Source organism: Mesoplodon bidens (genome assembly GCF_964165515.1).
Source record: "Mesoplodon bidens genome assembly, chromosome: 7".
Classification (NCBI taxonomy): domain Eukaryota; kingdom Metazoa; phylum Chordata; class Mammalia; order Artiodactyla; family Ziphiidae; genus Mesoplodon; species Mesoplodon bidens.
In genome coordinates, this window is record NC_138164.1 from 18,746,734 (window position 1) to 18,889,886 (window position 143,153).

At 47.7% G+C, this 143,153-nt stretch overlaps 3 protein-coding genes across 12 annotated transcripts in view; all 3 read right to left on the bottom strand.

The window, feature by feature from the left end:
• Positions 1–9,620: 9,620 nt before the first annotated feature.
• ANKK1 (ankyrin repeat and kinase domain containing 1) lies at positions 9,621–23,186 on the bottom strand. Its single transcript, XM_081239618.1, has 8 exons — positions 22,969–23,186; positions 16,769–17,063; positions 15,206–15,357; positions 14,905–14,954; positions 14,130–14,285; positions 13,293–13,411; positions 12,619–12,655; positions 9,621–11,708 (listed from the first exon to the last, which is right to left on the bottom strand). The coding sequence occupies exons 1-8, from the start codon at positions 23,148–23,150 to the stop codon at positions 10,495–10,497; spliced, it is 2,205 nt and encodes a 734-aa protein (XP_081095744.1). The 5' UTR covers positions 23,151–23,186; the 3' UTR covers positions 9,621–10,494.
• Positions 23,187–42,175: 18,989 nt separating this feature from the next.
• On the bottom strand, positions 42,176–91,388 carry TTC12 (tetratricopeptide repeat domain 12). The gene is made up of 22 exons (XM_081241446.1): positions 91,351–91,388; positions 89,392–89,464; positions 83,375–83,538; positions 82,789–82,810; positions 82,081–82,158; positions 81,109–81,230; positions 76,539–76,598; positions 72,169–72,240; positions 67,178–67,238; positions 66,559–66,747; positions 65,280–65,349; positions 64,444–64,532; positions 62,166–62,334; positions 57,398–57,490; positions 56,273–56,333; positions 55,347–55,484; positions 54,784–54,882; positions 54,240–54,308; positions 46,059–46,160; positions 44,408–44,507; positions 43,322–43,547; positions 42,176–42,310 (listed from the first exon to the last, which is right to left on the bottom strand). The coding sequence occupies exons 2-22, from the start codon at positions 89,447–89,449 to the stop codon at positions 42,235–42,237; spliced, it is 2,118 nt and encodes a 705-aa protein (XP_081097572.1). The 5' UTR covers positions 89,450–89,464; positions 91,351–91,388; the 3' UTR covers positions 42,176–42,234.
• Positions 91,389–119,538: 28,150 nt separating this feature from the next.
• Positions 119,539–143,153, bottom strand: part of NCAM1 (neural cell adhesion molecule 1) — a 327,301-nt gene continuing 303,686 nt past the window's right edge. For 2 of the 10 annotated variants that reach the window (XM_081241441.1, XM_081241444.1), the window contains 6 exons: positions 138,290–138,414; positions 134,731–134,908; positions 124,734–124,941; positions 123,417–123,533; positions 121,622–122,428; positions 119,539–120,171 (listed from right to left, as the gene is read on the bottom strand). In XM_081241441.1, the coding sequence (XP_081097567.1) occupies positions 120,051–120,171; positions 121,622–122,428; positions 123,417–123,533; positions 124,734–124,941; positions 134,731–134,908; positions 138,290–138,414 (1,556 nt within the window). In that variant the 3' untranslated portion in view covers positions 119,539–120,050. Of the gene's footprint in view, positions 120,172–121,621; positions 122,429–123,416; positions 123,534–124,733; positions 124,942–129,785; positions 132,139–133,625; positions 133,707–134,730; positions 134,912–138,289; positions 138,415–143,153 lie in introns of those variants that run through there. The other 8 variants (XM_081241440.1, XM_081241445.1, XM_081241442.1 and 5 more) reach the window with 6 other exon arrangements.

The following is a 143,153-nucleotide window of genomic DNA, read 5'->3' on the forward strand; positions in this document are numbered from 1 at the left end:
AAAACTTCACCCCTTCTCCCCCACCGAGCCTGTCAGGAGCTGCTACGTCCATCCACAGCAGTGGGTCCCGACCCCACCCAGCTCCCTGTGAGGTCTCCCTACTCTAAGAGCCCAGGAGGGTCTGCGGGGAGAGGACCACCCCTATCCCAAGCCCACTCTGCTGCCCCCCTGACGGACGTGGGTGCCTCTCTGTAGCACATGTTGGGCCAACCTGGGAGACCTGGCAGGGAAGGCGGGCCCGTGACATGTCTGGGGCTTGGTTGGGGGTGTCTGAGGTCCTCTGGGAGACTGTCCCTGACCCCCTCTGCCGCAAACCACGTCCTTTTCTCTTCCTTTTGCCTCTCCGCTCTCCAGTCCTCTTGCCCCCTTTCCTTTCCACTGCCTCCGCCTTAGAGGAGCCCATGGCTAAGCAGCTGCTGAATACCGTTCGGCCTGCCCTGGCCCTGCCACAGGGAGGAGGGGAAGCTGCAGCTTGGGGGAGCCCCCAGGCCCCAAACTCTGTAACATCACTACACATGCTCCAAACTAATAAAACTCTGACGAGAGTCACATCCAGGGCCCCTCAAGCGGAGGGTGCAGCGTCACCTCCAATCTCTGCATCTGGTGTGGCCAAAGCTCCGTGTCTGTGCTGGGGGTCAGAGTTGGAGAGGCTTTCTGCAGACCCTCCAGAGAAGGTGGCCCTGGCCACCATCAGAGGTACAGGACTTTGGGGGAAATGAAGAGAGGAGCTGCTCCAGGAGGGCCAAGGAGAAGACGTGTGTGCCTGTGTGTTTCTCCGCTCATCCAGTCCTCTCCTCCCGACCCAACCTGAGCGCTCTCAGAGCTGCTGTTGGGTGGTCCTGACCTTCAACCACCAGCCGAGATGGAAGGGGAGAACGTTTCCAGTAGGAATCCCACGGCGTCCCCGGGGGTCCCCTAATTGCCAGAGCAGCGGGGTCCTACCAGAGGCAAGCCAGGCTGTCCCCGCTTCCCTTCTCCTCCTCTCCAGGTCCTGGCACCTCTTCAGGCCCAGTCCTTAGCCCTGCTCGTCCACCAGGGCAGAGAAGCCTCTGCGGGGAAGGTGGCCTTCGAGGTGCGGCTGTGCCCACGTCTGTGTCTGCCCCTTCCCCTGTCTCGCATCAGGACCCCCTTCCTCTGGGGCAGGCGGGGAGGCCCTGCGTAATGTGGCCTGGTGTCCTCCTGCCTCTTGGCCTCCAGACCAGTCACAGCTCCAAGACTTCTGGGGCCACGACTTGGCTGTGACCCAACAACAGAAATTTGGCTTTTTAAAAATGAAATGTAAATCAACCCAGTGAAGGAGGAATATTCTTTCCACCTTGAGAATAACAGCGGTGATAACAAACAAGGTGCTGGCACCCACGGGCTCAGGCTCCGGGGAGCTGTCAGGGCATAATTTGCATGCTAAATACAATATTTTTAGCACCAAAGTTTGGAGCACTTAACTTGCCCTGAACACTTAATTATGGACTTTGATCTTCTTCCTGAACCTGAATGTAGCACGAAGCCCTGGGAGAGGCTCCTGTCCCCAGAATACCCGATTCCAGAAGGTGGGCAAAACAGGCTCTTTGTCTAGCTGGAGCGGGGGCCAATAACCCAGTGACCCCCTCCTGTGGAAGGCATCAGACCCCCAAGGGGGGCTAGAACCACCGCCCCCCCAGAGACCTCTCAGCTCTGTTACCCACCCCATAGCCAAGACACGCATGTGTGCACGTGCACATACACACACACTCAGTCTATGAATGATCTTGACCTGGATGGGAGCTTTAAAGCTCATCTTATCATTAGAAATCTCAGGAGGTCACATAGGTTTATTAGCTATGGGAGTTGTAAGAGATGACGAAAGGTTGGAGAGAGAAGAGAAGAAGGAAGGAAGGAGGGAGGGAGGGAGGAAGGAAAGAAGGAAGGAAGGAAGGAAGGGAGGGAGGGAAGGAAGGAGGGAGGGAGGAGGGAAGGAGGGAGGGAGGAGGGAGGGAGGGAGGGAGGGAGGGGAGGAGGGAGGGAAGGGAGGCTGAAAGCAGTTTGGGAAGAGCACTGACAGGGAGAAGAGGGGAAGAGGGCAGGCAGGGGCGGGAGGCGGGGCAGGGAAAGTTGCCCACAGCTGTCATGAAGCTTCAAGTCTTTCTTCCAGACAGCAGATTGACAGCTGGAGTGGGCAGGGGGAGGGCTGGGCTTCCCCCTCTCCCCCCTTGGTGCTTCAGGGGCAAAGGGATGGTGCATGACCCTGGAACGCCACGGTGGAAGGGGGCGGCCCAGGCGCTGGCTGTCTTGCAAGAGGCCCTGACAGCGGCCCCTTTGCCCTGACAGTGAGGGCAGTAGCAAGCCAGAGGCTGGGCGGGCTGCAGCTCCGATCGTCCCCTCCTCACTGCCTTTGCCTGTGCTTCTGCCTCTGTGCTTGTCTTTGTCTGTAGAACGCCTTTTAATCAAAGGATCACTGATCTGCCTTTTCAGAAGGGGGAGTCCGCACCCCCCAGCCCCCTCTCCCAGAGTGCAGCAAGGAAGCACCACTTAAGGCCTGAGCCCTCCTGGTCAGGCACAGTGGAGCACTTTGCATCATCCTCTCAGATGTCCGTCTGTGACTGCAAGTCTTCCAACTTCAGGCCCTTATTCGTCCCCTAGTGGGTTCTGGAGAAGTCCCAGGTGGCGAGGGGCTGGGGAGGTGTCCTGGGAATTCAGAAGGCAGTAACGCAGGATAAACTGCATCACCTCATCCATCCATCTTACTCGGTGAATATTTATTGAGCAACTGTTTATTGTGCTCCAGACACTGAGCGAGGTGCTGGGAATGAACAGTGGAAAAGGGGGTCAACATCCCTGCCTTTGCAGGTTCACAGTCCAGTGGACGCCGGGCGGTACCCACAATCACACGATAGTGGTAAAAGCTCCTGGCAGAGCCCTGGCTGGGTATGGCGACCACTGCTACAGCACACGCTGCCCCGCCCCAGGGCGCTCTTTACCTAGATCATGAGGCTGAGTGGGAGACGGCAGCCCCGGGGTGCCTCGGCCTGGAACAAGTAGGTAGGGACCTGGTGAGGGCAAGGAGTGTGACGGTAGAGGACTTCCTCAGTGGAGGGGCAGGAGGCCCCCCCCAAAGAAGCAACCGCATAGCCTGCTCCCTGGTGGGCTCAGAACAGGGCAGTCAGTTGCCTGCACGCAGGGACTTTGAGGACTGGCACACCTTGGGGGCCTTTCTAGTGTGCTCACCTATCTGGGGATCTCTTCCCACACCACCCCTGTCCCGGGGATGTGTGGCCAGGCCCTGTGCCCTACTTGCCTCTCTGCCCTCCCTGGCCCCAGGACGCAGGCTGTGTCCTTAGCGTTAGCAACCATCTATGCTGCATGGGCCTCGCACCAAGTGCTGTCCTGTGCTCATAACCCCCGGGGGAGGAGAAGCCTTTCGTACAGGGAAGGTGGTTGCCCAGGTCTTTCAGCTCTGCATCTTTTATTATTCATCCTGCCCTTTCCCTGACCAGCCCCGGGTGAAGTTGCGAGAGGCTACTGTAGTCAGAAAAAAAAAATTTTTTTTTTTTTTTTTTTTTTTTGCCGTACGCGGGCCTCCCACTGCTGCGGCCTCTCCCGTTGCGGAGCACAGGCTCCGGACGCGCAGGCTCAGCGGCCATGGCTCACGGGCCCAGCCGCTCCGCGGCACGTGGGATCCTCCCAGACCGGGGCACGAACCCGTGTCCCCTGCATCGGCAGGCGGACTCTCAACCACTGCGCCACCAGGGAAGCAGAAAAAAAAATTTTTTTAAAGGAGAGGGAAAAAGAAAAACCATTTGGGACCAGACTTTTAGGATGCGGCCCTTGGGGTGACTATGGACAGCCTGATGGCCATTGGAGCTGCAAGAATAAATGAGTAGGTGCTGGGGTGGGAGGGGCGCAGGTTAGGGGGAGCAGCTTTCAGTAGTGGGGGTTCCAGTAGTGGGAGGCCAGACTCTGGGCATCCATGCGCCCGAAGTTCCTCTCCCGCCAACCAGGTGCCCCCGGCTCTGCTTCTGGGAATCCAGGGAAGCAGGAAGCTGGCAGGAAGAGAGTAGACCACCTTTGCAGAAGGAGATCCACTCTGGCTTTGTGGGGTGATCGGGGGCAGGGAGAAGGAGGTACCTGGTAGGAACAGCTTCCCGTTCCCTCTCCCATCCCACCTTTGCTACTTGGCAAATAAAGCAGGGTGAGAGCTGCTGGGCAGAACCCCTGGCCTGGAGGGCATCTGGAAAGGCCTTTTACGTGGTTGGAGCCATGCAGCTCCGAGTCCGCAGGAAATGCTGTGTGACCACCACACTTGCCTGCACTTCCTCCAGTCTTCGCCTCTGTCCTGAGACCTGGAGATGTGTGTGTGAGGCTGGAGCGAGGGAGGCAGCCTCCCCGGAACCTCAGGGGCAGTGGGAGTCAGATGTTGCCGATGAAGCAGGGCGGGGGACAGAGGTGGTACCACCTGGGACATGGGAGAGGCAGGGGATTTTGTAGGAACAAAGCTACAGCATGCACAACTTCCGGGTTTTCCCGACCAGGCCCATCTCCAAACATTGACCTGTTGGCCCCATGAGAGTAGTCCGTGGAAGCCAGGCTCTGTGCTGCACCCGGGGCAGGGAAAACATGGAGTGGGCAAGAGAGGGAGGAAATTGCCTGGAGGAGACATGTTCTGTGGTCTAGTTCTCCCTGCATCAGGTGCTGCTCTGGGTTCGAGTCCGGAAGCCTGAAGCAGGGGCCTGACCCGGCCCTTCTCAGCCTCATGTACAAACCTCTTCTCCCCACCCTACACTCTACCCACTGTGCAGTTGCTGTCTTCATCCATTTGTCCTCTCTGTGCAGGCTGAGCCCTCACACTGCCTCTGCCCATCGGAATATCAGCCCTGGACCCTACCCTCTCCTGGTAGATGCAGACATGGCCACCTTGCTTTGCTGACATTGAACCCCCTGTCTGGCTCCTGGGGCCTCTCAGCTGTGTGTCAGTCGGCATGACCCGCTGGTGGGGCTTGCCCTGCCCTACAGCTGACCTGACACTACTTTAGGTGTGTCTCAGTCCACACCAAGGCACTGAGGAAGAGCCGGCCCTTCCTCCCCTGGATAGGCTGGCAAAGAAAAATAGGCTGCCACTTCCAAGAGCATCCTCGCCAAAAGGCTGCAGAAGGCTAGGTTGTCTGTGCCCCCTTCCAAGAGAAAAATTCCTCTGACTTGGGAGAAACTGCAAGAAAATACTGTGTTGAGTGCTTACTAACAGCTTTGCCCTTTGACCACAGGGCATCCGGGTCGATCATTACTGCAAGCCAATGAGATAAGCATCATCTCCATTAGATGATATAGCCAAGTCTAAGGAAATTTTAGCAGCCGAGGGTCACACGCTAGTGGCTGGCCCAGCTTCAGAGCCTTTCCGCTACCCAGCCCCCAACAGCTTCCCTCCTCATCTCAGCCCAGATCGGCAGCTACCTCTCTCCCCTAAGTTACAGTAACAACGCTGCTGCCTGTATCCTATCCAGCAGGTACAGACGGAGTACAGAGGGAGGACCGGGTCTAATGCGGAAATAAGCCGATGCAGCGATGCGCTCACACCCAGGCAGGAACCTCACCGCAGTGGGTATGGGGACAGAGTGACCGTGTCCAGCTGGGCAGTCAGAGAAGGTTTCACACGCAGGGACAGGCAAGTTGGGTCTTGAAGAACAGGCAGGACCCTGACCCGGGAGCACAGCGGGGGCTGGGGACGGGTGGAGGGGGCCTGTGCTTGTGAGCAGGGTGGCAGGACCAGCTGTAGGACCAGAGGAACTCTGGCCTGGGGGCGCTGGAGCCACTGCTGGAGGCCCGAACACGGCGGGAGTCGTGTTCTATGGGCGTTGGTGGGGGCAGGGAGGGAAGGAATGGTCTCCAACAGAGGACCAGAGCTGCCCTCCGCGTGTTCAGGGAGCCCTGGGGCCCCTCTGGGGCTCTGCCCGCTGGCTGCCCCCTCCTCCACTCCCGGCCACAGGCCCGGAGACTGGCCTCCTCTTCCGTCAGCCCCTGTCATTCTTTCCAGGAGCTCCACCCCCCAGGTCGGCTTCGGAGGGACACAGTCTCCCAGTCCCCTCATCTCCTTGATGCTTCTAGGGTGCCTTTTCAGTCCAAGGCATTTTCCGCTGATCCCTGGGGGAACCCTTGGTGACTGCAGTGTGAGGTTACACGGGTGCCGGGACTCGGGGGCAGACGCCACTGGTTCCCAGAGCCGGCCTGCCTTCTGAGACGTCACAGAAGCCTCTTTGGACTTCCGTGCTGTGCATTAACTCCTGTTGATACAGCTTGCCAACCTCCCTGTTCCTTCTGGTCTCCTGGCCTCACAACCAGGAGAAGCCCCCTGAGGGACGGCTCCTCCCAGCACAAAAGGCCTCCCAGGCAGAACCAACAGGGCCATCTGCATCTCTGGGGACAGCCAGATAGCTGGTGCCCTCTCCCAGGGCCCTCCTTGGGGAGGGATGCACTGGCTTAAGCAGCAGCGCTGAGAATGGGGAAGGAGGCTCCTGTCTAGATAAAGGGTGGTGAGTGGGTGGACAGGACAATGGTGAGAAAGGACAGAACCAGAATAATGGAGGAAAAGCAAAGTAAAGGGAGTCCCAGTGCCAGCCGGGGATGTGCATGATCTAATTTCACCCCCTCAACGATACGCGTTACAAAGAGAGAGGCGGAGCTCAGAGTCTGGGTAAAGACCTCACCCCGGTTCTGCCAGGCTACAAGGCCCTTCACAGGCAGGACCCCTTTCTCCACCACCTGTTTCCTTACCCTACACATGGCTGAGGGGTCTTTGGAATACGCGGTTCATTCCGATGGCACCCTCCCTCTGCTCGGAGCTCACAAGTGACCCTCATGCTGAGTCCAAGCTCTGGAATCACGAATGGCGTCATGGTCTCCTAATGAAGTACCCACCCTCCCCCGCCCCCGCTCTTACGCTGTGCTGTCTGCACCCACAAACGGCATGATTGCTCTTTCACACTCCCCAGTCTCCCGTGCCCCGGCCTCTCCCACCTGGTCCGGGCCTTGCCCCTCATCTGCTATGCCCGTGTCCTCCTCTACATTGCAGCTTCCGGAAAGCCCTTCCTGATGAACCCCACTCAGCTGGGTGACTGATTGGATGGGGGGAGATGGAGAGGAAGAGTGTAGACTGCGCTGTGTGTTCACCAGCCATCTGTAGCTGCTTAAATTTAACTTGTTGAAATTAAAAATTGGGTCCCCCGGGCTTCCCTGCTGGCGCAGTGGTTGAGAGTCCGCCTGCCGATATAGGGGACGCGGGTTCGTGCCCCGGTCCGGGAAGATCCCACATGCCGCAGAGCGGCTGGGCCCGTGAGCCATGGCCACTGAGCCTGAGCGCCCGGAGCCTGTGCTCCTCAACGGGAGAGGCCACAACGGTGAGAGGCCCGCGTACCGAAAAAAAAAAAATTGGGTCTCTCAGTTGCATCAGTCACATTTGAAGGGCTCAGCAGCACATGGAGTTAATGGCAGATGTGGGAGGTTTCCATCCTCCCAGAAAGTTCTGTTGGACAGCACTGGTCCAGAAAGAATCCTGGGTTAGGGGTCCCCTCAGCTAAGAAGGACCAGGAGCAGGCTTGGGAGGGGATGGGGAGGTTCAGTTTGGGACACTGAGTTTAAGGGTCTATAGGATCTTCACATGGAAAAGTCCAGGAAGAAATGAGGGGTTCATATCCTTGACTACCCCAATCTCCCCTAAACAGGTTTGAAATTCAACTGATATCCTCTCCTTGGGAATTGCAAAGGCTTTACTAAAATCCAATTCTAAACATCCCTATGAAACCTCTAGAAAGCAGCTCTGTGGAAATGGGACTCAGGGTAGATGCTGTGTGTGTGTGTAGGGTCTGTGTCTGGCTAGGGGTGGCTTGGGAAGGGAGAAGAAGGTGATGAAAAGCAATGATAGGGCTGTGTTGGCTGGAGCTGGCCTGAAATTGCGACCTCAGTTATCTCTTGGAGGAAGGGAGGATCTCTGCTTAGACCCTGGGATCATCAGAGTTGAAATGAATCCTAGGCATGGTCCCATGTGCATCTCCATGGGACCTCTGCCATTTATAGGACCATAGGTGCAAGAAAAAAAAAAAAAAAAAACATTTACCTTTTCTAACTGCATTCTTCAAAGTATTTCCTCAAACTCTTCCCAACAGGATAAGCCAGACACCATTGTCCTTCCGTGGTTCACTCCTGACCATTCGCACGAATTGTTCTGAGCTCGCTTGGCTTTGAACGTGCAGCCCCACGTCCCTTCTCGCGCTCGTGCAGAATCCTCGCCTTGGAGCTAGACTCAGACCTCAGGGTGTGAGGAGAAGCAACCAGCACTGTGCCCTCTGCCTTTCCTTTTCCTGCTCCAGCGGTTCTAGGAAAAACAGAACTCCCAGGGGCATGTTTAACTACAAGTTTTGCCCAACGCTTAGTCTCAGCGAGAACGAGGAGAATGGTCCAGGCAGCTAGCAGGGAGCAGGGGGATGAAACAGTCCGCTGAGTGAGCCTTGCCCCGGTCCTCAGGAGTCTCCACTCATCCAACCAGGAGAGGAAAAGACCACCACCCAGGCTGCCGGCTGGCGACCGTCTTCATGGTGATGCTAAGAAGGGCCCAGAGAGAAACCACGGGGCGCCCCCTGGTGGTGGCCCTCAGCCCTGGCTGCTCTCCGGCTAATACCAGGATCCTGCCCTGGTGATTCTGGTTTAACTGGTCAAGGGTAGGGCCGGGTACTTTAAAAACCCTTCCATCCCTCCCCTCCCTGCCACACCTCCCCCAGGAGATCCTAATGTGCAGGCTTGATTTACAGCCTTTGTTCTAGGGCACAACCCCATTCAAAGCTGCTCCCAGGACTCTCTGTGGTGGCTGTAGTCCGTGGCTTGGTGGGGTGAAGTGTCCATGAGGCTGGCACCACAGCCCAGAGACCACAGGATGGGAGACCTGTGCCACCAGCTCTGCTAGAACGGACTCTTGCACTCAGCATGTCCGTGGGGCGACAGGTGTCTTCGCTCCGCCTCTCTTACCCCACGCCCACGTGACACTAGTGACCGGCGGCCCCGTACTCAGCCCATGAGGGTGACACTCAGAGGCAAGCCTGCGGGTTGGCTGGGGTTGGAGCTGGCCAGTGAATGGGGCAGAAGATTCCTCTTCTCTGACAATTACACAACATCCTTGAGTTGGAGGGGCTGCTCTAGCAGTGTGAAGAGGGAGAGACGAGCCGGAGAGGACCCCTAGGGCACCTGTCCTGCTCCCACCTGCAACCCCGCCCCGTCCCCTCCCAACGGTGGGCGAGCCCCGGCACAGCCAGAGAGGAAGGAGAAGCTGCTGGCCGCTGAGCCCAGGACTGGTCACACAAGGCTAGTCTGAGCAATCCCAGGCCTGCCCCAACCTGCCCTGCAACTTGCAGACCAGGCCAGGCCAGCTGATGGGGGCAGGACAGAGCTCTCTGAGCCGCTGCCAAGGAGGAAGTCCCTGCCCGGCAAGCTCCACACCAAGCCCAGACACCTCCCCTCCAGGTGACATCACCACCGTCCACCTCCCCATGTCTGCCCCCGCCTCATCCCCAGCGGGAACTCACACACAATCATATATACACACCACACCGCACACGTGCACACGCATACGCCAGACCAGCCCCCATAGCCAGCTTGGCACCACGGGTCAGTCCACCTCTAAGGCGGGGACTCAGATCCACAGCTTTATGATAGTCAGATTTGAAACCGGCCATATAACTGGACACAGCAAAGGGTGAAGGGTGAGGGAGGGGGACCAGGGACCAAGTGTCCCATGTAGGGTCACTCGTGGGCAGTTGGAGCAGACCCTTCCTTCCCCGCAAGAGATTGTACGGCAGACCTGGGCCCTGGGACCAGAGCCGCCAGGAAGGTGGTCGGTGCAGCAACAGGCTCTTGGCTGGGGCTTCCAATGGGAAGTGGAAAATTCCTCCGAACTTTCAGCTTCTGCCCTTGCACAAAGCACGGGTGTCTGGCTGTCCTGACCGTGCCCGAAGAAAGGGGCCAAGTCACACAGACGTGAGCTGGGAGGGAACACTTCCCTCTCCTCTGCCTCCCTCCTTCTTCAGAGAGGGTTCTAGGATGCAAGGGCCCCTGTGGACTCAGGGGCAAGTGGTTAAAGGTGGCAGGAACCTTGGGAATAAAGAGGGAGCTCAGTTTGGGGGCTTGAGTCCAGGTACAGGAGGAGGAGGCTGAGAGTTGGCTAGAGACACACATGGAGGAAGGGCTGAAAGCAGATCTCTGAGCCAGCGGCCCCTTCCCCAGCTACAACCTCAGTGTTCCTCTCCCCATCCCTCCACCACCCAGGGGACCAGGTTCCCGTCTCCTCTCAAGGTCCAAGGGGCAGCTGGCAAGGACAGGGAAGGGGCCCTGCCAGAAGCCCAGCTTCACTTCCACCAACCTCTCTTCCTTACAGGTAAGGAGACCGCAGGTTGTCTAAACTTCCGTCTGGGCTCCAGGCTCAGCCCAGGCCAGAATGGCCAGTGAGGGCTCCTTGCCCTCTAGGAAGGCGACAAAGCCCTGATTTTAGCTCCAGAGGGCCAGCTGCAGGGGTGTGCAGCCTACCCCGTCCTGGGTGTCCAGCTGGGCACCGGCCTCGACCAGCACTCTGAGGATGGCCATGTTGCCCTTGAGGGCGGCCAGGTGGGCAGGCGTCCAGCCCACTTTGTTGCGGGCATGGACATCTGCATGGTGCTCCAGGAGGTTGATGACGCTCAGGAAGGCCCCCCTCTGGACTGCCAGGTGGAGGGGCGTCCAGCCTGACTGCTCGGGAGCATTGGGGTCAGCCCCACACTGCAGCAGTGTGGACACCACCACCTGTGCCCCATGACGGGCAGCCAGGTGCAGGGGGGTCCAGTTCATGCCTCCGGGAGCCCCCACGTCTGCGTGGCTCTTGGCCAGCAGGTGGATGATCTCCAGGTGGCCCTTGTAGGCTGCTAGATGCAGGGGCGTCCAGCCCTGGTGGGTCGGCAGCTCGAGGCTGGCGCCGTACCTGAGCAGCATCTTGCCGATAAGGTACTTGCCCCTCGCAGTGGCGATGTGCAGTGGGCTGTAGCCTCTCTGGTCAAGGGCATCAGCGGCCGCCCCACTCTTTAATAGGTGTTGGATGGCCCTCACTTTGCCTTGCTCCACCGCCAGGTGCAGTGGTGTCCTCAGGTTTCTCTGCCGAGCATCCAACTTGGCCCCCTGGCCTGTCAGCAGCTTGACCAGGCTGACATGGCCAAAGTAGGCGGCCACATGGAGAGGGGTCTTGCCCTCAGCCTCCTGCAAGTTGGGGTCAGCGTGACGGGAGACCAGAAGCCGTACCACATTCTCAAAGTTGTTCTGCGCAGCCAGGTGGAGCGGGGTCCACCCCTCGTGCTCCTGGGCATCCACACGGGCCCCGTGGTCCAGGAGGAGGCGGGCAGTGCGGTCGTCCCCATTCTGGGCTGCGAAGTGCAGCGGGGCCCAGCCGTCCTCGTCCACCAGGTTGGTGTCGGCACCGTGCTTCAGGAGCAGGGCACAGAGGTCGGGGTGCTGGTCCTGGGTGGCGACGAGGAGGGGAGTGTAGCCACAGGCCGTCTGGCAGTCCACGTCAACCTCCTGGGCCAGCAGAAGCCTCACTTGCTCCAGGCGGCCCTGAGCCACCAGGAAGTGGAGGGCAGTGACCTTGTTCTCACGGAGGCGCAGCTGCTCATGGCTCAGGACCAGGCTCTCGCTGTCTGAGAGAGTCAGGACGCGCTTCAAGTAGTCTCCTGAGTCTGCTGGGAGGAAGGTGAGATTGAGAAGGGGACCTCTGACCTGTCCAGAGGTCGTCTCGGCCATCCCCCTGCCTCCTGGAAGTACCAGCCAGGAGCAGAGACATAGGAGTGAGGGCAACGTCTTTCCCAGTGCCCCAGATCTCTACGCAGGCTCCACTGCCCTAGAGAACTGACTCTGGCAGTTCTTCCCGTAAGGGTGAGGCAGAAAGAGGCCGGGGTGCAAATCCTGACTCTACATCTTAGCATCACGTGCTCTCTGCCTCTTTGAGTTTCCAGCTCCTGATCCATAAGGGGACACGAACAATGCCCAACCTCATGCTACCACTGGGAGGACAAATCATATCACGTAGGTAAGAACTCCCCCAGCAGTGCTTGGCACAAAGTAAATACATGCAAATTGGAGATAAATTTGCAGCTGAGCTCTGAGATCTGAACTCCTCCTGAGCCATTAAGGACCCACTCCCTCCTGCTCAACCCAGTGGTGTATTAGAATTAAAAGCAACAATTTCCAAAACAAAAAAAACAAACAAATGAAAATCACTGCTCAGGCCAAACCCCCAGAGATTCTGATTAAATTATTCTAGGGTGGCTCAGGCATCGTATACTTTTTCATTCCCCAAGTAATTCTAATATGTAACTGGAGTTGAAAACTGATGCACCTCCCCAGCCAGGAAGGGAGGAGTCCGGCCTCAAAAGGACACAGACTTGAAGGGGAAGCAAAGCCAGGCCCCCGGGGGATGTGCATTTCTGGAGCACAGGGCCGGGTGCCAGGAAAGGGAACACGGACTCCTGATTTGTGACAGGCCTGGGGAGGAGGGTGGGCCAGGGAGGATGGGGACAGGATATGGTCTGAGTCCACTTTCTCCTCCGCTGTGGGTTCTCTGGTTCCAGGTGCGCACTCTGGACTCACCGCTGTCTGTTAGCTCCTGGCTGATCTCCTCACTGACCTGGGGAGGGGGAACCAGAAGACACAGGGCGGATCAGATGATCAGGGCAGTTCTGGCCTATGCCGGCCTCCACTCCTCCCTTCACCTGTCAGGACTCACATGCCACCCTGTCTTAGGAGACCCCCTCCTCTCTCATCCCTGCCACCAGTTGTGTCTAGGGGAAGTCCCCGAGCAGAGGAGGCCCTGCCAGAAAGAGGTGGCCCAGGGCCTTGACTTCCCCTTGGGCCACAGGGAAGGCAGGGCGGCCCTGTGGGTTCAGCCAGGAGCCCCATGGAAGCCCACAGCTGGTTCCCAGGTGAGGGAAAGGACAGCAGAGCCAGGATGACGCTGACCCGTAGGGTGTGAGAGCCTGGGAGAGCCGAGGTCTCCCTCTGCAGGACAGGCTCTGTTTAATGTCACACATGTGAGGGATGGCACATCCTTCTCAGAGGCTCTGAGCCACAGCTACCACCAGCCCTTAGAGCATCTTCGAGCAAGTTAAGAAAAGGTGTCCCCGAGTGGCTGCCTGGCTTGGCCAGCAGAGCGTGCACTGGCTCCGGGCCCCACCTGCCCCTCAGCCAGGCAGCCTCGTGAGGAGGGACCTGTGCGCGCATCCTCAGTGTCTGCCGAAGACCAGACCCACCCCACACGCACTCACCTCCCGGGGTCGGCGCAGACACGCTGTGAGGGACACCTTCCTGGTCAGGGCCTCACTTTCTGGGTCAGCCACAGGACTCTGGAGCAGGGACAGCAGCATGTCTGTCTCCACTGTGATGCCTGCTCCAAAAAATGCAAAAGAAAGTGACACGCTGGCCTGCAGTTCTTCCCCATTTTAAATACCCTAATATGTCCCATTCCGCCCTCCCAAAACCCATCCCTGCGCTCAGGGGCATCCACACATGCGCACCAGAAGGCAGGCAAGCTAGGGTCCCGCCTTGGCTCAGTGGGGCCACATTTGGCAAGTCCCTGACCCTTTTGGAGGGTCAGACCTGTTCCATAAAGCAAGGGGGCAGGACTAGGCGATCGCTAAGATGCTCACGCTTACACACATGCATACATTTGCATAGTCCCTAAAGGAGTGGATGACCACAGGATCCATCACGCCTGTGATCTCATGGTCTGGGAACATTTTACAAAGGAGGACACTGCAGCCTGAGAGGATGCAGGCTAACTGGAGTCTCAGAAGCAACAGAGCCGGGCCCAGATGGCTTCCAGCAATGAAGGTTTTCTATTCTATCTCCCATAGGGTTACACATTAACCCAAAGCGACCAGACCTCAGTCCTCAGCTGCCACTGGCCCTCTGCCATCCACCCTCTCACCCTCCCACCCCCTGCCAACACTGCACTGTGGCACAGAGTCTGCCCTAGTGCCACACAGGGCCCTCCCTGCAGAGCTCTCAGGAGTGGCCCGGGGCTTCAACCACTGCTCCTGGCCCGCAGGCCCCCCAGCCCCACCCATCTCCCTCATCCTTGTGTACGTCAGGCTGATGAGAACCTGGAAAGCAGGGCCTCTTCTTGGGGTCCTGGTCCCAACAGCGCCTCATCAGGTCCACCATCTGCCGGGCCTCAGCCGGCCACTCATCAGAGACAGGCTGCAGGGAGGGCCGCAGGCCTGCGGCCACTCGCACCATAATGGTCATCATGTTGAAGCCTGTGAGAGGGGGCCCAGGCTCTGTGGGTACTGAGGCAGGGCCAGAGGGGCTGGGCAGGGGATGGGGGCTCTGAGGATCCTGACAGGGCGGTGCACACAGCAGGGGCCCCATAAATGCACAGTGAGTTAATAACTAGATTGCAGGCTGACTTGAGGCTCAGATTTGAGCAGCTGGGTCTCCGGTCCAGCTCCAACCCCTCCCAGGCCGACCAGCCATGGCCCCTCACTGCGGGCTTTTGCTGTCCAAAGACGGCAGGACTGACCAGCAGGCCTAGTTACGGGCTCTGATTTGGAACTCTGCTGGATGATCCAAATTCCCTGGCAATCTATTTACCTGACACCTGGGTGGCAGGGTTGGGGGTGAGAGAGACAGGAAAGAACACTTTGAAGCAAAGGAACTAGAGGCACAAAGTGTGGTCTGGGCTGAGGGTTACCCTTTCTTTCACGGTCATGTGAGCTCTAGAAAGTAGGGGGAGGAAGGAAGGAGGGTGAGGACGGGAACCCTTAAAGAGCAGTACGGTCCCCAACAAAAACCTGCTGCCTGCCCCTGCCCCCACGCACCCCCAGCCTCCCAGTCCCTTCCGGGACCCCATCTGACGGTGCCACTGTCGCGTGCTACCTGAATATGGTTTCTTCTGAGTGAGGATCTCCCAGATGACAATCCCGAAGCTGCAGATGGGGGAAAGTGCCCCCTGAGTGGCTTTCTCGGATACCCAGCAGGGGGGCCCCATGGACCACACAAACCCAGGCAATGCCTCTCCAGCCAGAATCCCCCCGCATCCCTCCTCCTCCCACGTGGGCAGGGAGGCGCCAGACCTCATCCTTGTCCTGCCCTGCCCTTTGGGCCTTGGGGTCCAGGCAGGGCGTTGACAACAAGCTACGCGCTGGGTATGTGGCCTGGAGCCCAGCCTCCATCTCACCTGTACACATCGTGTTTGGGCCCTGGGCCCTTGTTGCTGTCCAGGAACGTCTCAGGGGGGATGTAGCTGAGGGTGCCCTGCAGAGCTGACCTCTTTATGTACTGCATCCGGGCTGACTGTTCCATCCACCTGGACAGGCTGAAGTCCGAAACCTGGGAGGAAGCCCGGATGGGGATGGGGAGCAATACAGTCTTGCCTCTAGAAAACTGCCTGAGTTTCTCATCTCTCCCGCTATCTTCACTGCCAGTGTAGTGTAGCCGCTGAGACCATAAGCTCTCTCCCAGCACTGCCATATACCACAGGATGACCTTGAACACGTTACTTATTTTCTCAGAGCCTCCATTTCCTCATCAATAAAAGGGAAACAAGACAAGTACTTAACTCACAGTGCTATTATGAGCATTAAATAAGAAAATATGCAAAAGGCACTTAGAACAGTGCCTGGCGCATGGTAAGTCCTTGGTAGGTGTGGCCATTACCCAAAGGGACTGTGGATAAAGTGACATCTTTGGTGAGCTTCTCTGTTCATCCCACTTTCACGGGCCCTAAAGCATTGACACCATGTATATTTATCTCTGACTTTGCTTCCATCCATTGATTCGTTCATACATTAATAAATTGACAATTCACTGAGTGCCAACTAGGCTGGATACTGAGGATCAGGAAGCAGATAAGAATGATGAAACCCTCACACCCATTACTCTCCTAAGTGCTTATTCAAATAGGGGGTATAGTCACTAAAAATGACTATATACTTACAATTGGGGTTAGCAGTATAAAAAGAGAGGTACAGTGAGGGTATATAACAGGGGCCCACGGGGGTGGATCAGGGGAAACCTCCCTGAGGAGGTGTTGTTTAAGCTGAGACCTGAAAGATGTGTAGGGGCCTTTGCTGGATAAAGAGGGAGTGGGGGAATACTGTTCCTGGCAGTGGAAACAGCATGTGCAAAGGTCCTGGGGCAGAAATGAAAGCAGGGCTTGTTTTAGGAACTGAAAAAATGGCCATCATGACCTTCCTTAAGAACATCTCATTTACACACATTCTCACTTGAAGCAAAGAATGAGATAGAGGTTATTCTACCCACATTAGAAATGGAAGACTGACATCCAAAGAGGGGTTTTGCAGACATCCTGATACCCAGTTTCATGTACCAAATTTCATTGTGCATCTATCTGTTTTAGGTGTGATCCCTGCCTTCGGTATTTGTCCATGAAGGGAGCTGCTTAAAACCCCTGACAGGGGACTTCCCTGGTGGTCCAGTGGCTAAGACTCCACACTCCCAATGCAGGGAGCCCGGGTTTGATCCCTGGTCAGGGAACTAGATCCCACATGCATGCCGCAACTAAAAAGATCCCGCATGCTGCAACTAAAGATCCCGTATGCCGCAACTAAAGATCCCCCATGCCGCAATGAAGATCTGGTGCAGCCAAATAAATAAATATTAAAAACAGCAACAACAGCAACAAAAACTCTTGACAGGCCAGTCAGGCAGTAAATAATCCTGTTCATCTGGAGAAGGCTCTGGAGAGAAAGGGGGCAGAGGGGTTCACTAGGGTCCTTACCTTGACATGCATATGGCTGTCCAGGAGGATGTTGCCTGGCTTGAGGTCCAGGTGGAGCAGTGGTGGGTCAATGCTGTGGAGGAAGTTCACGGCCAAGCCGGTCTCATGGATGATGCGGAACTTGAGCTGCCAGCAGAGGCTGTGGGTGGGCAGCATCTTCTCCAGGGAGCCGTTGGCCATGAACTCCATCACAATACCCAGGGGCTGCTCGCATACCCCGTAGATGGACACGATGTGCTGAAACTTGATCTTCTCCATTTTGGTTGCTTCTTCAATGAGGCAATTCACATCAGAGCTATGGAGGGGCAGGAGCGAGAGATGGAAGGAGCTGACCCTTTAATTACAAGAGCAACTAGCAGGACACACAAACTAGACTTGATACCAAGCTGTGCAGACCCAGAGATGCCTTGGGAGCTTGCAAGGTAATGGAGGGGGAAAGAGAGACCCAAGAGGATGCCCAGTGGATGCATAGATTAGGGTCCAGATGACTCCAGCAACAAGACAGGAAGTAAAGGGGTCTGCTAATTTAGGAGCCAGCCCATTCTACAGAGGCGGCCACAAAAATCCTGCCATTTGTTCTGGCCACTCCTATATGTCTACCTCCCCTAGGAGATCGCAAGCCCATGGAGGACCAAAATTATGCCTCCTGCTTCTCTTTTAAAATATGATTTATTGAGGAACCACCTCACAATGGTCAGAATGGCCATCATTAAAAAGTCTACAAATAACAAATCCTGCAGAGGATGTGGAAAAAAGGGAACTCTCCTACACATTTGATGGGAATGTAAATTGGTGCAGCCACTATGGAAAACAGAAAACTAAAAATAGAGCTACCGTGTGATCCAGCAATCCCACTCCTCGGCATATACCCAGACAAAGCTATAACTCAAAAAGATACATGTACCCCTATGTTCATAGCAGCACTATTCACAGTAGCCAAGACATGGAAACAACCTAAATGCCCATCGACAGATGAGTGGATAAAGAAGATATGGAACATATATGCAATGGAATACTACTCAGCCATAAAAAATGAAATAATGCCATGTGTAGCAAAATGGATAAAACTAGAGATTATCATACTAAATGAAGTAAGTCAGAAAGAGAAAGACAAATACCATATGATATCATTTATATGTGGAATCTAAAATATGACACAAATGAACCTATCTATGTAACAGAATCAAGGGCACAGAGAACAGACTGGCGATTGCCAATGGGCAGGGAGTTGGGGGAGGGATGGAGTGGGAGGTGGGGTTAGCAGATGTAAGCTTTTATATATAGAATGGATAAACAACAAGATCTTACTGTATAGCACAGAGAACTATATTCAATATCCTATGATAAACCATAATGGAAAAGAATATTTAAAAAATAATGTATATATATATATATATATATATGTATAACTGAATCACTTTGCTGTACAGCAGAAATTAACACAACATTGTACATCAACTATATCTCAATAAAAATATTGAAAAAATATATCATTTATTGACTTTTTGATGGTGAAAGTAATATATATACCTTGTAGAACATCTAGGGAATAGAAAAGAAAATTAGGGAATTCCCTGGTGGTCCAGTGGTTAGGACTCAGTGCTTTCACTGTTGGGCCTGGGTTCAATCCCTAGTCGGGGAACTAAGATCCTGCAAGCCTCATGGCACAGCCCAAAAATAATAATAATAATGATAATAGTAATAATAATTAAATCATCCGTAACCCAACCTTCCAGAGTTGGCCTCTGTTAATAATTTCGCATATCCTTTTACAATACATTTCAAGGAACCTCTCTCCTTCTCTCCCTCCCTGTCGCTCCTTTCTCCTCCACTCTGTCTTGCCATCACATAGTGTGGGCTGTTTTGTGATCTGCTTTTCCCTGTTGGTGTAGTGGAGCACTTCCTGCATTGTTATTCTCTCAAAGCAAGCTCGGTAATGGCTGCATGGGATTCCATTTTGGAGATGAAGTATACGTTTTCATCTTGGTACTCCCCACAGCACATGGCCACGTACAGCACAAGGCATCTTTGTTGAACTGAACAGAAGTCAATACTTAAGGGAAAGCCTTACAAAATAAGCATTTGCAAACCTTTCACTCTTTTCACTGTACGTGCCACAAAACAGCAAATATGCAAATCGTTATAAATTGTTCTGGGATTGCAGGGATGAAGATTAAGGAGAAATGACATCTTTAAAAAGCAGAGTATTTGCAAAGCTGCATTGGCACTGCAGTCAGAGGCCGCTGGAAATGTGCTCATAGGGCCTCCCTGGGAAGCCAGCCAGAGACTCCTCCGCTCCAGGAAAAAGCACCTGCTCTCCCTCGCATCTGGACAGGTTGGCTAGTCCTGGTTTCTGCCGTTCTTGTCTTTACTTCTCTACTGTTCAAGGACTCTCCCCTCCACCTCTGCTATATATATATATATATATTTTATCTGTCTCCTCTTGTACTTTTGAAGTCACAAGAACTGAGAAGACATCTGTCATAAAGTGGAAAAAGCAAGGGATCTGGGGTCGCATTGCCCTGCTTTCAAATCCTAATTTCACCTTATTCTCTGTATGACCTTGAACAAGCAAACTCTCTGGGCCTCAGCTTCTTAACTGTAAAATGGGAACAACAGTAACTTGCTCAACTCCCCCGGACACCCCGACTTCTTGAAAGTGTTTGCTACACCTGTTGTCTTTCTCTTTTCTTCATCTCCCCCCATCCCCTTTCATCTGGTTTCTGGTCTTAATACCTCACTGACAGGCTGTTGCTAGTCACCGATGACCCCCATGTTGCTGTAGCCTACAAGCAATTTTCTCGTTCTCAGTGTAGGGTCAGTGCCTACTTTGCAGGCTCCTGTTGTGTTACCTGATCGTTAGGCCCAGTCCCAGGCCCTCTTCTTTCCTCATCTCATTCCGTCCTCTGTCTCTAGGCAATCTCAGCATCTCCAACTGGGTATTCGACACTTTACGTGTCTAAAGCTGAACTCTTGATTCTCCCCTCAAACCCGCTCCCCCCTCAGCCTTCCCCATCTCCGTGAACGGGGCCTCCATCCCTCTAGTCCTCAAAGATCTTGCTTATCCTTGACTCCTCTCTTCCTCTCCTTCCCACAAGCTGCCCCTCAGCACATTCCATCAGCTCTACCTTCAAAATATAGCAAGAATCTGACCCCTGCCGACCACCTCTATCCATTGGCATCTTGGCCCAAGCCTCCTAACTGGTGCCTTTGCTTCTCTCTCTTCCCCTGCACCAGCAGCCAGAGTGGTGCTTTTAAAATGTCAGTCAGAGTATGTCACTGCTCTGCTCAGGACTGACCAGTGGCTCTCTTCTCATGCATAATAAAAGTTAAAGTTCTTACAATGGCCTACAAAGCCCTCTGCGACCTGCTCCACCATGTCAAGCTTGTTCCTTCCTCAGGACCTTTGCACTTGCTCGTCCCTCTGCCTAGAACACTAAGAGAGCCTGAGAGAGACACATGGTTTGCTCTTTCTTTGCTTCAAATCTCTATTCTGAAATAGTACTTAATTAGTAAGGATTTCAAGCCTATAGAAAATAGCAACCCTACTCCATCAATCCTGATCCCCCCAGAAGAGGAGCATGAAGGAGGAGAAGATGCACACAGGAAGAGGAGAAAAACGGTGAGCAGGGAGAGTCTGATGATGAACAGGAAGATGCAGAAGGGGAGGGGCTGAAGATGAAGTGAAGGGAGGGGAGAACTTGGATGTGATGGAGAAGGTGATCAGATGAAGACAATGAGGATGAGGATGAAGGGGGGGAAAATAGGAAGCTGAAAGAAAGACTCCAAATAACCTGCACCAAAAACCTACCTTGCTTTATTTGTTCTTCAGTTCCATATTGGCTGGACTGCTCAAATGCAGTTGGTAGCTTTTTTTTTAAGGTAGCTGTGATACAAACCCTAGGACACCCACCCACGCAAAGAACCAAAGAAGAGCTCCTGTGACATTCTGCCTTCATCCATTTAGTCCCTCTCGGAAATCTACCACCAAGCATTATAACAAATTTATAAGGAACAACAAAATTATAAGCATTGTCAGAGTTTCGTGTAAGACCCTTGCGGTAGGGTGGAGGGCTGTGATTGGTATGTCAACCATGTGTGGCTACCACTTACACTGAGATTGTAATAGCATTTTTACTTCCTGTACAACAAAGAAGCTTGGTAAAGAAAATCTTAACATTCTGGGCAAAAAAGCCCACAAATTACTATTTTTTGGAAGATCAAAATTTTTTTTTGGAAGATCAGACTACTCAACTCTCCTTAGGTATTTTAATCAAAGAAAATGTCAGGTGGTTTGTAAGGGATATAGATAAAACTATTTGTTTGTTTGTTTGTTTTCTGTCTTCCTTCATTAGATTATAAACTCCACAAGGGCAGAGACTTTGTTTTGTTCACTTAGTGCTTAGAATGAGTGAACATCATCTATGTCCTAGCTTCAAATACACCTATAACAAATGACTCACAAATTTTAATACTGTTAGCTCAGAGCTTTACTCTGAAGTCTACTTGACAATTCTTCTTGGTTGTTTAAAGGCACCTTAAACCCAACATGGAAAGCTTTCCTCTCTTCACCCACTTAACTCAGACTCATCTTTCATATTTCAGCTCAAGCGTAACTTCCTCAGGGAAGCCTTTTCTGATCTCAAACTCCAATAATAAGCCTTCATGGAACCACAACTCTCTCCTTTCTTGCACCTCTCACAGCAGCACACTTACATTTACACGTGGGGTTATCTGATTAATGTCTTTTCTCCCCTATCTGCAAGCTCTAGGAGAATATCTCCAGGGCTATATCTGTGGCATTCATCATTATATCTCAGGGTCCAGCACAGAGCCTGGCACATAGTAGGTGAGCAATAAACATTCATCAGGAGGACAAATGAATGAGATGATGGAAGGAGGATTCAGTGAAGTCATCCTCATGAAACTCCTCCTATAGCACTCCACACGTGGCAGGCCTTGATTACCGTAAATCCCTTAGTCCTTTCCGCCCAAGGATTCCTGGAATTGGGAAGGGAATTGAGATGGGAGTTACTGTCAACGTCTCATGAGTAGTCTTGTCAATGCCATCCGTTTCCTGTTGTCCTTTGCTTCCAAGGCTGTAAATGACTTGAATAGATCCTAGAATAACCTGACTCTACTCCCAAGCCAGGATGTTGAGGGAGGAAGGTGGGTGAGTCTGGGGCGATCTCACTTTGTCCTTATTCAGTAAGCAGGCGGGGGTCTGGGAGTGAGAGAAGGGACTTGGGTGTGTGGGACCGGAGACTGTCTTGGGAGCTTGCATAGTGACCACAGAGAATGACCAGAAAAGATGCCAATAGGAGTTGCTCCCTGCACACCCAAGGTGCTCTAGGTGATGTCCCAGGAGGCTTGGGAGGAAGACATGGTTATCATCTCAGACTTCAGATCCAAGAGTCTCCATGGCTGCACGAGGGGCGAGGGCACAGCCAGTACCAGCAAAGATGGGTTGAAGCAATGGGAAAGAGGTAGTAAGAGGGAAAAGGAGGCCTGCCAGGGAGTGGTCATAGTACATGTAATGGGACCTGGGAGAAGCCAGAGACAAAAACAAGGACGGCGACGGCAGCATTCCAGGCTTGACCTGCTGGCAGTGCCGGTGTGAGGGCCGGCAAGCGAGTGGCCTGGACAGGCTCTCAGGCCAGCAGGCTGGGCAGCCTCCACCCCACCCCAAGCCCCCATCAGCCTGCACGGGTTGGGCTGGGGCCACACCAGACAGGAGTTGTGATTCCCCCCAGGTCACTGGGCATCACTGAGCCAAGTGCCACAGGCTCTGAACAAGCCCAGCCCTGCCTGCGCTGCGAGTTAGGGGGTGGGTAGGAGGGTGGCAGAGGGTCATCCAGAGCAGTCATCACTAAGCTGACACCTGGAAGGAAGGTGAGGCTGGAAAGAAGGAGGCGGGACCAGTTTGGGAGGTTGGATGGGACAAAGGCATATTTGGAGGGTAGTTCCTGCTCACCTTTGACCTCTGTGGATTTCACACATTGGTTTGATTCCACAAACAGAGCCAAGTTTATTTCAGAGCCGGAAACAGACAGGGCTGTGCCTGGGGAGCTCAGGCCACAGGACAGAGTTTAGAAAAGGGGAGCGGACAATCCTCAGCCTCAACCCGGCCGCCCCGCCCTCGGGAGCTCCCCGGGCCTCGGGTTTCCCTCTGCAAAAGGAGGGGGGAGGCAGGCGGGTACCTGATGGTGTCAGGCTGGAGGCAGCGGGAGCACTTGATGGCGTACTCGGTCCGCCAGCGCTTGTGCCGCGCCTGGAACACCTGGCTGAAGCCGCCGCTCGCCACTGGGCGCCAGGTGCCCTCGAAGTCGTCGCGGGTGAAGACGGGGAGGCCGCCCAGCCGCTGCTCCACGCCCGCGGCCATGGGGTCGGCACGGCCCGGGCCCTCCAAGCCCCGCGCGCTCCCCGCCGGCCGCGCTGCACCCGCCGCTTCCTGCGAGGCAGGTTCCAGGAGGGTGGGGACGGGGAGGCGGGCGGCCCTCCCTCCTTCCCCTTGCGATCGAGGTGGAACTGGTTCAGCCCTGCGAGGGCGGGGAAAGCCAGCCTGAGCCCTGAGGCTCCGGGCAGCGATGGGGGCTCGGACCTGCACAGCACCCCAAAAGACCCCGCCCCGCCCCAGTATCCTTCCTCAGTCTCGGCCTGTGACTTTTTCCCCCCAGCTTGATCCTGGGTAGGTGCTGGGAGTGGAAGGTGTCCTGAAGTTAGAAACAGGAGTCCGGCCAGAGCAGTTGGCCCCCTTTGATTTAGACCTAGCTCTACACGGAACTAGATTCATTTATTCATTCAACTTCTAAGTCCTGAGGGTTTATAAAAGGTCAGGGCTCTGCCAGGGGTCTCCATTGTAGAGCTAGGGGCCTGGAACCCACCCCTCCATAGCAAGTCTGGAGTAAAAAGTTGTAATGGGGATTTTCTGGTCTGAATCAGTTGGCTTGGCTGACTTAACGCTTCCTTTGTTGTTGATGGCTTTTTGTTTGTTTGTTTGCCAGTGGGTCTCTGCATGCAAAAGGCCACCAAGGAGGAGTCAGCAGGATCCATGGGGTGAGAGGCTGGACCTCTGTTTGCAGGGAGCTCTCCTTCCTTGGCACTGCTTTTGGCCCCAACCTGAGAGGGATGAGTGCTGGGTCTGGGGCTGACCATGGGGGAGGTGAACTCCTTAGCCCAGTTACTGGGGTGGCTTGTTGCCAGGGGCCAGAGATGAGGCTCAGGGAACAGCTGGAGCATGACTGGGGCAGCCTGGGAGGAGACAAACACAGAGCAGGGTGGGGCTGTGGAGGAATCTGGTCAAGGGCTCAGTGCAGAGACTTGGGGCACGAGGGGAGAAAATGCACCTGCAGAGGCAAACGTGGCTTCTGGACAGATGTGAAGCTGTCCTGGTGGGTAAAGTTAGCCAATGGCAGAGGGAAGGGAGGTGTCCTACGGAAGCACATCTGGGTGGCCTCCCCTTCCTTTCTCTGAACTCCCTACTTCCTTCCTCTTTCCTGGCATCCACCGTGGGAGGTCCCTTGGTCCTTGTCTGGGGATACAAGTGAGGATACAGGAAAGTTTCCTGGTGCTGAACCTGGGCGGGGCGCGGGGTGTCTCTGGGTTTTGGGTCCATGGACTTGCCCTCTCACCTGAGAGACCCCCAGAACAGAGAAAATTATAAGTGCTTGAACAGGTGGCTTTCCCAGGGCCATTCCAGGGCAGGTGCTGCTAAAGGAACTGTCACAGAGCAGTGGAGGGTAGGTCACTTCTCACCTGCAGCTGGGCAGGTGAGCCAAAGTCCACAGGGAACCCCCAGGTGACCATCCTCAAGTTTGAGGAGCCTGCCTACCAGAGGAGGACATGCCTTGCCTTTGGCCCTAACCTGTAGAGCCCTATATCCTGACTCCTACCAGACTCCTGGGGAGCAGCATGGCCATGATAGGTGAGCAGGGACCCCAGGTGGGAGTTGGGGCACTTGCTCTTCCCATAACAATTTACCCGCCTTCCCCAGGATGAATTCTGGTGAGCAGAGTGAAAACTGAAGACTGGCCCAGGGACAGTGCCACTATTGAGCCTTAACTTTGTTCCAAGATCAGTAGTTCCCTTACCTGCTGTACAAACTTTATAGATAGGATCTTGTTTAAATCCACAACAACAGCATGAGGTTAATATCTCCCCATCTGTGAGGGATGGGGGAACCAGGCTTGAAGACAGTAAGTAGTGAATGGCCACATAACTAGTAAGTGGGAGTTGAGATTCAAACCCAGGTCAGTTTGGTCCCTGTGGAAAGGGTTGGGCATAACAGGAGCCTTTAAAGGCTATGGGGGAAAAGGAGGGAAGGGGGTCATGCTCCCTGGAAGAGGGTGGAGGCGATGGAAACTGTTCCAGAGCAGGAGACATACCCCCAAAGACAATGTCAGAGGGAGGCCCTGGCTTGCTTTGGTTGGAGCAAGACAGGACCCGACAGAACTTACTGCCCCTGGAGCATCCCTGCCTCCTCCTGACAAGTCTCAAACCCTCCCCCAGGGAAGCTTGGGAGATGACAGAGGATATTATTGTCAAGGAGATCAGGAGACCAAGGAGAATGCTTCTCAGCTTCTGCTGGGTGGGTGAGCATGGAGACTGGGAAGGTGGCCCACTGGACCTAAGGAAGGTTGACTCTGATCTGTGACCCTCAGCATGATCTATCTAGGCCACTGGGGGAAATACCAGGGTCAAATGGCCTGAATCCATTAAGGAAATTCCCCTTGGACCAGTTACACTTGAAGTGGCTCTCTAGGGAGAGCGAGAAACCAGAAGCTGCCGTTGGCCCTCTGCAGAGACCATCACAGGAGTGCTGGAGAATCATCCCTGTGGGAGGAGATACCCAGGGCTCAAGGCAGGTGTCAGAATCCCGAATAAAACTCTTCTTCATTTCTTTACAGGGTGGGTGGAAGGACACAAAGGACCTGGCATGTGTTACTGTTGACCTATCTGTTGAAACAGCCAAGCTGAGGGATCAGGCACCCCCGAGGCTTCTGAAGAATCTGGCAGAAGAGATATGTGCATATACCTATAACTACAAAATAGATATATACCTGTAGCTGTGCTCTCTAAAGTGGGCCAGGACAAAAGCCTAGTAGTCTTTGGAAAAACTCTGAGAGAAGTAAGGGGAGGGGCTCTCTCTGAATGTAAACTCACAGAGGCAAAGAGTTCCTGGATCCCTCCTTAGTAGGTAGGGTGATACTTAGGGTTCTGGGAAAGAACAAGGTCAATCTATAGACTGCTGACTTTTTTCCCAGTGGTCTGAATGCAGAAGTTCCTAGGTCCTGCCTGCCTAGGAAGTCCACAGCCAGTGGGTGGAGAGCAGAGAGCTGGAGAGGAAAGCTCCTCCTTCACTGCCCTCCTACCCATGAATAGGCATGGGTGTGATGAATGGAAATGAACTACTAGGGTAGTCTGACCATGATCCAGTCCCACCAGAAAGAGCAAGAAACGTGTTCTAACCATAGGAATTTTGCTCCAAGATGCTCCGAGTCCTTCCTGTTGACTCTGTCAATATATTTTACTTTGGCAGATCAGGGATGAACATTTTCTGGACTCAGAATTATTAAATGAATTTTGGTGTCTGATTGTTCTGGGGGAGGGCCTGCCACCCCCAGACCAGTGAGTTGGTAGTGCGGCTCTACAATACTTTGAAAGATGCTAAAATCCAGTAGGAGCCTTTCCCCAGACCAGAATGACAAGCTCTTTGCATACAGGGAAGTTCCCCAATCTGTCCCCATTCTCCACCCTGCAAACATGTCACAGAAGGACGCCTGGATGAGTTGTGGCAGGCTCCAACGCCTGGTAGCCCATGAACCGAGGTGAGGGCAAGGTTAGTCAAGATGAAGGAATGTGTTCAAGAAACCGGGACACCTGCCCAGGAAGGAAGACTCTCCCAGAAAGAAAGGGAAGGAATGAGGCAGTGGCAGCAGAGCTTAACTGCAAGGGCATATGAGTCAGGTAGACCTGCTTTCAAACCATGGCTTTTTTCCTACCACCTGTCAGCCGTCGGGCCTTGGTCACATTACCAAATCTCTCTAGGTTCCTCCATCTGTGAAATGGGATGATAATATAATACAATACTCATTTCAGATGGTTGCTGAAAGGATTAACCTTTTAAAAATATACCTAAAAGGACACCCATAGGCAAAAATATGAACCAGCCTCAACCTCACATTATCAAAAAATTATCTCAAAATGGATCATTGACTTAAATGTAAAATGTAAAACTATAAAACTTTTAGAAAAAAGAATAGGTGAAAATATTCTGAACCTAGGGTTAGGCAAAAAGTTCTTAGGCTTAACACCAAAAGCAGAACCCACAAAAGGAAGAGTTGAGAAATTGAACTTACTCAAATAAAAAGTTTCACAGTGCGAAAGATCCTGGGATGAGGATAAAAAGTCAAACTGCAGATGAAGAGAAAATATTTGCAAAGCACATATTTGACTAAGTGCTAATTTTCTAGATATCTAAGGAACCCTCCAAATGCAACAGTAAAAACAAACAAACAAAAAAGCTATCCCATTAGAAAATGGAGAAAAGACATGAACAGACATTTCAATGAAGAGGATATACAGATGGTGTAATAGGGAAGAACAAACCAGACTCCATATTAGGTCTGTCTCTTTTACTGTAACGTTTGTATTCTATTGCTTTTGCTTCAAGTTTAGAATGTTGCCTGTAGACTGAAATATACAGGATAGCGCATTCTCAAGTCTGTGACATTTAAGGGTATAACACTTTTCCATTCAAATAGAGGTAAGAATTGCAGAACAGAGAATAACATTTGTCTTGTTGGATGTTTACAGGAACATTGTGACCTGACCTAGGTGGACAGCTGCAAGAACAAAGGATTCCTACACCAAGAAGTGTGCAACAACCAACCATGCCCCTCCCTCACCTGGCCTTTAAAAATGCTTTGCTGACTATTTACAATAGCCAGGACATGGAAGCAACCTATGTGTCCATCGACAGATGAATGGATAAAGAAGTTGTGGCACATATGTACAATGGAATATTACTCAGCCATAAAAAGGAACGAAATTGAGTTATTTGTAGTGAGGTGGATGGACCTAGAGTCCGTCATACAGAGTGAAGTAAGTCAGAAAGAGAAAAACAAATACCGTATGCTAACACATATATGGAATCTAAAAAAAAAAAAAAAAGGTTCTGAAGAACCTAGGGGCAGGGGCAGGACAGGAATAAAGATGCAGATGTAGAGAATGGACTTGAGGACACTGGGAGGGGGAAGGGTAAGTGAGAGAGTGGCATGGACATATATACACTACCAAATGTAAAATAGCTAGTGGGAAGCAGCCTCATAGCACAGGGAGATCAGCTTGGTGCTTTGTGACCACCTAGAGGGGTGGGATAGGGAGGGTGGGAGGGAGATGCAAGAGGGAAGGGATATGGGGATATATGTATACGTATAGCTGATTCACTTTGTTATACAGCAGAAACCAACACAAACATTACAACATTGTAAAGCAATTACACTCCAGTAAAGATGTAAAAAAAAAATGCTTTGCTGAAAACTTTCAGGGAGTTTGGGGTTTTTTTTGGCATCAGCCACCCATCTCCTTGTGTGGCCCTCCAATAAACCTTTCTCTGCTCCACCTTTCGACGTTTTGGTTTGTTTAGCCTCACTGTGTGTCGGGTGCATGAACTTGCATTCAGTAACAATGGCTAATAAGTGCATGAAACGATGTTAACATTAGCCATTAAGGAGATGCAAACTGCATCACTACACACCTATGAGACTGACTCAAATTTTAAAAAGACATCACCAAATGCAAGTGAGGATCACTGACATGTTGCTGGTGGGAATGGAAAATTGTACAGCCACTCTAGAAGTTTCTTATAAAACTAAACATACAGTTACCATACAACCTAGCAAAAGCATGTTGGGCATCTGTCCTAGAGAAACGAAAACATAGGTTCACACAATTAACCTCAATTTTCATAGCAAATTTATTTGTAGTAGCTGAAATCTGAAAACAGCCTAGATATCCTTCAACAGGTAAATGTTAAACAAACTGGGACATGGATACTGTGGAACACTACTCAGCAATAAAAAAGAAGGAACTAGCGATGCACATAACAACATGATGAATCTCCAGGGAATTCTGTTGAGTGAAAAAAGCCAATCTCAAAAGATTACATTTATATTGATTTTTGGAATGACAAATTTCTAGAGATAGAGAACAGATTAGTGGTTGTCAGAGGTGGGGGGTGGAGTGGATGTGGCTATAAAAGGGCAGCACGAGGTACTGTCTGTATCTTGACAGTAGTGGTGGTCAGAAGAATTACACAAGTGATAAAACTGCAATGAACTCAACACACACACACACGCACACACACGAGTGCATTAAAACTGGTGAAATTTTGAATAAGATTTGTGGATTGTATCATTGTCGATTTCCTGGTTGTGCTATTGTGCTATAGTTATGTAAGGTGTTACCATTTGCTTGGTGAAAGGTGCAAGGGATCTCTGCATTATTTCTTACAATTGCATGTTTATCTATAATTATCTCAAAACAAAAAGTTTTAACAGTACCTGTAAAGCCCTCTTCCTCCATCTCGACCTCTAATTTCCCTCTATCTTCTTCATCCTCCTCCCATTTCCCCTCCCCCTCCTCCCCCTCTTCCTTTCCTCCTCCTTTTATTCCCCCTCCCCTCCCCCTCCTCCCCCTCTCTCCTCCTCCTCCCCCTCCTCCTCCTTTTTCTCCTTGTTATTTCCAGGCAACATTCATTCTCAGAAAAAAAATCTTTCCATTACAGCGGAAAGAGAGTGAGTAATCTAACATTTACCACGGAAAGCCTGGAAAATACCTGGCCCCCCCGGACACACAGAAGCCCTAAAGAGGGAGAGCAAAGGCCACTGTGTTAAAATGTCTGAGGCAGGAGAGGATGGTGGGAGGAAGCCATCCAGTTCCTTCTCAAACTCAGTACTCTCACCCAGGTGATTTGGTCAGGTAAGCTGGTACTTCTGGATAAAACCAGAATTACATCTGATAAACCACATTTGAAATAGTCATTCAGAGAAAGCCAGAAAAAAGATCTACTTACCATTCTCAGAATTATTTCAGTGCTCTCTATTCAGCATACCTCACCGAGGCTTGTGAGATTGTGGTCCAGCAGTTGAGATGTGCAGGCATCAGGTGTGGGCTGGGCTGCAAAGCCAGGGGCACCGGCATGGCTTCACGGGGGCCACAGGATGTCCCCACCTGGCCTGCTGCTAGTCAGGAGGGCCAGACGGTGAGGGGCTGATATATATGTCTGCTGGGTTTGTTTCTACCCAGGTTGATGGTCTTATTTCTTCAGAATAAGAGCCCCTCTTAGGACCAAAATGAGTACAGAAGCAGGAGTGAGAATGGGATAAACCAAGGATGGAGTACAAGCATTTCTGGATTTGGCAGGATATCCATTCTTTTCCCCTGATAGAAAACACCAGGCTCCCCTTAGAACGGCTTTTGATAAAAACTATGTTAAGTGTCAAGAAGGCAGAAATGGAAACCCTGTGTTTCAGGAAAGACAGTTCTCATTGTCATAATTATGACCACAGGTTCTTTGTAGCCTTGGGGGCTTGTGATCCTGGTTGGGTCCATATCAAAATAAGAAACAAATGTCCCAAGAACCTTGCCACCTCAATCAGCTTAGAAGAAATGCTTGGCCATGGCCAGGGCTTACACTGGGCCTCCTCAGGCTTAGGGCTCTACACTGGATCCAAGAGATCATGGTCAATACCTTCTCCAGGAGTTACAAAGGGGCTTTGAATTTAAATATGAATGCTTTTAATTTAATAACAAGTCAGGCAGGGAGATGTGAAGAAAGAAACTGAGACTCCCTTTAACAGGGACCCTGGAGGGAAAATACCTCCCAGACGTCAACCTTGAGAATGGTCGGGGCTGGATTGTCTGCCTGGGCATTAGCCAGCCTCCTCTTTCCTCTGGGCCCTTCCAGGGTTGGCGGCAGCCAGGAGGAGCGGGACCAGAGAGAGACCCAATTGCTAAAAGGTGGCTTTCTCAGGTTATACCAAGACAGGCTGGGACCTGGGACCTGGGGCCTTTGCTGCAGTGCTTGCACCTGGATAAACATCTCCTCGAGCAACAGAATACAAAGAAACTATAAGGGACTAAAATAACTGCATGCATGTGCAGCTGGGGCAAATTATGAACAAGATACAGAAAGACCAAAACTCAACTGCCACTTCTGAGGTGCCGGGAGGAAAAGCAGGGTACTGCGCATGATCCCTGCACACGGCACCACCAAGGGGGTGGGCAGACCACTTGAGCCACGCCTCCCGCCCGACACACAGATCCATCTCTACCCTCACCCTGTTTGAGGGATCGAGCTAGGTAGGGCACCTGTTGCTTGTTCTCGCTCTCTCATGCTGCAGCAGGGGCCCCAGTAAAGCCTTGCCTGAATACCTCATGTGGCCTCTTATCAATTCCTCTTGATTAAATAAAGAGTCCAAGGGCTTCCCTGGTGACGCAGTGGTTGAGAGTCCGCCTGCCGATGCGGGGGACACGGATTCGTGCCCCGGTCTGGGAAGATCCCACATGCCGCGGAGTGGCTGGGCCCGTGAGCCATGACCGCTGAGCCTGCGCGTCCGGAGCCTGTGCTCCGCAAGGGGAGAGGCCACAATAGTGAGAGGCCCACGTACCGCAAAAAAAAAAAAAAAAAAAAAAAGTCCAAGAACACAGGTAGGTAACAGTACAATAGGAAGTGCTGGAAGCTTGCTGGCTCTGAAGAACAAGAGAAGGACTTCTAAGATGTGACTGATTTCATGCTTCTTGTATTGTGTTTCTTTTTTGTTTACCTTGCTGTTTAGTAAAGGTCTTTCTTCCTTTTTTTCTTCTTTTTTTTTAAGGCTTGGAAAATTAGACTACTTTGAGCACACTAAAAGAAACCAAAAAAAGATTTTGTTTGTTTGTTTGTTCGTTCACCAATTGGTTTAGGTGATTGTGAAGAACACAACTCTTGAAAGTCAAACCTCAAATAGACTAGTAGAATGTAGGCTCCTGGACGGGAATTGTGGTGTGTCTTGTTCACTTCTGTGTTCTCAGCACATGGCATATAGCTTGGACGGGGCTCAAGTCATATCTGATAGTGAAGGAAGGAATGAAGAAATGGAAAGGTGAAGCTCAGGGGTAGAGGCTGACTTTTGGGGTCCCTCCGACATTCCTCCAGGGTCCTCTCTTTTCCCAGGGAGTTCCTCCTCCTGTTACAGTTTCCACTTCTGCCCACACCCCAGGGCCAAGCTGCAGGAGCACATAACATTTACACTGACACTTTTAGGGTAAGTAGATCTTAAGCAAGGTAAAGGGGACAAGGGGAATCAGGTGGAGGGTATCGATAAGGGCTCTTTAGGTAACAGTGACAATTCAAGCTGGCTGAAGCAAAAGGGGGACCTGTTATCTCACATAACTGGGAGGCCCAATGATAACCTCAGGCACAGCTGGATATGGGGGCTCCAACAATGATGTCAGGGCTCCCTTTAACTCCATCTGTTGCTTCTGCTTTCCTCTATGATGACTCCATTCTCAGTGAAGGCCTTCTCAAGGATGGTAAAATCTCCACCAGCACAGCTCCAAACTCAGGTCCTAGTCCTCTGAGCAACCTCAGTGAAAGTAAGTGCTCCTCTCTTTCCTTTGTTCTCCATGTCTGGGCTGAGCTCTGATTGGCCCTCTTCAGGTCACATGACCACCTCTGAACCAATCACTATGATGAAAGGGATGTACAGTGCTATGATTGGCTTACATCCCATACCCATCTCTGGAACCAGGGTTAAAATCAGCTCCATCTAAATCATGTGGTCCACTCATGGGGAGGCGTGGTTCCCCAAGGAAGACTGAGGTGTCACTTGTACAACAGGGGGAATGGGTGCTGGGCAAGCAAATCAACTGTCCAGTCTACAAGGAAATAGCAAGTCAAAGGTCCTGACCCAGAGAAGTGAGCTGGTCAGTCTGAGGTCATAAACATGACTAGGGCAGAGCTGGACCTCAGGCTCTTGGTCCATGCTGGTCCCAGAGTGCCTTCAGAAAGAACCCACTGGGGCCACCTTGTTTGGCCTCCTGCTGCTGAACACACAGCATTCCCTGGCCACCCCTGTAGATGCTGATCTTCTTTTCTCAATGACTCTGGTTACAGCAGCAAACAGCCCAACTATTTGAAAGTCTTTATTTCAAAAACGCCATTCCTGCTTCAGTTCCTGACCTGAATTTGATTCCGCCAGTTCTGAGAAGAAAAAAAAAAAAAAAAGGCACTTTTTTTTTAAATTGCATTTTTAATGATCCAGAGCCTCAGATGTGTGGTCCAACAAGGACTAGAGATCCTAAACACATAGCACTTTCATGGAGGAGGTTGTCCCCAGCAAACGTCTAAGGGAAAGATGAGACCAAGTCTAGCTCTAGTTATCAGAGTTTATTCACTGGTGCTCAGAGGGGGTCATGCCTTCCACTGATTGGGTAAAGAGGGCAGACCACATTTCTCCTGATGCACTTCTAAACTGCCCTTGGGAGAAAAAGTCACAGCTGAGTTCAGTAGGAATAAAGCCCACATAGGAGAGGATCTGTTTCATCAGACATATGATCCTTCCATTTACAAACTGTAATACTGACAGCACTCCCACAGAAGTCTGAAGTCTTCTACATGTTTCCTTTTGCTTGAAGGACACCAGGCACCTTGCTATACCTGGACTTGGGAGTGATAACCCCTGTAATCCAAGGGCTGGATTGGAGGAGACTTGCCCTCAGTGGATGTTCCTCTAATCCTTGAGGTCAGGCGAATGGATCAGAGGCCAAGATCACATTAGCTCCAAGGAGAGTTTTTGCTTGTGTCTGATTTGTTTGTCACCCTGATAATGCCCTGCTATAATTATCATAGCAGTGGATGAGGAAATATCATCCATTTCACCCAGAGTCATTTTACAGTATCCAGCACAGTGCTTGGCACATAGTAGGTGCTTACTGAATGAATAAGGAGCTTATTCAGGATCAATGAGGAGCTTTTCAGGATCAATCTGTCATTTAAGTGACCTTGGCTGAGGAGTTGCTTGGACATACCCTGGGCTCCCCCACTCTGTCTGAGGGGAGGACAGCAGTGTCTGGAAATCTGAGCACCTCCATTTCTCAAAGAAAGTGCCCCAGCTTCTGTGCTCATGCCACCTCACACCTCCTCTGATGTGTTTGGGAATCCATTGGGAGGGTACTCCTTAGTGGTGCGAAGATTTAAGCTGCTATCTAACAGACTGCTGATGGATTAGAAAGGCTTTCAGATAAAACCTTAAAGGGATTAGAGTTTCATTTTCCCCCCATGCTCAGGGGGAAGAACTGCTGCTTCACTGTTGCTGTAGTTTGGGACCGACAATGAGTGAGAGGGGAGGCAGGGCTGGGTGGTGGGCAACAAGGTTCAAGGGAAAGGCCAGATTCTGGTTCTGGCCCAGCCATGGTTTCCTCGGGAAATTCTGGACAAGACATTGAATTTCTGGGCTTCTCTTTCCTTAGCTTCAAATGGGAAGTAATAATACCTACCTGACAGGGGTATTGTACACATGAAATGAGAGCAGTGACATGAAAGCCCTTTAAAGAAGTTAAAAGTACTTCCCTGTGTGAGGCTATTATCTTCCTGCCACAGGAAACAGACTGCAGGGCTGAAGCTTCTGCTTGAGACACCAGGACTGTTGGGTGGGACTTTTGAATAAGGCTCTTTGGCTTACATTTGCCCAGAGTGTAACAGGGAAGAACATATCTGACTCCATATTGGATCTGTTCCTTTTAGTTTAACCTTTGTATTCTATTGCTTTTGAGACAAGGTAACCACTAAAGGGATGTTGCCAATAACTTAAAGTATACATAATCTCTGGGAACCCTGCCTCCCATGCCCGAGCATTGAGCTAAAATACCTTTGTTTAGTTCACAGGAAACATCCTGACCAGGCCCACCCAGGAATGGCTGCAGGAAAGAAGAAATTAACACCCCCCCCCACCGGAGTCTGACTGGAACCAGGAAACAATGGCAACAACTTTCTGCCTTTTAACCTTTACTTCCTCGCCTCCTCCTCTTTGTTCCATATAAGAAACTAACATCCAAAGCTGGGCAAAATGGTTCTTTGGGACACTAGTCCACCGCCTTCTCAGTCTGCTGGCTTTCCAAATAAAGTCCCTATTCCTTGCCCCAACACCTCGTCTCTCAATTTATTGGCCTGTCATGTGGAGAGGAGTATGAGCTTGGACTTGGTAACAAGAGGAAACACAAAAGGGGACCGTCTCATTCCATGTCCTGTGGATATAATGACGAAGAAATGTGCAGCAACCACATACTCCTCTGAGGAGTGGGGGACCCAGTGGCTGGGGATCCAGACAAGATAATGTCATGACTGAGAGGGAAGCCACTGTCACTACTGGTGGCTCACCCACATGCTCTTGAGGACAGAGCCAATCACATACTCAAGGATGTGCCCTCCAGATGACATAGCCTTTGAATAAGGTTATTAAACTCCTTCTGTTTATGCCTAACTCTCTTTTTCTTGTTCACAAGACTTCTCATGGGAGAAATCTTCCAGGTCCTCCAACTAGAATTTACATTCTAGTTGTAGAGAAAAAATAAAGACACAGAAAAGAATTTCACATTGAAGTATTTAAAAGTGCAGCACACTGGGACAGGAATTCAGAGGAAGGACAAAAAAGTGTGGGCTGGAAAGGGCTTGGCGCAAATGTATGAGTGCCTGGAAGGACCCAGGGTGTTACCAAAGCAAACTTGGGTCCACTCACCTGAGTGCGAATCTACTGACAATTGGGTTGTAGTGAAGGAAAGTACAGAGTTTATTGCAGGGCGCCAAGCAAGGAGAATGGGTAGCTCATGCTCAAAAACCCAAACTCCCTGATGGATTTCAGAGAAGGGGTTTTAAAGGCAGTGTGAGGGAGGAGGCTGCGGGGTGAGCGATCAGCTTATGCATAATTCCCGGATTGTTTGGCATCAAGGTGAAGTTTCAAGCATCATCAACCTTCTGGTTTCAACCAGTCTGGGGTCTATGTGCCTGCAGTCAGCAGTTTCCATCTGGTGGGGTCTGCTTCCTGTAAAAACAACTTAGGAACATGTGTCAGGCCTTTGTCTGTATCTTTCAGGGAACTGGGAGTTCAGTGGTTCTGCTGTGTGGCGGATTTATAGTCTAAATTGTTACCAGTTTCCCAGCCCAACAGCTGCCCTTTGTTTCTACATCTTCACGTTTCCTAATCATTAACTCTTGAGCCAGCCTTTTGAGACTCAAGGGAGGCCTGGGAGACTAAATTAAAAGCCTTTAACTTCAAAGGACAGGGACACAGGGGTTTGTTCAATCCCCCCTTTTCTTTGATACTCTTCAATCTTGAGGGGAACAGATACAGGAAAAGAAAGGGAGTAAAGTTTTGGATAGAAAGGTTAATCATAAACTCAGCAGAGGAACTCAGACTTAGGGGGATTCAGTTTCAGGGACCGATCTTCCACAAGTTGCTTCACCCCTCCATGCCTTAGTTTCCTCCCTGTAAAGAGAGGATAATTATAGTACCCACCTCATTAGCCAGGATCTGAAACCTAGTAAGTATTTAATGAAAGGTACCTGCCATTTTTATTACGTCAGGGCTTTGAGGATGTGTAAGATTTAAGGAAAGGGAAGAAGGTCTTCTGAGTTGGGGGAACAGCAGAAGCAGAATCAAGAGGATGGGAATGAACAGAATATATGCAGACGAAACACACTGGGGAGCTGGCCTAAGAGAAAAGAGGGCATGGTGGGGGCACTGCCACTCAGCAAGTCTTCCTCAGGCTTCCTGGAGGTGCTGGAGCACCACGATGAACCACAAAGACGTGGGAGCCAGGGTCAGTACTGTAACCCAGCAGGACCCTATGGGACCTTCCTGGGAAAGACCCCTCCACACACCCATGTCCTCTGCCTGCCTTTTGTCTGTAGAAAAACTTTAGCCTCCTAGGCCTTCCCTGATTTCCAAAGAATAAATTTAATCAGAAAAGTGAGAAAATGCAGAAAAGAAAACAGTCAAGCAAGACAAAATAATAATAGTTTAGCCATTAAACAAAGTCAAGGACCTTTAGTTCCTCCTCTGAGGCCATATTCTGAGCCATATCCTTTGAGCTGTTTTACAGGGACTGAAATCCCTTCCAGATGGAAGACGTTAACTGCATGCTGACCACAAGCAGGTAGACCCCAGACCAGTTGGAACCAGAAGGTTGATGATGTTGACTCCGATTACCTCACCACCAACCAATCAGAAGAATGTCCATGAGTTGATCATGAACCTCACAACACCCCCCCTTCCTCACCCTGTCTTTAAAAACCTTTCCCTGAAAACCACTGGAGAGTTTGGGTCTTTTGAGTATGAGCAGCCTGGACTCCTTGCTTGGCACCTGCGATAAACGCTGCACTTTCCTTCACCACAACCCAGTGGTGATTGACTTTACTGTGCGCAGGTGAGTGGACCCAAGTTTGGTTTGGTAACAGTACCAGAATATGACCCTAAAACTAAGCCAACTCCAAGACTCAGTGAGATCACACTGGATGGGTCATGTGCTACGGCCATGTGTAATTTTGGTAATATTTAAGGGGTAATAATAGATATGCTTATTTTAAATTATACCTAAAATGTATGAATCATGGCTCTTACTCATATCCAGTATAAGGAATATATATAAATCTTAGTTTAAGTGAAATAATGTGAATGCTTTATCGGCAAAATTTCAGAAAATTGAAAAAGCATTCTTCTTCCCCCTTTATTCATATACACACATGCACAGATAGGGGGCATCTACAGAGGCAGCTGAATCCAATATAATGACAACAATAGTAGCTGCTATTTCCCGAGGGCTTACTGTGTGCCCGGCATGATGCTGAGAACTTTACAGAAATCATCTCATTGAGTCCTTACCATAAACCCATGAAATAACTATCATACCTCCCCCACTTTTTACAGACAAGGCAATTGAAGGTATGAAATTGTAAGAGGTGAAGCTGGGCTTCGAACCCAGGCATTAGGATGTGGGGCATTTGCACTCACTCCAGCCACTGCATTTACTGCTTCCCAGTGGCCCCCTTGGGTCCCTGCCCTTCTCTGCACCTTGGTTCAGAGGCCTCTCATACGTGGGGGATGGCTCACCTGGCCTTTTGGAATCTTGATTTCCTTATTTGTAAAATGGGGGAGGATGGCCTGGGTGACACATTTTTGAGCAGTGAATTGTATTTAGCAATTGAAATCAGATGGCTTCCAATAAGCTGATAGTGGAGTAGATGGTCCCTGAATTATTTTCAGCTTGGACATTCTAGGGCCTTTGTCCTCATCACTTATTCCAACATTTCTCACTCTCTTGCTGTGCCTTTGATCTAGCCTAAATCCCCATTGCATGTGAACTCATCCATTTTTACATGGAAGTTCATCTCTTGGCTGCAGAGAGATGAAGTCTGCCTGTGTATGTGTGTGTCTGGGTGGACTTGTGGCTTGAGGGGACGTGAGGGATCTAAACGAGCAGATAAAGCTGCTAAAGATTAAAAGTGCAAATGTGAAGCTGGAGACCGACAGACATGTGACCGGGGAGGGATGTTCAGGCTGAGCGCAATCAGGCACAGCTGGCAGACAGCCACACTCACGCGGGGATGGGAGTCCCTCTCCGGAACTGGGCTGACCTGAGGCTGGGGTGGCTGTCAGGGCGCATCAGCAGTCACTGCTCCCATGCTCAGCTGGCGCCCAAGGCCCTCTCCCCACTCCCTGCCAGAGCTGAGACCAGAGAGCTGCCAGAGAAGTGGGATCCTGGCCTCAGGGCCAAATCAGACCAAGGGGCAGACTGGCTCCAGCGAGAGCCCATTCTTCATTTCCCCTTCTTGAAATGGAGATCAAATTTGAGGTCTTGTTAAAATAGAACGTCATCCAGCAGGCTTCAGATCACAGAAGCCCAGCTCTTCACTGGCACATGGCAGCAGCAACAAGAGTGGGAGCTGTCGCCTATGGGTCCTTCTGTGACCCACACCTCCTTTCCAGGGCACTCAGGGCTTGGGCTTGAGGGAAAAAGAACTATCAATATCCTGATGAGTGGGTACTGCAGGCACAGTCCTTGGAATCAATATGTTTTCTTGATTCTAAACTGAGGTCAAATAGCAAGTGACGGGGAGCATCTGTTTGGGGAGGGGACTTTGGGGCACTGATCCCAGCACCTATGGCCCTTCCTGCATAGGGCTCCCAGCCCACTGTACACTGGGTCCTGCTGGTGTGAATGCAGCCTGGCCCTAGGTCTTGGAAGGCCCCAGTCACACTGCTGCTGACAAGGAGCACCGTTGAGCTGCGGCAGATCTCTACTCAGAACCCCACCCTGCCCAGGCTTGGGGCTTTCAGACCTCCCTGCCCCTGAGGTAGTATAAGAAGGCAGGTCGGCAGCCGAGTCTTGAGGGATCCTCATGTTTGCCGTCAGGCATAGGAGGGAGGGAAGAGCAAACCTAAGTGCCACACAGCTGCTTGCCTGCCTTGAGATAAGTACCTAGGAGGATGAGTAGATTGGTGAGGGTGGAAGGCAGCAGATAATGTGATCACGGTAATTTCAGGCTTCAAAATAATGGTCACTCTTAAGGAAATGCCTTCGCTTTTCCAGTCACCTGTGCCAGGCACTGCATATATGTTATATCCAAACCCAAGAACTCTGTAAGTAGGGACCGTTCCTCCCATTTGACAGAGAGGAAACTGAGGTTTGGAGAAAGTAGATAATTTTCTTTCCAACCACGTTGAGTAAGTGGAGGTATGTTTTTAATGTAGAAGGTGTTAAAATCCGGGCTGGGGTCAAACTCTGACTCCCTAACCTACCTGCTAGGTGGTCCTGGGTAGGAAATACTTACTGTCTTCACATTTTAGTTTCTTTACCCATGAAGTGGAGCTAATGCCCACCTCACTGGGTCTTCGTGAGGCTTATATGGGCTGGAGCTTCAGGCACTTGTTACAGTGCCTGGTGCAGGGCAGGCTGGCCGGTCGCCGCCCAGGAGGACCAAGAGCCTCTCGCCTTGGGAACGGGAGTGACTTGTAAATGTTTTCCTCACCTCCAAATACTCTCTCCGCCTACTGGGCCCTCTGAAGAGCCCGGATTTTCAAGGCATTTAGAAAATGAGAACTTTTGCTGAAAAAAATCATGGAGGAGTAAATGTCACCTGGCCTCAGGATACTTCAGGTGGTACTCTCTTCCTTCGGTTCTCCAAGCCAGGAAGGTCTTGTCCTAAGAGATCCTCAGGAAAGTGCCTACAAGAGCATGTCCTACCCTTTCCTATCATTTCCTCCCAGTTATCTAACCTCAATCCTGCCTTGCTGCCCTGTAGAAGAGCCAGTGTCACCTAATCTAGGACAGATGTTCACCATCCGTGACCTGACACCTCTGCTGTGGCTTCAGGATGGTTATTAAATTCCATCTCGGTCACATCTCTTTAGGATGGACAATGCCACTGCCCGTGGAACCAACAGACTGCCTTCTCGGAATAAGCCACGATCCTGAGGCTGGTTAGGAGGTGCCGGGGCTCCAGTCACGAGGAGAGGAGCCCCTTCTTCAACACGTAGGTAGTTTCTTCCAGGCTGCCTGGGAGCCCTGTATGGTAGCACGTGTTAGAGGTGACGAGGCTAGGGCGGGTTGGCTCCGCAGTGAGGAGAAGACAACAGTGTGTAAAACACCTCTCCACCTGCGAGAAGAGGGCACTCCTCAGGTGCAGCCAGACCCTCCGCCAAAGCAGAGGGATGGCTGCTCTTGGCAGGCTCTCCGAGGCAAAGATAATAATATCATTTGACTTTCCCCACTCTTCGGGGAAGAGATTACATGTATAATAGCCATTTTCATGAGCCGGGGAGGAGGAGTGCAGCCAAAGAGAGGGAGAAGGAGGGGTCTGAACTTCAAATCGGAGGAGACAAGCCTGCTGGTTACGTACACAGGCAGGCTTTTCCATTTTTAAAGCTCCACTGAATCTCTCCAAAACCAGCAAATTTTGCAGCCTCTAATTTTCTTCTCTGTGCTCTATTTAGCACCAAGCCATCTCCCTCTGCAATTCAGTAGCCTCTTGAAGTGTGTTTGTTTGCATGATGGGACTGAGTGGGCAAGTCCCAGCCTAATGTGGCCTGTCACTTGCCTGCCACCCAGGGACAGTAGGGCACCAACACAGAGTACTCCAGTGAGCCTAATCCCAGAGTGAGACTCTCGGGGCGACTGATTTCCTTCCAGCCCCCCAAAGTGACAATTCTCTCTCTTGGTTTCCAAGGGCTATCTCACTTGTGAAGACCCATTTGTTTGGATGTGTTGAAAAAAACCTCTCAGGAGGAGGATTTCCTTTCTTACGTGGTCCAAAAACATCCAGTTCTGATTCCTTAAAGGATGTGTGCTTACCTTTTCCCAGCCCCCTTAAATGTAACTCAGATGACATCAAAGTCAACCCCCTCAATCTCAAGATGGAGCCTAGAAACCTGTTATATTTGTGTAGCATTTTTCAATTCCTCGTGGCTTTACCTCCAAAACTTCATTCCATCTTCACAGTAATGTTGGAGATAGGTTGGACAGGTATTACTCTAGCCTTTCCAAAAGTAGCAACCAAAGCTCAGAGAGGTTGAGTGTCTTGCCCAAAGTCACACAGCTGCCAGGTAGCAGGGGAAGTAGGACCACAGGCCTTTGGAATTTTGGTCAGGGACACTTGGCATTCACTCTACCATGCAGGTCCCGCCTCCTACCCTAAAACAGTCAAGTGATGGTACTGAGAAGTGGAAGAGTGGTGGCACTTATTGGACTTTTTGCTTAGGGACTTGGGGTCCAAAGGTGACCCTGTCAGTTTCAGAGTGGACGGAGGGCAACTGTAAGGGAGCAGTGCCTTTTGGGGGTGGGGTGGAAGAGCAAGGTGGGTTAGAGAAATAGATTATGTCTGTATTTGTGAGAGTTCAGGACAGAAACAGGTCCCCCTCTGCACTGGCACTGGAAGCAGAAGACAATTTAAGGGAAGGGGGGGTCACAACATCCTTGCATGGGGCGGAGGAAGGCAGGGGTGGTGCTTCCAGGACTGACTCCCCTGGACCTTACAGAACTCCCTGCTGGGGAACCACACCCACCACTCAAACCACTGAATTCAAGACCGTGCACCACAGCCAGGCCTGAGGAGGCTCACCATGCAGACACCGCTGCAGCTGTGTCTTGGCACTTCAGAGCTGGAAAACAGAGGCCAAAATGCCACTCCTGAAAAACCTGATGCTTCTAGCGTGTTGCCAGCAGAAAACAGCAAGAGGGGCAGGTGGGGTGTTAGGCGGAACCGAGTTCCTATCTAGAACCGCTGCTTCCCAGAGAGTCTGGGAAAGTCTTGTGACCAGTGAAACCAACAGGTGAGCACTCTGAAGATCAGTATTCAGGTCTGGAGTGGGTATTCAGAAAGCCTTTATTGGCACAGGAACAAGCCAGAGCTCACACGGACGCCACGTCTCTCAAGAATTGTCCATGTACTTCATGGTAGAGTTGAGAATCTCCATCCCGTGAAGCTCTCTCAGTAGAGCAGCAAACCTGTCATAATCAGAACACAAACTCCAGGACATAAATGCCAGGGTGCAGACACCTGGCCCCCAGAGGCATCTCCCCTCAGGCAAAAGCTGGCTGGGAAGGCAGGACAGGGCAGCTGCTGTTGCCCTGGGGAGCCCTAAAGGTCAAAGTGGGGAGACCCTCAGGAGGCCCACAAAACACGGCGACACTCGCTGTGTGAGTGGCAGATGTGACAGGGACCTGCAGGACCTGCTCTCGGGAGCTCCCCAGCAGGTAGCCACAGCGAGCCCATCCTAGCTGATGTGCTTTGCTTTCTGTAGAAGAAAGACTTTATCCATTCCTTCCATTTGAACAATCAGACAGAACTCGAAAAGACCTTAGACGTCATCCAGGCCCACCCTCTCATTCTCCAGAGGAGGGATGGGAGGGGAAGCCTGTGCGAGAAGGAAGCAGGCAGGCCAGAGGCCCTCCCCACCATGGAAGGCACACCCTCCTGTGCCAGGGCACCACGCTCAGCCACAGGTGGGCACCTTCCAGGAACATGAGGACCAGGCGTTCCAGCGCCTCAGATCAGGGCAGAGCAGGGCGGAAGCCTGGGCTGAGAGAGGCACGATACCCAGGTCAAGCGCAGGCTCCTGTCCGAGCTTGTTGGGTGGTCTTAATCATGCCGCTCCCCAACCTCGTCTGTTTTCTCCAGCACAAGAATTTACCCTACAGGACATTCTCCCATACGCTTAGGTCCCAAGCAAAAAAAAAAAAAAATGAAGTGGGGGAGGTCTGTTTCTGGAAAAGCAGAGAGAGAAAGGAGACAGAGAGAAGGGGAGATGGTGTGAGAGGGAGGAGGGGTAGAGAGAGGAGAGGCTGGAGGAGCCTGCGGGAATGGAGCAGACAGAAGACGACGGCTGTTGGTACCCAGAAAGATCCCTGTCCCATAACCATGTTCCCTCTCCGGCTGCAGTCTGAGCTCTCCCCAGTGCCCTGGGGGTGGGGGGCATCCTCCAGAGAAGCAGCTGGGCTCCCTGCCGCGCCATGCACCTGGGCTCGGCCGTGCACAGCTTCCCCAGTGCGATGCCCGCGTTCAGCTGCACGGCCGTCTTCTGAGCATCGCCGCCCGCAAGCTTCAGCAAGACCGGCACGATGTCCGTGGTCAGCAGGGACGAGGCCATGTGTGGCACCTCCACGCAGTTCCCCAGGCAGAGGGTGGCGTTGCCCACCAGAATCTCATCCTCCGAGCCCAGCAGCTGCATCAGGACACCGAGCTCTACAGGATGGAGGAGAACAAGCAGGAGGCTGGCAGTGGAACATGGGGGGCACAGGGAGGTGGCAGTGGATGGACATGTCACTTACTCGGCAAATCCGTATTGAGTGCTCTGAAGCTCTCTGGCTCCTGGCTGTGTCTCTGAGGGACCTCAGGAGCCCGGGGCAGAGCCTGGCAGGACTCAGTTGTCCTGGGGGTGCAGGCTTTGCATCAGACAGGTCCGTTCTCTCTACATCCCCAATCTGCACCTCTCAGCTCCACCCAACAGCCCCCGCCTGAGTGGGAGGCCATGGGCTGGCACCCTGTACCTGCGGGGCCAGGAACAGGTTCCACAGGAAAGGTTCCTGCCCCCCACTCAGTGGGGAACCCCTCAGTTCACGCCTGTTCTGCCCAGAGGAGGTGGGAAGGAGAGCGTTAGCAGGACCCCTGCCCTGCATGACAGGGCAGTGACTAGACTAAAGCCAGGCTCAGCCTCTCCCATTCTCCTTGGTCACTAAGGTGTTTCCCCTGGGAAGGAAGAGGACCCGTGTTAGGTCAGTCTAAGCAGAATGCTTTACAAACAATCTCAGTTTACTTGGAGTGGGGAGGTAGCTCCCAGCTTTGATTCTGTTATCTTTGAGCTGTTTCCCAGCTGAGTCTTCCAGCAAGGATGTGGTACCTGTGCGTGGCTGAATGCTAATTAAGAGCTTTCAGAGCTGGAGGTGAGGTGACGTCATCTTCATACACACTGCCTGAATCCGGGGAGGGGGTGACGCATCATCCTCAGTCTTTCCTCCCTCCTCACCGGCAGTTCCCTTTGCAGCTTCACGGCTTGATTAACCTCTGGGTTAATGTGGGCTCCACTTAAAGAAACTATCACTTACTTTTATCCAGTCTTATCAGCTCTTCTCGTGCTTCGTGATAACTATTAGTGCAGATGGCAAGTATCTTTACCGCATAACGTGGTGCAGTCTGGCCTCCTGCCTAGATTTCAGAGTGAAATTAGGAAAAGACAATCAATGCCATGGTTGTTCTCGGCCAGAAACTACAGTGAGCAGCTGTGATTGTGCTCGTGGCTTCCTAGACTTCTGAGAGAGAGCTCTGCTGACAATCACGTGTGCCTCCTGGCAAGTGGGCCTGGTCCCTGCTGAGATGCAGTGTCACTCACATCCTCCCTAACGTGGCCCTCACCCCTGCTATGAATGTAGGCCTGTCATGTACACCTGAGTAATTACCTGTGGAAGGCTTAGGAGTGAGTGGCTGAGAACAGAATGGTGTCGTCTACTGGCAGATGTACCAAAAAGGGAGGAAAAGGCCCTCCCATGTCATTTCACCACTTGAGCATGAGGGTTGACTTGAGAAGGCTGTCAGGCTGACAGGCCTGCATGGAGAACATTCTGAATCTAGGTCATTTTAAGAGGTGACAACTGTCGAATCATAACCCTTAACATCACCCTATGTGGGGTCTTTAAAATGCATGTGTGTGGGGCTTCCCTGGTGGCGCAGTGGTTCAGAGTCCGCCTGCCGATGCAGGGGACACGGGTTCGTGCCCCGGTCCGGGAAGATCCCACATGCCGCGGAGCGGCTGGGCCCGTGAGCCATGGCCGCTGAGCCTGCGTGTCCGGAGCCTGTGCTCCGCAACGGGAGAGGCCACAACAGTGAGAGGCCCGCGTACTGCCAAAAAAAAAAAAAAAAAGCATGTGTGTGTGAAGGCATGCATAATGCATATGTGTGTGCATGCAACCAGCAGGCTCCGGTGGGTGTGCAAGAGTTATACAGAGTGAATGACGGTCATCATCCACGTGGCTGCCTGAACTCACACCCACCACCCTGCCCCCTCAATATCGCCCCTGCCCCAGAAGCAGCCCCCGGACAGAGCACGCTTCCTGGTGCCACTCAGCCTGGGCTTTATGAGTAAGTCTCCCGTGGGGTCACCACAGTAACGTGGGGGAGTGAACCTCACTGGGCACATGCATCGCTGGCGGGACCCAGAGATGCGACCTAATAACTCACCTCCCACTTCAGGAGAATCTAGTTAACTCTTGTACTAACTCACATAGATTCACTGCACTCATATTGCGGGGAAAGTCAGAACATCCTTTTAAAAGCCACACAGATACTCTGCAGCCTACATATCTCATAAATGGAGTTATCTCCAACCTTCTCCAGGTAATTGGATAAAGCGTCATGAGCAGGAAACCATGAACAAAACCAGGACCTGAGAAACCTTGTTGAAGCCACTCAGACCATCTTTTTCGAGGACAGAGGCCATACATTTTTAAAGTTAGGTTTAAGTAGTAAGCGGTTTTTATGGATGTATCTAATGAACAATTGTTTGTTCAACAATCTTACATTGCTGGTCAGAGCAGAGTCTGGGTGGACAGGCAGAAGGGAATCTCCATTCGAGAAGGTTAGAAGCCAGCAGGGGGGAAATAGAAGAACCTTAACTGAACAAAGCCCTCCTTAATTCTGTTCCCCAAATAAAATATGACACTCCGGAAATTCAGGAGGTTGTAACCAATGAAGTTATTTTACCTTCAGGAATTTAATCATTTTCTTCACCACTCCTGCTCTGAGGGCCTCCTCAACAATTTTCAGAGAGGAAGCAAGGGTGCGGCTAAGAACACCAGCAGCTCTCTGAGTGAAGCAGAAAGAAAGGCTGATTAAACGTTCCTAAGTGGGGGGGGGGGCCAAGAAAGGGGTCGGGGGTTAAGGCCACAAACTACTATGTATACAATAAATAAGCTACAAGGATATATTGTACAGCATAGGGAATATAGCCAATATTTTATCATAACTATAAATGGAGCATAACCTTTAAAAATCATGAATCACTGTGCTGCACACCTGAAACATATAATATTGTACACCTACTATACCTCAATAGAAATTTTTTTCTTAAAATGCTGATGACCTTTTAAAGTCAACAAGTAGGGGCTTCCCTGGTGGCGCAGTGGTTGAGAGTCCGTCTGCCGATGCAGGGGACACGGGTTCGTGCCCCGGTCCGGGGAAATCCCACATGCCGCGGAGCAACTGGGCCCGTGAGCCATGGCCGCTGAGCCTGCGCGTCCGGAGCCTGTGCTCCGCAACGGGAGAGGCCACAACAGTGAGAGGCCCGCGTACCGCAAAAAAAAAAAAAAAAAAAAAAAAAAAAAAAAAAAATAATAATAATAATAAAAGTCAACAAGTAGTTTGGTGGGGCAGAAACAATCATTAGTATTAGATGCAAAATAATACCTTGACTTTAAAAATACAATGGCCAAGGAATTGACAGCAAGTCAAGTGCTGTTCTTTATAATAAAGCTGCTGGGTAGGCAATTCTAAGGGCTGCCAACATTGCCCCCGGGTGCACAGAGGCCCAGCTTACTCCAGCTTCACACAGAACCAGCGTTCAACCCTTGGCAAGAAAGTCCTGCCCTGTATCACCCGCGGGGCTTTGATACCCACAGGGCCCTTATTAGATGGTGGACTTCCTGGATGGATCCTCTGGGACTTTTAGCTTTTCCTTTATCTCTTCTAAATCTTTGTCTTTTTATTCTATTTTCTGGGAGACTTCACTGATTTTATTTTCCAGTTCTGATTTTTTAAAAAATAGTTCTGTTACTATTTTATGGCCATAACACCATCTTGAATCTTTCTGAAGATACGAGTGATAGTTATTCATTTTTTCTTCTGTTTTCTACTTCATCTCTACTTTTTGAGAGTCAAATTTTCTGCTTACCTTGCTTTGTCTATTTATGTGTATGGTTTCCCGATATGCCTGGTGAGATCTACCCTTAGCTCTACAGTCACATGTATGAAAAAAGCAGTATGTCTGTGTACACTATGTTTATGGGACGTTTATCCACTGACAGGTGGAGAGGTGGCACTCTCAAATACTAGAAAGCAAAACTTTTTTCTCTGGTCTTTCGATTCCTTTAGGAACAAAACGCTCATTTTACGCCTGAGGAATAGATGCCTGGCTGCCAAAGGCAGTCCCCCCATCTCTTACTTGTGGCCTCTGCTGTAGCTGGCAGTTTGAATTCGCGATCTTCTCCATGGAACTGCAAGGCAGACCCGCTACCTCCCAGCGGGGCTCTCCTCATCTGTCCTCTACACAAAGGCTTCTTTGGCCCTGCCGCATTAATCACCAGTCTGGCAGCTGTTCTCCATCTTCCAGAAACTAGCTAAAATAACTTACCCTTTGGTGACCTCTTATCTGTTCACTTTGTCACTGTGGGTTTCTGCCCTTTTTTTCCCCCTAATGTCTTTAGTCTCATTTTAATGAAGTCTCCAGAGCAAGAACGGACAAGCTTGTGTATTATCATATTACCTATCTTGTTTCCCTAATCTACTTCCTACTAGGGCTAGGATGTGGCTACAGTTGACAGTACAGCTCTCTTTTCAGGCCCAAGCAGTAGAGAGAGCACCGTTTTAAAGGACCAGGTTCCCTGCTAAGGCTACTGCCCTGCTCAACAAGCTGGCCAGCGCCCACCTAGCTGTGGCCAAGCAGAGTCCTGGGGACATCTGCCCCAGAGTCCTTGAAGGGCCAGTGTGGAACTACTGCAGGCCCAGCTTTAGACCCACCAGCCAGAAAATCCCAAGTACCCAAGAACAGTGGTGCTTACCACTTTTGGGGTCGTGTATCATTTTTGAGGATCTGATGAAAGCTGTGGTGCTCTTCAGTCCCACGAAAATGCACATACACTCAGAATTTTCTATACAATTGCTGGGGGTTCCAGGGAACCTGAAGACCTACCACATCTTCCTGGAGCCCAGGTTAAACAGTTTTGCCCTGTAAGTCTGGATTGACTTCAGGGAAACTGTAGGCTTGCTGGCCACAAACAGGATATGCTGGATCTACTTGGAAGGTTTTTACAACACTGGAACAACTTCCCTGGTTATGATCCTTTGTTTTTTTCAAAAAAAATTTTTTTAATACAGAAGGTTCTCATTAGTTATCTATTTTATACATATCAGTATATATACGTCAATCCCAATTTCCCAATTCAGCCCACCACCATCTCCCCTTCACGTCACCCCCCTTGGTGTCCATACGTTTGTTCTCTACATCTGTGTCTCAATTTCTGCCTTGCAAACGGGTTCACCTGTGCCATTTTTCTAGATTCCACATATATGCGTTAATATACGATATTTGTTTTTCTCTTTCTGACTTACTTCACTCTGTATGACAGTCTCTATATCCATCCACGTCTCTACAAATGACCCAATTTCGTCCCTTTTTTTACAGCTGAGTAATATTCCACTGTATATATGTACCACATCTCCTTTATCCATTCGTCTGCTAATGGGCATTTAGGTTGCTTCCATGACCTGACTATTGTAAATAGTGCTGCAGTGAACATTGGGGTGCATGTGTCTTTTTGAATTATGGTTTTCTCAGGGTATATGCCCAGTAGTGGGATTACTGGGTCATATGGTAATTCTATTTTTAGTTTTTTAAGGAACCTCCATACTGTTCTCCATAGTGGCTGTATCAATTTACATTCCCACCAACAGTGCAAGAGGGTTCCCTTTTCTCCACACCCTCTCCAGCATTTGTTGTTTATAGATTTTTTGATGATGCCCATTCTAACCAGTGTGAGGTGATGCCTCATTGTAGTTTTGATTTGCATTTCTCTAATAATTAATGATGTTGAGCAGCTTTTCATGTGCTTCTTGGCCATCTGTATGTCTTCTTTGGAGAGATGTCTATTTAGGTCTTCTGCCTATTTGTTGATTGGGTTGTTTGTTTTTTTTAATATTGAGCTGCATGAGCTGTTGATATTTTTTTTTGAGATTAATCCTTTGTCCGTTGATTTGTTTGCAAATATTTTCTCCCATTCTGAGGGCTGTCTTTTCATTTTGTTTACAGTTTCCTTTGATGTGCAAAAGCTTTTATTAGGTCCTATTATGTCCCATTTGTTTATTTTTGTTTTTATTTCCATTACTCTAGGAGGTGGGTCAAAAAAGATCTTGCTGTGATTTAGGTCAAAGAGTGTTCTTCCTATGTTTTCCTCTAAGAGTTTTATAGTGTCCGTCTTACATTTAGGTCTTTAATCCATAATGAGTTTATTTTTGCATAGGGTGTTAGGGAGTGTTCTCATTTCCTTCTTTTACATGTAGCTGTCCAGTTTTGCCAGCACCACTTATTGAAGAGACTGTCTTTTTTTCCACTGTATATTCTTGCCTCCTTTGTCATAAATTAGGTGACCATAGGTACATGGGTTTATCTCTGGACATTCTATCCTGTTCCATTGATCTATATTTCTGTTTCTGTGCTGGTACCATATTGTCTTGATTACTGTAGCTCTGTAGTATAATCTGAAGTCAGGGAGTCTGATTCCTCCAGCTCCATTTTTTCCCCTCAAGACTGCTTTGGCTATTCGGGGTCTTTTGTGTCTCCACACAAATTTTAAGATTTTTTGTTCTAGTTCTGTAAAAAATGCCACTGGTAATCTGATAGGGATTGCACTGAATCTGTAGATTGATTTGGGTAGTATAGTCATTTTCAAAATATTGATACTTCCAATCCAAGAATATGGTATATCTCTCCATCTGTTTGTGTCATCTTTGATTTATTTCATCCGTGTCTTATAGTGTTCTGAGTACAGGTCTTTTACCTCCTTAGGTAGGTTTATTGCTAGGTATTTTATTCTTTTTGTTGCAATGGTGAATGGGAGTGTTTCCTTAATTTCTCTTTCTGATCTCTCATTGTTAGTGTATAGGAAGGCAAGAGCTTTCTGTGCATTAATTTTGTATCCTGCAACTTTACCAAATTCATTGATTAGCTCTAGTAGTTTCCTGGTGGCATCTTTAGGATTCTTTATGTATAGTATCATGTCATCTGCAAACAGTGACAGCTTTTCTTCTTGTTTTCCAATTTGTATTCCTTTTATTTCTTTTTCTTCTCTGATTGCCGTGGCTAGGACTTCCAAAACTATGTTGAATAATAGTGGTGAGAGTGGACATCCTTGCCTTGTTCCTGATCTTAGAGGAAATGCTTTCACTTTTTCACCATTGAGAATGATGTTTGCTGTGGGTTTGTCTTATATGGCCTTTATTGTGTTGAGGTAGGTTCCCTCTATGCCCACTTTCTGGAGAGTTTTTATCATAAATCGGTGTTGAATTTTGTCAAAAGCTTTTTCTGCATCTACTGAGGTGATCATATGGTTTTTATTCTTCAGTTTGTTAATATGGTGTATCACATTGATTGATTTGCATATACTGAAGAATCCTTGCATCCCTGGGATAAATCCCTCTTGATCATGGCGTATGATCCTTTAAATGTGTTGTTGGATTCCATTTGCCAGCATTTTGTTGAGGATTTTTGCATCTATATTTAGCAGTGATATTGGTCTGTAATTTTTTTTTTTCAAATTATCTCTGTCTGGTTTTAGTATCAGGGTGATGGTGGCCTCGTAGAATGAGTTTGGGAGTGTTCCTTCCTCTGCAATTTTTTGGAAGAGTTTGAGAAGGATGGGTGTTAGCTCCTCTCTAAATGTTTGATAGAATTCACCTGTGAAGCCATCTGGTCCTGGACTTTTGTTTGTTGGAAGATTTTTAATCACAGTTTCAATTTCATTACTTGTGATTGGTCTGTTCATATTTTCTATTTCTTCCTGGTTCAGTCTTGGAAGGTTATATCTTTCTAAGAATTTGCCCATTTCTTCCAGGTTGTCCATTTTATTGGCACAGAGTGGCTTGTAGTAGTCTCTTAGGATGCTTTGTATTTCTGTGGTGTCTGCTGTAACTTCTCCTTTTTTCATTTCTAATTTTATTGATTTGAGTCCTCTCCCTCTTTTTCTTGATGAGTCTGGCTAAAGGTTTATCAATTTTGTTTATCTTCTTAAAGAACCAGCTTTTAGTTTTATTGATTTTTGCTACTGTTTCCTTTGTTTCTATTTCATTTATTTCTGCTCTGATCTTTATGATTTCTTTCCTTCTACTAACTTTGGGTTTTGTTTGTTCTTCTTTCTCTAGTTCCTTTAGGTGTAAGGTTAGATTGTTTATTTGAGATGTTTCTTGAGGTAGCATTGTATTGCTATAAACTTCCCTCTTAGAACTGCTTTTGCTGCATCCCATAGGTTTTGGATTGTTGTGTTTTCATTGTAATTTGTCTCTAGGTATTTTTTTATTTCCTCTTTGATTTCTTCAGTGATCTCTTGGTATGTAGTAACATATTTTTTAGCATCCATGTGTTTGTGTTTTTTATGCTTCTTTCACTGTAACTGATTTCTAATCTCATAGCGTTGTGGTTGGAAAAGATGCTTGATGTAATTTCAATTTTCTTAAATTTACTGAGGCTTGATTTGTGACCCAAGATGTGATCTATCCTGGAGAATGTTCTGTGTGCACTTGAGAAGAAAGTGTAATCTCCTGTTTTTGGATAGAATGTCCTATAACTATTAATTAAATGTATCTGGTCTATTGTGTCATTTTAAACTGTGTTTCCTTATTAATTTTCTGTCTGGATGATCTTTCCATTGGTGTAAGTAGGGTGTTAATGTCCCCCACTATTACTGTGTTACTGTCGATTTTCTCTTTTATAGCTGTTAGCAGGTGCCTTATGTATTAAGGTGCTCCTATGTTGGGTGCATATATATTTATAATTGTTATATCTTCTTCTTGGATTGATCCCTTGATCATTATGTAGTGTCCTTCCTTGTCTCTTGTAACATTCTTTATTTTAAAGTCTATTTTATCTGATATGAGTATTGCTACTGCAGCTTTCTTTAGATTTCCATTTGCATGGAATATCTTTTTCCAACCCCTCACTTTCAGTCTGTATGCGTCCCTAGGTCTGAAGTGGGTCTCTTGTAGACAGCATATATATGGCTCTTGTTTTTGTATCCATTCAGCGAGCCTGTGTCTCTTGGTTGGAGCATTTAATCCATTCACGTTTAAGGTAATTATCGATATGTATGTTCCTATTACCATTTTCTTAATTGTTATGGGGGGTTCTTGTAGGTCCTTTTTTTCTCTTGTGTTTCCCACTTAGAGAAGTTCCTTTAGCATTTGTTGTAGACCTGGTTTGGCGGTGCTGTATTCTCTTAGCTTTTGCTTGTCTGTAAAGCTTTTGGTTTCTCCATGAAATCTGAATGAGATCCTTGCCAGGTAATCTTGGTTCTAGGTTCTTCCTTTTCATCACTTTAAATATATCATGCCACTCCCTTCTGGCTGTAGAGTTTCTGCTGAGAAATCAGCTGTTAATTTTATGGGAGTTCCCTTGTTTGTTGTCATTTTTCCCTTGTTGCTTTCAATAGTTTTTCTGTGTCTTTAATTTTTGTCAGTTTGATTACTATGTGTCTTGACGTGTTTCTCCTTGGGTTTATCCTACCTGGGACTCTCTGCACTTCCTGGACTTGGGTGGCTATTTCCTTTCTCATGTTAGGGAAGTTTTCGACTATAATCTCTTGAAATATTTTCTCCTTCAGTCTCACTTCTCCTTCTGGGACCCCTATAATGAGAATTTTGGTGCACTGAATGTTGTCCCAGAGGTCTCTTAGGATGTCTTCATTTCTTTTCATTCTTTTTCCTTTATTTTGTTCCGTGGCAGTGAATTCCACCATTCTGTCTTCCAGGTCACTTATCCATTCTTCTGCCTCAGTTATTCTGCTATTGATTCCTTCTAGTGTATTTTTCATTTCAGCTATTGTATTGTTCATCTCTGTTTGTTCTTTAATTCTTCTGGTGTTTGTTCCTTAATTCTTCTAGGTCTTTGTTTAACATTTCTTGCATCTTCTTGATCTTTGCCTCCATTCTTTTTGCAAGGTCCTGGATGATCCTCACTATCATCATTCTGAATTTGTTTTCTGGAAGGTTGCCTATCTCCACTTCATTTAGTTGTTTATCTGGGGTTTCATTTCGTTCCTTCAACTGGTACAAAGTCCTCTGCCTTTTCATTTTGTCTATCTTTCTGTGAATGTGGTTTTCATTCCACAGGCCTCAGAACTGTAGTTCTTCTTGCTTCTGCTGTCTGCCCTCTGGTGGATGAGTTTATCTAAGAGGCTTGTGTCCAGGCTGTGATCCTTGAAGGGCTGGTTTCCCAGACCTGCCCTGGATGTGATGCCAACTGTATTTCTAGGTTTAGGGCCCTGACCTAATAGGCATAAAAGTTGGGGCGATTCCTAATGCGAGTGAAGAACACATTGCAGGATAATGGCAAACAGCCTCTTGAATCATGTCAACATTCTCCTCCTGATACACTGTGCTAACCATAGGCCTTCTTAATTTTCTTAGCAAAATGTCAGAAACAGAAGAAAGCCATTCCAGCATATATCTCCAAGGGGGCTAAAACCGTTATGCATAAACAACCTCCAGAATCACTGGCTTCAAAATATGTGTCTGGCTTTTTTGACTATGGAAGAAAGAATCCAAATAAAATCATTTGGCCTGTCCAATTTTCACAGAGATGGCTTGATATAGAACAAATCAGACAGATTACCTTGGATAAGTTGTTAAGTGCTACAGTTTACAGAAAAGGGATTCTTAACTGGGGTTCCTGGACTCTAGGGCCTCCACAGATGGGCACTGGTGGGGGTGTCACCAAATCCCCTGAAACCATAGGCAAATTCGGTATTTATGTGCTATGGGCATCGTTTTGAGGAGTCTATAATCTGCCCCATATCTCAGAGAATCAGTAGAATCTGAAAGGTGTGGTGACTTCAAAACAAAACTAAACAAAAGGAGAATAACAAAGGAAGCTGTTTCTGGATTTCCCTGGGAGAAGCTTACTGTGAGGATTCCTCCATCCTGGCTGTTCAGTAGAGACAGGCACTTCCGGCTCACCTCCATGGCCCAAACCTACAACAGCAGGGAGCGGGAGAAGGAGTTTGCCTGTCCTGGTCACGGTCCTCTGCCGCTTCCTGCTGAGCGCTCAAGTAGAACCGACCCCTCTCCACTCCCTCCCTCTCGCCACCACCACATCTGTCCACATTTCCTTCACAGCATCTTCTTCTATCGCTCTCATTTCTTCCCACGTCCAACTCCCCTAACTACAGGGTGACACCTTGAGAGCAGGGACCACATCGTACTTGACTTTGTAAGTGCAGAACCTAGCACTGTGCTCAGTGCCCTGGATACTCAGCTGGTTTTCAGAATCAATACCTGACAGAGCAACTCATCCATCCCTCGGCAGCGCAGGGACACAGCATCCACCCAGCATTCCCCATTCCCACTGCCAGTGTAGAATCACTGCCATGCTTCTATCCTCTTTGCAGAAATGAGAACAGTTCTATGCAACAGGACGGGTTAAGGTAGGGAGAAAAGAATGCGGTACCTCAGAGACAAAGGGGGACTGAAGACACAAGTTCATCATGAGTCCCAGGAGGGTATATATAACCTCTCTGAACAGGTCCACATCCTCCTCACACTTGGCCTTTGGAAATAAAACAAGGTGATCAATGATCTTCCTGCAGTTTGTCGTGGTCATCTGTTCCCCTTGGCGATGGTCTCAGTATCACTCACACTCCCTAAAATTGTCAGTGTCATGAACCTAAGTGATGTGGGAAGGTCTGAGACCAGTTTACAGCACAGAGTGTGTGGCACCTCATGTCGTATGTCATATGTCGTATGCCCTGGGTTCAAACTGCAGATGGAGCTGCTGAAATAGGTGCTCAAGCCAGCTCCACAGAAAACCCTTTGAACATCTCCGGGGTGGAAGAGACTTGATCTGGAGGACTCTGTAAGGCCAGCTGCCCATCAAACCTACTGTTACAGAGGGGGTAAGCCACTGGCCCCAGCACCCTCAAACAGAATTTTTGGAAAAGCCAGATAATGAAGAAGAAGCCAATGACCTCAAAGCAGGTAAAAGACCAATTTTGACTAGAAAAGCTGAAATACCATGAGGCCCAAGCAGGCATCCCTGAATTCTTCAGAGGCAGACATCTGTCGTCGGGTGGCAGCCTCAGCGCTGAGGTTTCCCATAATGGCAATACACTGGCAGAGAGCTGAGGTGTTGGTGACCTTGGGATCTTTCTTCTAAAAGGTGATGAAGAGAAAGCGAATCGGCAGAGAGCAGGCAAATGATGCCAGAATAATCTCTAGGGGCATCCCTCACTCACCAAAATGTCTGGGAACCAGATAGCATTATGCCACATGGGGACATCAGTGGGGTCATGCTGGCAGAAAGGAAGGAGGCACACAGAGGGGAAGACCCCAAATCACCTTGGCCTGGAATAGGGAGGCCTAGGGCTTAATCCCAGTTGCTCCATCAACTAGCTGGGGGCACTGGGACAAGTCCTGTCCCTTTTCAGACCTTCCATTTCCACATCTGTGAAATATTGGGGTGTCACTATGCCCTCTAAGGTCCCCTGAAACTTCTATGTCTCACTGGGGACAGGTCTAGTCACAGCACGCTCTCCTGGAGGACTCCTGGCCTGGCAATTTTCTCCTTCATCAGCTCCAACCACCACACCTGCCCTCCTGACTGAGATGACTGCCATTCAGGGGACAGGGTTGCATGTGGTACTTATGACGGGACTTGGCTCAGAAGAAGACTGATGGAGACCAACAAACTCTCCACCTTCGCCTACTGCAGCCCCCAGGCAGGCTTTCCTCCCCTGTAACCAGCTCTGCCTGTATGCCATCTCCACCTGCCTCCACTGCTGCTGTTTCAACAACCAAGACTTGTATAAATTCCAGTTGTGAATAAATGATTAATCAACCTGAGAGGCAACAGGAGTTCTGGGGGGCAAACTGTGTTGAAACAGCCCTGTTCATGCTCCCAAAAGGGTCTATCACAGGTGATAAAATGAGGGCTTACTCACCAGCACGCCCGTCAGTGCCAGGAGAACATCTGGAAGGCTGGCCTGGAACCAGACTCGGAATCTGTCGAGAGAACATCAGCCATGATTTATTTCTTCCCCGTGCAAACTAAAACATAAATACAGCAACTTGGGTGATGGAGCAGACCGTCCAACCCTGGGCCCGTGTGATTTGCCCCTGTGTGGATGATTCATTCGGAACCAAAAAAGGTCGTCACTGGGCAGGTAATGTGGCTTTACTTTTTCTTAGCCTGCAGACTTGCCTTTGATGTTAAACAAAAGATCTCAGAGGGCGGCTCTCTCATGCAGAAGCTGCTAGAATCCCTAGGTTTCTGCCGAACTGACTTAGCACCACCCCCGCCCTCCCCTTGCTTTGAGTCTACACGCTGTGTGCCGTGCAAACAGGAGACACGGTGTAAGCATGTTTACGTGTCACAGCCATGAGGAGGGCCCCGAAGCACACACACCTCCACCAGCTAGAGAGGCGAGTACACCCTCCCTGCCCGTGCTGATGGCCGGCTGCCAGCACAAACAGCTCTCTCTCATTGTATGACCGTTCCTAAGTAAGACGCCCTAAAGTTGATGAGGAAATTAAGAACAAAACAAGATGCAGTTTTTAAAAAACTGAAAAGTTATGAAAATCTAAGACTTTTACTGTCTTCCCCAGCAGCAGCTAAACAAAGAAAAAAAAAAAAAGCGCGGGGGATGGTTACCCATACTGCCACTGGCAGCTGGGAGGGCTCTACTTTGTTACTGTGTTTCTCCTCCCTCCCCCTCCCTCTCTCCCTCTCTACCTCTCTTTCTCTTTCACTTAATCAACACGTCTGCCAGGCAGTTCCTATTAGGGAAAGAAGCCTCACCGCATAGCAGATTTGCTTGCTGGGAGAGTTACTGTTCTAAGTATGTTACTGCTTCCAAGCTCATTGAGGGCCGGGTTGTCCCCTGCACCTAGAGGGACTGGAACGGGAGTGGCTGACCACAGCCCCTGAAGACATCAGCTGCCCTACGCAGTGAATCTTGTGATGCTCAGTTGGTCTAGCCTCCCGTGTGCTGCACGTTTTAGAAGATCAGACAGTTAGTTCAACAAAGGTTGAAGAAGGAATGTCAATTTCTGGAAATAAAAATTACCTTTCTTCCAGAGCCAAGTCTGTGAGCAGTCCCATGGCCGCGTTGGCCTTTATATCTGAGAAATCAAGAAACGCCAGGAGGGCTTCCAACAACCTGCAAAAATCCATAACACCCTCAGGGTGGGCTGACCTCCAGCTGACAGCATCTGCAACAAGGAGGCTTCGCATGGAGGCCAGGAAGGAGTCAGCACCTGAGTGAAATAAGCTGAAAGGGCCTTACCATGCCCACCAGGAAGCCCAGCCCCTGCCCACCCCAATGAGGTAGACACTCTCCCGTGGGAATGGCTCTACGACTTAACGTGAGGGCCCAGGGGAGTTAACAGTTTTAACCAAAGTTCACTGATTATCAGATGCTGACTTGGAAGGAATCTCTGATGCCTCTGCCCTGGGAGTCTGGCTTGGCCAAGTTGAATCACACAAATGACATCTAAATGGTATGCTTACTAATCTGCTGATGACTAAGTGAGAAGGCCCCCTAATGAAGTGGGGGGTGGAATCAAGATTTAACAAGATTTTGACAGGTTGCTGAATATATCAGATGAAATTTCAGAGAGTTAAACTCAAAGTCTTTCAGTTAGAGCTGGAAATTCTGTTTAAGTAACAGAATTGGGAGACCTGGTTTATACCTGACTCATGTGAAAAAAAACTTACATATTTTTAGCCAGTGGCAAACGTGGTATATGAGCAAACAGTCTGGTGCAGCTGCCGAAAAGCTAATGCAGTCTCAGGCTGCCTTAACAGACTGACCGGCACCAGGACAATGACAGTAGAAGTCATTTGTCCATCCAGCAAACCCATACCAAGCACCTACAGCGTGCTGAGTGTCGTGCTCAGTGCTGGGACACAGCACTGAGCTCCTGTCTCCTACAGGGACGTGTGTCAGATGAGAGCTTAGAAACAGACACATGTCAAGTGGGCACAGAGTCCACCTGGCGAGAGCTGTGGGAGGACGGAGATGAGGATGACATTTCCGCATCACTTGAAAGTGCAGCGTTGGCTACTTGTCCCTTTGTCCGTTCAGTAAACACCACTTACTGGCATTATGTGCCAGGTGATGTGGTAGGTTCTGGAGCCACAGGGATGAAACGAGACAAGGCCCCAGCTCCAAGGAGCTTGTAGGCCAGTGTCAGGCACGTGGGGACAGGAGGAGAGCCTCTGAGGCACAGCACACAGCAGTCTCGAAGACAATGAGGCATAAAATCGCAGAGGCACACTTGGGGACTGCTAGTGGTTCCTCACAGCTAGTGCTTAGGGGGTGGGGAAGACAGAGAGCAGCGAGGCTGGGGAGCTGGGCAGAGCCAGCCTGGGTCACGGCGGGCCTTCTGGAATGTGTGTACTTTCCCCTGTTAGCCTGTGTCCCGAGTGTGGGCAGTGGACGACTTGCTTGGTGGGGGTGTATGGGGCGGGCTGAAGGCTCTTGAGCCCCTCTCCGTCTCTGAGCTAGAGGAGGCCCCAGGAAGCTGTATTCTAATAAAGCCCCCAGGTGACTCCTAAGCGCTATATTTCTCAGAAATTCAAGAACTAGTCTTAGAGGCAGTAGAGTAATTTTGGCATTTTAAGCAGGAGAGTAACAGGACAGATGTGCATTTGGGACAAACCCCTTTGGTGGTTTGCTGCAGGTGGATCAGAGCAGGTAGTACAGGAGCCAGGGAATCCAACAAGGGGAGAACCGGGGTTTTCCAGACAATAAAGGTTAAGGGACTGAGCTGAGATGGGGCAGAGTAAGACACACAGTTGAGAAGAAAGAGGCCTCGCAATGACCTAGAAGTAATGATGGGAGATGGTGCAGGAGAGCCAGAGGAAATGAATCCAGGAGATGCGGAGGAGATAGGACTGACAAGCACCATTTTCTCAGGGATGTGGGCAGGAGCCAACCAGGGAGCTCTCAGGATTCTGGCCTAGGCGACGGGGTGGATGGAAATGCTATCTATGAAGACAGAAAATTCAGCTAGAGGCTCTGGTCTGAAGAACCGCTTTTGAAACACTAAGTTTATGATACTTGTGATGTTGCCCAGTTGCAGAAGGAGGTTTCCTTGTAACATTTGAGAGAGAGACTTAGACATGATAATTAGGGCCATGGACAAGAAGAGGGCCAAGGGTAGGATCTTCCGGTCCCTGACTTGGAAAGATGACAGCATAAAGGGGGCCTGCAAAGGGAGCCGAGAAGGAAAGCAGGGAGTGGGAGTAGGGCCAGGAAGAATGATATCATTAGGACCAGATGCCATCAGGCTGTAACAGGAGATAAAAACAGAAAAGAGCCCATCAAACTGGGCTCTTAGATTCAGGAGTACGGCCTCTAGTCACCCACACTTATGGTACTGGGTTTATTTAGCAGCTTGTTCTGGGAGGGGTCTGGAAGTCGAACCACCCGAGGAACGGTTGAGGAAACCAGGATGCTTGACCTGGAAAACATCAATGTCTTCAGACACGTCAAACGCTGGGATGTGGGAGAGTTGCGTTCTATCCTGCCTGCCTCTACCACAGAAGCTGGAACCATCTCCCCCGCCCCCCAGGGTGGCATGTGACACAATTCTGACCAAAGAGAAACAAAAGCAGTAGCTCCTCTAGATAAAAGTTGGTGCTAACCTGTCTTAAAGAGGGATGTGATGCTTGGAGTTGCAGCAGCCTTGTGTGACCATGAGGGAAAGGTCAAGAGAAGGACAGAGACCTTGACCCTGCCATCGTTAAACCACCAAACCAGCTGTTACCATCTTTAGTCTTTTTGTTATGTGAGAAAAACAAGACCAGTTCTCTTGGCCAAGTAATCTGTCAAATGCAGCAGAAAAAATTTTACCTAGCATACGGGTATCATGTCTCTGAAGCTTCACCATAAGTCTGTGATACAGATGAGATACCAGGCACATCAATGCTAAGCAGCTTTCCTGGGTCACACAAGTAGAAAGAGACAAGCAGAGGATTTGGGCTCCTGACTGCTTGAATCTAAAACCCCAGAGCTTTGCACAAAGGGATACTGGCCCTTGCTCGGCTCCTGTCCATGCACATTTGTCCCTTCACTTTCTCATTTGGGGAGGAATGTGAGGGTCATGGAACCTGTGTGCAGCCCTGTCCTGTTTCAGACTATCTCATTTCATTTCAGAGAACATGTTCCATCTCCTTCCGGTTTAACTGGAGATGGACATTAACGAGAAGAGTGGGCACACAGGTAACAAACTGAGGTTTCTTTGACTGTCTAAGGAAAGTAGGCAGGACTACACAAGATGATCACAAATGCCAAGACACTGGAAAAATTCAGATGAAACTCAAGCAATTCAAAGACAGCTGGGGAGAAAGCTTATGATAACTATAGCTACATTTACTCAAAGAGACCAAAACCAAATGAAAAAACATATGATGAAGGTATTGAGGAAATGATTGCGGAGTCATTTGAAATGTGAAATGCGCTTTTGAGGATTTAACTCTGCTAACGATCCGTTTGCCTGTGTAGGTGGAGCTTCAGGGGCTGCCAAGGCCTTTCCTGTGAGCCATGGGGCTGCTGAACTGGGCTAAGGGGAGAGTCACAGCCAAGGTTTATCTTGTCCTCAGCACACATGGACTTCCTCACTGACGTGGGACCAGCCCCAGAGGTCTCGCTGTGGTCCAGGAAGGTCTGACACCGCTTCATATTTGACTGCTTTCCTTTTGGGGAACAGAGAGTAGAAGAGAGGCTCCAAGGCATGGGAGACAGCTGGCTGAGATGCCCCGAGTCACTAGCCGTGCTTTCTCCTGCCCCATCTGTGAAATGGGGTAAATGACACTTATCTGGCCTCCTCCCAATGAGATGACAATGAACAGAATCGGAAGCCAACTTCTGTGTTTAGATTACATGGGAAGCATTTATAAAGCAAAGGTAAAATCACTGCTACTATTTCTTTTAGGTTGAACCACATGAAATTGCCAACATGCAGCCTTTTGTGACATAAAAAGTGGCAATTTCACATATTCAAACTAATAATCTTTAGAAGGAAAAGCACTGGTCTGAATCACCGTGCTTTAGTCTTTTTTTTTTTTTTTTTTGGTACGCGGGCCTCTCACAGTTGTGGCGTCTCCCATTGCGGAGCACAGGCTCCGGACACGCAGGCCCAGTGGCCATGGCTCACGGGCCCAGCTGCTCCGCGGCATGTGGAATCTTCCCGGACCGGGGCACAAACCCGCGTCCCCTGCATCGGCAGGCGGACTCTCAACCACTGCGCCACCAGGGAAGCCCGCTTCATTCATTTTTAAAACAAGTTTACTTAGGAAAGAGGAGCATTCCATTCCTATCACCTTAAGCCTTGGAAAGACCTACATGTAACAGTATTTGAAATGTGTTTTATTTACTTATACCCTACCTTACTCCAGAAAGAGTTTAAGGATATGAAAAATCGGATAGTATTACCTGAAACAGGAATAAATGAAGAAAAGTAAGGACAGGAACAGGGTAGAGCCAGGACTGAGGCTAAAAGGGCAGAAACAAATAGCCTGTTTTACAGTTGGGTTCCCAATTGCTGGTTTTGGAAGTGCTGCCATATTTACAAGGTCTGCAATGTCTGTGAGATGGAAACAGGCTCAGGAGAAGTGACACTGTCCATGGTACCAAGTTCAGACAGGAGTGTCCTGAAGGTCCTCATGAGGGAGTGTTCTTCTCAAAGGCTCTTTGTTTTTGATCCTTCATTGGGTAGGCTGGCACCTCTCACGTCAGAGATGTGAGACAGGAGCCGGGCAGGTGTTAATGTGGCAGGTAAGGTCCGAGATGCTGCCGGGAAGCTCCCACCCACAGCGCAGAGCCTTACCCGGTCAGGTCAAGGTGGCCCATGATCAGGCTCCGTCCATTCTCCGTCTGGGCGAGCTGCAGCAGCAGGGCCAGGGTCTGCTGCCGGATGTTCGGGACCCTGGAGGCCAAGAGGGAGGGCAGCAGCTGGCCCATGTCGGGGCGCAGCACCAGGAGGCGCTGGTTCTCCTCTGCAAGACACAGGGCACGTCCGTCTAGTGCCGACCATGACAGCAGTCACACCAGTTCTGTCTCCCCACAGATCAACGGGAAACCCAACTCTTCCCCATGCATTTGAGAGGCAGGATAATGAAGAGTAAGAGCACGGATTCTAGAACCAGACTGCAGGGTCTGAATGACCAAGAAACGACATTGGCCGAGTTACGAACCCCTGTGCCCCTCATCTGTGGAACAAGGAAGGCAACCAACATAACAGAGTTGTCGTGAGGATCAAGTGAGTTAATACGTGATGGTGCGGAGAACAGGGACTGGCACACATACATTAGCTATTATCACTATTCTGGCCAGAGGCCTCTCGGTGTACGGTACTCAGAAATGTGAGGAAAGGAAAAGAAATCAGCTTAATGGCGGAAGAGCTTTAGACCATCGATTTTCATATAATGGCCAGAGCAACTATTTGAGTTTTTTCTAGAAAACTAGAACGATCACATGAGAACATTAATTAATAAAGAAGCCTCCCCTTCCTAGACCATGAGCTATTTCCAGGGTGGTGGCATCAGATTTGCCCACACCCCGCTTTCGCCTGGTGCATTTTCTAGCGAGGTACGTGAATTTGAGAGCAGGCAGAGGTACAGGCTGGGGTATGAGGCTCAGCTATGAAACAGAGCAGAGTTTGTTGAGTTTACATAAAAATGAAAAGTAGCTCAGTGCAAACAATTCAAATGACGCAACGTGTATACGGCTGAAAATGAAAGTCCTCTTCTCTCGTCCCCTCCAGGTAAGCCCTCTCCCTAAGGGGGCTAGTATTCACCCTTCTTATGAACAAAGTTAAAATATGATACATCCTACCCTGAAACTGGCTTTTCTCTCCCAGTCAGCACTATATCACAGACATATTTCCACGTCTTTACTTTTAAGCATTCCTTTGTCCTTTTTAAAAACTGCTGTGTATTTATTGAATTGGATATACCAAAATTTCACTGATCTGAGATACAGCATGTACATCACAGGCTGTGTCCGACAGTATTTTTCCAGATACTAAAGAAAGATGTGACCCCAAGGTTCACAGAAACCAAAGTGGGCTGCAGGGTGAGGAAGTTGGACTGCACGGAGGGAAGCATGTCCAATTCACACTGAGGAAACACCGGGTCACCAATCCTGCCTCCCTAACCCTTGGGCAGGGCGATTTGCAAAAACACTGCTCGGAGCCGGTGCAGTGTTCTACAAATAGCAGGGCACCTTGATTAGGATATTAGTCTGAACGTAATTCCCTGCAGGGAAGAGTCCCCCTGATTCTCTAGAACTTAAGAATTCTAGAATTTAACATGATTCCTCCACCCTACTAAATCAGGAAAAAAATCATATTACCTCATATTCAGCATTTAATCGTTTACAAGCTGCATTTACAAGCGCTCTCGACAGCTCCCCACAGAAGCCTGTGCATGGCATACACAGCTGTCACTGTTCCCATTTTCACTGTTTTGTGTCCAAAGTCAAACATTTTCCCCTCATTAAAAAAAAATACAATTGTTTTACAAAATGAGGGAAATATCTAAAATTTTTATTGAGGTCACTAAAGTGGTAAGATTGTACAAAAACTCAGTGAACCTCAGAAGAGGCTAATATGCAAAAAAGGAAGAGTTATGGTAAATAACTCCCCATAGCATTTTACTGTCCCAATATTATGCACTAATTAATCAGTGTCACAAGAGGCCGGCAGGGATGGTTGTAAATCTCATGATGCTGAAACCGGTACTGTGGTCAGCAAGAAAGGAGCACTATTTCTCAGCAGACAGAAAAGGAAAAACTCTGCCCGCCTCACTGCCAGTGCACGAGCTGAAATCACTAGTCTCCAAAGAGCCAGGGCAAGTGCCCAGGTGATGAGACCACGCATGATGCCGACCGTGACCTTGCCCACTGCGGAGGCGGCTGCGGGGTTGCCGGAGACACGACTGCAGCGCAGGTCTCGCTTCTGATCCATATGCTTTTCCAGGGGAATGTCTAGACCACCATCTCCAGGGCCTGTCCTAGAGGAACAATCCTGCATGCCCACACCCCCGCCCTGTAGCCCTCCCATTACCAGTGCATTAACGATGATTGATGGTTATTCCCTGGCTTACCGTTCTCACTGCACACCGCGTGCCAGAGCCTGAGCACAGACATGCATACTGTCTCTTCCACTGCATCTTTTCCTGCTGTGGAAAAGCACCTACAGTGGGCAAGGGAGAGCCATATTAAAACTGCAGATCAGTCTTGATCTTCCTTTCAGTTGGTTTCATTTCACCTCCAGACTCCTCAAATGTGGGTTTAAGAAAGTCACTTCTTAATCCAGAGCCGCAGGTCACCAGGACCAAAAGGGACTGCTAGGACCTCAACTGAGAGCTCCAGGACAAGGATGCAGCCGAGGAAGCTGGGTCTGTACAGAGGGAGGGTGGTGAGCCAGGGGCCAGGGCGTTGGCTGCAGCAGGACCAAGGCACTGTGGTGGGCCAGCAGACCACTCAGGGTGCGTGAGCCTCATCACACACACAAACGTGCGCCGGTGACTCCAACCCACACCAGTGTCCTAAGCCATGGGAACTGCACCAGAACAATTGAAATACAAAATAAAATAAATTTAGCAAACGACCTCCTGCCATAGGGGTCTTTCTTCAGATACAATGATAAATGAGATCAGCCAGGAACCAGCTGATCTCTTTCCCTCTTATGATCAGTGAAGTCCAAAAGCGGACAAGAACAAAGACCAATCTTGCAAAAACTGGTGGGAAACCAGCAAGAGCGGTCATTTCTCTGACTCTGAAGTGCTTGGAGGAACCCTGGCAAGTTTTCCTAACCCAGTATTGACTGAAGGTAGTACCATCCAGTGATCGTGCTGCCTGTGTGATGAGTGTCTGATTTCATGAGAAATGGTTGTCTTTCCTTGCTTTGAGGCCAGGCTGTCTTTACAAACATCCCTACCTTCTTATGACCTCATTCTCACTGATGATACTGAATCCATTGTGTGTTCTGAATAAAGTTCGTTCCGTGCCTGAAACAAGTTCAGAGAAAACCGGGTCGTCAGACTCCTGAACTGTCTGGCTGACGTCTAGCTGTCACAGAGCCAGATGATAACAGAAACCCAATATGGAATGTCTAGATCACCAAATCCACAGTTTGGGCAGAAACAAATCCCTCCGATTCTGAAACCTAAGGCTGTCACCAGCCACTTGGGGCCACCGTGAGAGGGACGCCCTGTTCAGAGGAGGAGAGCTGAGCCCGGGGGGCCCCAAGAGTGATGTGACAAAGCATCATTCTGTAATCTCTAGAGAGCCTCCAGGAGCCGCTTAACCTCCCAGAAGAACTGGCATATCCATCTGTTCTTAACAAATGTTTATTTCGAAGCTGTTCCCAGGCTCTAGAGAGGAACCTATAATCTCCAAGAAAATACTGCAGGGGTGTTTGAGCACCCTCCACTGTACACTAAAGGAAATCAAACTCCATCCATTTGTACAGACATCATTCTGACACTGAGTAACAACACTGGTTTCAGCCCTGGGATCAGTAGTTACAGAAACTTCTAAAACAGAGCACCGTGGCTCTCGTTAGCAGGAGGACAGCCGATGTTGGCTCTGAAACTATTTCCACATCCTAAGCAGCCATTAAGTGTAACTGGGATGAACGTTACAGCTTATCCTACAAAATTCTGTCTTCCATTCCTCTGCGGTTGGGGGGAAATTTGTGGGGCTGGTACAGGGTGTTGGGGGTGTATATGGGGTCTGTGTGGGGTATGTAAAGGGTGTGTGGGTACGTGAAGCATGTGGGGAACACCCGGGAGGGGTGAATGTGTGTGGTGTGCTTGTGATATAAGCATATATGGTATATTTGTCCCACACGCATGTTGTGTGTGTGTGTGTGTGATGTATGTGATATAAGTATACATGATAGTGAGCACATGCTGTGTGTGTGTGTGTATGCGTTGTGAGTATATATGGAGTTCATGCCGTCTGTGTGTTTTGTGTCGTACTGTGTGGTGTTTACAGCATGTGTGTCATGTGTCAGCATGCTCTGAGGACAGGATGGATCTGGGATGGGTTATGTTTCTTAAGCACTGCCTCTAGCACCGACATTACAGTAGACCTTCAATCAGTATTGGTGGAAGCAAGGGAGGAAGGGATTCTTTGCCTCATGAGGACAGACCTCTAAACTCTGTCCCTTTATACTGACAACATTCATGAGATCACACACATCGCTGGCTTACAATCCTTCATCATGTCAGTCAGGGTTTCAATCCCCCCTGCATAGAACAAGGGGATCTGATCAGGCTTGGAAAGAATCTCCAGAAGATTCTGGGTCGTCACGGCTGTGTTCATTCCTGAATCCAGTGCTTCCTGGGCTTCCTTCTCTTGAAGGTCTGCTTTCTCCCGAAGATCTACCTGATTCAGGTAGTCTAGCAAAACAAGAAGGAAAACACAACAAAACCCTAACAATCAACATGTCCACACATGGAGCAACCTGTTTTTGAGGATGGGAGGCTGAAAGGCAGAAAGCATTAAAATAATTCAGACTCATCTTCAGCAAGGAAAATTTTAGGAGGCATGTACAGTTTCTACCAGGAATCTTAAAACATCTTGGGAATTATTCAAGGAAAACATTGTTCCTTGTCTAGAAGGCTTGGAGGGAGGATGGTGGAGAAAAGGAGGAAGGCCAAGAACAGAGGAAGAGGAGCAAGGCAGGGCTGCTAATGAGAGGATTTGATTGTGCAGGGCTGGGTGTGGCTGTGCTTGTGGCCAAGTGCAGAGAAGGCATGGAGGGCACCCCAGGACCGGAGCACAGAAGGGAGGTGCAATTTGAACAAGGATGTCGACAAGAAGTCTCACCTGTCACCTGTGTCTGCAGCTGGGGGTTTATTTCTAAGATCTTCTGATAACACTCTCTAGACTGGAAGAAAGAAACAAGGTCTTGAAGAGTGGTTGGGGGGAACGGTGATTATAAGAAAGGCACAGGGTATCGTTATCTCCTCCCAGCCTCCCCCGCTACCCGTGTCGGAGGCGGGCATGGGGAACGCAGCATGCATTTGACATTTTGTTTAGGCTTCTTTGGTTCTGTGGGGCAACAGGTATTATTTCAGATTTTATTTTAAAAAATAGTGTTGTCAGATACAGCCTGTGATGGAAAATATCCAGTCCTAAATTCTCGTGGCTCATGTCTGGCTGGGATAAGAATAATCATAAGGTAAATGCAAAATTCAGATATGATATTTGCACTGAGAAAGAACAGGAGGATACTGTGAGATATGCTCACAGGGAATAAGGAAATAAATGAAGCTAGAAACACTGTTGACAGAGACTTGGGAACAGGAAGCGAGAACTGCCTATTTAAACGTACAGGCTGCAAAGAGCTGGTAAGGGGTCTGTTCACTGGCCATGGAAGAGTCAACTAGAACACTTGAGAGTGAGAGGCTCATTGAGAACACTGTTAGATAGGAAGTTTCTGGAAAAGAAAGATTCTGTTAGTGGGGCATGATGGTGGGTTTAGGGCAGTACAGTCCTCAGGGCTATCAATGCGACCAGTCACTGAAAGAAAAGGCTCAGAAGAAAACCCCAAAAAACCAAAAAACGAAAAACAAAGAAACGTTCTGAGATATCTTAAAAGCTCAAGGCTCATCTAGAAGATTAGGATTAAGAAATGAACTGAAGAAAAAGCATCACATTAAAACAGAGAATAGTGTTGCAGGATATCAAACATGGTAACTGTAATAGACCGAATGTTTGCGTTCCCCCAAAATTCAGATGTCAAAAGCTAACCCCCAATGTGATGTATCTGGAGGTGGGGCCTTTGGGAGGTGATTAAGTCATGAGGGTAGAGCCCTCATGAGTTGATTAGTGCCCTATTAAAGAGACCCCAGAGAGCTCCCTCACCCCTGCTGGCTGTCTATGAACTAGGAAGCAGGTCCTCACCAGACACTGAATTTGCTGGCATCTTGATCTTGGATTTCCTAGCCTCCAGAACCTGGAGAAATAAACCTTTGTTGTATAAACTACCCGATCTATGGTATTACGTTATAGCAGCCCAAAAGGTCTAAGAGACTAACCCTGTATCCAACTTCTTTTTAACCCTAGCTCTAATCTATCAGCAATTCTTGTTGGCTTCACTGTCAGTATATAAGCAGAACCCCAGCACTTCTCACCACCTTCATCATCACCAACCTGGTCCAAGCCATCATCATCTCTCACTTGGATAATTTGTTGCAATAGCCTTCTGACTGGTTCTCTCTTCTTTTCTTACATGTCAAGATATAGTCTCAATACAGCAGAGTGATCCTGAGTCAGATCATTTCTCTCCTTTACTCAAAACCCTCTGATGGCTCCCAGCTCACTCAAAGTAAAGGCCAAGGTCCTTCCAAAAACCTGTAGGGCCCTAGGGGATCAGTCCCCCACGTATCCCCCCCCCCACCGGCTCACCTCATCTCCTCTCACTCCCCTCCTTGCTTGCTCCATTCTAGCTAGCCCTCTATCTGGACCACTCTTCCACTGTATAATATATCCACATGGCTTGCTCACTTCACTCCTTCCCTTCCTCCAGAGAAGCCCTCCCTGACCACTCTCTGTAAAACCAATCTCACCTTCACCACTTCCTGATTTAGTTTTCTCAGTAACACTTATTGCTACCTAACATACTACACATCTACTTATTTGGTTTCTGTCTTGGGACAAGTCACCCCTACCACAGAATGTGAGTTCCCTTAAGTCAAGGATTTTGTCTTGTTTGCTACTGTATTCCTGTTGCCTAGGACAGTGCTTGGAACATAGAAGCATGCATGAAATATGTGCTGAGTGAATTAATTAACTGAATGAATGAATAAGTAAATGGAACTTGGTGGAGGGGGGAGATTAATATTTTCCTTTTTACTTCTCTATTATTTGACCTTATTACAATAAGTCTGTATTACTTTTAGAATTAAAATCCAACAAAGAATAATTTTTTAAAATGTACAGTGGGGGCAATTTCTTTTTAAAAATAATATATCTTGTAAATCGAAAGACATCTCATGTTCATGGACTGGAAGTCTTAATATTGTTAAGATGGCAATAATCCCCAGGTTGATCTACAGATTCAATGCAATCTCCACCAAAATTCCATCTGGCTGAGTAATATTCCATTGTATAAATATACCACATCTTCTTTATCCATTCATCTGTCAATGGACATTTAGGTTGCTTCCATGTCTTGGCTATGGTAAATAGTGCTGCAATGAACATTGGGGTGCATGTATCTTTTTGAATTAGAGTTTTCTCTGGATATATACCTAGGAGTGGGATTGCTGGATTATATGGTAGCTCTATTTTTAGTTATTTTAAGGAGCCTCCATACTGTTGTCCAATTTACATCCAACAGTGTAGGATGGTTCCTTTTTTCTCCACACCTTCTCCAGCATTTATTATTTATATTACTCAGCCATAAAAAAGAATGAAATAATTCCATTTGCAGCAACATGGATGGACCTAGAGATTATCATACTAAGTGAAGTAAGCCAGACAGAGAAAGACAAATATCATATGATATTGCTTATATGTAGAACCTAAAAAAATGATACAAATGAACTTATATACAAAACAGAAATAGATCCAAAGACACAGAAAACAAACTTATGGTTACCAAAGGGGAAAGGGGGAAGAGGGATACATTAGGAGTTTGGGATTAACATATACTCACTACTATATATAAAATGGATAACCAACAAGGACCTACTGTATAGCACAGGGAACTACTCAATATTTTGTAACAACCTATAAGGGAAAAGAATCTGAAAAAATAGGTATATATATATATATATATATATATATATATATATGTATAACTGAATCACTTAGCTGTACACCTGAAACTAACACAACATTGTAAATCGACTATACTTCAATTAAAAAAAATTCCACCTGGCTTCTTTGCAGAAACTGACAAAGCAGATCCTGAAATCTGTATGGTAATTCCAGTAATTCAGAATAGCTAAAACAATCTTGAAAAAGCAGAACAAAGTTAGAAAACTCACACTTCCCAATTTCAAAATTTACTACAAAGCTGTAAGAATCAAGACAATGTGGCATAGGTATAAGAGTAGACATAAACAAATGGAATAAAATTGAGAGTCCAGAAATAAACCTATGCATTTATGATCAATTGATCTTTGACAAGGGTGCCAAAATCATTCAATGGGAGACAAGACAGTCTTTTCAACAAATGGTGCTGGGACAACTGGATATCCACATGCAGAAGAATGAAGCTGGATCCCTTCCTTACACTATATACAAGAATTAACTCAAAGTGGATCAGAGATCTAAATGAAAGAGCTAAAGCCATAAAACTCTTAAATCTTGGATTAGGCAATGGTTTCTTAGATTTGATATCAAAAGCATAAGTGGCCAAAGAAAAAAATAGGTAATTTAGACTTCATCAAAATTAAAATTTTTTGTGCTGTGATGTGAAAAGACAACACAGAGAATGGGAGAAAATATTTTCAAATCATTTATTTGATAAGGGACTTGTATCCAGAATTTATATTGAATATTATATTACTATATATAATATTTACATTACTTTATATTGAATATATAAATATTCAATTTATATTATATTGAATATATTTATACTCAATATAAAAAGACAAATAACCTAATGAACAAATGGACAAAGGATCTGAAGAGACATTTCTCCAAAGAAGATACACAAATGGCCAATAAGCACATGAAAAGATGCTCAACATTATTAGCCATCGGAGAAATGCAAGTCAAAATTATGAAATACCACTTCATACTCATCAGGATGGGTATAATAGAAAAGAAAAATAAGTAACCAGAATTGTTCACGATGTGGAGAAACTGGAACCATACACTACTGGCAGGAATGTCAAATGGAGCAGCCACTTTGGAAGACAAGATGGCAGTTCTTCCAAAGGTTAAACATTAGAGTTATCACGACTCAGCAGTTCCACTCCTACGTGTATAGCCAAGTGGACTGTAAACATGTGTCCACACAAAAACTTGTACATGGATGTTCATAATAACCAAAAGTGGAAACAACTTGAATGTTCATCAACTGACAAATGGATAAATAACATGTGGTATATCCATACAATAGAATATTGTTCAGCAATTAAAAAAAAATGAAGTACTGTACATACTACAACATGGATGAAACTTGCAAACACTATGCTAAGTGAATGAAGCCAGTCACTAAAGACCACATATTGTATAATTCTATTTATATGAATGGTCTAGAATAGGCGAATGTATAGAGACAGAAGTAGATCAGTAGTTGTCTAGGGTTGAGGGCGGGGTGGAGGGGAGTGACTGCTAATGGGTATAGGTGTTTTGACGAAGTGACAAAAATGTTCTAAAGTTGATTGTGGTGATGGTTGTGCAACTCTGTGAACACACTATAAACTACTGAATTGTATACTTTCCATAGGGGAATTGTTTGATATGTGAACTATATCTCAATAAAGCTGCTATTAACAATATCCAATATCTTAGTGTGTATATCTCTCTGCATGGTTACTTTCAGGTGATGAGATTACAAGTGAATTTTGTTTTTTCATCTTTTTGCTTATGTCTTTTCTCTCCAGAGACGCTCCTCCCGGGACTGGACGGACACTGGTAGAAGATGCTGCAGAAGAGATTCCTACAGCAGGTGGGGCTGTTATCAGATGACACTCAACATCCTTCCCAGCTCTAAGATCTTAAGATTTACCCTGGAAAATGCTAAGAAGTGGATTAATATCTCATCAACTTGGAGGAATGTGGTTCTTCTCTGAGACAATCTGAAGCACTGCTCCGAGATCAGACATGCCACTTAAGGTTCCTCTAGCACTTACCACACTGTAGTTCTTTAGGGCCAGGTGGGCTTTTCCCATGTGGAAATATGCTTTTGTGCATTTTTCATCACACTGCATAAAAGAGAACCACTGATCAGATGTTCCAGAAGATTTGAAGTTATCAGCCCCTCCCCACACTGCCCAGCTAATAGGGTTAGGGCAGTGCTTTGATTCTCAGGACAGCCACCAGAGTTGACAATTAAGACTTTTCTGTGCATCTGTAACCAAACTAATTGATGCCTGCAAGGAACCTGGATGCACAAGTAAGCTCTCTATTAAATTAATTCACGATACTTGCCAGTTTTCATTTCCATTTAATGAGACAACCAGGAAACAAACCAGAAACCCTTAGTTTAGAAGAGCTCTTGACCTTGGCTGAACATTAGAATCACCCAGGTGCTTGTAAAAATCCTGATGGCCCAGCTGAAACTCACATCAATTAAATTATACTAGTGGGTAGGACCGAGGCATCAATAATTTTTTAAACTCTCCAGGTGATATAAGTGTGCAACCATGTTTGAGAACCCCTGGTTTATTAAAAAGTAGGAAATTTTACGCTGGGTAAACAGCTGAGGTTACTATTATATATTTACGTTCCTTCCTTGAAATAAACCACAACATAAATACTAAGAACTTGCATTCCTATCCCTTACGATCAGGAGGGATGCCCCCTTCAAAACTTATGAAACTTATGGCTGAAATGATACCGCTTGCACAGGGGGCCCTGCACCTGCCTGCTTCGAATTATTATAACTCCAGAGGGAATGATGTGGCACAAAGACATAAACTATAATTTAAAGCATCCAGTTAATTCACTGAACCCCTTTTATGTGCCAGGCATTGTGCCTGGTTGGATGCCATCAAGGGTATAGATGTAAAGAGGTTAGGGGTCCAAGCTCAGGCGTCTAGAAAGTCTTGGGTGGAGCCCTGTCTGCCTCTCACCAGAAGTGGCACGCTGGCCAGGCCACCCAGCTTTTCTGAGGCTCATTTTCCTCATCTACAAAGTGGAGATCATAATAGTGTCTCTCTTGGTCTATTGTGAGGAGGGAACGTGTGTAAAACACTGTGGTACCAGGTAATAGAGGATTAGCTGCTGTTGTTGCAGTTACAGCAAAAGCAATCCATTTCAGGGCAAAAAGGAAAATTTAAAGAAAAGCAAAAGAATAATAGAAGGGGTAACAATAATTGTTATATTTGGAGAGGCCTTTATAGATGCATTTTCATGAATATCGTTTCCTGATTCGTTGCTAAGTGAATGACAGTAATAATATTAGTGCATTATTGTTCAGTCCTGACCATATGGTTCATATGAATTATCTCATGTAAACTTTATAACAACTCTATGAAGTAGAGACAATTATTAACCCCATTTCACATATGAGGAAACTAGGGGTTGGAGAGGTTCAAGGTCACATAGATAACTAAGTGGAAGAGCTGGGATTAAAATCTAGCCATTTGACTCCAGGACCCAAAGGCTTAAACACTACACCAGATCTCCTTCAGAAAAGTGCCACAGCAGTTGAGTAGAAGGAAATCCACTCTGAAGACATATAGTCTAACAGAGACATACTGTGTTTCAGAGGATGCAAAGACAATCACGCGGAAACCTGCGGGGTGGGGGGCAGCTGAAATACAGATGTGACAACCATTGGCAAGAGTGACAGTTGAAGCCACCAGAGGAGACGAGAGCTTTGAGGGAGAAACTGTAGGAGGAAGAAAGGCAGGGAGCTGTGGAGTGAACCCTGGAGAACCCACAGAGGATGGAACTGAGGAAGCGGGAAGGGAACTGTCAAAGGGAACGGAAACTCCGGCACCGCAGCTCACAGAAGCCACCTGTTCACAGCACCTTCACCGGCAGGACGTCAGGGTTCCAACGGGGGAAAAGGAACCCAGATCGCGTCCACGTCCCACTGTGCCACCGCGAGGGGTGCATTGTGACCACACTTCCTCAGACACTAACACAAAGGGCCACTAATGGATTTTCTCACTAATAGGCCCTTTCTCCTTCGATGAGGTACCAACCCTCACCAGGATTCTCTCAGTTGAACCCCAGGTCCCCTCAAAAGGAATCCTGCCTTCAGAGGAAGATGCAGTTTATTGTGCAGGAAGAGTTCTGCCAAGAAAGAAATGATTCTGATCCGAATTAAAACCAGCTTTGCTGCCTTATCTTCCCTGACTAGGAAGATCAGTCTTGAAATGTCATCACATGGGCTTGTCTCTGCCAATTCACAAGTGTCAAAAATATTAAACCGGCATGAAAGTACTAATACTGCGAATAATGGAGGGCCGCTGACATTCACTGCTGATATTTAAAAAGAGTGAAACTTTTTCTTTGAATTCACAGCTTCCACGTAGAGCCAATGATTGTTAGTTTTTGGAATTCCTTATACATTTTTTCCCCATCCCTCCAAGTGTTTACCCAGTCGTCTTCAACGGGAGCCTTGCTGGGCGTTTAACAAGGCTGGCTGCTGGGTGTCAGCATTTTTTAATGTCAGCTGTGCTGGGCCCGCTTTGCCTCAGTTTCACCGTTAATGGCATCATGCTTCAGTGAACATTTGGGAATGGGCCAGTGTGTCGTCCTGAATCAGCACGAGGCTGCGACGCCCTCTTTGGTCCTTTTCAGATCAGAAAAGATGCTCCTGGAAGCCCCACAAGGAGATCTTGTTTCTGCCACAGAAGGAATGAAAGCCACACCCAGGGATGATGGGGTTTCCTGGACTCTGTGGAGAAGCTGTTTATAGTCCACAATTCAGGGCACCAGCCTACAGTTAGGCCAATGTTAGCTATGCGATCCCACACAGTTTACTTAGTGAACTCCGAGGCTCTGTTTCCTTGTCAGAAAGATGAGGATAACTGTGGTATTGACCAGAACAGAAAAGAAGGCTGTGAGGCTCCAATGAGACAGCTCACGGCCAGCGTGCAGCAAATGGCAGCTTTTGCTGTTATTGCGGAAACATCAGAGGAAAACGCCCTTGCCTCTTTCTTCTCTTACAGATGATAGTAGAAAAAAGTCACAATCATATAAGGTGACAAAGCAGGCTAATGGGCCTCTACTGGAGCTGTGCAGAACCTAATGGCACCAGTTTGGGGCAGTTTTCATCACTAAAGACTGTCACGATGCAATGGGACAAGGTGTCCCCCACACCGTATCTTCTAGGGGGTAAAGAAATCAGGCACTCCAGATATCCATTTTGGTGGGATGCTCGTGTTTTATAAACCGTTGTTAGTAAAGGTAAGTTTTGAATTCACCTGTTTTCTTGCTTACCCTTTCAATAAAAAGTAAGGAAGCTGGTGTGGCCAATGTGCTGCCGTTGAGATGTGCTCTTGTCTGGGGGCCACGCTCATGAAGCTGGGGTAGGCAGTGCTGGACCAGGGGAATCTATGCCATAGGATAAACCTGGCATGTTCTCCTGGCACTTCAATTTTACTTGATTATAAATTATTTAAAATAACATGGCTACATTAAGACAAATAGATAACATTTTATGGCATGCAATGCAAAATTTGCAAGGATTTTTAAGATAAAACATGTGTCTAAAAAGAAATTTCATGCTCTCTGCTTCTAGACCCTCCAGGGGCTCATGTTTGTTCTGTTAGCACTTCAGCAAGGAAGGCTGAGAAGCACTGGTTTTGGTTATTTAGTTAAGCCCCTGTGACAGAGTAACTTGGGGGAATGTGGATTAAGGGTTATTTAAATATTTAGTCATCTGAAATAATGTTCCTATGAAGTGATCATGACATTTCTCTTTTAAAACCCTTCTAATATTTCTACCAACAGTCCTTCCTTCTCTCCACCTTTGATTATCTATTCTGTCAGGTTTCAGAGGAAATACCATGCATAGTATTAGGCTATCAGCCTGAGGCCTGACTAGTATCCAAGCTGAACGACAGGAATTCTTTCTTCTGATTATTCCTCTACAAAGAGGGGGTGCTATGATACATTTCCAAATTATCAGAGCCGGAGAGGAAAAGCACGAACTGATGAGGAAGAATGGCAACACTGTGGAAACAAGCCCCCGAGGTCAGCTCTGGAAAGAGAAGGAGGCGTCTCCACTACCACGTGGAGCAAAGCACCTGATAACACAACAGTGAAGGGTGAGCCATTGCGATAAAACCCTGAAAAACCAATATTAACAACAGCTTCTCCAGAGTACTTCCCACGGGCAAGGCACCGCGTGCATTACCATAACCTTCACGACAATTCTATTCGTTCCCATTTTACAGATGAGGAAACTGAGACTCTGACTGCAGAGCCTACACCCTTTCCTGCCATGATACACTGGCAGCTCCCCTCTATTCACTTCAGGACTGAGACATCTGGCCCCAGCAAGCCCAGCTCCATCATGTGGAAGAGGAAACAATCTTCTTACCTTCAGAGCCCAGTCGCAATCCACCAGTGCCTTCTGGTAGTCCCCAAGTTTGATATAAGCCTGTAAGGACACAAACAGCTGCTAATCATACACAGCTCTGTAGCCGGCAGTCTTCAGTCAACACAGAAAGAGTAGTCGGGCAGGAGAGTGGTGATGAGAAGTAACTCGTCCCTACCTGTGCCAGTCAGGGTCCCAGCAGGAAACAGATGCCACTCACACGGGGTAACTGGGGAGAGTTTAATAAAGGGACTATTCACAGGGTGAGGGCAGGGTGGAGGGAGAGCAGCACTGGACAGCCATCACCACTGCCAGACCTGAAGAGGCAGAAGGAGTAGCAATGACGGGCTTCCCTGATGGCGCAGTGGTTGAGAGTCCGCCTGCCGATGCAGGGGACACGGGTTCTTGTCCCGGTCCAGGAGGATCCCGTGTGCCGCAGAGTGGCTGGGCCCGTGAGCCATGGCCGCTGAGCCTGCGCGTCCGGAGCCTTTGCTCCGCAACAGGAGAGGCCACAACAGTGAGAGGCCCGCGTACCACAAAAAAAAAAAAAGAAGGAGTAGCTATGAACAAAACAGGAGAGGGTCGCTTTGTGAAGAGCGCTGCTCAACAGGAGCTGAGGCCTTTAGTAGAGCAGAAGCTGGGAGAATAAAGCCGCAGTTCACTTTCCTCCTTCCTTCTCATCTCGTTGGCTGAACCCAAATGGCAGTTAGAAAGCTGGGAAGCCAAGAGGGCAGTCCACAGAGGTCAATCCCCCAGGGCACAGAGCAGGGCAGAGAAGGATCTGGAGGGGCAAACAGACAGTACCCAGCACACTGACCACCCCTACAAAGGAAGAGCTAGCTTCTGGAGGCTACCCTGCTGTGAATGTTCCAGAAGGAAACCAGATGAAAAAGGGAATCAAAAAGACAGGTAATAACAAGTGTTGGTGAGAATGCAGGAAATCAGAACACTCATACACTGCTGGTGGGAATGTAAAATGGTTTTGAAAGACAGTCTGACATTTCCTGAAAAGGTAAAACACAGAGGTACCATAGGATCCAGCAGTTCCACTCCTGGGTAGATAGCCGAGAAGACTATAAACATATGTCCACGCAAAAAGTTGCACCCCAGTGTTTATAGCAGAATTATTTATAAGAGCCAAAAAGCAGAAATGACTCAAATGTCCATCAGTTTTTGAATGGATAGACAAAATGGGGTAGATCCAGGCAATGAAATATTATTTGGCAATAAACAGGAATGGAGTACTGATGCATACTACAACGTGGATGGACCCTGAAACCACTGGTAAGTGGAAGAAGCCAGACACATAAGGAGAAATATTATATGATGTCATTTATATGAAGAGTCCTGAATTGGCAGATGTATAGAGACAGAAAGTAGATTAGTGGTGGCCTACGGCTGGGGTGGGGGAGGGGAGGACTGGGGAGTGACTGCTTAAAGGGTACGGGGTTCTTTGGGGGATGATGAAACTGTTCTAAAATTGGCTGTGGCGAGGGTTGCACAACCCTGTGAATACACCAAAAACCACTGAATTGTACATTTTCAATGGGTGATTGTAGGTTATATCAATTGTATCTCAATAAAGCTGTTATGGAAATATGCTTAAGAAAAAGTTCCCCTTCTCTCCTCATGAGTGCAGCAAGAAGGAAGAGGTATAGGAAATGAGCTGACATTTAAGAGTCAGACCACCCCCAGGAGCCCTCGGTTTCAAATGCCTTGGGGCTGTCTTCTGGGATCTCCTGGAATTGGGGAAAATCTTAAAAATCAAGAATTAACTCAGAATTCTGTGATCCACTCAAACTAAACCGAATTAAGAATCTAGTTCATTTATAGTTTCAAAGAGGTGTGATCTATAAACAAATGGAAGTCATTTAACAGCAAGCACCATGGCTACTATACCCTCTGTATTTAATTACTGGACATGAAAGGTGCTTAATAAATTCTTATCAAGTTGCACAAAGTAGACTTTAAGGGCTCTTCTTTTGGAAAGTTCCCTAAGAAGCAGCAGTGATCACCCTGTTGGAAGAAAGGAAAACCAGGCACCAGGGTCCCATCAGTCACCAATAATAGACTCAATACTCCATGGAGGTTTGCCCATGATCAAAACTGTAGCAGGGCGCTGTGACATTCTGAACAATAAACCTGATGAGATATTTACATGGACAGGCCAAATATGAGGTTAGTGTTATAATTTATGAGAAATCTAAGCATTCAACCAAAGTGAGGAAGGAGTGAGCAGGCAAGAGCCAGCTAATGGGATTTCTGCCGGGCAGCTCTTCACACCAATAGATAGGAAGCTGCTCTGCAGTGCTTTCATTAACAGGGCTTCAGTACTAGTTGAAGACAACGACACTTTGAGCCTTCTGTTCTATAAAGCACCACCCTTTCCTCCAGGTGTGGGGTTTCATTAGAAAGTCAGAGGATGTGAGGAAGAAACTAACATCCTTCTAGACAACCGTAGTCATAATTTCACGACACTGTTATTCAGGATACAGACTGAAAAATTCTATATGGGCTTCAACAATTTCTCTACAGAGCCTTTCACTTTTCTTTCTTTTTCTTTTTTTAAAGCTTGGACCCAACACCCTATAAATTCCCTGTTCTCTTTTGTTTTTCCACACTTTAAAAAGAATGACTTTTCCAAATGGCAATTAAACTCCTGATTTATCTAAATTACACCAGCAATTTATTGATCATAACATTAGCTCCAGGAGAAAAACACGGCAATGAAAGGGTAGGTTTTCTCTCCAGCAAGCAGCGACTCTCAATGCACAGGGTCCTTATTAAGTGTTTTCTAACACTGCGTGCAAACAGGGAGGCATTTTAAAAATAGTCAATGGTTCAAATGATTCTTAACACCAGGCAGCACATTTTGCATTTATTTGTCTCTGAATAAGCTTTCTCTTTGGGAAAAGTGGGAGGAATTGCCTTCCCAAAGCTTTTCATTGCACTTACTTATTTTTATCCACAGTCATTCTTAATGTGATTCTCCAGAACTAATCAAAGTGCTGCTTAAACTTGAGCACAGTAAAAATGTAACTAATTTAGATGAATCAGGGTATAGACCATCTGAATTAGTATAAGTCTGAATTACATAACATTTTAAAGGCAATTCAATTTTACAGCTTTCATATAGCTTCAGAGTATCAAGACTGAATAAGCATCAGTAGGTAAATGTTCTGGAGACCAAATCTGGTGACAAATAAAAAGGAACTATGATTATTCTATTAATTGTTTGCATTTAAATGTTTCTTTTGATGTGTCAACAGAAATGCCATTCCCTTAAATGGACTTATTGTGCCTCCACCCAGTGTTATGTAACTTAACAAGGATTTATTGAACATCTGTTATAAGTAAAGCGTTAGGGGGAAAAGTATATGGCAGGTTTTACCTTCACAAAGTTTATAATCTTGTTGGGGGGCTAAGAAGTACATGGCAAAATCAACCTCTGGCCATTTTATTTACTGATTCTCTTCTTTATTACAATTTTTCTCCACAAATGGGGCTAGGTAAATGACACCTCAACTCGAGTCTGATTTATCCAAACTGCTGAACTAATGAGCTTATGTTGTGCTTGGATTTATTTATCATTAAATCACTGTCACTGCCCAGACTTTCTGGACTGCTAACATCCTGTTTCTTGCACTCTTCCTCAACATACCACAGCAGGATCTTCTTAATCTTGAGTTATAGAAATTGGAGCTGATGAATCTCTCCCTCTTGTAAATGACATGGCGTCAAGTTCATCTCACCCAGGTCCTGCTGACATATCCTGATCATTGGATAATCATGTCCAGGAATCTGCCAATTTTTCGGGCCTGAGCAGCAGACAGCTCTTCCATACACAAACTCAAGTACTTTTCAAAAATAAGGTCACAGGTGACAGTTTTGTTTCAACTGAGAACTATTAATGTTGCCCTTCATTAGGTAGTAGATAATAAACATCTGGGTGATGGTTTTTACCTGGTGTTCCAGGAATCTGAGCTTGTCTGTGATATAAAACGGAGGTATGAGAGATTTCAGAAACTCAAAATTTCTGAGAAATTGGCTCTAGGCCCATTAGCTCTCCAGTATATCCCAGTCACAGAAGCTTAATCAAGGAGGGATTGATATGATGGGTAAGAAATTAACAGGAGAGTAACCGTTAGGAGTGTAGACTGGCATCAAAAAAAGAAGCTGAACAACTTCAGTGGTGGCAGAATTCCAAGGTCTCATAGACTGTCTCATTCCACTAGACTTCTTGTCTCTACATGAGGGAAAGTGCCTGGGTACCACCACTGATGTGCTGGAGCTGACTTCCACTATGGAGAGAACTGATTATGTGTAGCTGTTCCCAAGTTCTCCTTCAATGATTCCAAGTTGGTAGCTTGAAATTGAACCACAGTGTAAGTATCGACACCATGGAAACTGGCAAGTGCTCCATACAAATCAGCCCCCACTCCCAACCCGACCAGAGCCAGCCATTACACAGCACAACACTGGCGCCACCTGGTCTCACCTTTCTCTGCTTTCACAAGGTTAGTGGCTACTGTTCCCTGAGGAAAGCCCGTGGACACATCCTTGGATCACTCACCTGGGCTCGGTTGGTGTACAGTACTTTCATGTCCTTCAGCTTCTCCAAACCCTCACTGTAGCACAGGATGGCTGTTTCATAATCACCTTTGACAAATGCTTCATTCCCCTTTTCTTTTAGGGCTGTGAGAATAGAAGTTATACAGGTGAGCTCTCCCCACACACAGGAAAATTCTTTCAGACTTCATTGCCCTGATTTTCCAACTCTACTTTGAAGGTCAGAGCTTCCATGCATCCAAAGGGGGCCTGTCACTTACTTCTCTCTGCAGATAATTCCAGGTCGGTTCCTGTTCTCTCAATCTACCTGAAGTCTTCTAAGCAGCTTCTCAGAAAAAGTAAATGTTTCTGCCTCAAGGCTCAGAACACCCCAAACTTGCCACAAAGAGCAAGTCTACACATTCAAATGTCTCATAAAGAGATTCAAATGTCTTAAAAAGAGATTCAAACAACTAATTTTCTAGCAAATATGGAATCGTTCAGATCTGCAGCACACATACCACTGAGTGGTATAAAGTAAGTGCTGAAAGCATTCTTCTGTCATGTGTATCTTCCTCACCACACACACAACCCCAGTTCTTTCTTTTCCTTTATTTCCCCTCTCCCTTTTCCCAGCTTTGTTTGCTTGTTTCATTTTTCTTTTTCATTTCTTCATCTGTGCCTCAGGCTGGACAGTAGTACCTCACTCCCATCCCTCCCTACTTTCCAAGCCTCACTTAGTGCTGCTAAATCCATCCATGTGCTTTAGAAAGGTCTGACTGTGGAGGCTGACTCAGGGCTGTGTCTGACTCCCTGCTTGTTGCTGTGGGAACAGGAAACAGACTAGTTTCTGCCTGGCCAGGTCCCACTGCCTCAGGCCCATCATGAACCCACCCACTGGGAATCTTGATGTCCTCAAACATTAGCATAGAGACTTCCTTGCTCTTTCTAGCACAAATCACCCTGGGTATTGAAAAGTGAAAAGACTGACAATTACCATCTGCCAAGACTTTGTTTTCCCTTCTTCTTTTGGCACGTTCTTTTGCATCCTTCTCCATAGATGCCAAGAAGGCCTCTGACAACAGCGTAATTTCAAATATTAAAAAGAAAAATCCAAATACTATAATCAGTTCTTCAGCTCAAATTCAGAAAAAAGCTACTTTAGAGTTTTAGAGCCACACTTTTCATGCATTCACATGTAGGCACGTGTACGCGCGTGCACACACACACACACACACACACAGATTCGGAGACAACTAAAATGACATTTTCTTAATTTGACAGTAAATGGTAATCTGTGTGATGTATTATTATACATGGTGACTATGTCTGTGCTTCAAATTTGAATTATGCCTTTTAAAAGAGTTCTTCTTTGAAGACAGACTTTTTTGTTCCACTTAGCATAATGAGCTTCTGAGCTGAGCAACTGAGAAACTCTCTGGATCCCTTTAAGCAGCTAAGAGTAAATTGGATGAAACAGAATAACTGAATTCAGTTTACAAAAGACTGGCCAGGAGAACGTAGGAAAAACCCTCTGAGTACTGTCCCCTCTGACTACTAGTAACAGAATTGAATGATCAGTAGGTTTTTGTTCATGGGTTGTTTGTAAGCCCAGAGGCTGTAATTTAAGGGTCTGGAAGCTACAATCAATAAACACTGATCCTAAAGGAATAATACACATTGGAAAGAGAGATGCTGTCCTTACCTGTGTTTATTTCATCTGTATTCTGCAGGGCACAGGTTATCATAAAAACAAAGACACAAATTTCAAAAACCACTCCCTCATTTATACATATACAAAGCAAGAAGGCAGATCAATTACAAGTGGGGAGTAGGGTCATTTCCTTTAACCATCGATACTGAAAGGCTCAAAATTCAGGGGGCTTGCGTTAATCAGGAGATCTAGTTATGGGCACAATTGTTATGGGGCTACATCTGCAGAAACAAGGGCGAGCAGGTCAAGGGACCGCCGCTGTGGCTGTATGAGTTGGAAATATGAGTTAGTAGAATATATTACCTTAACGGCTTAAAAATGGTCACAAGCTCAGTGGGTACAGAGGCCACATTTTCATTAAAACACACCCAAAGGGTTGTTTAAGGATGACCCAGAAAGATCAAGAAAAGAAATCAGAGTTTATACTTCCTTGTGGAAAATAAATCTAAGTGAATCTAAAGATCAAAAGGCTCTTTCAGCCTCACCAGGCAGTTGAGATTAAACCACTACTTCCTCTGCTTTGTGCAGACCTTCTCACTCTGTCTACATAGATAACTCCACCATAGGGAAAGGGCACCTTTGTGGGAGCTTGTGGAGGACTGATCATGGTCTTGTTCACGGTGGTCCTGCACTCGTCCTCCTCTTGGTCTTCCTCTGTAAACTTCAGTCTCTTTTCTGTCTCGAGGACAGCTTTCTCTTGTACGACTGGGTCATCAGAATTCATCTCCTGAATTAAATTGGCTAGAGGAGAAATCAGAGGTGAATCATTCAAGCAAGGTCTTCAAAAAGAAAGACTCCACTCACTAAAAAGGTGGTGTAGAAAATTTCATGGGGAAGGACTTTTATTTTTCCAGCTTTATTGAGATATAATTGACACATGACATTGTGTAAGTTTAAGGTGTACAACATGGTGATTTGATACACGTATACACTGAGAAATGATTCCCACACCAAGGTTAGTTAACACACCCATATCCTCATATAATTTCATTTTTTGTGTGTGTGGTGAGAACATTTAAGATCTAGTCTCTCAGCAACTTTAAAGTGTATAGTACAGTACTGTTAATAGTCACCATGCTGTACATTAGATCCCCAGAACCTATTCACCTACTAGAGAATTTGTGTATATGAGTGTTTAAATTGAAACATCTCAAATAAATGGTTTTTAAAAAATGTGCTTTCTTTTGCAACCTCGTTTTTTCTCCTAATATGCTTTAGAGATTTGTTCTTGATACTAATGGTTGCAGTTGATTTATTTTAATCACTGTATATACCATAGGTAATCCATTCTCTTATTGATGGACATCCAGGTGTTTTTAAATTTTTTGCTAGTGAATAAATGACGAATCGAGTATCTGTGTACATATTTTCCCATGCACACGTGACATATTCCTCAGCTTACGGCTGTGTCGAGGTTTATTCCTATGAGTTGTGACAAGAGTTCCCATGCCTCCACATCCTAGTTAAAGCTTGTTGTCAAACTTTTAAGTTGTTGCCACTATAATGGATTTATCTCCTCAATGTTTTCATTTGCGTTTTCCTGAACATGATTGGGATCGAGCATCTTTTCATTGGTTTGTAGGCCATTTGGATTTCCTTTTCTGTCAACTGCCTGCTCCTATCCTTGGCCGATTTTCTATTGGGTTGTTTGCCTTTTTCTTATTATGATTTCTTTATATGTTCTGGACTGATATGTATTTGTGAACATCTCCTTGTGTACAGTTTATCTTTTTATCTGTTTTTATGGAAGCTTTTGTTAAAGAAATTTTCTATGTGTTAAATGTACCAATATTTCCCGTTATGCTTTATGCCTTTTGTGTATATTAGGTTTACAAATATACTCTTATATGTCTTCCGTATGTTTTAATGTTCTGTTTTTCTCATTAGGGTATTTAATCCACCTGGAGCTGACTTTTTTGTTTTTTGCCGCACCACCTGGCATGCGGGATCTTAATTCCCAGACCAGGGATTGCAACCGTGCCCCCTGCAGTGGAAGTGCAGAGTCTTAAGCACTGGACCACCAGGGAAGTCCCCTGGAGCTGACTTTGCATAGGGCACGAGCACCCGTTTGTTGAAGACTCCCTGCCTTCCCACCAATGTGTTGTGTCATCCCTGTCACATGCGTGAACCTGCTCTAGGCACTTTATTCCATTCTACTGGATGGTATCTTTTTCAGCACCAAAACTTCCGTGCATAATTACTACAGCTTTATAATGAGTCTTGAACATCTGATAGGGAGATCCCACTTTCTTATTTTTCTGCAAAATTTTCTGGATTAATTCTTGGCCCTTTGCTCTTCTGTGTGAACTCTGGAATCAGCTTGTTGAATTCTAAACAAAACATTTTTGGGATTTTGATCTAAATCGTGTTGAATGTAGAGAATAATTTGAGAAGAACAGATTTCCTTAACAAATGTGTCTTCCCATCCATGATAAAATGTCTCCACTTATTTAGATGTAAATAAACACATACATAGCACATTTATGTCTTTTAATTAAAAATTTTATTCACTAAACTCTGAACTTTATTCTAATTTCATTAATCTCTTTGTAATATCCTTTTTCCATTCCAGGATACCATCTAGGATATCACACTACATTTAGTCATGTCTCCTTATAATTCTCTGAGCCATGACAATTTCTCAGATCTTCCTTGTTTTCCTTGACAGTTTTGAGAATTTCTGGTCAGGTATTTTTTGTAGAGTAGTGTTCATTTTGGGTTTACCTGATGTTATTGTCACAGTCAGACTGAGGTTCTCAAGATTTTGGGAGGAAGACCATAGCACATATTAAGGGTACACGTTATCAATATGATTTATCATGCTGTTAACTTTGACCACCTAAGGTAGAGTTTGTCAGCTTTTTCCATCTTAAAGTTACTTTTCCCCCTCTTTTCCCTCTTTGGAAGCAAGTCAGTAAATGTATCTCACTTTCAGGGGTGGAGAGTTGTGCTCTACCTTCTAGAGGCAGGAATATCTACATAAATTGTTTGAAATTCTTCTGTATGGGAGATTTGCCTTACATATTTATTTACTTATTTAACTATTCATCGTTTATTTATATCCATATAGACTCATGGATATTTATTTTATACTTTGGGCTATAATCCAATACTGTGTTTGCTTTCTTGCTCAAATTGTTCTAGTTTTGACCACTGGGAGCTCTTTCAATTAAATTTTATAACCTTCCCCATAAAGGTCTTGCATATATTTTGAGGGATTTATTTTGGTATTGTAAATGAAGTGTTGCTGGTATACAGGAAGTATATAAGAATGCAACTGAATTCTATACATTAATCTCGTATCCAAAAACCTTGCTCGATTTCCTTCTTTACTTTGATAATTTATTTATAGATTTTTTTGAATTTTTCTCTGTAGGCTCTCTGCCTGAGCCCTCTTCTCTTTTTCTACACCTTTCCCAGGAATTCCTGTTCCCTCCTATGGTTCCAAATACCATGCAGATGCCAGTGTCTCCTAAGTTGACCTCCCCAGCTACTCTCTCTTTCTTAGGCTCAGACTCACAAAGCCAACTGCCTTCTGAACATCTTCACTGGAATGCCTTACTCATCTGCCTATCCTCTTTCTCCCCAGACTGTTCCTCCTTCAAATGCCCCTATCTCAGCAGATGGTCCAACTACCCACCTGTCATTCAATCAAGACTCTCAGGCTCATCCTTAAGGCTTTGTTCTCCCTCCACCTTCACAGCCATCAACACTAAAGCCTGTCAAGTAAGCTCTGAATTATCTCTCCAATCTGTCTACTTGTGTCCATTCCAGCCACAGTCTCTTCTCCCTGGAGCACTGTAACAGCCTCCTAGCTGGCTCTCAGCACCTGTTTGCTTCTCCCCTCCAGTCTACCACTGCCAGAGTGACTTTTCTAAGGTGTAAATCTGACCATGTTTCTGCTCCAAGTAAACCCTCCAAAGGATTCCCATTGCTCTCAGGATAAACACGAATTCCTTACCGTGGCTTCCAAGGTCTTTCCTGATCTGGCCTTTCTGGACTCAGATGGGACCCTTCTCTCCTTGATCTATTCTCTCCAGCTATACTGAGCTTTTTAATCTTTCAGTTTCTCCAAAGTACCACACTTGCTCTTAACTTCCATCTTTCCTACGTACTTTCTCGCCATTTAGAATACTCCCCTACCCTCTCTCCAGTGGCCAACTCCTAGTCAGACTTCAGATTTGTGCTTAAAACTCATCCTTTAGGGAAGCCTTTATTTGTGGGCTGAATTGTGCCCCTCTGCCCCAATTCATATGTTGGAGCCCTAATCCCCTCAGTGTGACTGTATTTGGAGACAGGGCTTTTAAAGAGGTCATGAAGGATAAATGAGGTCATAAGGGTGGGGCCCTAAACCAATTGGATTGACGTCCGTATAAGAGGAGGAAGAGACACCAGGGATGTGCACACACAGAGAAAAGACCATGTGAGGACACAGTAAGAAGGAGGTTGTCTGCAAGCCAGGGAGAGAGGGCTCAGGAGAAATTAAACCTAACACCTTGATCTTGGACTTCTGATCTCCAGAACTGTGACAAAAATTAATTTCCGTTGCCTAAGCCCCCCAGTGTGTGAATATTTTGTTACAGCAGCCCATCAGACAACTCCCTCATCTGAGTTAGAGTCTCTTGCATTTTACCAATCTCTCTTTGTAGCATACATCACCCTTGAAATTACTTGTTTAATATCTGTTTTCCCCACCAGACTGTAGGTACCATGAAGGAAAGTAATTCTTATTCGTTGTTACTGTACTCTCCAGGGTCTAGCGATGCTCAGTACACAGCAAGAGCCCAAGAAATGAATGTATAGAATCTACACACATGTGGCTATATAAATTTAAATTACTTATAAACGAAATAGAGATATTCACTTCTTTAGTAGCACTAGCCCCATTTCAAACCCTCGATAGCCACTTGTGGTCACTGGTGACCACAGTGGACAGTGTAGATTATAGAACATGTCTATCATCACAGAAAGTTCCATCAGATGGCACTGATATAAGTGATATGGAAATGAACTTGGGGTACGAATGAATGTTAGCCAGGTAAAGAAAGACCGGGAGGCAGAGGGAAGGACAAAGGCAGCAGGCAGAGGATGAATGCTCAGGGGGTGTGTGGGGAACCGGAAGCAGTCTGTAGCTCAAGTGTAAGGTAGGGGGAGGCCAGAGGTAAGGCCAAGGTCATGGGAGGACTTAGGTCCTGATGAGAGCATGACATTTATTGGGACTGCGGGGAGAATGCAAGCAGAGAAGTGGCTGGGTCAGATTTGCATTTCAGATACATTACCCTGTGGGGAGTGTAAGCCTGGAGGCGGGGGGGGGGGGAACAATCAGGGGGTTGTTGAAATCGTCTGGATAAGAGAACCAGAACAAAGGGAGGTTGGAGAGGTGGGAGCTGGAGGCAGAAGGCAAACCTGAGGGCTGATTAAATTAAGGACTGAGAGGTGAGAGGAGGCCAATGTGACTTGTAAATCTGGGGACAGCAGTGCCACCAAGTGAGACTAGAACGAATGGGAGAGTAGGAGAAGCAGGTTTTATTTGGCACTGGGGGCGACAGAGAAAGAGATGATCAACTAACCTTCGGACACATTAAGTTCATGGTGCTTGAGGGATACAATGGGTGTGACAGTTGGCATAGAGGCTGAGGCTCAAAAAAAGTGGCTGGTAGCAATTGAGATGTGGGGTCATCACAAGGGTGGTAGCTAAAACCACGTGCTTGGGCTAGATCACCTGAAGAGAAAGGTGAGCAGCGGGCCAGGCCAGAACAACATTTGGGGGATGGGCCGAGAAGAAGCCCATGACAAACCCAAAGAACACCCTAAGGATGTACTGTCTATGAAGTTGCCTGAACTATTTTTAAAACCATTTTATTCTTTGGACGCATATAGCCTGTGAGAAGCAGCAACTTCAATATATTTCTATTTGATATGTAAGGTTGGTTTCACTGCTGGTTTTCTTGTCTCTATCCTCAAACAAGCTCCCTGAAGTCTGAGCAGGGACTGAGTGTTTTGGAATCTACTGTATGTGATCTGTGTGGTCAGAATATGTCCTTTGAGATCCCCCCAGTCTAAGTTGGGGAAGGGTCTTCCTGCCTAGAGGAAGAGAGACAGGAGTATGACAACCAACAGCCATCTGTGTAATGTGATGGACCCTGAGGGAAAGCCTTTTGACCTTTGCCTCTGCAGCTCAAAACCAGGAAAGGCTCTCCCCTAAAACAAGAGGGATTTCAGACTGATCAGTGGGGTTCCTGAATGATCTTCTCCAAGGGAACAGTAGGCTCACTGGTGATGGGGGAATAGAAGCTCCTTTTGACCTGATTCTACACAGAAGGGGAGAAAATACAAGGAAGAGCTGTCAGCCTGAATTCAATCAGAATGTTAGCAGCTTCTCTGATACCAATTAACAGCCAAAAAATATTACCCCCAGGCTCCAATATTACTTGCTTCTCAATACCCCTTCTGTTTAATCTCAAGAACGTTTTTTCCTTAAGAGTCATAAACCTGTCAGGCAACCCAGGAACTAACTTAGAGTAATCATCTCTCTTTAACCACTCCACCTCCCTAAAGTAAAATTTAATTAGTCTATGATTTACTGGTACTTACTGATTTCATCTACATTTTTAAGAAATTTCTGCAAGTCTTCCTCTTGAGAGTCAGCCATGGTGAACCAGAATCCCTGAGGAAGGCAGCATAAATGATGAAAATTAATAATAATAAAACTCTCAACAGAATTTGTCAGGCTGATGAGCCTTCTAAAACTAAGAGCCAGGTAATTATTTTTAAGATGGATTTGTGTTTATAAAAGTCATGAATAACAAGCAGGGTGATCTATTTCACTCTGACTGCTGTTAAGGCCAAGGGACCCTCATGACGTGTGGCGATATTTCTGGAAAGCTGCCAGCCTCCCTCCAATGGGGAAAGGGCTCTGCAAAATGTCCCTACAAAGCCACCATCAGCTGCTGTGTCAGGGACCTGGCTTGAAGGCGGCCAGGTGGAGAACAGTTGACAGGCCACCAGAGATGGAGGAGGACACTAATGCTTGACTTTGATCATGACAGGCTGGCCCAGCCAGAAGCTTTGGAGCTGGCTGTGTGACAGGTAACCAAAAATGGGACAATTTACATCTAAATGTCCAAACTATTTAAACTATAAGCCTCTGGCTTATTTCTGAGGAGTGAAGAGAAGCTACAAATTGCATGGAGGGATTAGAACTTGACAGCCCTGCACGCCAGCCTCTCTTCTCTCCAGGTACTTTAGTTGGATCACCACTCAGTTGTTTTTGAGTGAAAGGCCTCATGCTACAGCCAGTGGTTCTCAAAGGTCCACCCACAGACCATAAGAATCATCCAAAAACTGGTTTAGCATAAGATTCTTCAGCCTTAGCCCAGAGCCCCTCAGTTAGTAAGCCTGAGAGAGTACCCAGGAATGTATAGTTTTAAACACTCTCCACGTGATTCTGATTTACAGCTAGGTTTAATAACAGTGTAGCCAAATAAGTCACCTTTAACTGGAAATTTGAAATCTGCCAGGAACAAGCCTCCACCAGTTATAAGCTGTGCTACCTCAGCTAAAGTCACAACCTCTCTGACCCTCAGAGGCCTCATTCATTCTATGGAAACTATAATACAAACAGAGGGCTGCGGCTTCCCTGGTGGCGCAGTGGTTGAGAATCTGCCTGCCAATGCAGGGGACGGGGGTTTGAGCCCTGGTCTGGGAAGATCCCACATGCCACGGAGCAACTGGGTCCGTGAGCCACAATTACTGAGCCTGCGCGTCTGGAGCTTGTGCTCCGCAACAAGAGAGGCCGCGATAGTGAGAGGCCCGCGCACCGCGATGAAGAGTGGCCCCCGCTTGCCACAACTAGAGAGAGCCCTCGCACAGAAACGAAGACCCAACACAACAAAAATAAATAAATGAATAGATTTAAAAAAAAACAGAGGGCTATCTGGGGATTAATTTAAAGCACCAGGTTGGCAATGAGTGGTTACTGCAAGACATCCTTATCTATGAAACAGGGCTGGGGACCTCTGGCTTAACTAAACGATCACTAGGTTTCTTTCCAGCTCTTAACAATTCAGGCTCCCGTGGAACTGAGGCCTAGTCAAGTGAGTTGACTTGACCAAGGTTAGGAGAGGCAGAAGGCAGGCTTAGAACTCCCCCGGGCAGGCGCCAACCCCTCCGCTCCCAGGCCAGGGTCTAAGGGCGCGCCATGCCTGGGCAGCGAACGCACGACGGGACGAGAAGGCCAGGGCACGGTGACGCCCAAGGCGTCCGACGGTATCCACTTCAACGGGAAGGAGACTGAGCCTCGCCTGGAGCCAGAAGACCGGCTCGCCCCAAATGCCCCTCCCCAGCCGGCGCAGAGGGGCGGGGCCGGCGGCACCGTTGCCCGGGCAACCGCTCCAGAGCGTCCACCGGCCGAGTGCCCGCCGTGGAGGTCCCGGCGGCCCTCAGCTGATACCGTCCCATCCGCCGGGCCCAAACCAGCGTCCTCTGCTTGGCTCTGACGGCCAGATCAGGACCAGGACCAGGGCAGACCCCGGGCCACCCCGCTGCACTGACCTGACGCGCCCAGAGCTGGACAGGAAATGGCGGCTGTGGGCGGGCGGTAACCGACCTAGGCTGAGGCGGGGCGGCGCCAAAGGGCCAGGGGCGGACGTGGCCCCGTGCTCTGACGCGCTCTGCGTTCTAGTTCCGGAGCGCGAGCCAAGTTCAAGGCCAAGCTGGCGCGTGGGCAGCCAGCTGGGGACCGGGGAAGCTGCGGGGAGCAAAAGAAGCCCGAGTGACCTGCGTTGATCCCTAAATCAGCGCCAGGTTTTGGCTTCTTTGTTTTCTGGGGTTGGAGGGTGTGTCACTGGCATTAGCTTAATATCCCTGGCCCCAAAGAGGGAAGGTCTGCAGCGTACTTGGGAGAGGCAGGCTTGGGTGTGAATCCGATTTTACTTATTAGTATACGGGAGACCTTCGGAGAGGAGAGTTATGTGATCTCTCTGATCTTCAGAGTTCTCCTTTATATAAAAAATGGAGAAATGACACTTTCTCATAAGATTTACGGTTAAGGTGCCAGGCACCTAGTCAGTGGGGGTAAGTGATGGTTATTATCCAGGGAATCATAGTATTTAGAGCATAATGAGACAATGGACACATTCAGAGAGAGAGAGAGAGAGAGAGAGATTTATTGTAAGGAGTTGGCTCGCATGATTATGGAAGCTGAGAAGTGCACCATCTGCAGTTGGCAAGCTGGAGACCCAAGGAGCCAATAGTGTGAGTTCCAGTCCAAGTCCAAGGGCCTGAGAACCAGGAGAGCTGACGATGGTGTAAGTTCCAGTTCAAGTCTGAGTGAAAAAGCAGGAGAAGACCAATGTTCCTGCTACTACTGTCAGGCAGAGAGAAAGAATTCTATTCAGGCCTTCACCTGATTGGATGAGGCCCACCCACAGTGGGGAGAGAGATCTACTTTACTCAGGCTATGGATTCAAATGTTAATCTCATCCAGACACACAGACAAACCCAGAATAATATTTAAACAAATATCTGAGCACCCTTTGGGCCAGTGATCCATAAAATTAACCATCACGAGTATCCAGTCACCAGACCCAAAGAGTTTGTCACATAAAGGGGTTAAAGGTCAATAAACAAATGATCACTTAAATTCTCACTGTGGTAAGTGCTATAAGATGTAAAGTGTGAAAAACAAAAGTAGCAAAGGGTACCATGAAAGCTGAGTCTCAAACCTTGGAGATATTCCCTGAGGACGTGGCGTTTACACTGAGACTTAAGGGATGAGTGGGCACTGACCAGCTGGAGAGGGAGGTGGAAGCAGAGGGGGCAGGATGGGCAGTCAGGAAGGAGCCTGGCAAGGACAAGGAACCAACAGGAGGCCAAGCTTGGCTGCGGCCTAGAGAGCAAAAGTAAGTAGTGCAAGGTGAAGCCAGGCCCAGATCACACAGGGCCTTTGAAAAGTTCTGGGTCTCTCTCCTAAGTGCCACAGGCAGCTTTTGAGGGGTTCTAGGAGAGGAGTGACATGCTCAGATTTTTCATTTTAGAAAATCATTCTGGCTGCAATGTGGAGGATGATCTGGAACGAGGCCAGAGGGACACTGGGAGACAAGTTAGAGACTGTCCACAGCGTGTATTGGTAGAGGGAATAGAGAGGATTAGATGAATTTGCCATGTATTTTGGAGAGGGAATTGCCAGCAGGGAAATATTAACAATGACATTAGGTTTCTGGCTTGAGCCAGAATAGGGCTCTCCGTTGGCTGAGATGGAGAGTATTGGAGGAGAACCAGGTGTGGAGAAAGGTGATGAGTTCAGATTTATATTCAGTTCAAGATGCCTGTGAGTTATTCAAGTGGAGATGTTGAATAAATTAATTGTTCTTTAATAGTTACTCTCCTCTTCTTCAGATTTTCCAATTTTTAGCAAAGCACAGGCACCTAGAATAGACTGTATTTCCCAGCTTTCCTTACACATGACAGTTCAATTAAATATAAGCAGAAGTGGTGGGTGCTACTTCTAGGAAGTGTCCTAAAAAAGGATTCCCTTCTTCTTACCTTTATTTCTTGTTGGTTGGAATGTGGACACAATGGCTGGAGCTGGCTCAGCCATTTTGGACCATGAAGTAGAAGCAGTATATTGAGGATGGAAATCCACAGGTAGAAGGAGCCTGTGTTCTAATGATCATGGAGTTACCATACTGAGTTTTGGACTACCTAACTCCATATTTCTATATAGGAAAGCGTTTAACCCCAACAATACATCAGGTTCTGGGAATCTAAAAACTTCTATCTTGTTAGAGTCACTGTTATGTTGGGTTTTCGGTCACTCCCAGCCAAACCTAACGTTAATTGATATGGAAGACGCTATTCATTTATTCAACTAACTGTTTTAAAGTTGACATCAATTTTTTTGGTGATAAGTCCTTCCAGATAGTCCAAATGATGTTATGCATAAAAATAGAAATATTGATATTTTAAAATAAACATGTCAATTGTAAATAACTTTTGTCCGAAGGACTCTAAACACCAGAGAAATTTGACACTGAGATCACACAATTAAAAAGCACGTGAATAATGTTTTATGTTAGAAGTTATTTTTGTAGTTAGAAGTTATTTTTTTCTCTTCAGTCATATTTCCATTTTATAGCGCCCACACACACACACCCACACTCAGAATACTATCCTAATATAGGAGGTTTTTATGCCTGAATGTCTTTCGATGATCATCTCATCATAATTCTCTGCCACAGTAATATCAACAAATATTGTTGGAGTATTTGCTTTAACCAGATACCATACTATAAGTCAGGGGCCCAGCATCAGTCCTCACACAGCCCAATGAGGAAGATAGATGCATAAACAAATTCTTTTTTTTTCAATATTTTTTAATTGAAGTATAGTTGATTTACAGTGTTGTGTTAATTTCTGCTGCACAGCAAAGTGTTTCAGTTATACATAGATACATTCTTTTTTTATATACTCTTTTCCATTATGGCTTATCATAGGATATTGAATGTAGTTCTCTGTGATATGCAGTAGGACCCTGTTGTTTATCCATAAACAAATTCTTATAGAACCATGTGATAAGGACAGTGACAGTCTAGCGCTTACGGAAGAAGGAAGGAGGAGGAAACGGTGTCAGGCAAGTTCCCTTAGAAATAGGAATTGACACAGTTAATGTGGAAGCTGAGAGTGTGCAGAATGCTCCAGGCACAGGGAACAGACTGAGCAGAAGTTTAGAGTCAGGAAACGTTGTGCTGTGTGTGAGAAAATAGAAAAGTTCAAGGCGGGAGTGGTAAGAGATGAGCCCAGCGATGTGGGCAGGGCACAGGGTATCAAGGAGGGAAGTCACAGGGTATCAAGGAGGGAAGCCACAGGAAGAGTGTGAAGCAGGGAAGAGACAAGGGAAGAGCCCAGGGAAGAGCCCAGGCTCAGGGCGAGGTACCTGAGCAGGAGGGATACAAGAGAGGGGGCAGATGTGTGTGCTCTAAGGTCAGGCTGGAATAACAGGACTCAGCAGGCACAGACACTTGTGGCATCTTCGAAGTCACTTCCATCCTGATGACTCCTACATGGATGTCTGTCAAGCCCACACTTCACTCTAAGCCCCATCCTGATAAATCCAACAGGATAACTAGACTATGAATCTCTTGAGAGAAGGGATTTTGTTTTATCTTGTCTTAATTTCCCCAGCACCTGGCACTTAGTTGGAGCCTAAAAGAAAAGATGTGTTGTGGAAGTGAGTTTATCTCTTGCCCTGCATGGAGGAAGGTTCAAATCTAAGTTATTCTAGATGGAAAAGGATTACGAGTGCTTATAGTTTCCCTACCCCAGGCTTCCCAGAGAAGTCCATCCAGAGGACAAACATTGTGGCAGTCACAAAATACATCTTAGGGTAAATTTCATATTTGACAGATTGATCACTTTAAAGTTAGAAGTCCTAGTAAGGCTGGGTGGTGATAAACTGTCCACGAAGATAGCAGTTTTCCTCCTTTCGGGCACACAGTAGGATCTCACCTCCCTGTGGCCAGGTGACTTGCTCTGTTCAGTGCCATGGTGGGAAGAAATGAAATGGGCAGAAGCCTTTAGGGGCCAGAGTGAGACTCACCATACATAGCCAGCCCTTCCCCCTGTCCCACAACTAGAGGGTGGAGTCTGTGTCTGGTGGAGTCTGTGTCTGCCTGAGTCCCTGAGTGAAAGGACATGGACCAGAGTTGCCCATCTACCTTTGATGGACACGCAGCTCAGGTGAGCAATAGACTTTTCTTGTGATTGGCAAACATTTTGGACCTGCTTGTTGCACAGCATAACATAGCCCTTCATGTCTAATATGCCCACTCAGACCATTGTTCTCCGCTTGCTACAATGACAAAATCTAGGGACCTTGTGCATGAACGTACATAGATTATGATCCCTGTGATTTATATTTTAAGTGTCAGTGTCTGCCAATGTTCAGGAAAACAGACTTAAAATGTGTGTGACACATTTCAAATATATTCCCCCTAGAGAACCTGCTATTTTCATCCTACCTAAATCCCTTGTGCGGTACTTAAATTTTACTTTTTCTTTATGTCCTCAGTAAAAAGTTGGAGAACATTTGGTCACTTTCCACTGTATAATAAACCTGGACTTGGAGATCATTTAAGCTGTTTCTCCTCTCTTTTACTCTGCTCTCCTTTTGTGTAAACAATTCTAGCTGTCTGCCTTTTCTCATCAATCATAATTTATAAACTTAGGAGAAATAAGGAAGAAAAAAAATTTTTTTTTTCCTGAGGACAACTGCGTGAGGAATAAAAGGATTTGCCTTTTATTTATAAAACCGGGTTTGCCCGCTGGATGGAAAAGTTGCAGACAAGGTCAGCCTGGAGCCAGGAGCCAGACAGACCACAAAGATGTCTGTTGGGCAACCCCATCACCATGGGTGCTGGAACTACAATTCACTTGGTTACTTTGGCTTCAAGATTTGAAGGGGAGGGAAACTGGAGGAATTCAGTATTGTCTCCTCCCTCCCTAAAGAGAATTCAAAAATCACATTTGATTTTTTCCCCCAAACTTATGTCCTTTATTTGAAAAACAGCAAAAATTCTTGCCTCTTGGACACCCTTTGCTCTCTCAGTTCGCACCTTATTATAGATGAAGAAATCATTTCAGGATCTAGGCACAGATTTAGTCTGTGTGCCCATAGGGGGCAAGTCTTCCTTGGGATTTCTATGCACAATTAATGACATCACAGTTACTAACAATAGCAATGACAACAGTGACAATGGTAACTAACGCTCGCTGAGCTGCAATGTGCCAGGCATCTCACTCAATCCTTTGTAGGCATTATCGAACTTCAATCTCTCAATAGCCATACAATTCCTATTTCCATTTCACAGACAAGAAATGCAGCCAGGGACTTTGTGTGGTTTGCCAGAGGCTGAGTCAAGATGTGAAACGCAAGGCTTCCCTGGTGGTGCAGCGGTTGAGAGTCCGCCTGCCGATGCAGGGGACACGGGTTCGTGCCCCGGTCCAGGAAGATCCCACATGCCGCGGAGCAGCTGGGCCTGTGAGCCATGGCCGCTGAACCTGCGCGTCCGGAGCCCGTGCTCCGCAACGGGAGAGGCCACAACAGTGAGAGGCCCGCGTACCGCAAAAAAAAAAAAAAAAAAAAAAAAGAAGAAAAAAAAAAAAGATGTGAAACCTGGTCTGAGTGGCCCCGTAGCTCATACTGTTCGGTCTCACTACACTCCCAGGTATCAGCCTCCCCTGGAGAGCTGAATTTTTGGGGTTTTTTTTTTTGGCGGCGCTATGCTGTTTGCAGGATCTTAGTTCCCTGACCAGGGACCGGACCCCTACCCCCAGCAGTGGAAGCACAGAGTCCTAACCACTGGACCCCCAGGGAAGTCCCTGGAGAGCTGTTTTAAACTTGTATCATCAAGGACCACCCCGGAAGCCTCAGGCCCTAGCTCTGCCTCATGGGTGTATAAACCTCAGTACAGGGTGCTCCAGGTGCTTCACAGGCTGGTCCAACCCTCCACAGGTGATGGATGCATTTTTTCTGTAGCCAGAGGGCCATGTCTCCCACTCCATTAAGAAAGAGAGGGTGGCTCCAACAGTGTCCTTCTTTGGAGCCTTTTCTGTGGCTCGTGGGACGTCTCTGCCTGAAAAGGGAAGGGGAGATGAGTGCCAGATGGAAAGTGTGTCCGCCCGTCTCTACCTAGTGTGGAGCGGCACTGCCACCGTGTGGACAGACTGGCTGCGCCTGGACAAACGCGGTGTTAGAGAAAGCAGGGGAACTCCCGAGCAGTCAGCCCCTGTTCAGGCATTTATTTGATGTTTGTTGAGCACCTAATACTGCCACGTACTCGGCTAGGCTCCTTCTATTGCTGCTACCGCTCCTGCCGTGGGGAGGCTCCTTCTCTGGGTAGGAAATTAAATGATGTCAACGATTTAGGCTCTAGTGAATGTTTAACATTTATTCATCATTTATTTGGGGCACTTTCATCTAGGGCTGATTTGCACCACTCAGAACTTGTAGATGCACCCGATTTGTGCAGGGCGATTTTCTTTGCCTCCAAGGTTTTGGAGACAAGAGGATGCAGAGAAATATAGGGCTCCAGAGTGACTTACTCTATCTTGATTGTTATGAAAGGCAAATATGTATTTCTAGCAAACAACTTTGCTTCTTTTTGTCTTAACAGTTTAATAGCATATTAAAAGCATACCATAGAAACAGAAAGTAGAGAAAAACAGAAAATCATTCATGATCTCTTTATCCTGACACCATCACTATTAACATTTTGATATATTTCCTTTTTAATTTTTTTCTGTATTTTTTGGCATCGATGTAACCATGCTTGCATATGATTATGTATTTCACTTTATTGATATAGCACAATATCATCATCATCATAATAGCTGATACATTCTGATCACCCATGATGTCCTAAGCCCTTTATTAGGGGCTTTAAGTGTCATCTCATGAACCCATATAACAATCTTAGGAGACGGTATTATTATCCCCCTTTAATAGAAAAGACAACTGAGGCTCAGAGGGGATCCATATAGCTCTTGCCTCTCATAAGGCTGTCCCATGTTATGCATTGTTTTAGTAACGATCATTTAATCTCTGCAGTGCGTTCCACTTATCCATGCACTGCACTTCACCTATCTACTTGCCATTATTTTAGATCTTTACTTGCTGCTAATATTGTTTGCTGATGTAAACATTGCTGCAACATGCATCTCTAAATCATCTTTTTACATAGCTAGGATGAATTTCTTAGGGTAGCTTCTCAGAAGTGGGTTTCTCCATCAAGATGTTGAATCTTTTCATGGCTGTTGGTATTTACAAATTGCTTCTCAGTGGGATTGGGCAAATTTGTACACATTAGCCCTACCATCGGTAATGTAGGAGAGTGCCAGTTTTGCAACATCCTCACCAGCACTGAGTGTTAATTTTTTCCAATCTAAAAGATGATAAATGATTTGATAAATAAATCTGTGATAAATGGATTGTTTTGCCTGTCATTTATTATCAGAGAAGGTGAAGTCATTTTTACTTTTTACCACCTGCACAGGTACTTTCTACCTCGTTTTGCACAGTCCAAGAAATCTCTGAGGTCTTGGACCCTCCTAAACCAGGAGTTTTAAACCTAGGGTCCGGGGTCCATGGATAGAATTCTGGGGCCTGTGAACTTGTTTGGGAAATAATTTTACCTTTATTTTTGCACACCTGTCACTGAAGTAGTATCCCTTTCATTGTTAATATAGGCAGCAAATCTCAGTGATATTAGCAGTAGTTGTGTCATCATTTATGCTCAGCAACAATTTGAAATTAGTTATTAGACATGCTGCTAGAACTTGTGTTTTGATGTGTTAATAAACAAACACATCTATTAACATACCACACACTCATTTACAAAATATTTTGATAGTTGTATTTCAGTATTATTCTTTTCCTTTGTAATGTTGTATGTTTTATTTTTAAAATAAAAATGTTAAATTTAAAAATGCTATTCTGAGAAGGAGTCTGTAGGCTTCACTTGACTAACAGTGGTGTCATAGCAAAAATAAAGTTTAAAATTCCTGTCCTACAAATCTTCATTATAGAAGAATTCCAAATAATAAATGTAAATACTACCCCTCCAGGGATAGAACTCAATTCCTTTCCCCTTGAATATCCACTGGACTAAGTGATTCACTTCTAAACAACAGCACCAGGAAAGGGAAAATAGTGACTCCACAGTGGAGAAGCCTGTAGACACCACCTTACCCAACTGACCAATGTCAACACTATCAGTAGATAAGTCAGATGTTGTGCACTCCTGATGCGATGAGAAAGTCACTTTATCTCTGTGACATTCTTCGCCCCAAATCCATAACCCTGGTCTAACCATGAGGAAACAACAGACAACCCAAATTCGGGGACATTCTACAAAATAACCAAAAGGTACTTTTAAAATGTCAAGGTTATGAAAAATAATGAAAGACTGAGAAACTGCCCAGACTGGAGGAGACTAAGGAGATATAATGGCTAAGTGTAAGATGGTCCCTGGATGAGATCTTAGTGCTGAAAAAGGATGTTGGTAGAAAACCCGGTGTAATCTAAATGAAGCCTGTCTCTGTCTTGGCATGACAAAGAATGTTTCAATGTACATCCTCATTTGTGGGCCTTTATATGAGAATTCTTTGGGATTAAGAACCAGGAGTGGAACTGATATCTGTATTTATAATTTGACTAAATACTACCAATTTGCTGTCCAAACAAACAAAACAAAACAAAACAAAAACAAAACAAACAAAAATGAAGGCTGTAATTTAGTTAGTAACATCGTACCAATGCTAATTCTCTAGTTTTGGTAAACCTACTCTGGTTTACAGGAATTCTCTGTACTATCTTTTCAATTGTTCTGTAAATCTAATTTATAGAACTAGCCCAAACCAGTCTCTCCTCCCAGTTTCTAGCTCACCCATCCATTCATTCATCCATTCAACAAACGCACACTGAACAGCCTCTCTGGCATGGGGATTGGGCAGGGGTGTGAAGACAATGATGAGAGGACAGGAGCTTGTAGTCTTTCACACAAACCTCCAAGACCCGCAGGCAGTTAAGGTGCAGTGGGACGGATGATTCAGTGGAGATTTGCACAGTGTGCAACACAAGCGCAGGGGAGGAAAGAGAAGCAGAAATGTGCCGGGTGAACCAGGCACTGTGGGCAGAGTGGAGAGCAGCTGTGAAGGGTAGACGTGTGAGAGTGTGGCGTCACCCGGAAACCACGAGCACTTCAGTCTTGCAGGAGCGTGCAGTGCAAGGGTGGGTTGTTCTCTGTGAAGGCAGAGAAGGAGGGAGGTCAGATGCAACCAGTCTAACGACTTAGCTTTTATCCTGTAGGTGGAGGGGAACAACTGGCATGTTCTGAGCAAGTCAGTCCCAGGTCTGTGCTGGAGAAAGGTAGTTGTTACTATGCAGGAAGCATCGGACTGAGGTGCGGCTCCCTCACTGTGGGCAGAGAAATGACCCAGGCTCTTCAGCCCTGGGTTCTTCCTCCTGAGTCTATCCTCTGGCTGGCTCTGGGCCTCGTGGCCTGCACACCCTCACTGTCCTTCTCTGCCTTGCTATCTCAGAGCATATCCAGAGCCTCAGATTGGGAGCTTTCCCGTGGAGATGACTCCGTAGACGCACCCTCATGTCCTTTACTCAACTCTCACCGCCCGACTTAGTCCTAGCAGCCGGTGCTGAGCCTCCAGGCCTTTGCTTGTGGGGAAGGAAGCCCGTACAATTGCAGAAGCATATTCGGGAGGTGATGAGGGCCTAACTAGGTCTGTGGTTGTATGGATGGAAAGGAGAAAATGCATACAAGAGATGTTCAGTAGGGCAAATCAGTAGAGAATATTGACTCATTGGAAGTAGGAAGGGAGAGGAGGAAGGACTTGGGGATGATGCCAGCTGTGGAACTTAGGGAAGCGAGCGGATGACCATGTCCTCCTCTGCAAGTGGGAACAGAGGAAGAGGAGGAGGAGGAGAGATGAAGGAAGACATAACAAGGAGCTTTGATGGGTTGAGTTCAGGGTGCTGGGGAAAAGAGTTGTCTATTCACATGTGAGCTCTGGAAGAAAAGTTTGGGATGGAGATAGATGCGAGATTATTAGCATACTTTCAGCATCCTGTATCAATAGGTTGCATGTAGGTATCCATATGCATGTGTAGGACTGTTTTTCTTTTTTGAATTTTATTTATTTATTTATTTTTTATACAGCAGGTTCTTATTAGTTATCTATTTTATACATATCAGTGTATACATGTCAATCCCAATCTCCCAATTCATCACACCCCCCCCCTTCCCCCCTTGGTGTCCATACGTTTGTTCTCTACTTCTGTGTCTCTATTTCTGCCCTGTAAACTGGTTCACCTGTACCATTTTTCTAGATTCTACCTATATGTGTTAATATACGATATCTGTTCTTCTCTTTCTGACTTACTTCACTCTGTATGACAGTCTCTAGATCCATCCACGTCTCTACAAATGACCCAGTTTGGTTCCTTTTTATGGCCAACTAATATTCCATTGTATATATGTACCACATCTCCTTTATCCATTCATCTGTCGATGGGCCTTTAGGTTGTTTCCATGACCTGACTATTGTAAATAGTGCTGCAGTGAACACTGGGGTGCCTGTGTCTTTTTTTTTTTTTCTCCAGTACGCGGGCCTCTCACTGTTTTGGCCTCTCCCATTGCGGAGCACAGGCTCCGGACACGCAGGCCCAGCGGCCATGGCTCACAGGCCCAGCCGCTCCGTGGCATGCGGGATCCTCCTGGACCAGGGCACGAACCCGCGTCCCCTGCATTGGCAGGCAGACTCCCAACCACTGCGCCACCAGGGAAGCCCCGCCTGTGTCTTCTTGAATTATGGTTTTCTCTGGGTATATTCCCAGTAGTGGGATTGCTAGGTCGTATGGTAGTTTTATTTTTAGTTTTTTAAGGAACCTGCATACTGTTCTCCATAGTGGCTGTATCGATCTACATTCCCACATGACTGTTTTTCTTAAGCAGCTTTAATTGTAAGAAGTAAAGAGCACTGGAATTAGAGTCAGATGGATCTGGATTCAAGTTCCAGTTCTGCCACTTACCATCTATATCAGGGCTCTCCAGAGAAACAGAACCAATAGGAGGTAGATATAGATATAAATATAGATATGATTATAGATTAGATAGATAGATGATGGATAGATAGATAGGTATTGCTTTAAGGAATTGGTTCACACAACTGGGGGTTTGCAAGTCCAAGTCCAGGCCGGCAGGCTGCAAATTTATGTAGAAGTGGATGCTGCCATTTTGGAGCAGAAATTTTTCTTCTTGAGGAAACTTCTGTTTTTGCTCAAAGGCCTTTCAACTGATGGGATGAAGGGACTCTCCTTTACTAAAAGCCAACTGAGTATAGATGTTAACCACATCCACAAACTACCTTCAGAGCCACACCTAGATTAGCATTAGGTTAACTGGGCACTGTGGCCCAGCCAAGCTGACACATAAGACTAACCATCACATCATCTGTGTGACCTGTGGCAAATACTCAGCTTCTCTGGGTCTCGGTTTCCTCATCTGTAAAATACTGTAAAAATTGCTCCCCAAAGAAGTTGCCTTAGGACTCTTTTTTTTTTTTTTTTTAGGACCCTTTTAATGAAAGTAACAGAAATCCATTTAGAACTCAAATTAAATAAGGAATTTACTGGCTCATAAATGAAAACTCTGTCTTTGGTCATGATAAGAGTCTAGGTCTCAAATGACATCATTAAGGCTTAGGTTATGTTCCCATTTTGGCCTTGCTTTTCTCCATTGGCATCATTCCAGAAAAACAAAACAACCCACAAAACCCAGAATTGTCTCTCAGTGGCTTGATTGGGTAACTTGTCCACACCTGGATAATCATGGTCCAATCAGGAATGGACCATGCTGACTGGCCAGGCCAGGGTTACATGGCCGTTCCCAGAGCCACGGTCCGCCCTACCCAATCCATACAGACAGAAAGTGAGGAAGGGTGAATTCCCCCAAAGGAAACCAGGGTGGTGTTGTGATAAGAAAGGGAAAGAGATGCTGAGCAGGAAAATCAATTCCACTAGAGTTCATCATTTGTCTACCCAGCACTCTACACATCTTTCTTCCCAAGTAGTAATTTTAAAAATGCTCCCCCGTATACCACTAGACACCAACTCATTCACTTCTGCCCAAAGGAAGATGGTCCAAAGCCATCTACTTCTGGGTTTAGCCCCAGGTCAGGGCTCTCTGAGTGATGTGTGCACCTTTGGTTAGGTTCAGGTGTGAGTCCTCATGGTCCCACAACTTGTAGCTAAATAATAAATGTCATCAGCCCTGTGTGCCCGGTGTGTCACAGTGATCGGAAAGTCAGCGGGTAACTGCAACTGAAAATCCTCATCAATAATGTGTGACCCCACTGTGGTCACTGGTCCATACACTATATCCCACCCTGCAGTTCGGGAATGTGACGTCATCCCTTCCTGGGGAATGGAGTACATTCCTCAACAAGCCCCCAGTCACACACCCTGGAAAACTGTCCCTTGTCAACTGTGCTCTTTGACCTCATCTGGGAAGGGCATCAGAGGATTTTCCTTCCTGGGATCTGTGCACATTAGCAGCTCATTTGCCATTTGTACAGTGGGGCAGGGATGGGGCTGGGGCTGGGGCTGGGGCATCTAGAATTGGCCTAGGGCTTCAGCAATCACAAGCCTTTATTTTTCTGGACTTGAAATTTCTCTAGCAAAGCGACCTTCTGGAAACTTCAAAAGGGTTTTTACCCTTTCCCCTCCCTTCCTGAATGCTTCATTGCTGAAGCCATTAGAGGTAGACCCATTGCAGTGGCTCAGAGACAGGTGTCTGAGCCCCAGCAGTTGTGAGAAATGTATTCCTGGGAAGAAGCAGCCAGAAGTAGGGAATCAGCCTTTGAATGAAGAAGGTATGGCACCAGTGGCACGCAAAGGGCACCCACCCCATGTCGGGGGATGACCTGACACAGTGTGAGAGCAGAAGTCGGATGGAGAAGTAGGGTCCCTGCTGCTTGGGGGAAGTGGCCTGGCCTGGGGTGTCAGAGCCTAAGTGAGGTCAAGGGCATCTGGCAGAGGAATGGGCCAGTGCAGGGTATCAGAGCTTGTGCCGAGTGAAGAGGGTGTGGTGGGGAGCAGCGTGGCCTGGTGTGGGATGTTACAGTCCAGGTAGGATGAGGAGGATGTCCACATGGGGAGGTGGCGCTGGAGAAGTGAGAGGAAGGCATCTGGGTGCATGTGTGTATGCGAGCATGTGCGTGTGTCCACTGAGAAGGCCTGGGAACAGCAGCACCTCTTGCTTACAGACCTTGGAACCAGGGTTCCCTGGAGAAATGGCTGCTTCCCATTCTCAGGTGGAGAAAGTACAAGATGATCCTGGAACGTTTTTTTTCCAGAAAGCAATGAAGTACTCAAAATATGATGGGATCTTGTAAACAATGATACAGAAGCTAGCTTGAATGCACTCCCAGAAAAGGGAGCATCAGAATAAATAATGAGAGCAACAATTTGCTGAAAAAAAAAAAAGAAAACCATTAGTCTACATGGATACAGTTAAAGGATAAACCTATAGAAAGTTTGATGGGGCATGGGATACTTACAAATTTTTAAAGTACCTCTCCACATATTAAGCCCTCAATTAATGACATTTACCTCAAGGATGAGCAGATGTTTATCAATTACCAAGGGGAGAAGAGGAACTTTGCAGTGGAGAAGCCTGGCAGACACCCTCTTTATCCAGTGATCAAAGTGGATACCATCAGACACAGGAGAATGGAGATTCTGTGTCACCTTATAGGTACAATGAGAAAACCAATTACCTCCTCTGTGATGTGCCTGTCAGAGGGACTGCCTGGATTTAATTGTGAGAAAATTTCAGACAAACCAAAATCAGGAGACATTCTGCAAAAGAAATGGACTGTACTCTTCAAAAATGTCAAGATCGGACTTCCCTGGTGGTGCAGTGGTTAAGAATCCACCTGCTAATGCAGGGGACACAAGTTCGAACCCTGGTCCGGGAAGATCCCCCATGCCGCAGAGCAATTAAGCCCGTGCTCCACAACTACTGAGCCTGCACTCTAGAGCCCATGAGCCACAACTACTGAGCCCACACGCCACAACTAGTGAAGCCTGCACTCCTTAAAGCCCGCAAGCCACAACTACTGAGCCTGTGTGCTGCAACTACTGAAGCCCGTGTGCCTAGAGCCCATGCTCCGCAACAAGAGAAGCCACCGCAATGAGAAGCCCACGCACTGCAACAAAGAGTAGCCCCCGCTCGCCGCAACTAGAGAAAGCCCGTGTACAGCAACGAGGTCCCAACGCAGCCATAACTAAATAAGTAAATAAATTTATATTTAAAAAAATGTCAAGATCATGGTAAACAATAAAGGTTGAATATTCTGGATTGAAGGAGACTAGAGAATCAGGAAACTAAATGAGATGTGTGTTTCTGGAGTGAATGGTAGACACACCAAAATTATCATTATTTTTTTGCCATAAAGATCATTATTGAAACAACTGGGGAAATTTGAATAAAGACTGAAGATTCAATAGTAGTATTGTATAAATATTCGTTTCTTGATTTCTATTTTGATTGTGGTAAGGTAAGGGAGGAAAAGTCCTTGATTGTCAGAAAAAGTAAACTACATGCAGATAATGGGGCACGGGTCAGAAACTTATCTTCAAATGGTACAGTAAAAAGAAAGTTGTTTGTAACTTCTATGTAAATTTGTGATTATGATTGGGAGAATCTGCAGCCATTTTTTGGTGGCCCTTTTTTTCAATCAAATAAAATATCATGGCTGTTATTTTTTCAGTGTACCACAATGTCCAAAATAGAACTCTTATTTCCTTAGATATGCTCCCTCCTATCTCAGAAAATGGCCCCAAACATCCACCCTCTTGCTTAAGGCAAAAGCCTAGGAGTCATCCTGATTCCTCTCTTTCTCTCCACCAGCAAGTCCTGGCAAGTCCACCTCCGGAGCAGATGTTAAACCGTTCACTTTCCATTACTTCTACCACCTCTCTAATACAAGCCACCACGTCTGTGGGTCTGTGAAGGAGGTGTTCATAGAGAGGTCAAGGGGAGGCTATTACCTTTGTGTATTCTACAGCCAAGTGTCTGGCAATGGGCTTGAGGCTGTGGTTGACCAGAAGGACACCGACGGTCAGCTGGACTTGAGTGGAGGAGAGCAAAGACGTGATGAACTCGCCCAGCCTCTCTGCGTTTGTCCATCCCTGCAGCTGATGGCAAAAAGTCCTCAATGAAGCAATGAGCACTGCATCACTTCTGCCTTCAAATCGCATACAAGTTCTTCTTTTGGCCAACTCTAACTGGAACTATAGATAGAAGGGAGTTCTGGGAAACAGTAACCAAGTGGACAGAAAGCACTTCCATCTAATCTAAAGTTCTCACCTGGTCCTTCTCTGTCACTTCACCCCGTTATAAATCTCTGGGTGGCATGTATTGCCAGCTGCGGTTGTCTAATTTGTTTATTGTGGAGTTCCCCACTAGAAAGTTAGCTCAGGAGAGCATGGACCTTTTTTTTTTTTTTTTTTTTTTTTTTTTTAGTTTCTGCTTTATAACAAAGTGAATCAGTCATACATATACATCTGTTCCCACATCCCTTCCCTCTTGCGTCTCCCTCCCTCCCACCCTCCCCATCCCACCCCTCCAGGCGGTCACAAAGCACCAAGCTGATCTCCCTGAGCTCTGCGGCTGCTTCCCACTATCTATCTACCTTACGTTTGGTAGTGTATATATGTCCATGCCTCTCTTTCGCTTTGTCACAGCTTACCCTTCCCCCTCCCCATATCCTCAAGTCCATTCTCTAGTAGGTCTGTGTCTTTATTCCCATTTTACCCCTAGGTTCTTCATGACATTTTTTTTTAAATTCCATATATATGTGTTAGCATACGGTATTTGCCTTTCTCTTTCTGACTTACTTCACTCTGTATGACAGACTCTAGGTCTATCCACCTCATTACAAATAGCTCAGTTTCATTTCTTTTTATGGCTGAGTAATATTCCATTGTATATATGTGCCACATCTTCTTTATCCATTCATCTGATGACGGACACTTAGGTTGTTTCCAGCTCCGGGCTATTGTGAATAGAGCTGCAATGAACATTTTGGTACATGTCTCTTTTTGAATTATGGTTTTCTCAGGGTATATGCCTAGTAGTGGGATTGCTGGGTCATATGGTAGTTCTATTTGTAGTTTTTTAAGGAACCTCCATACTGTTCTCCATAGTGGCTGTACCAATTCACATTCCCACCAGCTGTGCAAGAGTGTTCCCTTTTCTCCACACTGACTCCAGCATTTGTTGTTTCTAGATTTCTTGATGATGGCCATTCTGACTGGTGTGAGATGATATCTCATTGTAGTTTTGATTTGCATTTCTCTAATGATTAATGATGTTGAGCATTCTTTCATGTGGAGAGCATGGATCTTATCTGTCTCGGTGCCTACTTGATATCCAAGACCTAGAACAGAGTAGCACATGGAGTTGAATAAATGTCCCTCACTACCTTGCCTTTGACAATTCCATATTTTTTTTACATTTTTATTAGAGTATAATTGCTTTACAATGGTGTGTTAGTTTCTGCTTTATAACAAAGTGAATCAGTTATACATATACATATGTTCCCATATCTCTTCCTTCTTGCGTGTCCCTCCCTCCCACCCTCCAGGCGGTCACAAAACACTGAGCTGATCTCCCTGTGCTATGCGCTGCTTACCACTAACTATCTATCTTAGGTTTGGTAGTGTACATATGTCCATGCCTCTCTCTTGCTTTGACAATTCCTTATTTTTGGATCTGTTACAACACCCTACTTCCACATGCTGATTTCTTTTATTAAATAGGAATTAATAGAATTCTTTTGGTTTAGAGTAAAAAAAATGTTTACTTAGACTTAAGTAAAGGGGAATATATTGGTTTGTGGATTGGAAAAGTCCAGGACTTTTTCAGGTACGGCTGGATCCAGGGTGCTCACATGTCACTGAGATTTGCTCTGCTTCTTGTGCTTTGGTTTCCATCTCGGGCAAGCTTTCTCCTCAGGTGGTACCTTTCCTCCTGGGTTCAGTGAGAATAGAGTTTCTTTCGGCCAGTAGTTTCAATGAAAGTTCTGAGAGCAGGAGGGGAATCCTCCCTCTGACTCTGGCCCCCATCCCCAAAAAGGTGCCTTTGAGAGAAGGAAGGAAAATGAAAGCCAGCTGGGCAGATACACTTGTTCGCTACAGATTTGTTGTGAGGATCAAGAGATGATATTTTAAAGTTTATGACATATAGTAAGCCCTCAGTTATGATGGCTACTACGACAATAATATTGTCATGTAATTATTATTGCTGTGTGAAAGCATGTTGCACACTTCAGGGTACCAAACCAATGTTGGATGTCATTATCTCCTTCGGAGTCCGTGGGTTTAGACAGTTCAGGAGCGGAGGGGAGGAGAAGGGCTCCTTTCCCATGCCCCAGGGGAGGTGGGGTTTTCTGTCTGGGCAGCGGGGTGGGAGGGAAGGTTGGTCCTCCTGTGGTTCTCAGGATGGCCACTTGGTGGCAGCCTTAGCCCATACTGCTCCTGTCCCAGCACCATCCCAGTTTGACTAGCTTGCTCATCTGGGCTTTCCCGGGAAACTCAGGGTCCCCAGCCCTTCTCAAACCTCCTGCTTGAGACTCTCCCTTGTGCTGCAGATGGGGGCCACGTGTACATGAAGGCAGCCACTTGAAGTCTCCTGTATTCAGTCCCACGCCCTCACACTTGCTCCCAGGTTTTCTTCCTCAAGTGAAATATATACACCTCCTCCCCATGCTCCTCCTCAGACGTGGATTTGCGTTCCTTCCCCCTCCAGTGTTCTGCCCTAGACACACCCCACTGGCCTATGCTTCTTCTTGGATGTGATGTGGGATCTTGTGGTATGAAAGCTGTACCACAAGTGTCGTCTGCCCAGGGCCGGGTGGAGTGTTGGCTCACGTGTTCCTCGCTATGGGTACCTTATGACTGGGTTCAAATTCTGGCTCTGCTTTTTACTGGCTGTGTGACTTTGGGCAAGTTAGGAAACCTCTCTGTACCTCAGTTTCTCCATTTGTAAAATGGGTTTATAACAATAGTATCTACTTCATAGAATTATTATAAAGACTAACAGAGTAAATATTTAAGTTAATTAGAACAGCGGCTGGCATAGTATTCGAGAAGTGTGAAGCAAAAATAAATACAACAGTCAGTGTCAATATCACAAGCATTGCTGAATGTCTACACTGCATCACGTCTCATACTGACTTTATAGCCAATTAAAAATCCATTGTCTTTTTTTCTTTTTCTTTCTTTTTCAAAAAACAGGCTCTGCTGCTAAGCCCCATCCTGTCAGCACATGCTTCAGCAGTTGGATTTCAGGGAGTGCGCAGGAGTTCACATCTATTCCTTGGACACGACATCATCTTGGTTGCTCCTTGTCTCAAACGGCTGGCTTGCTGGGATGCTAACTCTGCCTTCCAGCGTGTGTGGTGAAGTGTGCTGAGCCGTGGGCAGTATCTCGCTGACTCCAGACACCCGATAGTGTCTGCAACCCTTCCTGTCTGTCCCTGCGGTACCGCAGAGCCTCCTGAAGAAGCCCCTCCCTGTCCTTAGCGGGACGGGCTGAGCCCTCAGGCCAGGCGCCCGCGGCGGGGATGTTGAAGCGAGATGGTCCCCAGACACCCGCCTTCCAGCCTTTCTCCACCTGCGGTCTCAGGGCCAGCTACAGTGGAATCCTCCCAGACCCGCAGCCTCAGGATCTGGGATCCAGGAATGTACAGTTTATACGGTGTCTCAGGAGACCCAGAAGGCTGGCCAAGGGGATGATGGAGGAGCTCGGCCAAGTGGGGCTGCGGACGAGTGCCGCCACTGACCTCCCAGCCTGGGCGGGGTGGGGCGGGGGTGGCTGCCCGTGCGAGACCCTCTCCTTGTCTCTAAGGACCCACTTTCTTTCCTCCTTCAGCATTAGGACACAGAGTATGGCAGGACTTGTGGGCTGGATCCCTGGGCTCCAAAGTCTGGATCCCTGAGAAGTTTCACCCCCTCTCAGCCCAAGAGCTCATCAAAGCTTCTTCCTCATGTTCGCTGTCGCGTTTCCAGCAGGCTGCTGATGGCCATCATGACAAGAAGCACCCTAAACAGACAGACCCTGTGGGTTTCCTTGTTCTGGGCTGGGCTTGACAGCCAAGTGCCTGGGCTCACCTGCTCAGGAAGAGGCAACTGCATGGTGCTGTCCCCGGCAGGCCAACACACCGATGCCTGGACCTGGGGACCGGCAGGCCTTCACAGACCACACCAGCCTGTTCTCCTGCCTTCTGTTTGCCCTTCCCAGCCTCCCAGCCCAGAGATTTTCCCCTTAGAGGCAACTCCACAGAAGGAGGTTCCCGGGCTAGCTTGGTCAGTCCTGCCCGTCAGATAACCGTGGGTTTGAGTAACAGGATGGGGTCGACCCCGCTGCGATGTTCTTGCCTTTCATGATCGCCTAACCCGAGTCTTCCCAGCCTGCCTCCATCGTGGAGGGGCTGCTCACTGGCTGGACTTTGTTACCAGCCTGGAGGAAGGTGATCAGGGACTGGGACAGGCAGAGCAGACCCTTTCCAGCCACATGTGAGCCCTGTGACCAGACACTTCCCTGGTCCCTAGGGTGGACTTCTTCAAGACTGAGTGGCACTGCTGTGTGATTCAAGTTCAAAGGCATCTTCCCTGGCCAGGTACAGACCCTGTTTGCACTTACACACACACACACACACACACACACTCACATAAACACATACACACACATACACACATAAACGTGAACATGGGCAGGTAACCATGGCTGGTGTCCATATAGATACGTTCACTTCATTCATGCATTCATTCACTCCATGATTCATGAAGCAGGCAAATACCAACCTCCTACTTTGTGGCAGGTGCTTTATGAGGCACCAAGATAAAGTAGTGAATGAGATAGACACAGAACCTGCCCTGGAGAAGTTTAGAATCAGAGGGAAAGAGAAGCATTAAATTAGAGATTAAAAAAAGTGTGAGAAGCGCGAGAGAGGCATGGACATATATACACTACCAAACGTAAGGTAGATAGATAGTGGGAAGCAGCCGCAGAGCACAGGGAGATCAGCTCAGTGCTTTGTGACTGCCTGGAGGGGTGGGATAGGGAGGGTGGGAGGGAGGGAGACGCAAGAGGGAAGAGATATGGGAACATATGTATATGTATAACTGATTCACTTTGTTATAAAGCAGAAACTCACACACCATTGTAAAGCAATTATACTCCAATAAAGATGTAAAAAAAAAAGTGGGGGGTTATGTTAGCTATGGACACCAGCTAAAGCACGAGAATAGAACCCTGAAGACCCTCTTCAGGGTCAGGTGCAACCCCATGGATTGTGAGATCTTGGGGGCATCTGAAAGGTCCTGTGTGAGGGGCGGGTGACTGCAGCTGCTCACAACAGTGAGGAAGCGTTTCAAAATTTTAACAACCTGATACAACTGCACTTGCGAGTGCCAGCTGTATACTGGCCCTGGAGAGAACATCCAACCGAGGAGTATGCAACCTGGATCAGGTGTCAGGAGAGGCTTACCTGATCAGGAGATATTTAAGCCGAGACTTGAGGATGAAGTAAGAGTAAAGGATTAGTGGGTATTGCGGGTGCCGGAGAAGATTCCAGAGAAAGTAAGAAACGCTTGGACATGCCAGGACCTGTAAGTGAGGAAGAGCCTGGAATAATTAAGGAAATACAATTTTTCCCGGTAACTCTGGCACATGGAGTATGAAGGGAAAATCATTGCGATAGGCTTGGAGATTAACACGATTTGGGGTCGTGTCAGCAACACTGAGAGGGCTGAGGGCTTAGTTTGATGGAGGTTACATTTCTACCACCCCATGGCATGGCACATTGAAGGAGAAATTAAGTTCAACATTAGAAAAAAATTTTCATTTCATATTCATTCGAGAGTCTGACCCACCACGCAAGCCTGCCAGCCGAGAAAGGCTCTGAGTGCATGGAACACGTGCTGCTTCATGTTTTGAGGTCTCTGCTTAATGCCAGATCCTCAGAGAGGTCTTTGCCGATTCCTCCATATCAAACAGTCATTCCTCCTTCGTGACCTACTAGCATCCTTTCCTCACTGCATATTTCTTACCGCACTCAGCCTGGACTCATGATATATATTTATTTAGGTGTAAGCTCCATGAGAGGGTGGGGGGTCATTTTTTCCCCAGCATCTAGAACAGTCATGGCCTTGGGGCAAGTGCTCAATAATGTTTGCTGAATGGATCTTGAATGGATGAAGAAAGACCCCATGAAAGGCGCAGAGAAGGGCCAGCACCCAGGGATGGAGATAGCCTTTAGGAAGGGGAAATGCTGCTTCCTCATACGGGAGCCCAGAGATGGTGGTGGGGAGGGGAAGGGGACAGAGGGGTTGTAGGTTTTGTGTGGGTGCTTGAGGTTGTTCCTTCCTGCCAACTGTACTTTTCCTTTAGGAGGAGGAAGCAACACTATAAGCTGAGATGGAAGGCGTGGCTGAGGGAGGGGTTGGTTTGGGAAAAGTGAAGACGTTTTGAAGCCCATCAACGAGTTGTTGAGAAATATCCGTGAGATTGTCAAGCAGTGCTAGTGTCAGAGTCTAGTTGAGAGGGACTTATCTATTGGAACTATTGTGACTGATTACCTGGTTTCTCTCCAAAGGCGGCCAGCTGTCCAGGGGTGAGCAAAGAGCCAGCAGCCAGATGGGCTGGAGTTTTACAAGAGAGACGCAAAGTGGGAACATCGAGGCAAAGGAGTGTTGGATTTTTGGGAATGAGTGGTTGACGTGCTGGACCAGGGAATGGAGATGAAGAGGTCAAGCTGTGTGTTGGAAGGGCTGTCTGCATAAAGTGCTGAAGTCAGCCAGGGCGATGGAGGAACTTCAGGAGAGAGGAAGAGCATGAGCAAACCTCAAGGCTTTGACATATGAGAGGTGTAGTCAGGAGACTGCATGTGGCAGGCGCAGCCTGGAATCAGATGGGATCAGGTGGTCTTTCACCTTGTCGGTGCGAGCTTGTTCCTCCGCCGACCCCCTGCGTACATGCCATTGGTCTAAGTGCCGGATAAAGAGTCATGCAGTTTCTTCCTTGACATAGAGCTGCCTGTGAATTTTCTTTTCTGGGTTCCATGCTTGGTTCTCCCCTCTTCTTCATCTATATTCGTTCCTGGGTGACCTCACCAAGTGCCAGGGTTTTAAACCCAAACTCTATGCTGACAGCTCCTGCCTGTGTCTCCAGACTCTTGAGCTTCAGTCTATTCAAAATCTTCACTAGGGTGTTCACATGGATCTCAGACTTAAAGTGTCCCGAACCAGAGTCTGCATCCCCAAACTCTGCTTCTTCTTTACTCCTTTTAGGGAGTCAATGGCAATTCCACCTTTTCAATTGTTTCGGCCCCCAAATCTGGAAGTCCTCCTTGACCCCACTCTCAAATCCACATCCAATCTGTTATCCATTTTTGACGGTTTGACCTTCAGTAGAGCCAGAATCTGGCCACTGTCTGCTTTTGCTGGATCCAGCTTGCCCCACACACTCCATCTTGTCTCATCTACATCATTGCCTCCTAACTGGTACCCTGACTGCCTCTCTTCCCCTGCTGTGGTCTATTCTCTACCCAGCAGCCGGAGTGACAATTTTAAAACTTAAAAGTCATGTCAGTCTTCTGCTATTGGCTTTCCATCTTAGTTGAAGAAAAAGCCAAAATTCTAACCATAGTCTACAGACCCTATGTGATCTAGCTGTGGATATCACTGACTTATCTCCTACCTCTTCAGCCTCTGTCTTACATCATCCCTTGCTCTCTGCTCCGGCCACACTGCCCTCCTTGTTCTTTATCAAACACACCAGGCAAGTCCTTACCTCAGGACCTTTGCACTTGCTGTTCTCACTGCCTGAGATATCTTCGTTCAGATACTTGCATAGTTCAGTAGCTCACTTCTTTCAGGTCACTGCCCAATGTCATCATTTCAGAGAAGACTACTCTGACCACCCCCCTCACCTGGACTTACTGTTGTCCATAGGACTGACCACTCCCTGATTTAGCCATGATAGGCTAAATAACGTTATGGTAACAGATCCCAAGGTGAAGTGGCTTATAACATAAAGGGTCATCCAGTGGTATGCTGAAGCCAGCTTGTACTGGATCAGAAGAGCCAATTGTTAAATTTTCAGGAAATTTAAGTCAGTGTTAAGCACGGTCATTATTAAAAGTTAAATTACATAAACTTCCAATTAACAAACATTAAAAATGAGTGCAGTACGTACTCAAAACACATCAGATCTCCATTGTTTTACAACATTTTACTATTATTATTAATGTATATGAAATTTATTATTATTACTCCATATTATTATGACCTTTGTGCTTGGGGTTATCTATGTCTTTTTTATTTGTATTGTGGAAATACTAATATATAATATGTGCTACTGTGCATTTCTACCTAACTCCTCATGCAGTAATGACATGTAGAAATCAGCCATATTGGGAATATTTACATACCCCTGAAATCAGTAAAGCTACAGATCAGGGTTTGATTGTTTTTGTGTCTCTCTGTGTATGTTTGTCTAGACTTAAAAAAGTGATGGGGAAAATACTTATGATGCAGATTATACTTCAAAGTATGTCATGTCTGCAGCCATTACACCGTGAATAGCAAAAACTGAAGCAGTATTTAAACACTTATACCTGATTCGGCAAAGAGGTTGCTCACCACTGATGAATGAGTGAAGTTCTGACCCAGAGGTCTTCATCGTGTCACTTTCGTCTTACTTATTAACATAAATGAATATATCAGGCAACATTCATGTTGGAAGTACGCTCATCCATCAATTGCAGCCATAGGTTGATTATGGATACAAGACTTCAGCAAAAATGAACCAAAGCATCTGTATTGATTGTGTACATGGCATTTCAGTGTAAAATAGTTTGTTTTACTATTTGTAAATTGCATTCTTTATATCAGCAAAGTTTCTAATAACCATACACACACACCACACACCCCGTACTTATATACCCACCCCTCCCCTCCTTCTCTGGAGAGCTGGTTGTTAAAACATTCACTGGGTTGATTCCACATGCACATGCTATGCCCATCATGGGTCCTCTGTTCACACCCCTCACTCTGGGCCCAGGTGATGGCACTTCTACCACGTGCAGTGTTGCTGACTGCTGTGGCAGGGGAAGAGACCCACTGGCTTTCAAAGGCTCTACCTAGAAGGGACATGCACTCCCCTGCTCCTATATCATTGTGGGAAGCAAGCCACGTGGCCACATCTACTGTAAGTGAAGAGAGAAGTGTAACCCTGTCACGTGCTGGGAAGGTGGGGGAGAGCTGGAATGCAGGTGAACAGCCCAGTGACTCCACAGTGCACTAGGTTCTTGTCTAGAATCCTCAGCCCCACACTGAACAAACATTCCACCAGAGAGTGTTTTGTTCACTGCTGTCTCTTGGAGCACCTTGAGACACTCAAGAAATACTTAGTGAATCAGAGAGGAGACTAGCCTGAAGGAGGAAGGCTCTGGAAGCAAGCCCTCATGGATCAATGGAGAGGGTTATCCAAATCTTGAAAAGCAATGTGCTATTAGAGCCCCTCACCCTGCCATATGCAGCTGGAAATCCATGGCACAGGAAGTCACACAGATGCATGTCATTCTGTGCCATTTAAACAGGCCCTAGGGCCGGTGAAAGGACAAACTCTGGGAGTGGCTGCAGATACCACCCCAGGAGAAGGCTCCACTGACCCAGGCTGAAACCAGGGCAAGGGCCATAGACCCAAAAGATGGTGTCACTCAGATTCGTGCAGGTGCAGGGTTGGCCCTGAGAAGGAGTTACATTTTGCTCCCTGAGCTCCTTGCTTGCCTCACCCTCGTCCTGGTCTCTTCCCCAGGAACTCCTGAGTCTATAGACTAATAGATGATCCTAACTCTACTGGCTGCTTCTTCCCAACACAGCCAGACAGCAGCGTGTGCAAGAGAATTCTGAGCTGAGGCAAAGTTTTCTTCACTCTATGTCTAGATCAGAGGTTTCAGTAAATCCCAGGGGTTGAATTAAGGTTCCACGTGCTGAGCGGGATGACAAAGTAATGAGGGGGATCACGTATTCTAGAATAGCCTCATGCATCCACCTCGGTGTTGGCACCTTGGAGCTCAGGTGTACACCGTTATTCCAGGTGGGTTTGACGTTATCACACACCAGGGAGGCAACAGCTGTACTCCCATTCGTTGAGCACCTACTATGTGCCACGGCTTTCCTATACGCTGCTTCATTCATTACCCAGCACCCCAACTCTAACAGCTTGGTATTTCCTGTTTGTCAAAAGAGGAAACTGAGTCTGGAGGAGATTAGGTAACTCTTCCAAGGTCAACAGGGAAGTGGCAGAACCAGGATTTGAACGCAGTCTTTCTGAATCTGACGCCTGGCCCTTCTCGACGAGGACTCCTCTATCAACCTGAGAGAAAAGACTAAAAACTATCATTCAGGCAACATGAACTCAAGACCCTGGGTTTAAATGAGGTAAAAAAAAAAAAAATTACCAGAGGCATTTCCACATTTGATTCACATGCCAGACTTCCACGGATTTGAAATAAATCCCAGTTGGACCATAATAGCTTTTTTTTTTCTTTCAATTTTTATTGAACACAAGTATTCTGACAGAATGCAAAGTCAAAATTCTCAGTTAGTACTCAGTATTTACACCAGTGAGAATGGAAACAAAGGTGGTATCGATGTTTCACTTGGTAAAAAGTTTGTAACAAGAGAGAAGGCCCCCGAAGTCGGGAATGCTGGGTAGAGATGTTAATGGATATCTGATAACCACCATCCAGACAGACAGCCTACAGTGAAAACCTGGGACTTGGAAGGCTCCATAGAAAAGTGTGAAAATAGCGTTCCACTTCAAAGCTGCACTACATATACTACGGCCCTTCAGGGTTCCGAGGCCTCGTGCATGGCACTTGAGTGCCCCTCCAGCAGAACCTGGCCATGCTGGTATTTATGTGAATACGTATGTATGGCACATACACGTATAGACACATAGCCACTGGAAACCGGTAGAGTGATCCCTCCTTCAAAAAATTCAAAAAAGGAAAACTATAAGCTTTTATCCTTTAACATAAAAGATAGAACGTCTTGAAAATAAAGTGACTCCCTCTTCGATTTTAAAGAAAGCATTGCTCTGTTTCTTTTTCTTTTTTTTAAAGAAAAGAAAGCTCACGCATGAAGAGACAAATCTATGTACGATGGGAGAGAGGCAAAACAAAAGGTTGGCAGAGTTTTGGGTTCCAGCCAATGGCAGAGCCAGGGTTTAGGGAGGGGGCAGGGGAGTCAGCTGCCCTGGGCCAGGTTATCGGAGGGTTGACCATACCTCTTTCTCTTCCTAACCACCGGAACCCAAAATCAGCTTATTTGACCACAACCCCTTGGAGTGAGATGCACAGTCTTGACGAGGTATAGTGTGGGCTTGGCCTAGGTAGTCAAAGCCATTAACATCACAAGATGAGGAACTGATTCCACTGACAGCCTGGGGAACCGGAAGAGCCTACCACTCCCTGCTGGGTCCTCCCCGTCTGTCTCAGACGCCCAGGAGCTCCCATCTGCTGTGTACTCTGTGTGCTCTAACAACTGTCTTCACCTGACTTGTTCCTGAGGGCCTGTGCATTCGAACCATAGATTTGTGCAAGCCCTAACATCAAAGGGCCAGAGCTGTGTAGACTGGGATCCACCATTTCCATCCCCAGGAGCTGAGAAAATGCAAAATAACCCCACATTGAGCAAATGACAAGACCATTATTTTTCACAGTTTGATTATGATTATCTAGCATAGCGCCACTGATTAGTCTGCAGAAGTGTCAGAACACTGGGGAGTGTGGCCCACAGAACAGACTCAGGGGAAGTCTTGCTACTCTAACCTCTTGCTGTTTTGTACCTTGCGAAAGGTACCTGCAGAGTGCTGATTTCTGTTGACTTAGCATCATCTTCATTACCACAATCGCTTTTACTTCATTTTCTTTGTTTAAAGGCTTCAATTCCTTTTAAGATTTATTTTTGTTTCCTGAATATTTTTTTCTGAACTATCTGCTATACCTTCCACAACCAAACTATGTTGAAGTTTTATTTCAATACTATGACAAAAACACGTTTCACACTAAAATATTCACGCATCCACAGTGCACAAGCTTGCAGTTCTAAAGTAGAATGAGGAAAAAAAAGCAAAATTTCTATACAAAGGGCTGGCTTTTCCCTTCTCCCCCCTCCCATCCCCCTTAAAGTTTCTGTATTTTTCTTTCCCCCACTTGGTTTCCAATCCAGGAAAGTTGTGTTATGACTCCAGACAGCAGGTTGTTTTTTTTTTTTTTTCTCTTTTGTTTCTACAAACACTGCCTAAGTGAACAGAAGGCCGATGTTATTTTACTTCAACAGACTTCCAAAAAAAGACACTAATTCCCTGAAGCACACATGCTCTTCCGCTCAAATCTAGATTCTGGGCTCAAAAGGAAATCGTACGTATATATTTTATTTGGCTTTCTACAAAAAAGGGGATGTTTGGGGTAAAAATGTGTGTTCACCAAGACCAGCCCCAACTATACAATCTTCTCTGCTTCATTCAACAAAGCCTAAGAGTCCTTCAAAAGGAAGGACAGGGATGCCTGGGGAGCAGATCCTTTTCACAGATACAGGCAGGTGGTAGCTAATCAGAAGTGGTCTAACCCCCTAGGAAACAAAAAAGAACTGAAAACCCGAAAGCAAAACCATTCCAGAACGAGATGGATTTTCACCTGAGTCGCACACAGGCAAAAATTTCAAATCAGAAAGGGGGGAAGAGCCACTGTAAACAATCAGATTTTGTGAAGCTGTCCTGTGATGATCCTACACCCCTAAGCAGTACTTGTAACTTAAAAAAAAGGCAGCTATTTTACATGGACATTGAAACACAACTGAAGTCAAACATTTGTCAACTTGTAAACACTGGAAAGCAAAGTTGGCAGAAAGGTAAAAAAAAAGAAGGAAAAAGAAAAGGAAAGGAAAAGAAATCCGAATACTGCAAATTGAGATCTACCCCCAGAAGCTGCAATTTGGCATTCTTCCTACAAAACAAGAGTCTATGTGGGAATTGAATTCAGCTAGAAAGGGCGACACACTTTGCATACTGAACAAATACAAAGTGAACAGAAATTATAACTTATTTATGAGGTTTTACAGAGTTCAAACTCGACTGAAAGTATAAAAATAAACTTGGACTTTGTTCATTCGGTTAGTCTTAGTGTCTGGAAGTATTTCTCTGAACCTGGTCTGTGCCAGTTGGGCAACACCAAGTGCGGTCTTCCTGAACCTAGATTTTTTATTTTTCTGAGCTTCCTAGATTCTTAATTTGGGGTCCTTTTGTTTGATTTTTAAATGGTTTCAGGGAACGGAGAGTCCTAGTTTGGCTGTGGGTTTCACCTTTTTGTCTCATTTTCTTACAAGTGAGTGCGCAACAAAGGAACCCTTTCTATAAATCTACAAAAAGGAGATCCCACGTTTATCTGCTTAGGTTTTTTTTTTTTAAAGGCAAAAGACACTAGAGGAATGAGATGTGTGTGTGTGTGTGTGTGTGTGTGTGTGTGTATGAGATATTGGAGATGCTCTGGTGAAGCTGTTGTGTCACTTTTTATTTTGATCTTTGCTGGTGTCTCGTCACCCATCATGCTTTGCTCTCGTTCTCCTTTGTTTGTGTGGCATCGTTGGGGACCGTCTTGACTTCGGCTGGCGCTGGCTTCGTTTCTGTCTCCTGGCACTCCGGCTTTGCTTCTACAGGACCCTTCCTGCGGAGAATCGGGAAAACAGCACTGAGACCACGGTCTGCAGTAACGCACCCTCTGGCCAGTTCCTCAAAGGGGGCTCCAGTGAGAGCACTGGTCTCCAAACTCAGCTGCACGTCAGGATCACCCGGAGTCTCTAAAAATCACTGATGCCTGGGCCATGTCCCCAGAAATCCTGATTTAATTGGTCTGAATGTGGTGACTTTTAAAAGCACCCAAGTGGTTCTAACTTGCAGCCAAAGTGGAGAGCCACTGAATCAGCGGAAGGGGCCCTTCCGGCCCTAATCTGATGCCAGGGGCTCCAGCTTTACCTGGGGTGGTGCAGGTGCAGCCTTTTCCTCACCCTGCATGGCTGCAGCAGCCCAGCTTGGTATAAACCATGTATGTTGGGCTCCCTGGTACTGATTCCAGGGGGCCTTCTGCAAACCACCTGCGCTTGCCTGGCCTCACCCCCACCCCTCTGTGCTCTGCCTTTCCTGGCGGTGCCTCTATGGCTTGCCAGGGCACGGTAAGAAAATGCTCTTTGTTACTGAGGCAGCTTTCCATGGGAGTCTGGTGGGAGGCCAGAGTGGGCTGCCGGGCTGCAGGGGAGCTGAGTGGGGTTGAGTGGGCGGGGCTGTCCTTTTATTTTCTGACAGATTCGGGGCTCCTGGTGAGGATCCCCTTGCTGCTCTTGGGGGCAGCACCTCTGCTTATCTGGGAGCAGCCACAGGAGCCTCTATAAAAACCTCTGTCTGCCTCTGCCTCTATCAGTCCCAAGAGTGAGAATCTGGCTTAAGGACGCACCAGAGCAGACTCAGACCCCAGCCCCAGCTGATGCCCCTGCATTGTGGCCTCACACTGAAGAAACCTGTAAGCTGAAGGACCTGGCCTTGAACCTGGAAGACCCAGCAGTCATTCAGTGCTTGGCAGCTCTGCGTCCTCCCAGTCCCTCAAGGGCAGGAGAAGCAAGGGTGGGTGGGTAGGTGTGTCGGGTGGAGTGTGACGGGGCCTTCTGGACCACACAGATCCTCTCCCCACACGAGCCTCAGGGTCTGCCTCTTTACTTCCCGAATACCCGTGCCATTCTGGTGGGGACTCGGCGTTGCCCTGGATGACACACTGTCTGTGGGCCCCAGGGTCGCCGATCAGGGCACCTTGACCTCCTTAGCTCACTTCCCAAGCTATGCTCATCAGTGGCCCGAATGCAAAGGCTCCTCCAGGGACCACAGACGCCACTGCTAGGACGATAATGATAAAACCTAATTAACGTGGCCTAATTAGTCAGCAGGCGGCTGCCTGCCGGGCCTGCTGCCTGTCCCCGCTCTCTGCCTCGGCCCAGCCCCTGGCTGACAGTCGCCTCCGAGAAGCTCTGGAGTAGGCTGAAGACACATCTAACAGGGAGGACACGGCACAAACGCACACCACCACCACGGGACACCACCCGACGACAATGGACAGAGAGAGGCCGTACTCGGTCTTGGCTGGTGCAGGAGGAACAGAGCCGTCGGCAGTGGAAGGAGCAAGCTCAGGGGCTTGTCCACTGGCCCCAGCCGCGGGAGCAGGAGAGCCCAGGGCTGCAAAAACATCCTTTGCAAGGTCAATATCTGGGGTCTTGAAGTTCCCTTCGTCCATTTTAAAGTCCTCGCCCTGGGCAGGGTTTGTGGTGCTGATGGAGGCCGCCTCGCTCTTCGGGCTGGCGAGGGCCCTGGCTGCCTCGGCCGGGCTCTTCGCGGCGCCGGGCTGGGTGGGCTCAGGGTCCGGACCTTTGGTGCCGGGAGCCTCCTGCTTGGCCTGGGGGGCTTCTGGGGTGGGGGTCGTCGGTGCCACTGCTAGGGGACCGGCTGCCCCGGCTGGGGGGGGGACCGGCTTGCTGGCCGGAGGGGCCTTGGGGGCCTCGCCCGCACTGGCAGGGGCGCTGGGGCTGAGCACACCCCCCTGGTTTGCCAGGACGTTAGAGGACAGGCTGCTGGCGGCGGGGGCTGAGGTCGGGGTGTCGCTCAGGTCAACGAGGGGGGCGACCTTGGGGGCTGAGGCTGGGGGCGGGGAGGTGGCGGCGACGCCGGGCCCCTTGGAAGGGGTGGCCTGGCCGGTGGGCACAGAGTTTGAATCAGGGGTGGCCGTGGCCAGGGGGGCGATACTGGAGGTGAGGGTGGTGGTCTCACTGGTGGGGCTGTTCTGAGCAGTGGCAAAGGTTTCGGTGATAGTGTCAGAGTTAGCGGTGACGGTGGTGACAGAAGGCAGCATGTCCTCCACAGTGGCTGTGGTGTCAGCAGGTAGCCTGTGGGGAGGACAGGAAGTAGAAGAGATAGACGATGAAGCTGAGACGGACAGAGAAGCCGGGAAGGGCGGAGGCCAAGGCGGGGGCCGGGGGCTGGCATGCGGGGACGCACAGGCATGGACACAGGCCCACAGAGAGAGGAGGACGCGAGAGGAAGCACACGCCCAGGCGGGCAGAAGAGGACACAGGAGACAACAGAGAACTCGGCAGTCTAACAGGGCCTGTCGCCTTCCTCCCTGCTGACTCCCCTCCCGATCTGCACGGGGCTCCCTTCCCTACAGTCCTGGCGGCCCTTTCGGACCCCTGCCTGCATCTCGACTCAGGGAGAGGCCAGCTGGAGCTCAGCATCCACCACCGCAGGCATCATACATAGATCCCTGGGGAATTGGGCCCACCTGCCCCGGAGACGAAGAGGGTTCCGCGTGATCCCTCAGGGCTGTGGGTGGTCCAGAGATTTTGTGCTTCCATTCAACTCCATTTCCTTCAAACCCACAGGACCCACGATACCCACGTGGTCATTACCATCACAGCGGGATGTTGCTTCTGACCGAGGGTCCCCAAGGCTTCTGAGACCAGGAGAACTAGGGAGCTTTTACCAGGGCCCGAGCTTCCCTTGCCCTTTTAGGAAGAAGGCAGAAAACCCTAGAATTCTTGGAAACCCTAAACAGAATCTGCTAAGCTCAGCCTCTCTCAATGAAGTTTTGTCTCTGTAAGCCATTTCCAGAATGTGTGTGTGACCTGGGCACAGGGTCTAGGGATCCCATGTATGCATGGAGCCTTTAAGGCATCCACAGCCACCCAGGTAGAATCAAGAATGCCTCCTGTCTAGGGAGAGAGTGGGGTCAGGCGTTCCTGGCCCAGCACTCCAGAATCCTGGCCTGCCATGCTCGGCGGGGAGCCATGGGTGGGAAGCATGGAGCTGTGCGTAGGGTGATGTGGTGGCTGTGAGACTCTGCCGAGGAGGTGGCAGCCCGACCCGCCCACGTACTCGGGCTCCGTCAGCGGCGTGGTCTCGTTGGGCTCTGTGTGTTTCCCTCCGTCGTGGTTTGGGGTCCGCTCCTCCTCAGTTCGCACCTCCACGATCGGTTCCTTGGACTCATCTTTCCTGTGGAGACAGCTCTGCTGGTTCCATCCCAGGGAGTTGGGGGATGCAGGGGGCTCCCAGGGAAGCCAGCTACAGCTCAGGAACCTGTGCCTCGCTCGAGGCTGGGGGGGCGGGGTTGGGATCCAGAACCAGAGTCAAGTGCGGCATCTCAGCCCCCGCTCTTGCTAGCTGTGTGACCTGCTCACTCATACCTCTGTTTCCTCACCTGGAAAATGGGGCAAATAACAGTTTCTACCTTGCCTAGACGTTATGAACATTAACTGAGTTATGGATATAAAGTGCTTAGCACAGTGCCTGGCACAGTCCAGTGCTCAAGTCATCTATATTTGTATACACGTAAGTATGTACACATATGTGTATATGTATACGTAAGTACGAACACGGATAAGTATATGATGTATATATAAGTATACGTGTACGTATGTGTAAGTATGTATATGTGTAAGTATCGATGTATGTATAAGTGTATACGTATAAGTATATGTAAGTACATACATGTATAAGTATAGCTATACGTATATGTAAGTAAAACACGTATACGTATGTGTATATGCATGTACCTACATGTATAAGTATATGATGTATGTGTGTGTATATACAGTGCCTGGCACGGGGTGGTGCTAACAACTTATTTCCTTGCTCCGTCCCTTCTCGCCTTGCTCCACCTCAGCCCCACCCAGTGACAGTCTGTGAAGGTTCCTGCTATTTGGCTCAGGATCTGTTTCTCCAGAGATGCTGGAGCACATCCTGCAGGAGGATGCTGGATCGTCCTCCAGGAGGACAGGTATTTTCATCTGCTTTGTTCACTGCTGTCCCCTAACACCTGGGGATGATGCCGTGCCCGTAGCGGCTGCACCATAAATATTTGTTGAATGATGGATGCGTGAACGGCAGCAAGGCAAGTGTGTCTCCCAAATGCTGACCCCTCCATGGTAGTTCCCCTTCAGGCTTAGCTCTGACAACTCCCCTCATTTTGACCTACGGAGGGATTTCAAACATCTATGCGATTCTAGATGTGGGGTTGGGTCCAGCTGTCTGCTTTTAAAACAGGTACCCCTGAAGACCATGCTTTGAGAGACAGTTCTCTAATGTTCTGCCCCCCTCGGGGTTTCCAATGGGGAAGCTAAGGTGGCTCCCTCGCTGGGCCCCAGGCCGGGGCAGAGTCTAGCGCGCCGCAGCAGTGGGCGGGTCTGCACTCACGAGAAGGCGGCTTTGCCCTCCTCCATGTCCTTGCCCTTGGCTCCAGGCCCGGCTTTTCCGCACAGGTTGACGGCGATGCACATGAGCAGGCCACACTTGTTCAGGAAGTAGCAGGTGACGTCCACGGCCACCAGGAGCAGGACGAAGGTGACGACGAGGATGCCCACGATGGCGCCCGTGCTCAGGCCTGAGGTGGGGCTGCCGTTGGCTTGGGGGGGAGGGAGAGAGGGATGGTGTTGGTTAGTACACTGAGATGCAGACTTGGACCTGCCGAGCAACAGCCCTGGGGGCGGAGTACAGCTCACAGGACGGCTGTGGCATCTGTGTTCAGAGTGACACTGTCCCTGGGGCCTTTCTACCCCCAAGTGTTGAGACAACAGGGTCTCTTTCTATCTTCAGGAGGGAGGGATGGCAGCCTCCTCTCATAGACCAGGGGACAAGGGCACAAGGCACCCACAAGTCAGGAGGAGACTGGGCAATGTGTCTCCATCCCTGCTCTCAACCCACACTCAGCTGGTCTCCCCATGAGCCCTGGGAGCTGCCAGCGACAGGGTCCCAGATGGGGCGACAGAGGGTTCCCAGGCTTCCTTTGGGCTTGTGGTGACGTCAGGCACAAGATGCCCCGTGCACGTCCGTGCTTCCTTCCCCCTCTTTAGGCGCCGCTCCGGAGGATCCCGACTTTGGACCATATCCTTCTTCATTGCAGCAGGAAGACAAATGAAGCTCACTTACTCTGGAGATACGGGGGCCTCGCTAGGCCCAGAGGGCAAGGTGGAAGGTCTGGGAATACTCACCATCTGGGAGCCAGGCACGCTTGGATCAGATTTCAGGAAACCCAGCCGACTCACCCAGAGATGCACCCACCCACGACAGGCTCACTCACACAGGACACGTGCCCACCACAGACGGACACACATTCTCATCTTTGAGCAGCACCCAGCATCCCAGCTCTAGCTGGACTCACTTGAATGACTCAACCTCTGTGTCTTACTCCCTGGTGTCCATCCAGAATCCCCTGGGGGCCCTGGGCTACTGATGGTATCACAGGAGGACCCCAGGCTCGGCTCCATAGGGCCCTCTCGTGATTGGTGCTAGGTGCCTGCGGTGGACCCCTGACCACTTGGTGATTCCCACCAGCATCTGGGACGCGGAAAGCTGTGCTGGGGGAAGCAAGGACCCATGCGGAGCTCTGTGGAAGCCAGTGTGGAAACCATGACCCCAGGCTGAAAAGTGGGTACCCTGCTTCATTTTTCTTCTTCTGGGAGGACAGGGTTCCAGAAGGGGCAGCCCCATCGTACCACCAGACCTTGTCTGAAGCTTCCTGTGTCCTCCGGGTCCACTTGGGTCACCCAGGCCTGTTGACTGGAGGCAGGAACTGTGGCCAACACAACCTGGGTCTCACTGGGCCTTTGCTGAATCTGGGCCAGGCCCAGGGGCCTCTGGCCACATCACGTGCCAAATAATCGAAAGAACAGGTAACCCAAGGTGACACAGATGGGCCACACACTGTCTCCATGTGGTCTGTGCTCCTGGGAGGCCCTCTGTGTGTCCCAGGGGCCCTGCTCAGGCGTGGCGGGGCTCCTTCAACTGCTGTCCTATTCTGATGGCCCTGATTTCTAACTTCAATGCAGGGTATAGGCCACTGGCCAGCACATAAGAGACGACCACTCACAACCTAATTCCTGGCACCCAGGGCTCAGCTGAGCCTGTGCAGGAGGAGCCTCCTAGGATCTTGAATATTTTTGGCTCCTTGGGACCTTGTTTTTGCTTCCCAGCCCCTCCTCAGGCTCCCCCACTGGTCCCTTTCAACCCCACACTGAAGACACAGCCTGTTCCCCAGGAAGACCTGAGTCTGGCAACGGGCTCCATGCTCAGAGGACCCAGCTCTGGCCACTCTGTCTCTGGGCTTTGGCAGCAGGAAACCGGCCACGGGTCCCTGCGGTCAGCTAGAGCCGGTCATCTCCCTAGTAGCACACCGTCCACTCTGCTTCCCCGTGGTGCTCACACATCCACACACAAAAGCAAAGAAAGACATGCAGGTCTTCCTGGTCTTCAGAATACCAAAGCTGCTTCCCTGAACAGGGAAGAAATACGGCCTTGGGCTTCCTTCCCATCCCATGACTCAGGGCTGGAGGCCACCTGACACCCATACCCAATAGGTGTTAAGTGTCTCCTTCCTGCAGAAGGAGCTTAAGGTACTTTTGTGGGGAAAGAATGTCTGTATTTTTGGACTCAAAGGCACTAACACCATGTTTTGAGGTTTACACATAAATATGGTTTTAGGGAACTAGTCAGATCTCTAAGGAAGAAAAACAAACCACTGCAAAGCTGCTCCGTGTGGGAGAAGCAGCCGTTATCCACCTGTGCTCTGGGCTCAGCAGACCCATCAGAGGGCTGCACTGCTCTGAAGGCCAAGGCCAACACCTCCAAGGGCCAGGAGGGCAACGAGACTGATATAAAACAGAAGGTAGGGCAATGGTCTTCTCTCTCATTTGATATAAAATTCAAATTCTTGCCTTTGGTCTAAAAGGTGCTACACGTGCTGTGGACTCTCCCACTCCTCTGTCCATCATAACTCAGGGCACTGAGTCCTGCCTCCCATCCCTGTGCTCTAGCCGGGAGGGACTCCATTCTATCTGCTCACCACGCCCAGCCCGTTCCTGTCATAGTGCCTGGCTGATGCCTTGCCTGGAACCCTCCAGCCCCGTCACCCTGTGTTGGCTCTTTGTTTTCCTGCAGGTTCAGCTCAAATGTCACCTTCTTGCAGAGGTTCCCCCCTCCCCTGCCCCGATCTCTTATCTACTCAGGCATGTCTACCCAGTACCTACCACATTACCCTGTTTTATTCTCTTCTTACTACTACCTGCCATTTTCTGTTCATTGACATGCTTTTTATCTGGCTGCCCCGCCCTCTAGAATATCCTGGCAGGTACCCTGTCTGTCTCTTGTCTCCCCAGCATCTAGGACAACCCAACTTATAAGAAATGTTCAAAGGATATTTGTTGAACAAAGGAACAGTATTTAGCCTTGGAGATGAGAACACTGTCTCCAAATACTTAAACGTGTGTCATGAGAAGGAAGTAGTCTTATTCAGTGTCCCTAGTGGATGGCAACTATGGGGTTAGGAGGCAAACCTGAGCTCACATGAGACAGAACTAACACACAAAGAGCTATTTAAGTGTGGTGTGAGCTGCCTTGGAAGAGCTCCCTGTTGCCAGAGGCATTCAAGCAGAGGCTGGAAAATCCCTTGGCCGGGATACCGTAATGCTCTGGATGAGGTTCCTGCACTGGGCAGAGCCTAGGATAGAGGATGTCTTCAGGTCCTCTTCAACTCTAAGAGCCTGTCATTGCATGTTAGATGTCCTACAGTCCCCAGCACAGGGTACAGATTCCCTAACGTCCATGTCCTCCACAGTGTGTACCGAGCAGGACCTTTTCCTGCAAGACAGTTGGTAGGTCCCATCTTTATTCATTGATTCTTATGATTTTGTCTTTAGTTGAAAAATAAATACCTTTCAGCATAATGTTTCTCCACCTGCAGCAGAATTCCTGGGGTGCTTTGTTAAGAATTCAGATTCTGGGGTTTCCCCATTCTATCAAGTCAGAATCTCTGGGGGTGAGGCTCAGAATTTGATGGAGCACCCCAGTGATTCTTATGCAGCCCAGACTTTGAGGACCACTGTTTCTAAGTTTTCTGCCTACATTACAATGAATAACAGCTGTTCCTATGACTTCCCACCCAAGGATGAGCTGTGCAGTCCAACCTGGTGGCCCTGACCTAACTGATGTACTTGATGGGTGGAGAGAGAGCAAAGACTTATCCCCAAGGGACCACCCAGTTCACCATGAAGAGTCTAGACTTCCAGAGGAAGCGAGGTACCCCTCAAGCTTGAGAAAGGATGTGTAAAGCTTTTACAAAAAACTGTAAATAAAGGAAACACCGGATGCACATGAAAGGGTATCCAAGTCAAGCCAACATTCATTACCTCTTGGTGGCTGTTACAGAATTGTTTAGTCCAGGAAACTAGAAGGACAAAGGTTATCTCCTGCATCCTGCTTAACATTTTACAAAAGGAAAAGAAAACAACTTTGGGGTCTATCTTTCCATGACCTTCCCCTGACCTCTCCTGGCTACCCCATCTGCACACCTGCATACATAGAGTGCTTCTTGGGAGCAGTTCCTCCACAACCTCTGGGCTTAGCGCTGTGCTGAACGGTAGGGCTATGAAGCTGGGGCTGCCCATCCTCTGTGGTTCCTGGTCTGGGAGGTGTTGGCACTGAACACCTGGCTTGCCCAAGACTGAGACCGACAAGTGCCTATGCTCATAAATGCCTCAAAATGGGAAGACATCTCCCACCTTGCAGTTGAGGGGGCCCAAGTCACTGTGTCACGGGACATCAGTGCAGAAGTGCCCCCTCCAGCCTCCGACTCTCGGAACCATTCAGCTGAGGTTCTGGTTCACTCGTCTGCTTGTTCCTGCTGAATAGACGGCTGGTCTTGGGGCTTTCAGGAGGCATCCAACTAAGTGTGATTATAAACAGAATAGGGCTTGCCAATGAGACCCTTCTCTTAGATTCTCTCTGTCACCACGTCACTCTGAGAAGCCTCTGATAGGAAGTCGTGAAGGGAGCCGTGCAATCGGGAGAACTTGCAACAGAGTTGTGGTTCTGGTGGCCCAGAGTGTGCCCTTGATCCCAAGGTGACCACCTTCTGGCTCTGCAAAGGCACTTTCCCCTCGCCCTGTCTGCTGGGGAAAGTCCAAGGAGGCGGTGACCCACAGCAGCTCTTAGGAGAGCTGAGAAAACTGCGTCACTCCTCATGAGGAAGGGAAAGCGATTCCTTTGGCTAGAACTCCACTCAGCAAGCTACGAGTCTGGGGTCCAATTTAAAGGGCTCTCTGGGGCAATCAAAGTAATCCAGGTACCTGTGAGGTGGAGGCAAAGGGATTTTGGCACTTTGTAGGATACACAACTATCAAATAAAATCCAAACACGCTGGTGAGTTCACATGAACTGTTATTTCCTTTAATAATGCAAAGGTGTAAACTTCATCAAGGCCTCGCTGATTATCTACACAAGAATGTTAGCATTCTTATTAGTAGAAAAACGTCATCCAAACCTGCCGTATAAATATTCCAAAAAACAAGCAGAGAAGCCCTGTGGCGTGTCGAGAGTGGGCAGCACTGAGACAGGGTGCGGGGGCAGGGCGGCTGAGCGGGGCAGCGAGCGTTCCCTCCTTCAGGGCCTGTCTTAGGGGTTCCCGGCGGGGCTGAGGGCTGCAGCCACCATGAGAGAACTCAGTGTCCAGTGGGGGCGGGCGTGCCTCAATGCTGTCTCCAGAAGGGCATCCCTTACAAACCACGGGCCTATCCGAATGGGGCCAATGCAATGACCCCAAAGTTGCTTCAGCTGAGGCCTGCCTGGACCAGAATGAGCTGAGGGGACAGGGTCATGGATGTCAGGCCTCCCCACACTCTGGGCCAGATCTTCAGAAACACAGACATAGGCCCTTGCCTATGGCACTGGGACCAGGGTGGGGCAGACCTCTGAGATGGGCCCTCCTGGGTGAATATGCAACTTCTGCCGAAGATGATACCAAGAGCCTGCCGGGAGTCAGGGGACAGTGATGGGTGACCTGCGTGAGGACCATCTCTCCCTCCTTTGCCTTCCTAATGGCCCTGGGATTCTATGCCGGGCCCGGAGGCACCATGGGCCTCTTCTTGATACTCTGTCTTGTGCCTAAGCACCGTGTCTCCTCCTGCTGCCATGGTGGGACGGGAGATCGGGGATCCCGGCGGAGAGGTTCATGGTGGGGCTGGAGGCCAACGGGACTAGGGCGAGAGGCGCTGCCTGGCTGAGCTGGTGGGTAGCCTGTGGCCTCTGGTGTGTGTACCTGACCCTCTAAACTGCCAGCGCTGGGGACACGGGCCTGTGCCCACTGACACAGGCAGCTCTGCCCTGCAGACCACAGGATCATTTGGATTCCCAAAGAGAAAGGCTCGTCTTTGAACATTAAAAACTAACGACAGAACCAAAAAGTAAAGAAACCAAAATGAACACAAATCAAACTTCTGTGGAGATGCTCAGAGATGAGATATGTGGAATGATATGTGACCACAACGGAGGGGGCAGTTTTTATTCAGGAGAAGGTACCCCCGAGCTCAGACACTGACGCCACTGAGCAGGATTCGCCCGAGTCTCTACGGGGAACTTTAACAAACACACCTCACCTCCTCTCCTGGGCATGTCGAGGGGTACCCCCAACAGCAGAGGGGCAGCTGGCTTCCACCAGAATTTTTAAAATGTCATTGAAGCCACTGGCCGACAGGGGGTCGGGGCACTTGGGCAGTATGACAGGCTGGCTGGGTTCCAACGTATGGGCACTCCGGGCTGGCCCTGCCTTGCGCTCTACTGAGCACGTGTGGGGAGGGGGCGCGACTCACGCCAGGCTCACAGTGGATGCTTGCAACCTGGGGGACTGATGCTTACGCGATAACGTGGGTCACCGTTGGGCCACATCTGCCAAGACACGAGGTCTGTGGCTGATCTGTAGCCATGCAGCCGGTATCACCCTAACTGGGAGACATGCACCTTCCAGAGCCCGTAGGTGCTGGGCACATCCTAGGTTGGCCCTGTTCACAGAGCCAGCGTCGGGTTCTGGTTATACTACCAGGACCAAAGCGCCTCCCAGGATGTTGGATCAGCCCCAGAAAATACTCAACAAATCCGAGTTCTTCCGCTGCATGGGCAACAGGGTGACTTACTTTGCCCATCATGCCAGCAAAATGTTCCGGTGAATCACAGTGGACTTACCAGGGGCACTGAAATGCAAGCGAAGCCAGCTACTTATTGAAGGACAGCAGAGGAGCACAGGGTTACAACGGGGACACGGGGTGATTTCAATATCTGAGGCAAGCTTTAGAGAGTGCCTAGAAATGCTTCTCTGCTACATCATTTTCAGGTAAGAACCAAAAAATGCAACCAGTAGCAGATGTGCAGAAACTTTTCTGTAAGCCTAGTGTAATGGTTTCTGTTGTTGTTTTTTTTTTCATATATATATAGAGAGAGTTTAAAGAGAAGACCTCCCAAACATTTTTATACTGCTATGAAAAAGGGGGCAAACTCCTTATGAAGTGGCACAAAAGTATCTGTGAAGGGTAATAAGTCTGGAGGTCCAGCTTTTTCCAATTGCCAAACCTTCCTCTTCCACAGAGAGCGTGGTGCTGTGGCCATGACAGTCCTGACAGATTCTTCCAAAGGGGGCACTGATCATTCTCATAGGAACTGGGCCTTTAGGCAAACTTAGTTTTTTGGCATTCAAGTTCCTAACAGAGCAAGAGAAGAGTCACTGCAGAGAAAAGCAATGAGACAAAGGTGGGGGACATGGTGGAGCCTCCCAAGGTCGCTGCAGGTGCCAAGCAATGGGTCCCCAGAGAGAATGTGGTTGTTTAAAAACAAATGTGGCCGTGGGGATGTCCCAGTGACGTCCAAGGTGATATGTGTGACGACAGACACAGGAAGGGGAGGGGGAAGGAGGAAAGAGAAGGAAGAGACAGAAACAGAGAAAAAAAAATAGATAAAAAGAAAAAAAAATAGGTCAAATATAGAAAATGCAGGAATCAAAGGTTAATTCAACTTTGTAAATTAAACTGACAAAGGTTAGAGAAGAGTTCAGTGCCGCATTATCACCATAAGGCCAGTTCCGAAGCTCAGCAAGGCCAGAAGCAGCACAGCGGGGTGAATTCAGGGGTTAGGGGTCAGCGAGCAAATGAAATTAAAGTGAGAGAACAGAAGCCTCCACAGGCAAATACAAGAGTCTGATTAGGAAAGTGTTACCTTTGATAAGGGGAGGTCTCTAAGATGCAGTCAGGAGTCTCCCCACAGCCTTCTAGCCTCTAGAGCGTTTTACACGTTGGGGGAGAGATGCATCTGATCACTGCAGTATGTGCAGCAAACTGTATGCAAGGATGGGGGCCACCTTTTCAGCAATACATCGGACTCTTCTTCCTATTGTACAATCCCCCCACCCACAGTGCTCTTAAAGAGAATCTAGTTCTACACCTCTCACCTCCACCACCCACTGACCACAGAATTCCACCGTGAACGTACATCTCGTAATTCAGAGGTTTTATTCGCAGGTCCCAGAGAAGTCCAACCAAGCAACCTCCTTCTAAAATCTATGCAGTAGAGCCCGAAGCCCTCTTGGGGAGGTGAGTGGCCCCTCCAAACCTCCCCTTTAACTGGGAGCCTGGGAGATTAGCCAGAAGGACTCTGACAACTCCGGTGGGCAGGACCCAGGGCACTGGTCTTCCCAGAATTTCTGTATCTGACACACAGTGGCCCCAACTTCTCCAACCCCAGAAGCTGATGCCGCTGGCAGTACCCAGCCTGGGAACGCAGTGTGTTGGAATCACCACCTACGAAGTCTCACCCGAGGAAATAGATACCAGTAGAAATCTGTCTCACTGCAAAAGAATCACTCAAGGCTTCTCACTCCCCCATCACCTAAGTGCCCCATAAAAGCCGAGCAGATCTGGACACTCCCACCAGACTGTCAATTTCAGGGAAAAACTGACCCAAGAATGCAGAGAAAGAGGGGGCAGAGAATAGGGAGGACCACCTCTATTTGGACAGGCTATGAGGAGAGCAGTGAGGAGAACACTGTTTACAGCCACAACCAGATGCCTTGGCTTCATCACTGACCACGTGACCAGTGCCTGCAGAGAGACACCCATCTTAGCCTATGCTAAGGGGCCTCCCTGTCAGTGCAGAGGGGAGGACCACAGACACTTCTCATCTATGGCCGCCGACTCCCTGGGGGCCCGCACACATCTATCAGACACACACACACTCATGCACAGCCAACCATCAGGAAGCACACACTGATCTTACTTTGTTGCTGCTCGACCAACGCACTTCCACACACACAGCCCTGTGTCACGGTAGCCCATGTCCTTGCTGGCCTCTCTCCCTCTGGAAAGAGCAATCGTGATCACTGAGCTGAGAGCTGGGGGCAAGCACTCTAGACAGGACAGGTACAATGGAGGCCAGACGAAGGCCACTGGGAGGTTGGAGCATCTTCCTACCATACTTGGACACTGCAGAGCGTTTATGGGGACCCCTCCACTAGGCTGCAACTGTATGTTCTATGCCCACCTCTCCTGCCTGTGGTTGGCATATGGCTGCTCTGGAAAAGCAGAGAGGGACGATGAAGATCTCTTTCTGCTCCGAGGAATGAGGTCATTGAGGAGACTGGCCATCAGCAGCAAGGCAGCTGGGCCAGAAAGCAGAACTCTCACTTTATTCCCACACTTGAGTTGGTCCTGGATCCCTAGAGACAGATCTGCATCTCCTGGGAGAGCTGCTCCCATCCCGGCCTCTAGCAGACTGGACTGCCTTTCATGGATGGGGGTTTCCAGCGTCTACTTTCTCCACTTGTTCTGTTTCAAGTGGCTCAATTTAATCTTTGTTTCAATTGAGAGGCCTTTGGCAGAGAGGATTTTTAACTAACTAACTGGGCACCATATATTCCTTCTCTTGGGGTTCCCACAGAGAAGATATTTGGACCACAGTTGTACAGGTAAGCAAGCATCAGATAGAAAGTGCTTAAAAACTGTTACGTGGTCCTTGTATGAACTGGTAGATAGCAGATAAGGTCTCGAAAAAGGATCCTTCCTCCACCAGCATCCAAAGCTTGGCTGGAGCTGGGGTCTTTCCCATCTGAGGGGTCCCACGGACTGGCTTATCATCAGTCCTCCAAGGCTGAATGACACAGGACCTGCACTCAGGAGGCTTGGCCAAGCCTTCCTGAGGGTCCAGTCCATCTCAACCTACTGCACAGCTAGGTACAAAGCAAAACTAAGCTTTGCATGGGCAACCGATCATGAGGATGGCTGTAAGCATGCGAGTTGTCAGGGGCTGTTCAGGCACATTAGGAGGTGCGGCACTTGTGCATTAATTCAAAGCAGGAAACTCACAGAAAGCAAAGCCATCATACCTGGGATGGCTGTGGGCTGGGCCGAGGTCCTGAACACAAAGTGAGCTGCTTTGGACTTTCCCTGCTGGTTCTCAGCCACCACATAGACCTCGTACTCGGCATTCCAGTCCAGGGACTTGAGCATGATGTGGTCACTGCCAGATGGGAGCCTGATCTCTGGTTTCCATTCGGAGGAGAGCTTCTGGGAGAAATCGGCAAGAAAGATACAAGACACCAGAAAGCTTTAGATGAAATAGCTGCTAAGACCAGCTAACAGAAGAAACATAAGGGAGTCAGTAACGATTGGTGCAAAACAGAAATAAAAACCAAAGATAGGACGTGGGCTTTATTCTTAACCAGCCTGAAAAACCCAAAGGTAAATGATCACGCAGGTCAGGAGGTCAACCTTGCGTGCCTGCAAATACAAACAGCGGCAGACTGCCAGTGTGGCATGGGGCCAACTCTTCAGTGTTCTGTGCATCACCTTGAGAGCATGCAGGGACCCAAGCTACACTCTGGAATGCTGGCCCATGGCCTAAGGATGACCTAGAAGAGTAATCCAACAACTGTGTTTCTTGTCCTGTTTCAGAATGTTGGTCACACTCAGGTGTGTGACTCACCTTCCTGACATGGGAACACTGCACAGATTCTACTTTTATTAAAAATAAAAACTATCATTTATGGAGCACCCACTACGTGCCAGGCATTGGACTAAAGGCTTTCTGCACATTTTCTCACTGCATCCCTACAACAAGCCTGCCAGCGCTTTTGCCCGGCCCTTACTAAAGCTGATGACGGGGAAGGGAGGGAGAGGTCAGGTGACTTCCCCAAGCCACATGGGCAGTCGAGCTGTGGCCAAGAGCCTCTGCGCCCAAAGCCTTTCATAGAAGGGAGCTCAACACACATCTACTGCACTGAACTGGATTGTCCTGTTCCATGCGGTGTGACCTGGTCTCTGAGACTGGAGCTGGAGGTGTCACAGGTGTGAATTCTTCTGTCAGGTCCAGGGCTGAGGTGCCCAGAGTGCCTACAAGGTACACTCAGCTCAGCAGAGCACTGCCCATCAGGGCATGATTTCAGGCACGAAGCTGGAGTTATCGGTGCCCCTCTTTTCTCAAATGTTCTTTCCAGTTCTATCCTACACGTTTGCCAGTGAGTTTGTTCTGGGTGGAAGCCGTTGACACATGTCTACTGGATGATGGGCTGCTCCCCGGAAGAGCAGAACATGCTAGCGGTGTCACCTGGAAGGTGGTCTAGCCCGTGGCTGAGGCTGGAGGAAGAGTTACGTTACAGGAAAGCCAGCCGTCTTCCCAGAAAAATGCTTTGTACCAGCCAAAGAGATACCTTTAAGAATGGGATAGCACTCGTGTCATGGCCATGACCAGTGTGGGGAAATGGTGGAAGTGGGGTGCTCATGTCCTCAGAGTCTAACTGGAAGCCAGGCTATGGCTCTAAGTTGGCTCCTGAGCGTGTCAGCATGTGCCCCATTTTCATTTAAAATGAAGAAATTCAGCTCTTTTTGTCCTCTTTCTATGAAAGGCTTCTTTCCTTGGCAAACATCATTACAAAAGAGAGAGCCAGAATATAAAGCAAACATTATGTTACGTAATACATATTAATAATATATAATAATAGTAATGCACAGCAAATATTAGGATTTTGAGGTGGAAGAGAGAGGACAGTTAAGGTTGTCGAGGTCTAACATATCCCAGTGTTTTGCCCCAGTTGTCTTTGTAATGCAGGCCTGCCTGGCACAGCTGGGACGGCTCTGCTGGAACACTGACACCTGATGTGGCCTCTTAAGGGAGATACTTCCAGCCCCAGCCTGCATCATACCAGTGATTATCACAGTTACCATGTACAGAGTTTTCCAAGTATCAGGCACATTTCAGGTTCTTTGCTTATGTTATAACTAATCTTTACAACAGCTCGATAGGCTCTCCCCATTTTATTGATGGAGAGATGGAGATTATGGAAGACTGGGTGACCTATTCAGGTCCCACGCTGCTAAATGGTAAAGCTGGAATTGGGTCCCATGTCTGTTGGGCCACATCAGCATAACAACACATAATAACATCCTCCCCCCACACTGCCCACTTCCAGTGGGCTCCATGGGACCACCTGCCCAGTCCCTGCATCCTACTCCATAGCAAGGAAACCACAGGGACCTCTCAGATGGTGGTGCCTCTGGGCTGGGCCTTAGGAAAGTCAACTGAGGCTCCTCCTCCAACATCAGGCTCACACCTGACTACACAGTTAAGGAGGAGAGGGCTAAGTGGACTGACAGGCTGCCCAGCGGCTGAGACGTGTGCCTGGGAGGGCTCTGTGCTGTACGGACTCTCTGTAAACATAACTGGGTCAGGGCTCCCATGGCACTTCAAGCGGGGCTGATCAAAAGGCAGAGAGGGAGTAAGTCAAACTTCCTGGGAAAAGCCTATTTTGGGGGCTATCTGAACAAAGAAAACTCCTCTCAAGTTCATTATTTTCTACGGGCAAGAAATCCTAGCAAGAGGCTATTTCCAATGCTCAGATGCTGCCTGTAAACCTCTCAGCAATTGGTTGTGGAAGGCAATGGTCAAGGGTCATTCTAAAACCAAAAAAAACCCCAAAAAACACAATGGGGTGCTTTTCAGTTTGGGGGTCGGGGATGACAGGTGGAATGTCAGAAATCTTAGATGGGTGGTGGGCAAACCCAGAAGAAAAGGCTTAAGGCCAGGCTCACTGGTAGCCGGACAGCAGGGTGACAACAGCTCAGGTGGGCTGCACGAGCCCTGGGTGGGTGGTGAGGGAAGGAGCTGGTTTAGGCCTGAGGCAGCCCAGGCCGGGGGCTAAGGACCCCGTCTCTTCAGGCACACAGACCTGGATTCAAACCGTGGCTGCCTGGCTGTATGAGTCATGCGGTCACTGACTGCATAAGCCTCACTTACTTCCTCTGTAAAGTGGGGATAATCATTAAGACCAACTTCGTAGGGTTCTTGGGGAGAAGAAAATGCATGTGATCATGGGCCTGCATGCCTGGCCTATGATACACACTTTATCCAAGTGTGATTATCAGATATCAGTATGTTATTTGCAAAAAGTACTGGGTGATGGTAAGATAACTTTGTAGAAAAATGTAGGAAGCAGAAAAATCAGTCATGGTATGGAGTTGTCATCACCAAAATCATTTTAGAGGTTTTAAAATGGTCTCAGTGTGTTTATCCATGCTATACGTAGCACAGAGGACCATATTCAATATCCTATGATAAACCATAATGGAAAAGAGTATTAGAAAAAGAATGTACATATATGTATACTGCAGTCACTTTGCTGTACAGAAGTAATTAACACAACACTGTAAATCAACTGTATTTCAATTAAAAAATATAAAATAGGGGACTGAAAAAAAAATGGTTTCAGCGTAGACATGACCTAAAGGCTGCAAGTCAATCTTGGAATGTAAGACCCTAACCTGGACCCAGTAGCCACCTGCCAGGCACAGAGGCCGCCCCTGCCCCCCTGGGCTTTGCACGCTGTTGCTCCAAGAAGGCAGGTGTCAGGGTTGCGGGGTGGTATGAAGCCTGGGAAGGAGGCCACTCACCGCTCGGTACTTGACCAGGTAGTGTCGGATCGGGGAGCCGCCGTCATCCTGCTTGATCAGGTTCACCTTAATAGAGTTTCCATCCTCTCCCATCTGCCCTTCGAGCTTAGGTGCACTGGGTTCCCCTGAAACAGCCACGTAATTCACATGACATTTTCATCCACAAAATGAAAATCCAATCCATCAGAATGGGAGGTAGTGATGGGCTGGGGCTGGCCTCTTGCTTTCTCAGCAATTCAAATAGTTAAAAAGCAATACATATAAAACTCTGAATTCCAGTTGGATGCCTCAGACTTAGCCCAAACTGAGAATGCCTTTTGGGAATGTTCTGGGAAACCGCCCTCCCTACTAGCATAGTTCTTTTACCATTTTAGAGAGAAGTGTTTTTTTTTTTTTTTTTTTTCTGTCACGTGCTTGTATGTTCTTTTAGCTGCTCTTATAACTGCAGATTTAACTTTTATGAACCTGGTACATTTTGAGGAACAGCCTGAAATATGGGAAAATGTAAGCATTTAAGGAGAAAACTTACACCCATCAAATAATTTTTCAAAGCAGCCCAGTTATTTTTCCCTGGATATACGATTCATCCCAGCGGTCTAATCCCTAACTGGGGTGGAATGATGCTGCATTCTTGTGACCATCTTTGCATGAATTAAATTTTATTACTTAGATTCATTAAAAAAAATAACGAGTTTCCAGTTGTGATTAAGTAAAGCACGGGTTGCTGTAGGCAAATTTCTTGTAAGTATACTGCATTTGCGGCTCAACAGCCTGAGTGATAATCCTTGGTACCTTGTATTAATGGAACGATCATTAAAGTCTTTTTATTTGTGAGAAGAGCGAGGGAAATATGTCTTTAGCATTTCTCAGCAGAAAAAAGTCAATGTTTCTCTCTCTTCCTTGCAGTAGAACTCTGAATCCAAGGTCGACAAGAAAGATGAGCTTGTATGTGACAAACTAGCAGGGCTGGGATGGTTCTTCAGGAAGATGCCGATTTACTTTAAGAGAAACTATTTCATTAGTATATGTTGAAAGCAATGAGATGAGAGAACATCTGTTATAAAAAGTTAAAATGAAGATTTAAAACACTTGGGAACCCTGTACTTCCTGTGGAAAGCATCTCTGTATCTATATCATGACCTCAGACAGAAAATTTGGAGAGCCTATAAAACAGTTACCTTCTGGGTGGGTGGTCCTCGCTCGTTCTCTGGAAGACAGAATCACAGACGTGGGATAGGAGAGCCAGGGGAGGCTTGTCACCTGGCTTTGGGCCTCATCACCCACCGTGTACCTTTGGTAATTTAATGAGAAGGCTGCTGGTAAGGTCAGTCCAGCCCACCGTCCTCACTCAGCTACTCTGAGAACCTACAGTGGCCGAGTGTCCTACTTTTCCCTTTGAGACAAGGAGGAACCAGAGACAAAGCTAATGAGAGCCCTGCTACTCGGCCTGGGTCGGCAGCACACACACCACCTGCAAGCTCAATTAACAGGATTGCAAGGCGATCTTGGTGCACACGTACTAGTCATGGGGACACATAAAAGCAACAACAGGGAGGCTGTGTAATCTTAATGTCTGAGGGATAAAGTATTTAGGAAAATTTGTGCTTATTATTTGTTTTCTTCAATCAGTAATTAAGGAAAAAGAAAAACAAAAGATAAATGGGCTTCAGGCGAAGACCTGTCCTGCTTTTACGCCACTATCTAGCCACCAGCGCCAACTATTCAGTAGAAAATACTTAGAGATTTGGTTTAGATAATGTCAAGGTGTGTACGCTTCTCAAATTCTTTTGGACCACTCTAAGTCTTAGATAATATTTCAATTATGTCTTATACCATTAGAGATATCCAGTGCCAAAAAGAAATTCAAAGTGGAGTATATTTTAGAGTAGGGAAGGAGGTCTGTGTAGATTCAACAATGCTGAACAATGGAATAGGAGATGCAGTAGAACTTTACAAATTCTACTCTCTTGCTCAGTTAGAGTGACCACCTCGTCCTGGTTAGCCTGTGACTTTCCAGGCATTAGCACTGCAAGTCCTTTACCATGGACAAACCCTTAGTCCCAGGTGAAACGGGATGTTGGTGACCCTGGACTGAATGAAGACTTACATTCATCATTACAACTTTCTGTATTCAGAATTGCAACACTGACTCTGGGATTAATGGTCTCTTTGCCTTAAGAAGCAGGGAAGGAGGTGGCATCAGTGGTCCTTCCAATACACCCACCAGGCAAGGACCTTGCCCTTCCCCAGAGGCCTCCTAGGAAGGGAGATAGAGATTATTCCACCGGGGCTGCTCTGTCTGTACCTTCCTTACTATTTTCTCTCAGATTTGAGCCATATGGCTCTCCAAGGCTGAATCAATACCGCAAAACACTGAACCCTGCTTTGGGGGGAGTGTCTACTTAGAAGAGGGGCTTTCTCCAATGTTGTGAAGCTCCCTTTAGAACTGAATGCTAAGGATGCCACAGTGGAGCTCAGGGGGTCTAGTGCCTTGGCTAGGTCACTGCCTCAGTCTCCACATTTGCAAAATACTAGATGCTGCCGAGGGCTTCTCCTCACTCTGATATCACCATGACACTGTGACAGTCACTGGGCTAGGATGAGCTGTCAAGAACACCTTGGCTATTTTCATGATGCTGTAAAACACAGAACCCCAAATCTAGGATGTTCAGTCAATTTTAGGGAGATGCACCGCAAGATCAACAATTCCATAGCACTTAGGCACAGAGAAGCTCATTTTTTCTACAATTTAAAAAAAGTTATCTCAAAAAATTCCTGTCTTTGAAAAACAGACCCCAAGAGTCTTCAAAGACATATGAACAAAAATCTAGCCAAGGAATCCCTGCAAAAACCAAGAGCCCCGATGAAGGTGCTGTCCTATTTTTGGATTTGTTTCAAAAAAAATATAGCAGGAATCACAGAGCAACCACTAAAAATTATACCACAGTTCGAACATAATTCTAACATTTATAGACGTTAGAACACTATAATTTGCCACCATTTTAGCTGAGTGACTACCACGTAACTCTGATGTGTATTGCTTTCTCATAGAATTTAGAGTATTTTATATCATATCATTTAGAGTACTTTAAAGATAATGTATTCATCAAATGCACATTCAGTACATACTAAGTACTGGGTAGTCCATTAGGCTTTCGAGTTTCAAAGGTGATTAAGACAAGATTTTGTTTGCCAAATGAAATAACTTAGTTATTCAAGTATTATTCAATTTTTTGCATGGTGGGGCCCTTGTACAGAAATCTAACACTTCCTATGACAGTATTTCCAAAGGATGATCCTATTCAATTAATATCATAGAGATCTGGACCAACGTTATGGCCATGCAACTTGTTGTTAAGTACATACAGATGTGGAAAGAGCAATATTTGTTTAATCAATTGTCTTACTCAAATGTTTATTGACAGCCAATTTTTTTAAAGATTAGAAATGGGGTTAAAGAAATGATTTCCTAAGCTCTCTGCAGAAAGAATGTTCCAGTCACGCCTGAGGAGGGAGGGGGCTGACACCAAAGAAACGGGCCTGGCATTCAGGAGGCTTGCTGCTTTATTGAACACATTAAGAGAGGAAATTATTTAGAGGGTCCCAGCGTACACTCTGTTCTGAGATGGCTGCTCTGATTGAAATCATTATGGGTAATTTCAGCAAAACCAATATTGTAATTATTTGTAAATGTTGGTTTGCAATTCAGCAGCAATCGGCAGGTGGCTTCAAGAAAACCCCTAGGGTTAATTATACCTTCTGAGTTTAGCTTCAGCCATGAGTCAAATTTTTTCCCCTAAATATTTTATGTAAAGACTAAAACAGTGGTATTCGTAAAAATAAACCTTGTCAATAACAAATATGAAATATCAAGCAGTTCTGGTATTTTCTAGAAGAATGTAAATTGTGTACGCAAGAAAAAAAAAAAAAGAATGTACCAGAGAGACCGCATACAGTCAAAAGTATTACTGGCAGGTCCTATAAATTCCCCTTAGAAACCATAATTGAAATGTGTATTTCTGGCCATGTAGATTGCAGGTTCTTCTTTGTAATTATGGTGCTACTGGCCCTAAAATCAGAGTCAGCTTCATGTCTTTCTCCTCGTCAGCAGAAGCCCTGGGATCAGAAAACTACTGCTGGATATCTGAATTCCACAACAAAAATTCTAGCAAACCCAGGGCCTTTGAACAGCAACTATGAATTCTGGAAGGAAAACAATATTCTACTTCTCACTCAAAAAGCCCAAGGACCAAGAGTTGTGTGTTCTGAATGAAATGCTGAGGGGCCAATAGGCTGAGACAGGCTGGACCTGGGTTCTGTCTTCACCCACTTTGTTTTCTCTCCCATCAGGACCCACACAGGGTTTGGTGCATCTGAGAAGAACCCAGTGATGATGATGGTTGTAGAGCCTGCATTAGAATCTTTTACTACCAAAAAGGATTGCCTGGCATTAAAAATACTGTTTGTTCTGTTTCTCCTAATGCCTGTTCCCCTTTACTGATTATTTCTTTTTTTTTTTTTTTTTTTTTTTTTTTTTTGTGCTGTACGCGGGCCTCTCACTGTTGTGGCCTCTCCCGTTGCGGAGCACAGGCTCCGGACGCGCAGGCTCAGCGGCCATGGCTCACGGGCCCAGCCGCTCCGCGGCATGTGGGATCTTCCCGGACCGGGGCACGAACCCGCGTCCCCTGCATCGGCAGGCGGACTCTCAACCACTGCACCACCAGGGAAGCCCTGATTATTTCTTATAAGCAATTTGAAACTGTTCTAAAAAGTCCAAAACGTATGATTAAGCTGTTCTGATATGACGCTTGTTTGATGTTCCCAATTCAAGAACATTTAAAATTACATCAAGAAGTTCGAAGCT

What these genes read in the sequence shown, in the direction of transcription:
- ANKK1 (XM_081239618.1), bottom strand. Translation starts at nt 23,150, where the DNA reads ATGGCCGCGGGCGTGGAGCAGCGGCTGGGCGGCCTCCCCGTCTTCACC. An exon ending in CTCCAGCCTGACACCATCAG is followed by an intron (nt 17,064 to 22,968) that starts GTACCCGCCTGC and finishes GCCCCTCCATAG; the next exon opens with CTCTGATGTGAATTGCCTCA. An exon ending in ACAGCCATATGCATGTCAAG is followed by an intron (nt 15,358 to 16,768) that starts GTAAGGACCCTA and finishes GCTTCCTCCCAG; the next exon opens with GTTTCGGACTTCAGCCTGTC.
- TTC12 (XM_081241446.1), bottom strand. Translation starts at nt 89,449, where the DNA reads ATGGCTGACTCTCAAGAGGAAGACTTGCAGAAATTTCTTAAAAATGTA. An exon ending in CCCTAAAGAACTACAGTGTG is followed by an intron (nt 67,239 to 72,168) that starts GTAAGTGCTAGA and finishes TCTTTCTTCCAG; the next exon opens with TCTAGAGAGTGTTATCAGAA. An exon ending in AGTCCCCCTTTGTCTCTGAG is followed by an intron (nt 54,309 to 54,783) that starts GTACCGCATTCT and finishes CTGCTGTTGTAG; the next exon opens with GTTTGGGCCATGGAGGTGAG.